General features: G+C 35.9%; 3 protein-coding genes across 3 annotated transcripts in view; 1 reads left to right on the forward strand and 2 right to left on the reverse strand.

Annotated features, from left to right (window-relative positions):
- Positions 1-3,374, reverse strand: part of LOC136039975 (uncharacterized) — a 24,440-nt gene extending 21,066 nt beyond the window's left edge. Inside the window, exon 1 of the mRNA XM_065724033.1 lies at positions 2,088-3,374. Within this exon, the coding sequence (XP_065580105.1) occupies positions 2,088-3,331 (1,244 nt within the window). The 5' untranslated portion in view covers positions 3,332-3,374. The remainder of the gene's footprint in view (positions 1-2,087) is intronic.
- Positions 3,375-22,088: 18,714 nt separating this feature from the next.
- On the reverse strand, positions 22,089-22,478 carry LOC136040033 (uncharacterized). Its single transcript, XM_065724098.1, has one exon. It carries the CDS (start codon positions 22,476-22,478, stop codon positions 22,089-22,091), a length of 390 nt encoding a protein of 129 aa, XP_065580170.1.
- Positions 22,479-43,997: 21,519 nt separating this feature from the next.
- LOC136039978 (uncharacterized) lies at positions 43,998-98,449 on the forward strand. Its single transcript, XM_065724040.1, has 10 exons — positions 43,998-44,033; positions 56,842-57,072; positions 66,570-66,632; positions 73,150-73,326; positions 76,811-76,960; positions 80,699-80,867; positions 88,450-88,784; positions 92,415-92,658; positions 96,776-96,959; positions 98,107-98,449. The coding sequence occupies exons 2-10, from the start codon at positions 56,848-56,850 to the stop codon at positions 98,249-98,251; spliced, it is 1,692 nt and encodes a 563-aa protein (XP_065580112.1). The 5' UTR covers positions 43,998-44,033; positions 56,842-56,847; the 3' UTR covers positions 98,252-98,449.
- The last annotated feature ends 39,837 nt before the right edge of the window (positions 98,450-138,286 follow it).

The raw sequence follows: 138,286 nt of genomic DNA on the forward strand, positions 1-138,286 counted from the left end.
GGTAGATTATTCCCAAATTCCTTATTTTCTTCATTAATTTTATACATCCTAATGCCCCTGCGGATGTTTAATTTTAAATCTGGAGTTCTTGGGGTGTGGGGCTCTGTGGAGGGAACGTTTATGGGGAGTTATACAGGGGAAAATAAGGCAGACCCCGAACATTTTTGCTTTTTTGATTGATTTTTTCCTTTTTTAGTAGCTTACGAAGTAAAAGCACGTTTGTCATTCCAAGCTATATCTTTGGCTGTAAACTACACCTATACTTAAATATAAAAAAAACAACTGCCTGATTTATTGCAATATTTATAGGCTTACCTGCACACGGGGGAAGAGGTCATCCCAAAAAAGAAAGTTGTGGTGTAAAATACAATTCAGTGATTCACCCCTCCCCCCAACTTCGTGATTGATATACTAATGTGACTGTGAGTTAAAATAGTAAAGGCGGGTACCAGGGGTACGAATTCCCGAAAATGTAGGAGCAGACAAGGATTTTCTTTAATCTTCTCTAAAATGAATAAATAGTAAAAAGATTCGAAAATCTAGTTCGCAACTACCCCCCTCCTTCCAATGAAAAAACCTGGTATGTCCATACCCTCAGTCATAATTTTGCTGTTGGAGGGAGGGAGGGTTTTGACACCATATACGTCATTTTTAGCCATCGAACGACGAGAAGTGGCTTCGCCTCTTATGATATTTAAATCTCGAGGAAGGGGAGGGCCATGGCTAAAATGCTTATATTGCTAATTAATATTAATTGCTAATATATATTAATAAATATTTAATATTAGCAATTAAAATGCTAATATTTAAATCCCTGGGTAGGGCCATGGGCATGGGCACATTGTGTTTTTCCTGCTCTCCTTACATGACTCTTGAAAAAAAGATTTTTTCATAATAAATGGAATCAGTTTAAGGTTATTTTTAAAAAATATATATAATAATAATTTAGTGTGCCTATAGAAAATTTCAAAAAGACTTGATAACCAGACTCCCAGGGAGTTTTTAATGCTTACCATGCATCTTGCTAAATATGCAACTTTAAATACAGCCAGTTTTGAAGAATAAATCAAATATGCCAATCTAAATACCAAACTGAAAAAAAGTCATTTGAAATAGTAGCGGAAAGTAATTAATGTTTAAAATAAGGAAAAATATTCAATAAGAGGAAGGGGCTACCACCTTTAATGCTAGTAATAGATGTTTATGACCAGGATCCAGGGGCATAATTTGCTATGGGGCAGGGCGGGGGAATCTACAAAAAACTCGGTTTGCCGCTCCCTAGGCCTTAGTTTAACCGCCCACCCCGGCTGAAATTAATTTCTTCTAGAATTTTGTAAAAACTAGAAAAAAACGCACAATTTAAGCATCAATCGAAACAGAGCTTTTTTAATAAATATTTACAGTTATAGTATTATAAAGTACATTTATAGTACTTTATAGTACCTTTATGGTACCAAATGGCTTATTTTTTAGTTTTTACTGTCGTTTTCACTTGATTTTGGAAAATTGGCTCCAACTTTTTGACCAAATTATGCTACTGCCAGGAGCATCTAAATCATTTTTTCTGAGTAAGAGAGGAGTTTTTCTAACTGGAGTTTCATTTCTATCTATTATTTTACCGACCGTGATAAAAAGAAATTTGGTGAAATTGTGGTTATTAAACCATCACGCATTAAAAATCGCTAATATTAATGTTGTTCACGATTTGTCATGCAAATTGGAAGGCAGGAGCCCCCTCACAACCCCACCCATAGGGAAAACCCCTGTTTATAGCCTAAATGGACATATGCCAAAACACACGACACTAGACATGAATGTACGACGAGTTTCAGGAGGGCATTGGAGGTGATTTTTAGATTATTGAAAGTTCTGGGTAGAAGGGGAACAATATTAAACGAGAAACCAAACATAACTTAAAATATCCAAACGCATTTTTAGTTCTCAATTTTCTATTCACAGGAAGAGAGAAGTCTTTAAAAATTAGGATGTATTAGATCATTGATTCAAATTAAGTAGAATGTTTGTCAGGATAAGTTTGCTAATAAAGTAGCTCTCCTTCACCTAAGGACCTTGAAACTAATACTTACACTGGTTCCAGTAGGCGACATGCAGTTGAATTTAATGCTTTATCGAATCCAACAACCGCAATTGTCTCTTCATCGTAATATGCCTTCGGTTTCACCGTCTCATTAATGTGGAAATTTCTAACCCACCAAACATTGAGTCTCGCTATTCTATTTTCTTCAACCCCTCTATTCTCGGGGCTCAAATCAATCAGATCTGATTTGGACTGGGCCTTCCTCCGAATAGGGATTTTATTTTTCAGATTTTTAACGCGACTCAATATGGGACGCTTCTCAGTGCCCTCCGTCTTCGGATTCCAACTAGGTGGTAGGTCTGCCTCAGGGGCCTTCAAGTTCATATCCTCGCTATTTTTCAACCTCTCTTCACTTTCGCTAACAGCCTCTAAAGTTTCTGTGATATCGGTGTCTTCTAAAGAGTCTGTAAGAGTGGAGGGCTCTTCAACATTAGTCAGTGATTCTTCTGTAAAATTTTCGTCCGACATATTCGCTTCAAGTGCACCATTTCCCCTTTTTCTAACTGAAAGTCGCCTTCTTAAAGTTTTAAAGCGGGATATAATGGGACGAGGATATTCTATTTCACCTATTTTATCGTTTTGGGGTGAAACATCAAAATCGATCTCCAGTTTACTTTCCATGCTTGATTTCTTTTTAAATGGTAGCTTCTTTGAAAAGCCTTTAACTCGCTTAGCAATATTTTTACGCTTTTTTGAAGCTTTAAGGTCATAGTTTTTGGCTAATTTAAAAACATCCTTTTTAAATGGCACAAATTTTTTGCTATATTTATTCAATCGATTTATTTTCAAATCTGACCCAACTAACCCTGTATCTGCCAAAGGGATAATCTCAATTTTGGGTTCATTTACTAACAGAACTGGATATGGTTCATATTTAGCAGTTACCATATCTTCGCTAATACTAGCAGGGGACTTAGAATAAAGTTCTCCGTTTGGTTTTACCTCTGAACTTGTATTAAGATCTGAAGCAGCATCTGGGACATTATATCCTGTATTCAAGTATTCCACAGTTTCACTATAAGCTTCACTCTTTCCACTAGAACCGGAAAAATTTTGCACCGGCTCTAAACTCAAAGTTGAGGTTGTTAAGTCATGAGTCCACAACTCAGGGTCGTCAGTTCTTTTCAACCTCGCAGAAAACTTGGTCGTTAGTTCACTAGTATCAGTCACGCCACTGCCATAAATAGTTAGAATTAGAACAAGAATACAAAAAACTGTATACAATCGTTTCATCGTTGCAACAAATTCTTGTAAAGATAAAAATTATTCCCGGAGAAAATTATCAAGCTAATGGTAAAAAGCGGGTACTGTGACGCAACAGTTAATTTTTGACCCACATTGAGACTCGTTTGGTAGTTAATGTAGATGCAACCGCTTTTAGAGATTTATATTTAAGTTGCTCTTAATTGATATCACCGCAATGAAGCAATCAAAGAAGTTATCCAGGTAATTTCTCTCCCAAATGGTAACTAGTTACACAAGAGTAGGGACGTGGAGTGAGTGGAAGCTTCAGCCTTTCCCCCCTATATATCAAGACTTCTGATTTTGCGCTGTTATTTCTTTTACTTGCTATATAATTACTCCTAAGCCCACAACTATTAAGTGGAAATAAATAAAATATTAGACCAATTGTGTAAAGCATAAGAAGTTCTTGGGTTGTGTTGGCCCGGTTATGTTTTCTTTGGAGAAGGTAGGGAAATGTGAGTTAAATTCATCAAAACAAAAACAAACAAACAATTATTATAAATAATAGAAGAAATCATAAGAAGTTTGCAACTTCGAGGCGGAGTGGATGGATTGGAGGCAAGGCTGAATCCGGGATTTTTTGGGCGGGGACAAAGGCTTCTTTTCAGGGGGGGGCTAGCAGGGCAGTCACGTCCCCCCCAATAATTTGGAGAAAAAAATACTATATGGCTCATGCCCCTTGACAATCCGGATACAGACCCCTCTTGCCCCCTGCCATGAAAAATGCTGGAGCTACGCTCCTGGCAAGGAGGAGGTACGAAAAAAAACACATTAAAATTTATTTATTCATTATTATTACTTTTTTCGATTTCGGGAAGTATTAAAAATTTCTGCATTCGATTTTTCTCCAGTAAACAGGTAAAATAAGGCTTATTCATCATGAACTAGACATAGAGTAATACATTTTACTTTCCTCCGAAGGCTCATTGGCCTGTAAAGAAGGGGGAAGACAAATAAGTCTACTCGGAGAAAAAAATAATCACTTACCCACAGAGAGAACAGCAAAAAGGAAAATTAAAACAAATAAAAACTATAGGACGCAAAACTAAATAGATTGAATAGATTTAAAAAATAAAGTAAATTAAATAGACACCATTAAATGCTGAAATACAAGAAAATTTAAATAAATAGATAAAATAACTTCAAAGAAGCCATCCCATACAATATGACTCGCCATTAAATGATTAAAACCTGACCTTACACAAGGAGTAACAGGAACTTGAATATTCTTTTTTGTATTGCAAAGACTATAATTATAGTGATCACATGTAAAAGATGGCGGAACACATAAGGGCTGGGAGAGGTATCCATGAAGCTGAGAAAAAGTAAAACATGCATACAAAAAAAATATACAGTGATTCGAGATGAAGAAAGAGGATAGCTCCTAAACGATCAGTTCCTTGAATGATGTTTCTAGCTTTATTGCAAACCTTAGAAAGCGTTTTTAACAGAGAATTAAAGGTTGACATCCATACTATTGGACAGTAAGAACCATAAGATTGGACGAAGGAGTGAAAAAGGATTTTCGAGATAGATCCAGGAAAAGTATCTTTAAGCTTCATTAACATACCGAGACTCCTGCATATCTTCATTTTAATCAGATCAATGTGACGCTTGAAAGATAGGTATTCATCAACAAAAATGCCCAAGAACCGAACATTTAAATCTTTAGATCTATGTTTTCTATATTTATCCCATTTAACTGGGGAACTTCAGATAACTGGGGATGAACCTGAGAAACATGAAAAAATAAAAAAAAACTGAACTTTACAAATTTAGGGTAGAATAATTTGCATTAAGCCATAAAATTACTTTCTCAAATACGTTTTCTAGATTAAATTTGAGCTCTGATCGAATCGCAAAAATCCGAATCGCAAAGTCTGATCCGAATCGCTAAGTGTGCCGTCAGGTTCTATGTGCATTTAGAAATTCAGCATTAAAGGGTTTCCATAGTTCGTATTTGATTTGTGTTTCTTTTTATTTTGCCCTGTATCCATTCGAGATTATTCCAGTTTAATTGCTACAGTCTAATAAACGCAAGAAGGAAGAAAAAACTGAAGAAATAATTCTTACTCAAGAGAATTTTTGACAGAGTGAGTAGTGATGTGCCTCAATAGTTTTTGTGATATACATAGCCACTACTCTTTTTTTCTTTAATGGTTTAAGTTCACGAAGAAGTTTAACGATGATTTCCTCAAGACGCAGGTGTTATTAATTTTGTTCAAGACGCAGGTACTTGTTGGGCAATAGGGGTTGAGTGTGACGTAATCTTTCGTGACTTGTTTTGCTAGAGCTCAGGGCTCGCTTACCTCAGCATTATTCGCGCATTAGAAGAATAAACATCTAAATCTTTTTTTTAAGTAAAGATAAAATATCCCAAGAAGGTGTATGCACATGATAGCGTTGTAGTAGCATAAAATGAAAATGGTCCAAAGAAAAAAACAAAATTCATCGTTTAACAACCAAAACACCCACGGGCTGGATGCTTGATGAAAACTGAAACTTTTCAGTATAGTCATCAATAATAGTACAATTTTCACAGGGTGACAAAGCTGCCCGAATTATAAAATTATAATGGATATATATAAAACATTTTTTTAGGGTTGGTGGGGCGCTTCGCGCCCCCCAAGGCCCCCCGCGCGCGTAAGTCGTTACGCGCCATATTAGTTACGCGCCATTGCAGTTCGCTGTCCCATTGTCTGTGCATATAAATAGATTGTCAGGTTTACTGACTCTTGAACATGCAACATATAATTGTCCATGGGAAAAACAATCCGTATTCAGATCTATACCTCAATATTCTAATGATGTGTCCCTGTGTCCCGGTCGTCATTTATATTCCCTGTGTCCCGGTCGTCATTTGTGTCCCGGTATGTAATTTCATGAGTTGACAAACATGACGTCAGTCGACAAACAACTTCATGACGCATACAGCTCAATCCTTATAATGACGTCAGTCGGCAAACATGACGTCAGTCGACACACAAACATGACGTCACTCGACATACACACACACAGACAACTTATTTATATATATATAGATTACAGATATAAATCACTACGCCAGGGAAAATTTAAATTTTGCTAACGCGTAGCGACTAACTACGTAATTATTCATAAAGACATCCTAAATTAAAAATAATAATAATAAAAAAAACTACATAAATGTTTCTAGAAATATCCTACACTAATTAAAATAATAATGAAGGGAAAAAAGAAAAAAGGCAATCACCTTCTCTCGACCCCCCCCCCCTCCAGGATAATAACCCTCATCCAAAAACAAATCTCTCCACCATAATCTCTCCAGCTCTATAGCCAACTCAAACCCACCCCAAATTAAAAAAAAAACTAATTCTTCAACAAATACTCTTTTAATCTTTTTAAACTGTGGGAGGTGCTCAGCCTCCATAACACCCACAGGAAGTGATTTCCAAACAGAAGAACCAAGATACTTAAAAGTAAAATCAGATCTTACATTATTTTGAATATCCAAAACCAAGTCACGACATCTTCCTGTAGCATGCTCATGAACAAAACTTACAAAACAGTAAAACTCATGAAAAGTTTCTAGGACTAGATTATGCACATAATTAAACACAAACACTGTCGCTTGATAGTCCCTTATCTGTCCAACATTGAGTAGCCTTAGAGACTTAAACCATGCACTGGTGTCTTTAAAATTTTGTACGTACTTCCCTATTATTCTTGCTCCTTTATTTTGTTGAATTTTTATACGCTTGTAATTAACATAAAAATTGCTGCTCCAAACTAAACATTCGTATGATACATACGAGTATATTATTGCAAAATATATCGTGCGAAGAGTATGTTCCGGCAGAATATGCTTCAGTCTTCTGAGGATGCCAACTCCAAGTGCAATTTTGGCAGAAATAATGTCGCTATGATGCTTCCACGATAGATTAGAATCAATGCGGAAGCCAAGCTACCGCAGTGATTTAACTTGCAAGATAGGTTATTTACTTAATAGGACTTTACTACTTACATCAACGGAATCATCCACTCTACAGAACGCCAGTAAAACATTTTCTTTACATTCGCGCATAGCAAACTCAAACTTGCAAACATCTCTAATCTCTTGAGAGCATCATTGGCTTTTACTATTAAATCGTTGATTGATTTTGCAAATACTGTTAGCACCGTGTCATCCGCAAAAGAAGTAATACATGCGTCCTGCAGATAAGAGCACATCATGTCCGCGTAAACTAGATAAAGTAAAGGGCCCAGCACGGAGCCCTGAGGTACACCATACTTCACAGGAAAAGACGATGAGACTACATCACTTAAAACGACTTTAAGGGATCTACCGTAAAGATAGCTCTCAAACCATCTTAGATAAACTCCATTTATTCCAAGACTTCTTATTCGACGAAGCAATATTTGGTAGTCAATCGTGTCAAACGCTTTTCTAACGTCAATGGAAATAGGTATAGGTGCGTTACCTGAGTTTAATGCACAGTTAACACTTTGAACCAGGTGTTGTAAGGCGTGCGTCGTTGAATGACCCTTAAGAAGCCCAAATTGTGTCTGACTCAAAAGCCTATTCATCTAAAGAAAGTTACACAGCCGTTTATGTACAACTTTCTCCAGTATGTTTGGAAATATGGGTAGAATTGATATGAGTCTCCAGTTTTCCATATCTGACTTGCAACCACCTTTGTTAAATGGAATGACATTAGCCACCTTAAACCGCACCGGAAAACTTCCCTTTCCTAGCGAAAGATCAATGATAAGAACTAGACAGGGAAGAATATATCATAGAACCACTTTAAGAGCTCGAAGGGACGAACCAAAAATTTTTAAGTGACCAAAAATTGGAGGGTACCTTGGCCCCCGTCCCACGATCATGTTTCTCCCAGTCACCGGATCAAAATTTTGAGATAGCCATTCTGTTCAGCGTAGTAGAAAAATTAATAACTATTTCCTTAGGGACCACTTAATCCCCCACAGTCCCCGGAGGTCTGCAAGTTATGAGCTTTGACCTTTGTTTACGTATAGTAATGGTTATTATGAAGTGTACAAACGTTTTCAGGGGGATTTTTTTGCGTTGGGGTGGGGGTGGGTCGGGGGTAGCATGGGAGGATCTTTCCATGGAGGAATTAATCATGAGGGAAAATAATTTCCATGAAGGGGGCGCAGGATCTTCTAGCATTATTAAAAAAAAGCAATGAGAAAATAAATAATTTGTTTTTCAACTGGAATTAATGAGCAGCATTAAAACTGAAATCGAGCATAAAATATTACATAGATAAGGGGGTTCGTCTCCTCCACAATACCTTGCTCTTTACTCTAAAGCATTTTTAGTAATTTCAACTATTTTTTCTACGGTCTTTGTGATTCAGGGACTATTCTAAAGGATTTGGGACAAGATTTAAGCTTGAATGTAAAGAGCGAGGTATTGACGAGGGGGCGAAACCCCTCTATACGTAATAAATACATACGAATATAGAAGTTCGTTACGTAAGTTAATTAGTAAGGTGCGTATGTTTATTACTAACAAAAGCGTTCGTAAAAAAAAAATCTAATTGCACTTTTAAGTAACTAAAAAGTGGAGGGCAACTAGGCCTCTTTTTTTATCAAAATCCCCATTTTTTTTCAAAATCGTCCAATCAAAACTATGGGAAAGCCATTTAGTAAAAAAATTATAATATGCAAATTTTGTTTTAATTATTCATTTGCGGTGAGCCAAAATCAAAAACGATCAGCAATTAAACTAAAAAAAAACAAGTTTTTTTTTAACTGCAAGTAAGGATCGACATTGAAACTTAAAACGAACAGAAATTATTCCGCATATGAAAGAGGTTGTCCCCTTCTCTAAGTCCGCTCTTTACGCTAATTTTTTTTTACTATTTTAAAAAGTAGAATTGTGAGAAAGAGTCAAACTTTGGCGTAAAGAGCGATGCGTTGAGGAGGGGACAACCTCTTTCATATACAGAATAATTTCTGTTCGTTTCAAGTCTTAATGTCGTTCCTAACTTGCAGTTAATAAAAACTTGTTTTTTTTATATATTTAATCAATTACAAAGATCTTAACTTGATATTTATCAATACATTATGAGCGAAGTTCTAATTATGAGCGAACTAATGCATCGGCAAAAATAATGCAGCAGTTGCTGAGTGACTAAAATTATTTCATTTCTGACATCGATAACGTCAGCCACATCCACGAGGCTTAGTTTTTGGTTCTTTGCCCTAGGATTTTCTTTAACATCAACTTAATGACCGACCATCCCCATAAGTTCCTTTTGGAGGGAGTGAAAGCTATAAAAAAGATGGAAAAGTAGGCAAAACTAGATGGAAAATACAAGAAATAAAATGGAAAATCTTTAAATATCAGTGAGCACTGACCCATTTCCTCCCTGTTCTGGTCGATACTTGTGTGGCACACTAATCTAAAACATTTTCCTGACAAGACACATTCACAATTTAGACTAAGATTTTTATAAGGTTTTTATCTGTCAATCAAATTTCCGTAATTTTGACTCCCGGTAATTTCTTTTTTATATACATCGCCCATGTTTTAGACTTCTGTCCCTTTAAAATACCGACACACTCCCCGGAAAAACCACTTTCATACGTGGTTGAATAGGATGTTCGCCGTCTTTCTGACAGAAGAAGTCGATTCGAACTTATCGTCCAGAATTTCTTATTCCTCTTTAAAAAATGTTTTATATCTCTAGAGAAAACAAGATATAAGATCTCAAGACATCCTGGAAGGCTTGATAGCCTTGGAATCATATACTAATTCTGATTTATGAAAGCCTAATAATCCATACAAATTTCAGGAAACAAATTTTCAGAAGCCTAAAATTCAGGAAATAAATTCCCTGAAACCTTATAATTCAAGAGAAAAGTATCTGAAGCGTAAAGACCCGTAAAAATATGCATAAAAAACACAAAATAGCTTAAATGGCGTAGAAGTAGTTGCTTTACAGTCTCTCCACTTCTGGAAATTCTCGATTTTTACCCTTTCCAATAGAATAAACTGGAATCAAATTTCTTCTACAGAGGTTGGGATTGAGCCCCACATCTGCCTTTTAAGAGAGTAAAATTCGAAAGTTGTCGAATACCTTGTTTTTCTCCAACCTTGGTATTTTGCGCAATCGCAAGTTTAGATTGTAAATTAAACTTTCATCTAATCAAAAAATTGACAAGTTTGTACAATGCACTCAATTATGTCTATAGTTCTGCCAAGAAGTGTAGCAACTTGACCATGGCAATTCCAAAAGGACTAATCTAAAAAAAAAACAGAACCGCAACAAAACTTAAGATAACTTTCACCTAATATTCCGTTAAAGAATAAGTTAAATTCCATGTAATCTTAACATAGAAATAGCTATGAAATAAATGTGGCAACAGTACTTCTGTGAAAGTCAAAGTTTGTGCTTTGTTCTGTGGCAATCTCTTTTGCTATCCAAAAGCGTCAATTCGAATTTTCGTTCGAACGAATCCTTTCTTGGTATTATACAGCCACTGGTTCGATGCAATCACTCTAGGTGTTAAAAACTAAAAAAAATTAACATGCATCCTTGACTCGGAAATATTACTAAAGAGCGATACGGGCATAATGTATTATTTATTTTTTATTTATTTTAGACCAGGGCACTTTGTACAGCAGGAACCAAAAGAACTGGCCTTTATGGCATTATTTTAAAAATGGAATTTTGAGAGTAGTATTTGTATCAAAAGTACTTTTTATGTTCATTTGGCTTATATTAAATTCCATAAGCTGTAAGTTAGCCGTCAACCTTAATTCAAAACGAGGAAGCTTGCGTAATCATAGAAAACACGGGGGAAGAAACCTTAGATGAAAGTTATATCATAAAATGTGGCCTTCTCTGAATTCCCTGGAATAGAAGTTATCCTTGGAATCAGCATTATAAAGTCAGTTCTTTCTATGTATTTATTGTTATCAAAATTCCGATGCTTAGAGTTTTAGTTCATTATTGGCCCGAGTCGCTCCTTATTTGTAGTTCATTACCATGAAGTGTTTGAAAATCCATTATAGCACAATCAACCGAAATTAATTTTAGGGATTATCTCAAACAAACTGCAATAGTTTTAATTTTGGTATCATTCGAACTGGGAAAAAATTTACTACAACATATATAAATCCCGTCAAAATCGTTTGAGGTGAAATTGACGTTTTTTCCAACTTTTCTTCTAAGATTTTAGAAAAATAACTTGCACTTTAAAAAAGTCGGTGGTAGGAAAATCTGGTACAGTAGATCACGAATATGGACTCGGTTCTGTGTTTTGATCATCCCTGAGCCATTTACCCTCCCCCACACATACGTACGAAATAAAGTGTGCATTAATGTACGTCAGATATTACACGAAGTTGGATTCACTCAGATAAAATTTACACTTCCTGTGCCAAAATGCTAGGAAAAAGTTGTGTCCTAGTATCTTGCATACTCCCCCACCCCTGCGCACGCCCCATCAAATAAATGGTTTTACACAGTCTTTCGAAAAAGGCTTTTACGTTGTGAGAAGATCGGACTTATTTCGGGCTGGTTTATCTACGGATTCGGTTACAGAACAAGAACTAATGAGAAGTCTGAAAATGGCAACCAGATTGACTATAGATAAAGGAATAACGGAAGTAAAAAGACTTCAGTGTGTAATTGGACGTTCAGCCTGAGCTCATGTTAATCTTCTTATGCAAGAAATGACGAATGTTTAGTATCACGCAAGCTACCAACACAAATAATCTGGTATTTTAAGACAGCAGAGGGACCACAAAGACACACAAATCGTTATTGCCTTTGTCGAGCATTCGTCTTTCTTTTAAGAGTGATCCGCTATCGAAGCCTTGCTACTGGTATGACTGCTGCAGAAAACGTGAACGCTGACAAAGCAGAAGTCGGAAAGAAGATTCTTGACGGAATCGTAGGAAAATCTCTGAAGTAGTGTTTGTTCAAACGGAAGGATCAGGCAGTCCTTATCACAGCGAACCACAAAAATGGGGGAGAAATCCACAGTTTAGACCCTTTATTGCTGTTCCAGCATCTTCTAACTAAGTCCAGAAGACCGAATATAGACTAAGAATTTTCATTCAAATATGCTCCTATCCTGCGTCGCTTTTTGATGATTTTGGTATCTTCCGAAACAAAACAAAAACAGAACTAGTAGAAAGCTATCAAGCAACTTTCAGAAATTGACACTATTGGGGGAAAATTCAGTTTGAATTGCACCTACGTCTTAAACAGGGTCGCTTTGTTTCACAGAATTCCCTGGGCGAAAAAGAAACATATTCGAAGATCTTAGACCGATACTGGAACTACGTTTCGGCCAAATATCCAGTCGCCATTATTGTCTTTGATGGCTATGACATCGCTGCTTCGACAATAGATATGATTTTATCTTAAGCAAAATATGAGGGGGTTCGCCCCTCGTCGATACCTCGCTCTTTACACTAAAGCTTAAATTCTGTCCCAATTCCTTAAGAATGACCCCTGAATCACAAAGGCCGTAGAATAAATAGTTGAAATTACTAAAAATACTTTAGCGTCAAGAGCGAGGTATTAAGAGGAGGTAAACCCCTCGTGTGCGCAATAATTTCTGTTCATTTTAAGTTTTAATGCTGCTCCTCACTTTCAGTAGAAAAAACTTTTCATATTTATTTTTTCATTGTATTTTTAAATAATGCTAGAAAATCCTGCGCCCCCTTCATTGTAACAAAGTAACAAAGTATGTAAACAACGGTTAAAGTTTGTAACTTACAGCCCCTCCTACGGGGACTGCGGGGGAGTGAGTCGTCCCCAAAGACATAGTTATTGGGTTTTCGACTATTGTGAATTAAATGGCTCAGAATCTCAGAATTTTGATCCGGTGACTTTGGGGAAAAATGAGCGTGGGAGGGAGCCTAGGGGCCCTCCAATTATTTGGTCACTTAAAAAGGGCAATAGAACTTTTAATTTCCGTCAGAATGAGCCCTCTCGAAATATTCTAGGACCACTGAATCGATACGATCATCCCTGGGGAAAAAAAAAACAACAAATACACACGCATCCGTGATTTGTCTTCTGGCAAAAAATGCGAAATTCCACATGTTTGTAGATAGGAGCTTGAAACTTCTACATTATGGGTCTCTGATACGCTGAATCTGATGGTGTGATTTTTGTTACGATTGTATTACTTTTAGGGGGTGTTTCCTCCTGTTTTCTAAAATGTTGCAAATTTTCTCAGGCTCGTAACTTTTGATGGGTAAGACTAATCGTAATGAAACTTATATATTTAAAATCAGCATTAAAATGCGATTCTTTTGATGTAACTATTGGTACCAAAATTCCATTTTTTAAAGTTTCGGCAACTATTGAACCGGGTCACTCCTTACTGCAGTTCATTACCACAAACTGTTTGAAAAGACGAAAGCTTAGAACAGTGATTCTTCTATCTGTGAGAGGAATCTGTCCAAAGTAAAGAAGACGTAATATTAGTAGAGAATAGCGGGACACAAACTAGTGTTGGTGCAAACTCTTTAAATTAATTTCTAGCTATTTCACTATTGTGCTTTTTAAATGCAAGTGTGAAACTAAAATCAAGGAAAACGCCATGTTATTCATGAAATTTGGCTTTTTTTTTATCGACAGATGTGACAATGATGTGGTTCTAGCATTAAAAAATTTGCACCAGCATTAATCTGATTCCAATTCTTCTTTACTAATACTGCATCTTCTTAACTTTTGTGAGATTTCTGTCACAGAGGGAAACATTGCTGTTCCATGCTTCCATATTTTCTAGTTTCAAGAATGTTGGTGGAATTATAATTTTTCATCTGAATAACTTGCAGATCTTATTGAACAAAGCTGTTAGAAAATAAGCTAACTTATACCTAGTTTAGCAAACGATACGTCAAAAACCAATAAGACAAAGCCATTCTCAAATGAGAACACATGCACTGCGTTCTGTAAGGATATAAGAGAGCACATCCAAGTGTTGGCAGTTTTTGCACGAATGGCTCTTGGGTGGCAGGCCACGACTGCAACAGTCAAGCGTTTCTTCTCAACGAAACATCTGGTTGTCACTGCTAAAAGATCCCCAATTCCTTCAGTGAGAATCAACCAGCTATAGGTCGTCCATGACAACAATAAGCCAGTGCAGGATCAAGTCCAGGTAGAAAAATGATAAAACAAGATTTTTTTTATTCTGCTCATTTTTCTATTTAAAAAATAGATTTTTAAATAGAAACATCTTTTTAACTCTGTTCATTTTTCTATTTAATACAAACCAATTTGTTTTCATATTGTACAACCATACCCATTTCTGTAAAAAAAACTTTTCGGAAGCGAGAACAAAAAAAAACTTCTCGGAAAACAAAATGCACCTCCTGAAGAGACTTTTTTCACCTGTAGCAAGTCCTTTACTTTTCAATTTTCAGAAAGTTAAAACGCAAGATGAACAAGATCCATTGCGCGTCACACATGCTATTGAAAATGGGTTACGTTTAGTACAACAACAGGTATCATGAAAACACGGACACGAATAGAAGCGAACACTATCGTTTATTAAAAATCGAGAGACTAAAGCTGGAAAAAATACTCTTGATCCTACACATTTTTGAGTGTTGTTGCTTGTGTCACATTCTCCTCAATTTTACTTTTGTCATTACGCAGTATATGCTCTTGGAGTTCCAAAAGATTTTAATGGAATAGACGGTTTATTCAGATTTGAACGATACAGCACTTGTCGTATTTTCAACGGGTTTGAAACTCCTTATTGATAAGAAAAATCGACGTCGATCAGCAGCACGCCGCTGGAGAAAAATCGGCGGAACGCTAAAATTTTTATGTGCACACCACAGTTTTTCCTTTTGCGCAGTTGTTCGCCGCCGAAAACAGAACTGCCGCGGCGTCCACTAATAAGAACACAGAATGTTTGGCTCAAAATTTTCCACTCCACTGTTTCTTCTTCTTCTTGTCATACTTTGATCAAAGGACTTCACTTGTCCGTTACGACCTCTTCTTCCTGTTGGAGAACAGGCCTCCAAAAATACTTTCATCACGACATTCCAATTCCAGAATTTGTATGAGGGTATATCCTTCTTTGACATCTTCTCCTCCTTTCTGTTTGGTTCTATGAAAAAAAAGGAAAAAGTCCAATGCACAATTAAATTTTTGTCAATTTAATGTATTAACAATTTAAAGCTCTTTAATTTTGATAAACATCTAAATTTGTCACTCATATTGTAGAGATAAGCCTGTATTTCGGATGGTTTCTGTGCACTGACACAGCCAGGGAAGTTTGGGAAATTCAGAACCCCACTCCAAAAAGCAAAAAATGATTATGTGATTGGAAATATGGTCAACACAATCGATTCTCTGCTCGCCTTCTTGTGTATTAAAACCAAAGTAATTAGTATTTCCAGCTATTTCTTGATTTGGAATTTTTTTTAGTGAATTAATATTGTTCTGTTTCAAGAAATTTCAAATATCTTTATTTTCATCTTTAAATATTTATTGTGTTTTTTAATATTGTATCTTTAGCAGGGTGCCCTACAAAGAAAAAAAAAGGGGCCCAAAATAAATTCTTATAACATATTCTTTATCTAGGGTTTTAAATTCTTTTTACATGTTCTTTATTTACCCACCAATCACCATCCTTGCTGTTAGATGCAATGTCTGAACAGTTCTGACCAGAAATTAGGTCAAGATGGTAGAAGATTTAATGAAGCACAATCTAGGAAGTTCTGTGCATAGGTGGAGACCATCAAGAGGGTGGATGTTATGGCCATTTATGATGAACTTCTAGATCCAGACAGACAGAGCATACTCTTGCAGCTCAAACCCGCACTGGGATTGACTGAAAAGGTTTTTGGAGGATATGTGAAAAGTCTTGACGCAGATTTCAAGCAGAAACCCTAATTCCAAGACTTTATTCTCATAGATTTTTTCTTTGGGGCTATCTCAATGATGGTGTCTACAGGGAAATCATTGCTACACTTAGGACAACCTTCAGTGAGGAGTCAAGGGCTATTCTTCAGCCACCATTTTGCGCTATCCCTTATGAAAAGCTCAATGTTAAATTGAGGTGGTCTACAACATCAACTCTAGAATGAAGAACAAAATCTCTAATAATCTCGGATTTCACTGATGATTTACACATAATTATCTACTTCCAACCAGTATTTCATCCAATTTCGACTTGAAATGTCACAATAGATTATATAAAAAGTTATGGCACATTTACTAATCCGTACCTCTGAAATATTTTTCTCCTATTTTTGTTATTATTCTTTTTCATACTGTCCAGATTACCAATTATAGACAAAAGCCTATAAAGTACGTTACAAGACAATCAAGAGATGGAAGGTATTTAATTATATCCTGTACAAAGCATTTACACAGCAGAAATTAAGGTCTAACTTCTTGAAGTACAAGCACTTCACTGCTCTTGTTCATATTTGTGTTTGATGTCCTTCCACAGTTTCTGAAAAAAAAAAAAACTATTAGAAGATGTGTACACTGACAATAGGACTGAAAGACCGACATTAAATATGAGTATTTTTGTCATTAATTATTTTGTCATATTATTACTTCATTCTTGTTTTTGTTTTTCTTTTATTTCTCATTACTATATTCGATTTATACAGCTAAATACAGGATCGGCACACCATTTTCCCATTAATATCTGAGATATCAAATAAAGAGGATACCTAAATTTACCATATCAATTCATCCAATTTATAAAATAGCAATGGCAAGTTGAATTTCTCAGAGACTTCCTATCTCCACTCTTTTATCATATAATAAGGCTCCAGTGGACACAGATTTATGTATCCCATCTTTGAAAAATAAACATTTCTTTTTTTCAAGACTGGCTTTTTTCAAGAGTCTAATGCTATTGGGCTGTATTTGAGCTATATTCTAAGTCAAACATACCCCCTCCCCTTATATTAAAGCCAATTTTCAAAAAAAAAAAATTTTTTTTTTAATTTTTGAAGTAGAGGAGTATTGGTACAGTATTTGGTACATGCATTTCGATTCTGGTCTAGAAGTGATAAAATCTAGTTTAGAGACTTTGCTATATTGGAAAGCTGTTGATTTAGGAAAAAAAACTTGTTGAAATTAATTTATAGCCTAAATGAGGTTAGGGAAAGTGTATGCTCCTAACTCCATCTCTTGCCTATATAAGGCTTCAAAGATTATATCAAGACATCTTCATGTTTTTATCAGTTGTAACTTAAAAAGAAAGCTGGACCTAATATGCTTCTCTTTGACTAAAGGTCTTCATAAAGTGATTCCGAGGATCTGAGTAGGGTGTACTAAACGCAAACTTTATATTTCAATAGTTTTAGTAACTTAGCACAAACATCTCCCAAGTTTACATGAACTGAAGAGGGAGGGGGGGGGGTGAACTTGAGACAGGTACTTGAAAAGTCCCTGCCAATGACAGTGAACGTTGTTGGTCTGTTCTTAGATTTTATTTGATTTTCTCAAAGGTACGAACTTTTGAGACAGTGGACATCACTCAGCTACATTTTGCTGACCCTAGAATTTTAACCAGGATCAGTATGCAAGTAGCTTGAAAGCTAAGAAGCTGGGTAAACCATTACTCTCTAATAAGCATTTGGGCTAAGGTAAGTAATTACTTTCTAGACTTTGGTTAATATTTACCAAAACAGTACTGTGGTAAGCCAAGGATGGTTACAATATAACAAAAACAAAACCAAACAAATATAGACTCAAGCTAGATCTAAATCAACAAAAATTTCATACATTTCCAGGATTTAGTATTTGAGTAGACTCCAGGAAGTTTCATCCACCTGGCTTAATTATTTTCATTGAAATAACAAATAGTGTGTGCAAAACAATTACTTTTCCTATATGAGTCAAATGGAAAATTCCTAGATGATGGACATCTTTTGTATCTTTGAAATTAGTTGAGTTGCGTGAATGGAAGTTTAAGAAAAAAAAAAAAAAAAAATTCAGAACCTAGGTTAAGCACTGAAGAATAAAGACACCTAACTCAACCTCTTTCCATTCTATAAAGTTCTAATCTAGAAAGAAAAATTTTTGGCGAAATTTGATGGTATAAGAGTTAAACTTTCATAAAATGATGGTAAGATCAAACAAGGGAAAAATTCTGAGCCTTATACGTTCCCTGAGTCCTAACTCTTTTATTCATAAATACTGAATGCAGTAAGCTTTACAAAGTTTGTAGCACTAAACATTACAACATTAAAGGCAAAAACTAAAAATATTGTATAACACTCATCACAAGAACAACTAATGTAACAAGAGTTTTTCTCAAAACAGATCCCAATAAGACCTAGTATGGAACTTTGCAGAGGCTTGAATTTTCAAAGACTGTACTGAGATAATTGCAGCTGTTTTGGGAAATAGTGTGTCCTAATTCTTCAACATACAGCTGGACTAAAATTTTTGACCCGATCTTTCCTCATGACGAGGTTGGTATATTTTGCATCAGTGCTGACAGGTACTATTATATTCTAATGGAGCAAAGAAATTAGTTGTAGCAGTGTTATCTATGTTCCCGACAGTATGAAATGTATTTATTGGGTCAGCTTTGTCATTTCAGAACAGCACACTAGGCAATTGTAAGTTTCAAATTAAAAAAAAAAAAAAAAACTTTTCCATATATTTGTCGAAAAGTTTCCCCAAATTTTGAAAAAAAAAGACTTGGTAAGGCTTGAAACCCAGGCAAGGTTATGTTTTCACATCATACTGTGGGAGAATTAAGTTTTCAAAACCTAGAACCAAAATTCAAGTGACTTTTTTATGTCAAAGCTTGGACGACTACAAACAAGTAGGTATTTAGCCTTCTACCCTAGAAATGGTGCCTATTCGATATTCTATGCTACCATAATATCCACAACTGTCAAGATAACTTGCCACCTCCACCCCCCTCCTCGTACCTGGATATCTACCAAGGTTATATACAAAGCTTTGGAGATGTTGGTTTAGTTTCCAAACTTGTATTAATTGGTATTATAAACCAACTGTTCATAAGAAATAAGTAGAAAAAGTAATGCAAATCAACAAAATTGATAGAGTTATGTATATATTGTAAGGCTATTTCCGAAGATGGAGGGATGGGACTAGATACAACTGTTACAGTAGCATCTATCATATTTGGATAGAGAGTTGAAGAGAATCAAGTGGTATTACTCATTTCTTGCTATAGTGGTTATTTGAGAAAAGACATTGCTATGTTTATACAGTGCAATGTGCCTTTTAAAGCTCATCCAAGATTTACAAATCACTATTCTTGCAAATGGAACCCAGGCCTCCCCCCTTCTGAGTCTAGATATAGCTCTAAGCAATATACAAAATATCGCTTATATTTGAATTGGCTTTATTATGCATTATGAACCAACTGTTAATGAGAAAGAAGCACAAAAAATAATCCAAACTTGGAAAACAAGCTCTGCATGCAGTCAAGGAATGTATATGGTCACATTAGAGAGAGGTGAGGCTAGAGCATAAATTAGTATATTTGGAATGAGTTCGAATAAGCATAACACAAAAAAGTAATACACCATCACATTCTCTTTCCAAATATAATAATTGTAACAATGATAATTGTGTCCCAGTCCTCCTTAATATGGCAGGCATATGATGTCCCAGTCCTCCTTAATATGGCAGGCATACAACTATATACAAAAACTAGATAACTCTGTGGGTTTGCCATTATCTTTGTGCTTATTTCTTGTCAATGGTTGATTAATAATGCCAAATAAAGCCAATTTGAAAAAAAGAACCAAAGCTAAAACTCTAAATGATTGACTTTTTGCCGTTTTGGAAAAAAAGAACCAAAGCTAAAACTCTAAATGATTGACTTTTTGCCGTTTTGGAAAATATTAGGTTGGGTGAATAAAACTTTCTCAGGTATGTTTCCACAAGCCTAAAACCATATCCTGAAAAGCTCTTTTAAAGAATACCTCTATTGCTTCCCTCTCTATAGGGCCCTAACCTTTGAGAGAATTGTAAAAACTTTGTGCTATAATAACAAAAATTTCCAATGCAGATCAACAGCATCCCACAAAATTGTCTTGACCCACATAACATTGGTAAATCCTGATTTATAAGGTGTTCAAGAATGGATTCTTAAACTTAAAAAAAAAACTTCCTAATACAGCTTAAATTCTCTTCAATCACTGCGATTTTGTTCTTGAAACATAGAGCCAAAGAAATTCAGATTCAAAAACAAAATTGACTAAACACATAATTTTTTCCCAAGTTAAAACCTGCCTTCAATACAATTTTTTAAGCCTGAGAGATTGTAGCTTGAATATACCTTCTCATCACATAACATAGACTATAAATACATTCCTGAAAGGTTCACTCTCTTAATGTAACTATTTTTCAAGATCACAAAAAGCCTCTCATCTAGGAATCTCAACAACAGTGGATTTTAGTTGAGGGACCTCTTGCTATCATGGAAAGTAGTTGAGCTAGGTAAAGTAAACTTATAGAATGAATACAGACCTAAGATTGGTGGGAAGCACTTGTGTCAAACCCAAGCCCATTATAGGATACCACTTCCATGTTGAAAATACAGTGATGAGGTGCATTCTGGCATTGTTCCCTGTCTAATGATGCATGGAAATGGATGCACAGGTCTAGTTGGGCTAACCACCTGGCAAAGCTTCTTTTGCCTGGTTATTACCTTAAATCACATGTCCAGCGAGATAAGATGGTGATGAGCCTCCTGCAAAACCTCTTGCTGGTGGTGTGACATGACTATGGTCTGGCATCCCAGGTTAGTCTACACTCTGCATTGTCCCAGTCCTGATCAACTCCTTTCTTGAACGCATTTGTGGTTTGGGACTGGATGGTGGCATTGAAAAGGCTGTTTCAGTAAGCGACAGCGCATACAGAGAAAAATTGTTGGCGCTCACGTTGATGGCAACAGGGGACTTGCAGCTTCTTTGTGTGACCTCCTGTTGTACTTACAAGGGATGACGAGAATACTTGACTTGAGAGGTCGTTTTCTAGTAGTTTGCAAGTGGCAATTGCATCTCCTCTCTTCCTTCTATATACACTATGGTGGGGAGATTGAGGGATACAATGCGTTCCCTAAACAGCTTGTCTTGCAAAGCTGTTATGAGCTTTGTTGCTCGCCTTTGGACACTCTCTAGTGCTTTAACGTCCATTTTGTTATGGGGAGATGCTATCGTCATTCCAAAATCCAGGTGTGTACATACAATAGCTTTGTAAACTTTTGTAACCACAAACAGCATCCAGGTGGTAAACGTTCTTTTTATGAGTCCTAGAACTCGGTTTGCTTTAGCAGCTTGAGCTTGTGTGTGGCTGTGAAACTTGGGTTCATCATCAGCAATAACCCCCAGGTCCTTCTCCTCACTTACAGCCTCAAGTAGGTAATCTCCAATATAGTAAGGTTGTCTAGAATTGCTGTGTCCACGATGCAGGACTTCGCATTTTGACAAGTTAAACTGCAAACCCCACTGAGATGACCATCTAGATAGTTGATCTAAATCTCCTTGCTTTGTTGAGGGATTGGGGCTAATTTGGACCTGTCCTAAGAACCTGAAATCATCAGCATATAGTGTCAATGGGTTTTCAGGTGAATTGTACAGTCGTGAATATATATGTGAACAATGTGGGTCCCAGGATTGTACCCTGTGGGCTCCAATAATGACAGGAATTTCATCAGAATAAATAGTTTTACTGGTGGCATCATATACTTCTACCCTCTGAGTTCTTCTAGTAAGAAAGGCTTCAATCCAGGTAGCTATACCCTAATGCACCTTATATGCTTCCATTTTCAGGAGAACAAATTGATGCTGCACTTTATCAAAGGCTTTTGCTTGATCAAGCAATATAACATCAACCAGAAGACAATCATCTAAGAGTCTGGTGACAAAGTCATATGAGTCAATGAGGTATGTATTGATTGAGCAACCTTTACAGAAACCATGCCAACTTTTTGAAAGTGACTGATTTCTTTCAAGGTGAGAGACCAGTGTATCATTTATGATGCTGCCGAGGACCTTAAATACAACAGAAGTAAGGCTTACATGGTGATAATTACAGGCTTGGTCCTTTCTCACTTTCATGAAGATGGGTTTAATGTTGGCCTGCTTCCAGTCACTTGGGAGCACTTTGGAAGTGAGTGACATTCCAAACATCACTGCTATTGGCTCAGCAATTTATTCATCTGCTTCTTTTAATAGTCTGGGTTGTAGCTTATCTGGGCTGGCAGCTTTATTTGCATCCAGCCTTTTAAGCCTTTTCAGAACATCTTCTACACCTATAATTGTCATATACATTGGCTCTCCGATTGGTTGCTCTGGTAAAGAGGCTTGAAGGTTTGCTATGGGCTGAGTGGACAAATTTGTACTGAAGCTAGAGTTGAGAAAATTCGCTTTTTCTTTAGCCTCTGAGGTCTTTGTACCATCCTCTTTCATTAGGTCCAGGGTATCACGTCTAGAGGGATTCGCTGCTGAGATATGGCGCCAGAAACCCTTTGGTTACTGCTTTGCATCAGCAGCAATTCACTCCTTATGATTTTGTATGATCTTCTGAGTAAACTTTCTTAGCCTATTTTTTTGCCAAATTTTCAAATCTTGATGATGACAGTAGAGAAGTGCCAAGTTTCTCAGACCAAACCTATGCTGTCCTAAAATCCTCCAGAGCCAAACTAGCTGAGATCTTTGTCATTGCTTTTCTGGATATGGTTTTGATTCAGAACCTTCCCATAAACATCGAAATCTGCCCATGGTATACCTTCCCTAAAGCTAGATGGCAAGTATTTAGCAAAACGGAAGAAAAGCGCACGGATTTTAGACAGTTCAGCCTTCGAGAATAGTTTCCAAAATGGTGCCAGGTACAGAATATGAGGTAAAACAGTAGCGTTATATAGGCTGTCAAGGAGTGGGCGGCTGAGACGGAATTTAGCAGAGACTATGGAAGCATACGAGCCGGAGATTCGTCGATTGAGGAGTTTGATCACTAGAAGACGTGTATGCCTTAGAGACAAGCCAATAGGGACTCTGAGGTAATTTATGTGGTTAGCAGTATTCACGATATTTTCACCAAAAAGCAGTGAAGGCACGTGTGGTGTTTTTTGCCAATTGAAGAGAGCTATCTCGGTTTTCTCAGAGTTAAAACTGAGGCCATGTTTTAGATATTCGGTTTTAAGCGTTTCAAAAATGTCAGAAGCTTTTTGCAATGTTCTACTTAAGTTCAAGACGTCGTCGGCGTAGCATACTAAGGAGGTGTCTATAGAGGAAAGAATGCATGAGGTTGGGCATTTATCTTGTGCTTGAAGAACATAATTATTGAACAAATGAGGGGAGGAGACAGCTCCCTGGCGGGCACCTTCAAAACGGGGATCAATTTTTCATGAGGCCGGGGGGGGGGGCAAATTTTTGTCGGGAGGAAGCTTTAGGCGAATGGACAGCCTCGAGTACATATCACGTAGGGATCGAACTATGCAGGGATTAAGAACTCGTTGTGAAGCTTTTAATAACATTGCAGCGTGTATGAGTGAATCAAATGCACGGCTGATGTCATGACTAGCTAAGGCTATGCTCTCTCCAGAAAAATCCGCATCGAGTAGCACACTCACTACAGCCGTCAAGGCATCAGCACAACCAGTGCGGCGCTTAAATCCGAATTGACGTGATGGGGTGTAACATTTAGTTTCCAGTTCATTAATGAATAGAAGTTCGAATAGTTTACATAAAGATGTGGCGACTGTAATGGGGCGGAAAGACGAGCATTTGATGTCATTTTTCCTTTCTTTGGAATGGGGGTAAGATCCCCTACGCAGAAGGAGGAGGGAACAACACCTTGCATGAAGATCATCTGCATAAAAAGCGAAAGATGCATAGCGAGAACCAAACCACCATGTTTAATATGGATAGCGCTAACACAGTCAATTCCGCAAGAAGACTTATTTTTCAACCAACAAATTGCTTGAATAACCAACTCTAAACTGACAACAAAATCACTGTGCGGAAGCTTATCAAGGAACTCATCCAATTCTCTCTCGTACATGTCTTCAAGCTGGGGGTTAGGAGCAACAAATTCACTCGCATAATAAGAATACCAGTCCTCGACAGGGATTTCAGACAGCAACAACAGAGGGGTAGGCTTTGCCAAAGATACAGACTTGAAAAGAAAATTTCGATCCTGTTTTGCATGGGCGGAATAGCTATCAACGAGGGATTTGCAGTGGAGGGAGAGGTCCTTCGAGAATCTATGCTTTGTAGTCAGTCTGATGCTATTAATGATACCAGATCTTGGGCACCCACAGTCTTTCCATACCGAAAACCAGAATTTTGCTCAATGACAAGCGGCTTCCTGGGTAAGTTATTCCTGCAAATCCCTCTGTTGACTCCTTCCAAAGAAGGTTCACTTTGAAAACCTTAAGGTTTCAAATGAGGTAATTGAATAGTGGCATATTAGATACCTTTAGGTACCAAGTGCCATAAATATAGGAAAAAAAGATAAAACCTAGAAAGGTGTTGTCAAACCACTATATCTACCTATTCCTTAGTTATAGTGCTCCAGGGATTTTATAGAAAACATATCTATAGCATACCTATCTAAATTTCACTAGTTTTTGAAAATGCAATTTGTATTATTTCAGCAGGATTGTAACCCATACCAAAACAAGTTAAAAAAAAAAATCAATGTTTAAAATCTTCTAAATCAGGACTGAGCAAAGGTATAAGGCTCACTACATCTTACTTCCTTACATCTTATTTGAGCAGTACATATACATATTTTACAATCTTTCCCTTTCATATCACAAACACTATAAAAGATCACCAAAGGTCAGTTCACTTGGAGAGAGAAGCACTGGAAATACAATGTATAGAACACTTCCCCAGGAGACTATTGAGCCTCAGGATTTATTCTGAAGAGTTTTTCACCTTCTCCAGCTAAGCCAGTTCCAGAGATCCATATCACAGATCTATTATTTTAGAAACTAAACTGAAAAAATACAAACGAATGTGCATTGTCAGTTTAATATACAGATTGCTCATAGTAATTCTTTTAAATATTAATAATTTTTTTTATTTATGGGTCATTCCATGTCAAGTCAACCAGGTCATGACACCCACCTCTTTAGATTTTGATGAAACTTGGCACAAATTGTTGCATTTGCTATCCTATTGATAAATACCAAATTTTATTCCTCTATCTCTTACAGTTCTTTTTTTTCTACAAATTTTTTAGTTTTCTTAATTTAATGTGATTTTAGGCCTCAGACTTTGTATCTTGCAATGCAACTTGTAGCTTAAAAATTAATATCTTGAAAACTATTTGAGATATCACCACGAAACTTTGCATAATATTTAATTAATATATTTAAAATAAAGAAAAAATACATTCACTAACCTACCTCAGCTCCAAAAAATAATAAAATTAATATAATCAGAATTTTTTTTATTTGTAAACCGTTTTCGGGATTTACTAAAATTGCAATATCTCAGGTCTCAGACCTGGTAGAGTGTTCATATTTTTTTTTTAAATACTCCTAGATACATAGGCTAACAGATAAACAAAAAAGATGTATGGCTTTTTCACGTGTTTAGTTAATATTCCAAATAGTAGAATATTATTAAGAAATTATAAATATTACGGTTTACTTACGTTTAATAAATGTGAAATAAAATAAAAACTGAAGTCTAAGAATCAATATCTTTTACAGCAATTATTAGTTCTGCTTGTTATATTTTTTCCACTTCATCCAACACTCTTCTGTTTTTCTGATACACTCTTTTTTGAAGTAGTACATTCTGCCAGTGTTACTTGATTGCAGTGCATCAACTGTACTATAATGTGCTCCAAAGGTATTATGCACAAGTCTTCTCTTTGAGGCCAGTAAAAGCTGGCAGCAGGTCCTGGAGGGTGAAGAAAAAGAATTTCAGCATCTTCTTCTTCATGAAACACAGTTTTAACGAGTCCAAAGTACCACTTTCCATTGTAGTTTGCAGCCACATAATCGTTTAAAGATGGTTGAATGCAGACCCAATCCATAGCAGAATCAAAAGAAAACATTAGAGTAGGATTAGGACTATCAGTAGTCCTCCTTATTTCAATTTCATTTGTATTTAATGGTTTGAAATAATGGAAACTTCTAGTACCAGGTATAGTCTTGGTGGTTAAAAATCATGATGCTAACTCCAATCTGAAAGCTTCAGCATTTTTTTTGTCAATAAAGTGAAAATTTACTTTTTCAATGTTGACTTTACAAAAGTCATAAACTGCAGTTGATGCCTTGATTTGATTTTCATCTGAAAGTTGAAGGCTGGCTTTTCACAAAATTCTCTTAACAGTTCCTCTCAAGCCATCACATATTGATTTCCCGCGGCTTGTTGCAAAGAATGAATGCTCGGCTTTCATTCCAAAGTCTTCATGATGGTTGGTTAGGTTTTTGAAACTATTTCTATTTTTGTATTGACCAGCACAGCCGTCAGTGAAATAATGAACTTGGTTTATATTGGGATGATTTTCTTTCAGCCATTTTGAAATTTCTTTTTTTTTACATAATTCACAAAACAAGTGTCATGTTGTAAATCATCACATATGAAACAATGGCTAGAAATAGAAACTTCATCATCCTTTTTCAAGTAGAGTCCAACTGGATGAATTGTGCATCCACCTCTTTTCCAGTGATAACTTAGGATTTCATTTTAAATGGTGTAAGAATAATTTTCACTGAAATCCATTACTACAATTGCTGTATTCAAAGGCGGATCTTCTTTCAATTTTTTGAAAGTTTTAGACTGTGATTTTGTAACATATGAATGTGGGATTAGGTTTTCTACAGATTTGCTCAGTAAAGAAATACAACCTTCAACACTGATTGATTGCTTAACCATTTCTGTCCTGTGAGTATTAACCCATTGGTTTATAATTATTTCTTCTTCTAAATCATAATCTTTGCTCAATTTTGCAGTTAAGTATCCAATCAGGGCATCATCAGACAGACAGTTGTCACAATGGCGTAGCATACACTCACTGTTTTCAACATTACAAACCAACATCTTGATCAAATCTTTGTAACTCTCTTCAATTTTTACAGCATCTAGTAAAAATTTCACATTCTGGTGTATGCTGCATACACATACAGTATGGGTACCTGCTGACCCAGCAAGGACACGCCACTTTGGTCTTATGCTGCAAAATTTCGAGAATCCTATTTTTCAAGTCAGGGCATCCGCATTTAAAACAAGAGTAAAGCTCTCTCAAATCACTGAGAATAAGTCTTTTTCGCATATAAATATTTTTTTAATGCTCATTTTATCTTTTGCTCTGGGTAAAACTCTTGAATTCTCATCACTTTGGTAAAAGTGTGTGACAAGTTTAACTGTGTTTTCGGAGAGTGTGTTTTTTAGGGTCAGGGATAGCTAGGATACCTTTCTCTCTTTTAAGTTTTCTTGCTTGTTTTACCATATATTCAGTCACCTGAAATTCTGTAGCAACTTTTTTCCAGCTCCAAGATTCTGGCACCAAAGTCAGAATCTGAACTTTTTGGGATCTCCCAACAGACATAAGTTTTTCTTTTAAAAGGCCCACGAGCTTATCAAAACCTTCTGCTGTTTTGATAAAAATTTCTTTTATCTTCTTTTTCGTCTTCTGACATTTCAATGTCATAATCTAGAGCTTTTAGAGCTAGAGATTTTTTTCTTTACTTGTTTTGTTACTTTTTCAACTTTTCTTTTGTAATACGATCCCTTACTACATAATGACAAATTATGAAGTTTAATTGGAGTTAAACCCAAATCATCTAAGGCTGCATTTGTTTGTGAAAGGGAGACATTTCTAGATTCAAATGAATCCAATTCAATCATTAGTTTGTCATCAGATTCACTTTCAGTGATTTTAGTTTTTTCTTCACAGAAGTTTTGACATGAAGGGCATATCTTTTGTCCAGGTTTAATAAAAATATTTTTTTCACACAATTGTTTTGAAAAACTTAAAGATACACTTCTTAGTGACTTTTTATTGGCTTTTTGTGATTTTTTAATGGATCTATGCATACTGTTTGATATTTTTCAAACACATTGAGAAAGTAGTAGCTGTGATGGGAACAAACATTTTTAAATTCAATTAAATCGATTCGAGATCTAAGTTGAATTAACTCTTTTTCTTCCTCGGTTAATTCTGATACAGATTGTAATTTTTTGGAAGGTGTATAAGTTGTCTTAAACAGTCTGATAGTTTAAATAGTCCAATGCTAGAAGCTTGAGGATTTGTCATTTTGATTTCCGCTTACCCCATTTTAAAGTCCAAGAAGAAAAATAGGTACAACCTGTAACTAGCCTATTCACTTAGTTTTACGCAATCACCGAGTCAGAGAAAATTGACTCTTGTTGATTTCCAAAATTAAAAGGTGCATCTTTACTTCAAAACTAAATAGTTTTATTAAAAAACATTTAATGGAAATCACAGTTATATGCTGTAACTGTTATGTTTCACTTTTCAGTTAATAAAATTAAAAATCACAATCACTGCACAAGAAGTTTGCACTATAGGTCTTCACTCCTTGCTCTATCAATAATTAATTGATTTTAGAAATAATCATAAAAAATAAATGGATATATAAAATTTTAAAAACTTCATAGTTGATACAAACATGATCAGTAGTAAATAATTTACAATTTATCTTCATAAAGGTTTTGTAAATACTTTTAAATTGAAAGTGACTTGAGCACCCTGTTTAATTGAGTATTTTTATTCTGATAACAACTTAATACAAGAAAAGTTAAAATCAAACTTTAATTTACTTTCAAACCAAAAGTTTCAAATTGCGTATTCTTTTAGCTGGTCTGTAATTTTGTTACTCATAAATAATGTTGAATATCAGTCAAACATGTGAAAAAGCCATACATCTTTTTTGTTTGTCTGTTATCTGGAATGACCCTTATTAAAGTTATATAAAAGTGAAAACATTCATTTTTTTTAGTGAAGTGCAATTTATATTCTGGCCTTGAGAAGGCACAGGGGTCAGGAGCCCTATTATGTATATTTCTGCTTGTTTTGAGTTGACTTGGTAATTTATTGTAAGTCCTGTTTGTCTTTGGTTTCATTTATTTATTGATGCTTATGATGTAATAAATAAATGAAATCCAAAACAAGCCGAAACTACAATAAATAACTGAGTCAAACTTAGAACCACCAGATATTAACATGATTAGGACTCGCAACCCTAAGCCTTGAGAAGGCCAGAACATCATTTGTACATTACTGAAAAAAATACATATAAATGTGCATTGTCAGTTTAGTATACATATACTACTACTACTACTAATGACTCACTGCAGCATTAAGCCACCTGAGGCCAACACAGCTACGCACGCTCCTCCTCCAGCCTAATCTATTCGAGGCCTCCCTTGAATAGGCCTATTCAAGTGCAAATTATGTTCTGGGCTTGAGATGGCATATGGGTTGGGAGAATTAATCATGCTAATTTCTGTTCGTTCTGTGCTTTAGTTATTGTAATTAGCACTCATTTTGGGTTTTATTTATTTATTGATGCTGATTACTGGCAGTTTCATGTTTAATAGATTGTTTGATTCTACTTTTACTGAATTTTCATTTAATAGAATTTTTTACTGTTCCTTGAAAAATTTACTTTGTGGAAAACAAGTTTTAATTAATTTCTGTCTGTTATATATTGACATAGTTTTTTTGAAGAAAACAGAATTGGAAAGCTGATTGCCCTCCAATGACTTTTGACTCTTAAGAAGTGCACTAGAACTTATAATTTCCCATCAAATATAAGATATATAATTATTTTTTAAAAATCACTATCACAAGCTCACAAAGAGCCCAACTTTGACTTTGGAGTTGACAAATCATAGCCCCTTAAGAATATCAATGATATTACTAGTTCTGATAGAGCAATGCTCCCTATGATAATATGTATATACCCTTTTAATACTGGCATGCATTTAGTTTTTTTTGTTTGTTTAATTGAAACTCCCCTAAACATTCCCAAAAAGTTTTAACTTATTACCCTTAGTGTCATTAGTGTCTTATTACCCTTAGTGTCATATGCACATATCACTGTTTTTTTCCTTTTTTTTCAACATTTTCTTAAACACCCAATGTTCTAGCTCAAAACACAAATTAAATCTTAGGGTATGCTATTTTGACAATCTAAATACACATAATGTCTTTGGTTTAGTTCAAATTTGCCACCAATATTCTCTCAAATTTTACCTCGGAACACTAAGCAAATAGCAGTAGTAGCATGTACATCTTGCAGTTTGATCAGTTGAACATCCCATCCATGATACCCTTGAAGTTTCACCTTGGCACAGTAAGCTGTTCCAAAAACATTGTTGATTTGTGCTTTTGACCACACCCCCTATCATCTAAACACTCTAATCCTTACAAGTTGCTGCAATTGAAGTAGTAGATGGAGTAGTTTAGAAGCAGTTGCAGTATTAGTGAAACTAGCAGTGGTAGTAGAGATGCATATTATTTGCATTCTGGGAAAACACATTTGCATTTTGGGTGTGAGTGCAGGGATGGGGCTGCTGCCCTCTGATCACTTTGACACTTAAAGGGCAGTAAAACTTCAGGTCTCCTTTCCAATGAGACCCCTCTGAAGTATATATGACCACTCTTTCTATAAAAATAATATATGCCCCCAGGGCATAGCTTACAACCCTTGCCATGAGGGCTGTGGGATGGTTGTTGCAATGTTGGGGCTCAGCTAAATACCCACCCGCTTGCTGCCTGTGGTTATTGCATAGTGCTTATTTATTGCTTGCTTTTGCTTATTGCTTTATTTTTTTATAGGTGCTTGGGTTTCCAATTAAACCTTAAATAGAAGAATTGTTCATGGTGTCAGAACAATGGACCCATCTACACCCTCTCCATTCATTGACTGGAACCAGCCTAACTTGAAAGATGCCTGGACAAGATTCTCCAAGCATGTGGAGTTAATGTTCAGTGGCCCCTTAAATGGAAAATCTAATGCAGTGAAGTGCTCCTACCTCCTCATATGGGTAGGAGAGAAGGGCAGAGACATTTTTAGTACCTTTGTTGTTCCGGATGGCAGTGAAAACAATCCAACTGAGTACCTAAGACTGTTCAAAAACCATGTTGAGCCCTCTTCCAACCCCATCTTCAAATGCTTCAAGTTCCACAAGCAGAACCAGAAAGAGTTTGAAACCATTGAACAGTACATTACTGATCTGAAGCTAGTTGCACAGAGTTGCAGCTACAGCCAGCAAGATGAGATGGTGAGAGACCAACTCATTTTTGGGCTGAAGAATGACAGGCTCAGAGAAAGACTTCTTGCTGAAGGTGGGAGCCTAACTTTGGACAGAGCTGTCCTGATATGCAGAACATTCCAGGAAACCCAAGCACAACTACAAACCATGCATAATGAAGCAAAGCAGACTCTCAAACAGGAAGTTGATGCAGTTGGTAGGAGAGTAACTGATAGCAGAGCAAACAAAGATTGCTATTTCTGTGGTGGCCCATACAGTAATGAACACAGATGCCCTGCAAAAGAAAAAAAATGTTCAAAATGTGGTAGATTAAACCACTTCGCCCATGCATGTAGGAGCAAATCAGTCCATAATATCCAGCATGATCGCCTGATGGTTGTCGAAGACTGTGCGGCAACCTCAGAATTTTTCATAGACTCCATAGACAGTGCTGCTGAGAGCAGCACGATCGCTACCATCAGACTAGTTGAACAAAACACTCGTGTGAACTTAAAAATCGACACTGGCACTGAAGTCAACGTGCTACCGTCACAAATCTATAGCATGCTAAACCCACAGCCATCTATGCTTAACACCTCTGATACACTTACTTCCTATTGTGGTGGCAAACTCAAAGTACTAGGAACCTGCAACCTGAAACTCCAAAGAAAAGACAACCAAGATCCAGAGGTCCACAAATTCTACATCGTCAGTACCGCTAAACAACCTCTCTTGTGCAAGAACTCAAGCGTATCACTAGGCCTGATCAAATTCCTGAATGAAGTTACCAAGAAGCCAGATCAAACTGTCGACAGAATCCTTTCTGAGTACGAGGACGTCTTCCAAGGGATTGGAAAACTAGAAGGTAAATGCCACATTTACTTGAAGGAGAATTGTCAGCCTACAGTACAGCCACCAAAAAGGATCCCTATATCCATGCAGGATCGATTCAAAGCAGAGCTTAGCCGTCTCGAAACCCTTGGCGTTATCGAGAAAATATCAAAACCGACGGAATGGGTTAATTCAATAGTCATTGTTGAGAAGCCCAACGGAAGTCTCTGTTTGTGCCTGGACCCTAGAAACCTGAACAAATGCATCAAGAGACCACACCACCCAATACCAACATTCGATGATGTTGCCATAAAATGCGCCAATTCCAAGAAATTCTCTAAGCTTGATGCACGCCATGGCTATTGGAGCATGGAACTCGACGATGAGTCAGCTAATCTAACTGCCTTTAACACAGCATTTGGAAGGTTTCACTTCCGGCGATATCCCTTTGGTCTGAATTGCGCCCAGGATGACTTCCAAAGAAAGATGGAAGAAATATTTGCTGAGCTTATCGAGACGGCAGGTCTGGGCCTCCTTATCGATGACATTGTTGTCCATGGAGCAACAGACGAGGAGCACGACACCAACCTGGAGAAAACTTTACAAGTCACGCGTGAAAAAGGTGTTCATTTCAACAGAGAAAAATGCATCTTTGGCAAGACAGAAATTCCATACTTTGGGCACATATTGACCTTGGAAGGTATCAAACCAGACCCAAATAAAATTCTTGCCATTCGCAAAATGCCAAAGCCTAAGGGACCTGAAGAGTTACAATCGCTGCTGGGTATGGTCAACTACCTTGGCAAATATATCCCGAATCTGTCAACATTGAACCACCCACTCAGAGTTCTTTCAAAAGAGCACAGAACTGACGGCAGTTTCCAGTGGACCTCAGAGCACAACAAAGCGTTCGCCAATGTCAAGAACAGCATTTGCGAAAACCTAAAATATTTCAACCCAACTTCTGAGGATGTTGTACTGAAAGTTGACGCGTTGCAGCATGGCCTTGGAGCTACATTAACATGCGACGGTAGAATCTGTGCCTTTGCATCAAGATTGCTTTCATCAGCCAAGCAAAAATACTCACAGATAGAAAAAGAAGCACTGGCCATTGCCTTCGCATGCAAGCATTTCCACCAATGTGTGTATGGATGGCCAGTCAAGGTTCTCTCTGATCACAAACCACTTGAATCCATCCTATCTCAAGGCATTTCAGTTGCGCCTCCACGACTGCAACGTCTGATGCTACAGATCCAGCCGTACAACTTGTCAGTTGAACACGTGCCTGGAACAAGCATCCCTGTGGCCGATGCTCTTTCACGCCTCCCACTCCCTGAGATGGATACAGAATTTGAACAAGAGACAGAAGTCTTTGTTCACACCCTATTCAAGAACGTACTGATGAGTGACAGTCGACTGTTGTGCATTAAATCATCAACCGAATCCGACCCCGAACTATCCTCTCTAACCAGCACCATCATCACTGGATGGCCAGAAACCAGATCCAGCTGTTCTGAGAAAATTCAGAAATACTGGAACACCTGTCATGAGCTATCGATAGCCAACAGTATTGTTCTAAAAGGAGACAAAATCGTCATCCCGGCGACAATGCGCAGAGAGATCCTGCAACAACTACACCACTCACACATGGGAATGGAGAAAACGAAACAACAGGCCAGATCAATCGTCTACTGGCCTGGTATCAACAGAAACATCAAAGAAATGATCAGCCAATGTATCACTTGTGGCTGCTTACAAATGCAACCTCGGAAGCACCCTCTGATCAACACAGAGCTACCTGAATACCCCTGGGAACGTATCAGAGCTGACATTTTCTCGTTCAGGGGGGAGGAACATCTGATCATAGTCAATTACTATAGCTGCTATTTTGAAGTGGACAAACTCACCAGCATGACCTCCAAAGCAGTCATCCAAAAGATGAAGCCACATTTTGCATGTTTCGGCATTCCCAGAATGTTAATGACCAACAATGGCCCACAGTTTTCTTCAGCTGAGTTCAGTACATTTGCAAAAGAGTGGGGAATCAAACACATTACTTCCAGCCCCCACCATCCGCAATCTAACGGTTTAGCAGAAAAAACTGTACAAACAGCAAAACGGATTATTGAAAAATCCTACCAGAGTGGAACTGAGCCATACCTTGCATTCCTTGAATATTGGAATACACCAGTTGATAACCTGGCATCCCCTGCTCAACTACTTATGAGCAGACAGTTGAGGTCCATGCTGCCAGCTCACCCCAAGCTGTACAAACCAAAACTTGTCCCATCAGTACAGTTTAAGGAAGCTAGATACTACCATCAAAACCTGCAAAAAAAGTATTTCAATCATGGAACAGAAGATACGTGCAGCCTACAACCTCGGCAACCTGTCTGGATCAAGGTGGTCCCAGGAAAAGAATGGGAACCAGGAAGAGTCCTGTCAGCAGCTGATGCCCCCAGATCATACCACATCGAAACAGAAGCTGGGGACATATACCGTAGAAATGCAAAAGATACTATCCCATGCTCTGAGCCTGTTTCGGGAAACCACCAAAGGATGGATCTACCCGATAGTCGCGAGAAAGCGGGATCGATGTCACCTACAACTCTCCCGCCTCAGGGGAAGGTACAAAGCTCACCAGCTTCGAGATCTGCAAACCCTGGCGTTGGTAAAAAGCTCTCCAAAGCTAGCAGCCCACCAGCTACTGAATCCGAACTCCTGCTGATTGTCCGCCATGTGCCCCAGACACTTGGAACAGAACGCCCTGCTGAATCTCCTCGCAGATCTGCGCGCGATTGCAAGGCCCCTCAGAAGTTCCGCGACTACGAGCTCAACTTGTGAAGAAGGGAGATGCAATGTTGGGGCTCAGCTAAATACCCGCCCTGCTTGCTGCCTGTGGTTATTGCATAGTGCTTATTTATTGCTTGCTTTTGCTTATTGCTTTATTTTTTTATAGGTGCTTGGGTTTCCAATTAAACCTTAAATAGAAGAATTGTTCAGTTGTCATCCTTCAAGACACACTTTCTGGACCCTTAACTGAACCTAACAAAATTTTTATCTCAAATTTTGATTGGATTTGTCTGGAGAAATGATGGGCATAGGGGGGGGGACTAGGTCTCTCAAATTGCTTTTGACTATAAAAAGGGCACTATAACTTCCAATTTCAAACCAAATGAGCCCAGTTGAAGTTTACATAGCCAGCCATTTCATAAAAGCCATATATTTCCCAGGGGCATAACAGCCCTTGCTCCATGGCTCTGGAGAGTTGTGCCAGCCCTTAATGTATTGTTATATGTTCATCAGACTATTTTGAACCAAATGGCTATCTTACAATTTCATTCTGATGTGTTTGGTGAAAAGAGGAGATAGTTGGAGGGGGCTAGTTGCCCTCCATCACTTTTTACTTTTAAAAGAGAGCTAGAATTTCCAATTTTCAACCAAATGAGACCCCTCTAAAGTTTATGTAACTGTCCCTTCTATAAAAACGATAAATGCTCTGGCCTTGGCCCCAGGCTCTGGGGGTTTGTTTCAACCAAAAAAGCCTTCTTATTTGATCTTGGACTATTTTGAATAAATTGCAATCTCAAAATTTCAACTGAAATGCATTTTGAGACAATATGATGTGTGTGTGTGGGGGGGTAGCTGTCTGCTGATCACTATTACTCTTAAAAAGGGCACTAGAACTTCTGATTACTAATCTAATAAGCCTTTTTCAAAGATTATACAACCATCCTTTTTATAAAAAAACCTTATATGCCCCCAGGGTATAACTTACAACCCACAGCTTGAGGGCTGTGGGGGAAGGGTGGTGGTCATCCTCAATGACATAATTTATGGACCATTTAACTATGTTGAACAAAATGGCTATCTCAAAATTTTGACTTTGTGTGTCAGTGGAAATGGACTATCTTTGTCCATTTTAAGTAATTTATAAAAGTAATTAAACACCAATAGTGTCATCTAAGTATTTTTCACAAAAGCATATCAATAGACAAAGAGTCTAATGATAAATTAGGGTAAGTTAGGTTAGATAGTGTTTGGGCATATGTTTCTAAACAATTTTCAAGACTCAGAGAATAGACATAAATATTTAGAAACTTGATAGAAAAACTGTAAAATACTTTAAATTACCTTAAATTGCAGCTTTGAGCAATATAAGGATTATCCATCCTTGTGATGCTCCATGAAAAAAAAAGAGGTTGTTTGGTGTAGATTGTGGCTGTTAGACTAGACTCTTGTGGAGGACTCTGCAGCTTCCCAATTGTAAAGGAACTCTTGGCAGAGCCATTCCCTATCAAGGTGAGACTTGAACATGTCAGTTGAAGTAGCAGAAACTGTTTCTTCAGAGAGCTGTTCCACATATTGATGATTCTTTGGCTGAAGAAGTGGCTTCTATGTCTACTTGTAGAATGCTGCATGGAGAGCTTCAATAAATGTCCTCTAGCATCAGAATGCAAGGGCTGTGCAAAGAGACTGGGAAGGGTGTTTTTAGAGAGAATTTTTTTGGTTAAAATAATGTCACCCCTTTTCCTTTGGTATGTCAGCATTGGCAGTTTCAAACAATGTAGTCTTTCTTTGTATAGAAATTTATTCATGCTGCTAACCATCTTAGTGGCATGATGCTGGACTTCCTCAAGCAACTCCTTATCTTTTTTGAAGAAAGGGGCGGTCAATGACATTCCAACCTCCAGGTGTGGATGTACAAGCACCTTATATAACTTCATAAGAACTATAGGGTGTCAGCTGGAGATGGTTCTTTTTATGATACCAAGGGTTTTATTTGCAGAAGATGAAACAGACTTAGCATGACTGCTAAACTTTAATTGGTGATCTACAATAACCCCAAGATCTCTTTTGTTGGAAACAGCAAAAAGGAAGTTGTCTTGAAGGAAATACTTATGATGCTTGTTGTGTTTGCCAAAATGGATTACATGGCATTTGTCAACACTGAAAGTCAAAGCCACATTTTAGTCCATCTTCCTAGACTGTCAAGATCTGTTTTAATTGATTGCTTTGTCAGAGGGAGTAGCTGCTTTTCCAACTAGTTTTGAGTCATCAGTGTAAAGGATAATAAGATTTGAAAGAAGGGTGGGTAGATCGTTAACATAGAAATTGAAACATGTTGGTCTAAGAATAGTGCCCTGGGGCACGCCACTTAATACAGATGTAGGAGAAGAGAAATGAGGAGTTCCTTGTGAATCCTAAACTCTGACACTCTGTGATCTTTCAGAAAGGAAGCGCATAATCCACTGTACAACACCTTCATTGACACCTGTAGCCTTCAATTTGATTATGAGGAATTCATGACTAACTTTGTCAAATGCTTTGGACATATCAAGAAGAATCATGTTGACAGGAAAACCCTTATCAAACAGTGTAGTCACTAATTTATATGTTTGGATGAGATTAGTGTCCACAGATCTACCAGATCTGAATCTATGTTGTGATGTGGAAAGGATATTTTTGACATCAAGATGTTCAATTAGAGCTTTATTAACAAATCTCTCAAGCACCTTAACAACTGCAGAGGTGATACTTATAGGATGGTAATTTTCTGCTGAGTCTCTTCATCCCTTTTTATGGATTGGGGTTATATAAGATGTTTTCCAATCATGCAGTAGTTCCCCATTTTGAAGAGATAACTGGAGTAGCATGCACAGGGGGTAACTGAGAGCTTTTCAACACTCCTTAAGAAGACATGGATGAACACTGTCTGGTCCCTTTGACTTATTTACATCAAGCTTCTCAAGGATATTGAGAAGCTAGACATCTAGTACCTCGATGTCTAGGCATAGGATAGGATAGTGTTGCAACCATATGGAGGATAAGGAGCGGTACCTCAATGTCTAGGCATAGTATGTGAACCATTACTTCACATACTGACAGATCAGGCATAGGGAAAAGCACTTCATATTATGGAGGATCTGGTGAGGAGGTATCTGAGTTTTGGGTAAAGGCAGAAGCAAATTGTGCATTTAGAATGTCAGCCTTATCTATTGGAGATGAGTGTGGTACACTGTGGTCAACAAGGTCAGGAATAGTATGATGATTTGGGTTTAACTTGATCTCAGAAGCTAATTTACAATTAGCTTACAAATACAAGGAAAGTGAAGATAAAAGTTCTCTCCCAGCAAATAGACATCTATCATTTGGCTAATATGTAGGTAAAGCTTATTTGTATGCAAATGAATGTTTATATAGATTCAGGATACAATTCTGGGCATATATATGCACATTAGGGGGGAGGGTTTATATACCCTCTGTCAATATATAGGTTCTTAGAAACTCATGAGTTTCTTAGAAAAAAAACTGCAAAAACAAGGAAACAAGTGAAGATAAAGATTCTTCTTCTTTAAAATGTGTTAACTATAATTATTCTGTATATTATGGAGTAAGAATTGTTTTCTTTACTTGTTTCCTTGTGTCCAGCTCAGCTCCTAGGCTTATAATACCAGTTGAGTGGTTGACTAATTGAAAGATTTTTATATGTATACACTGTCAAATTAGCTATCTGATGGTATCCTGTATGATATGTCCCTGCATCTCAAGTTGTTCATGCATTTATGCATAGTAAACTGGTTTCTTTTGCTAATTTCTTTCAATTTAGCATTAGGAAAGAAAAAGGAATTTGATGGAATAGATAGGAAATATACAGCTTGGGCAATACATTTACACATAAAGGGGGAGAAAGGCAAAGTATTTAGACAGTGAGAAGTCAGAAAACAATTTTTGGATCATAATATCAGAATGGATGTGGCTAACATATTATGCATGCAGACCTACTGTACATTGTCTCTACACCTGCTATGCACAGTAAATATTTAGTTTTGTTCCAAGTGCTCTAAAGTGGAAACTATGCTGTAAAGTAATATATTTTCCAGATTAGATCACTTAAAAATGCTGATTCTAGAAGTGCATCCATTGCTGGTTGACCCTTCTCCTCCATGGGATAAACTAAAATGCATAAACTGGGCTTTGCTTATGGGTAATGTTAACTATAGAGTAAAGCATATTAGTTCATGAGCCCTGTGTGCAACAGTGTGAGGTCTGTATTCTATATTTATTTAATAAACCTTGTTTGAGGGTTTTTTTTAGTTTTATTACTCTTTCTTGAATAAATACAGAATACAGACCTTGCCCTGCTGCCCAAGGGGCTCATGGACAAATATGCTTTGCTCTACAGGTAATGTTACCTGTAAGCAAGCCCATTTTATGCATTTTTAGTCTTGTTGGAAGGGGATTTTAGAAAGCTAAAAATTGGATGATTTCCTCTAATAATGACAAAGTATTTATTTATTAATAATAATGACAACAATATGTGATCATCACAATGTTGCTATATGCAGTAATACACACTCTGGAGTACTTGGAATCAAACTAAACATTTACCATGTGCAAATATAGGCTATAGCCCAAATTTGGTTTTAAGTAGCCTAGGCCTATTTGATTTTAATCATACTTTGGTAGGCTATATTTTACTAGAATTAACCTAACTTCACTTCTTGAGATCCAGTGGGCAACTGATACAAGTGCCGTCCTTTTATAAATCTGATTTTTGTGCTACAGTTAATTTGGAGAAGTTTGGTAGGCTTAGAAAGCTGTTGTAAACCCACAAAGTTCTTACCCCTTGGTTAATATTATTCCAAATAGAGTCTGCAATCATATCAAACCCTCGTTCAAACATGAAGGCTCCACCAACTATTGCTAGTGCAAAAGTGGAGGTCCTCTTGACAACTCCTTGGTACAATTTGGTTGCTATTCCTGCCATATCAAACACTTCAAAAAATTTTCTATCTTCAAAATCTGAAGAAAACGGTTAGCATGTCAAGTTTATTTCTAGAATCCGAAGATTAATCCAAAAAGTAGCGAAATCTGAAAGTGCAAGCGAAAAAAAAATTCTACGGGGAGTTTTTTTTAAGAGATTAAATAAAAAAACAAGCTTTCTTAACTGCAAGTAAGGAGCGACATTAAAACTCAAAACAAACTTTACGAATTCTTTACACTAAAATTTAACTCTGTCACAACTCTATTTTTTTAAACAATAAAAAAAATTTGCCTAAAGAGCGAGGCATTACGAGGGGGGGGGGGCAATCCCTTTCATATACGGAGTAAGTTCTGTTTGTTTTAAGTTTTAATGTCGCTCCTCACTTGCAGTTAAAAACTTGTTTTTTTTTTAATTTCTGAACGTTTTTGAATTAATACATGTTTTGGTTTTGACTCGCCGCACATGAATAATTAAAACGAAATGTGCATATTAATTTTTTTTTTGCTAAATGGCTTTATCATATTTTTGATCGAATGATTTTGATAAAAAAAGGGGCGGGGAAGGAGGCCTAGTTGCCCTCCGATTTATGAGTACTTAAAAAAGCAGCCAGATTTTATATTTTTTGTACGAACGTTTTTGTTAGTAATAAACATACGTACCTTACGAATAAACTTACGTAACGAACTTCTATATTTGTGTGTTTTTATTATGTATATGAGGGGGTTTGCCCCCTCGTGAATACTTCGCTCTTTGCAGTAAAGCTTAAATTTTTTCCCAATTCCTTAAGAATGAGCCTTGAATCACCAAAGCTTAAATTTTGTCCCAATTCTTTACAAATGACCCATGAATCACAAAGACCGTAGAATAAATAGTTGAAATTACTAAAAATACTTTAGCGTAAAGAGCATTCTATAGTGGAGAAGCCGAACCCGCTTATAAACGTTGTCTTTTTTTCCTGAGACTGTAAAAAATGAGGCTGTATGTGAGCCTTACAAAAGGGCCACAAGAAAGTAATCTTCTTCCGGTTGGTGGATTAAGACTAGGTGCACAATCACAGACGGTTTTACATTTCTCACGTTGAATAGGCTATGCCAGAGAACAGCACTGAGGAACCACTATAGTTCAGGAAACTTTTTTCATCCCAGCGACAAATACTAAGCATTTTTATAATTCAGATAAATAGGATCCCTAGCGTATTTAATGGTTGCAGCAATAGCTGCAACCCATTACAAAGGCAACTTCACCCCATTGAAACCAGTAATACGTAATGCACAATTATAAATGCATTCTGAAAAAAAACTTTCTGGTGACAAAAAATCGCCATTTGAAGCTGACTCAGGAATGGCAGTATTGTTTTGACTAATCTTAATATTAAAAGTATATTTTAAAAACAAGATATAAGAGCTCATGTGGTATGAGCTCTAGCAATATTCTAAGAATCAATTAAAAATTGATTTGAAAGAAAAATCAGAAAAATCAAAAATTGAAAAAAGGAAAAATCATTGATTTAAGGTTTGATTAACAAGGAAAATCTGAGGCTTAATGTTATTCAGAATTTAAAATAAGAGCTCTGAGTCACGAGGTCCTTCTAAATACTAAAATTCATTAAGATCCGATCACCTACTCGTAAGTTATAAATACCTCATTTTTTCTAATTTTTCCTTTCCCTTTAGTAATTCTTGTACAGCTCCGTGACACGCCTACCAATTTTCATCGTCCTAGCACGTCCAGAAGCGCCAAACTCGCCAAATAACTGAACCATTCCCCCCAACTCTCCCAAAGAGAGCGAATCCAGTACGGTTACGTCAGTCACGTGTCAAGGATATTTGCTTATTCCATCCACCAAGCTTCATCCTGATTCCTCCTCTCCAATCGCTTTCCAAGATTTCTCCCTCCCACTCCCCCTAATGTCAATAGATCTGGTCGGGATTTGAAACAAGAGCTCTGAGACATGAATTCCTTCTAAATATCAAATTTCATTAAGATCCGGTCACTCGTTCTTAAGTTAAAAATACCTCAATTTTTCTAATTTTTCCAAATTAACACCCCTCAGCTCTTCCAAAGAGAACGGATCCGTTCCAATTATGTCAATCACGTATCTAGAACTTATGCTTATTGTTCCCATTAATTTTCATCCAGATTTATCCACTCTAAGCGTTTTCCAAGATTTCTGTTTCCCTCCTCCAACCCCCTATGTCCCCGGATCCAATTCGAGTCAAAAATGCAGCATCTGAGACATAAGATCATTCTATATATATCAAGTTTCATTAAGATCCGATCACCTATTTGTAAGATAAAAATACCCCAATTTTCACGTTTTCCAAGAATTCCGGTTCCCCCCTACAACTACCCCCAATGTCACACGATCTGGTCAGAATTTAAAATTAGAGCTTTAAATCACAAGATCCTTCTAAAAATCAATCTTCATTAAGATCTGGTAACCCGTTTGTAAGTTACAAATGCCTAATTTTTTTCGAATTACCTCCCCCCCAACTCCACCAAAGAGAGCAGATCCGGTCCGGTTATGTCAGTCACGTATCTTAGACTGGTTTTTATTCTTCCCATCCAGTTTCATCCTGATCTCTCCGCTTTAAGCATTATCCGCTTCAAACCAAAAATGAGCAGAAATGAAGTCCAATAATCTTCCTAGCGTAAAACTACCACACATCGCCATCAGTTTATAAATGAAGCCCAAAATGAACTGAAATTACAACAAATAACCGAGTTAAACATAAAACATGGAAAAATTAACATGAGTAGGGTTGACAAACCCCATGCCTTATCAAGACCAGAACTTAATTACCATTTTTCTTATGTTTTTTTTTTCAATAGCATGCACTTTACCGTAAAAAAACAAATAATCGTGGAATGTCAGTTTAATATACATATACTGATATTTATTCCTGAAAGTGTTAATAATATTTATTTATTAAACTCAAAACAATGAAAACACTTTTTATGTATTTTGTCTTCAGTAAAGTGCACATTATGTTCTGGTCTTCAGAAAGTATGGGAGTTGTCCACCCTACTATTGTTAATTTTTGCTCGTTTTGAGTTGGACACGGTTATTTATTGTAATTACTGTTGGTGGGGAGGTGGGGTTGGAGGAAGAAAGATATGCGGGAAGAGGTTTCAATGGAGGAATTTTTCATGGGGGAAGAGAATTTCCATGAAGAGGGCGCTGGATTTCCGGGTATTATTTAAAAAACAATCAGGAATTAAATTAAAAAAAAAGTTTTTTTCAGCTGAAAGTAAGGAGCAACATTTAAAACTTAAAACTAACAAAAATTATTACGTATATCAGGTGGTTTGTCCCCTCTTCAACACCCCGCTCTTTATGCTAAAATATTTTTAGTAATTTCAAAAGAGCTGTTAATTTCAATTAAGAGTCTTTTTTAAGTCCGAGGGCACTCGTTAAGAATTCGAAAAAAATTCAAACTTTAGCGTAAAGAGCGAGGTTATTGACGAGGGGGCAAACCACCTGTTATACGTGATAATTTCTGTTAGTTTTAAGTTTTATTGTTGCTCCTTACTTTCAGCTAAGAAAACTTGTATTTAAAAAACGAGTTTTAGGAGCCAATAAAAATGTTTTACAACTATAGAATCATTGTGACGCATAAGTCTGCAGCAGAAACATGGAAGAATGTTAATGGTTTGTTACGCAAAAAGTTTTAACGTAAAAATGTGAAAACGGTCATTAGCCATGATAACGCATCAAGGAGAACTAAGGAAAAATTTTAAAGGTAAAATTTTAGCTGGATCTTGGGGGGAGGGGTGTTGTCTGGCTTATTTTTAGCTTGTTTTTCAAAAGCACTGGGTTACTTTTTTATTCACATTCTGGCAACACTGTTTTGTAGGTCACGAAAAAACTCCTTCAATTGTCATGTGATTTGGTCTTGGTTATGCCCAGAACCATTTGTAAAATTACCATAGGCTAGTGCTGGCCGAATAAGATTGATTCTTCCTTTATAAGCTTGCTCGATTTATCTTATCAATCTTCTTTGATGATTAGGTAAACTTCCATTGATTGATCTGGGATTGTACTAGCCCTAGTTCACAGCCTTTTCTTGTTCATTCATTTAGGCCTACAAAAGTCCTACACTTGTAAACTAAGTTTATGCTGGTGGCATAGGGTAGTTAAAATCTAATGAATGTCTTCTCTGTTAATGCTATAGTTGAAAGACAAATTTGCTGCTCAATGCACCTTTTCTACACTTCATCTTAATAGGTCTATAGGCCTAGCCTTTGCTTGGCTATGTTAATGTGAAAAATCTAGTTTATATAGCCTTGGCTGTAGGCCACTTTATGTTTCCTCACCTATGTTCTACAATAGAAAATATCAAATATTAATGTTTTAGCCCATATTAGGAATGATACTCAAGGGCCAAAGAAATGAGTAATGCCAAATAAATATAATAGGCTATAAATAAAGCTAGAATTCTAGTTCAAGGAATTTTCAGTATGTTATCTTGGAAAGTAGTTAGGTAAGGTAAACAAGCCTTTCAGGAATGATACCAGGATCAAAGCTTAACTTGGGAAGGTATTACAGTAGGCTGTTGAGAGCAAAACATGCTAATAAAATAATTTCTACTTAAGAATGTGCAGAGTAAGCTTATAGGCCTAGCTAATCTATTTTGTCTGCAATTCCACTATTCTTTGCTCCATGCCCCCCTAATATGCAAATATATTGGCCTATAGCCTAAATAATGTATCTCCCATGTGTTTATCTATCTTTTGATCACACTTTATTCAATTTATTCTTAGCCTACATGGGTTGAAACAAGATGGACTTCAGTGTAAAACATTATTCTGCATATTAAGAAGTACAAATTGTTTTGTTAGCATGTTTCCCTTTCAACAGCCCCAATTCTAGGCTTATACCAGTATTGCAAGCTACTAAGGCTATGTGTACCCTTTTCCTATTTCTAGGGTCAGAAGAATAGACATTTCCATTGAGCTTATCTAGGAAGGAAGTGAGTAGGGCTACTTCACTTGATGCAGTTTTTATGCTCTTTTCAAACTCAATTAATCACTCTTAGAGCAAATTCAATTTTGAGCCTTTGAAGGGGCTCAAAATAGCCCATAGTAATAAAAAGTTCACAAATATGTTTCTGAAAAAATTGTCTAGTTGGAAAATATTGATATTTGTAGTAGATTGAGGAATGATTTTTTATCACTTTATATTTCCTCACCTATGTTCTACAATAGAAAATATCAAATATTAATGTTTTAGCCCATATTAGGAATGATACTCAAGGGCCAAAGAAATGAGTAATGCCAAATAAATATAATATTCTATAAATAAAGCTAGAATTCTAGTTCAAGGGATTTTTGGTATGTTATCTTGGAAAGTAGTTAGGTAAGGTAAACAAGCCTTTCAGGAATGATACCAGGATCAAAGCTTAACTTGGGAAGGTATTACAGTAGGCTGTTGAGAGCAAAACATGCTAATAAAATAATTTCTACTTTAGAATTTGCAGAGTAAGCTTATTGGCCTAGCTAATCTATTTTGGCTACAATTCCACTATTCTTTGCTCCATGCCCCCCTAATTTGCAAATATATTGGCCTATAGCCTAAATAATGTATCTCCATGTGTTTATCTATCTTTTGATCACACTTTATTCAATTTATTCTTAGCCTACATGGGTTGAAACAAGATGGACTTCAGTGTAAAGCATTATTCTGCATATTAAGAAGTACAAATTGTTTTGTTAACATGTTTCCCTCTCAACAGCCCCAATTCTAGGCTTATACCAGTATTGCAAGCTACTAAGGCTATGTGTACCCTTTTCCTATTTCTAGGGTCAGAAGAATAGACATTTCCATTGAACTTATCTAGGAGGGAAGTGAGTAGGGCTACTTCACTTGATGCAGTTTTTATGCTCTTTTCAAACTCAATAATCACTCTTAGAGCAAATTCAATTTTGAGCCTTTGAAGGGGCTCAAAATAGCCCATAGTAATAAAAAGTTCACAAATATGTTTCTGAAAAAAATTGTCTAGTTGGAAAATATTGATATTTGTAGTGGATTGAGGAATGATTTTTTTATTTTTATTTTTGGTGCTTATCTTTTAGCCAGTACACATTCAGGAATTTAGATCTACAGGTACAGGGTTGAAACAACTGAGATGCTTGGAAGATAGATGGTATATATATCATTTAGGGTATATATTTGCACATTAGGGGGCTGGGGATTAAGTATAGTAAGTCTTTATCCAAAATTTAATGTGTAGTTTTCCACCAAGTTGGATCCAATTGTCTCCATGAAGGCTTGAAAGTCCTTTTTCTGTTCTGTTTTTTTTTCTTTGTTGTTAACAGGATACTGAAACATCATTATGATTTATTTACAGCTTTGTTTAAAAGCTATTTTTATATCTAATTAGTTTTAACTAATTTTTGAACCTTACATTGAAGTCTAAAAAACTGTATATAAGGTAATTACCTTAAATTACAGCTAGGATTCATTAAAGGATTTCTCCTTGTAGAGCTCCAGGATGCCGACTTGAGTTGTTTTCAAAGTTGTTTTGTAACCAGGCACTGGTGCATGATCAATAGCATCCCAATAGAGTTTACACAATCTGTAGGACCACACAGCATCCAGCCTTTGTTTGAAAACATCAACTAATTCAGCAGTAACTGTTTCTTCAGATGGTTTGTTCAAACTGTTGACAATTTGTGATGAAAAGAACTGAGTGCAGATTCTGGATATGGTAGACTACTTGACAGTTTTCAGGTGATGATCTCTAGTTCCTCAATCAGGACCAACCGTGAAGAATAATGCTGTGAGAGTATTGGCCCTCATTATTTTATAGGTTAAATGACATCCCCTCTATTTCTCCAGTAAACAAGTGTAGAGAGATTCAGCTTTGGTAGTCTTACTGGATATGAATCCACTTTGGTGGCATATCTCTGCACATCTGCTAGAACTTAGATGCCTTTTTTAAAATATGGTGAGGCAAGAGACATTCCAACTTCAAGCTTAGGACACACAAGTCCCTCATATAGACGACACATGACTTTAGGGGAACAAGTGCAAACAGTATGCTTAATCAGTCCCATAGTTGAACTAGTACCAGCAGCAGACCTCTGAGCATGAGTGCTGACTTTTAGTTCATTAACAAATGAACCTTCATCATTTTTATACAATACTGTTGAGGGGGGCTAATGCCAGTATTGCCTCTCACTCAATTGGACTATCTTTCTTGGCTTTTTCTACAATTAGCCATAACTTGATGCCGACAACTATTTGATTTTAATTCAAAGTCAATGGACTCTACATTTGTCACCCTCTGCCCCTTGCCCTGAGAAAAAACTTAGATCCATTTCTGGACAGGTCTATGCCCATCTAGATTCTGACAAAAACACTACCTGAATTTTATGTTTTAAATTGCTTTTTCATTGCCTTTGGTTCTTAAAATGCAAACAATATTTCCACAGAATTTTAAGCTAGACCTATATCATGGAATCCCCTAAACTGGAATTTTACAAACAGTGAAGTTAAAGCTAGCTTAGAGAGTTCCTGCTGTCTTGAAAAGTAGTTGAATTAGGTGAAAAAAACTTTCAGCAATAAATCCAGGGCTTAAAATAGGACCCAAAGGCACTCCTAAGGTGTTATGTCAACACGTCTGATTTCTGTTGCTAAGAGGATTAGGATATGTGACAGGTCTTACCCACCTGAATTATGACAAAAAATATTTCATCTGAATGTTCAGTCTTCAATCTGTTTTTATTGACTTAATGTTTAAAATGCAATTACTGTTTTTAACACAGTGGGATTTTAAACCATACCAGTAGTGTTTTCCTATATTTAAGAAATATCTTTAAAAGTTTATAGATTGGGAATCAGCAAAGGTATGAGGCTCAAAGAACTTTGGTGAATTTGTAACTGTTTTCTAATTGCCTTATTTTCACATTTTTGAAATCAACCAAGTTTTTTATATACACTAGGGCTATATTTAGCCTCATTTGGGTATTAGTTTTTTTGGAAAGGGTGTTAAAACATACTTTATATTGTATATTAAATTTTGTCTGGCAAGTTAAGCACAAATTGCAAAAAGTTACTGAAAAGAAATATACAATTCAAATCCCTGCTGTTTGTTAGGCTTATCTCACCTCAGTTAGCAGCAAATGTATTAGACCCAATTTCCTGGTAAAACATTGGTAACTAAATAAAAAGATTTTCAGTTTATTTCATATTCCTTCTTTTCTTCATTGGATTTAATGCTGGTTTTTGTAGATACTCCAATTCAACGTTGCTGGGGTTTTGACCTAACAGCCAGAATAAGTGACTGTTCTGCCTCTCCTGTAGTCGGCATGAGTCAGAACAGACTAACCTGTAGATTCTAATTATGTCTCTGAAGTGCCTTGAGTAATGACTTAGGCCCATGATTTTGGATTCCATTCAAATTTATTGTGTTCCAACAGGTTTCTAAGTGGCTGATTTGGTGTAGCCTTGTTAGGATGTATCTGGATAGGTAGTTAAGCATTCCTAATAATGTCTGTAGTTCTTCTTGGCCTTATGGTGTCTTCTTGGCCTTGGCCTAAATATGTTTTCTAATGTCTTAGTTTTTTCTGAATCAGGGGTACTTCTAGTTGCTGTGAATCTGTGTCTGAAGTAGGTTTTGGGGGCAGTATTGAAGACACATTTTTCTCTATGGAATACTCTCCACTGTCTCTTGCAGCTTGGAGTACTGCCCTGTGTACTGTCCCAGTGTCTGCTATACCATCCACAATCAGCCCACTGTCTTGTCCCTCCAGTGCTGGCATGTCAACATCAGATCAAAAGGATATTGCTTCTATTTGTACTAGCTGTGCTTGGCGTTGAGCATTGTGAACTCTTAGGAGGGCTTGTCAGACATCATAAACCAGTACCCATTTTGGATATGCATCTCCAATAATCTCCAGGGCACAAATTGCATCCAGTAGAAACTTTGAGAAAGCCGTTTGTTCAAAAACAGTCTAACGGTCACATAACAAGGCCTTTGGGATTGACGAAACCCTCCAGAGACTGGGGACAATTATTGTAAGTTATGTCTCAGGGGCATATATGGTTTTTAGAGCGAAAGTGAATGAAGGGCAACCAGCCCTATTCCCACAAGCCTATCATTCCCCAAAAACATATCTGATTAGAATTTTAAGAGAACTATTTTGTTCAGCATTGTTGAAAGGTCCAATAATTATGTCTTTGGGGATGTCAACCTCCCCATAGTCCTCAGGCAATAGCTGTAAGTTATACAATCTGGTCATTGTTTATATATAGTACTAGCTGTTGGGGTGGCGCTTCGCGCCACCCCAACACGTAGTTGGTGGGGGCGCTTCGCGCCCCCAAGCTCCCCCGCGCGCGTAAGTCGTTACGCGCCATTGTAGTTGTGTCCCTGTATCCCACCTGTGAATATAGAAAGATATATATATATATATATATATATATATATATATATATATATATATATATATATATATATATATATACATACATATATATATATATATATATATATATATATATACATATATATACATATATATATATATATATATATATATATATATATATATATATATATATATATATATATATATATATATATATATATATATATATATATATATATATATATACATATATATACATATATATATATATATATATATATATATATATATATATATATATATATATATATATATATATATATATATACATATATATATATATATATATATATATATATATATATATATATATATATATATATATATATATTTATATATATATATATACATATATACATATATATATATATATATATATATATATATATATATATATATATATATATTATATATATATACATATATACATATATACATATATATATATATATATATATATATATATATATATATATATATATATATATATATATATATATATATATATATATATATATATATATATATATATATATATATATATATATATATATATATATATATATATATATATATATATATATATATATATATATATATATATATATATATATATATATATATATATATATATATATATATATATATATATATGTTTTTAACTACATAAAACTTGCGAATATACAACATTCTTTGATGTCCCATTGTCTCTGCATATAAACAGATTGTCAGGTTTACCGACTCTTGAATATGCAACATAAAATTGTCCATGGGAAAAACAATCCATATTCAGATCTATACCTGATTATTCTAATGATTGCCCTTGAGCTTTGTTGATGGTGATTGCTAATCGAACATTCCCTGTGTCCCCGTCGTCATTTATATATCCCCCTGTGCCCCGGCATCCCCCTTGTAGTTGTGTCCTTGTGTCCCGGTCGTGATTTGTATTCCCAGTATCCCGGTCGTCATTTGTGTCCCAGTGTCCCAGTCTGTAATTTCTCTTTGAGCGTCCCAGTCGTCATTTATATTCCCTGTGTCCCGGTCGTCATTTGTGTCCCAGTGTCCCGGTCTGTAATTTATCTTTGAGTGTCCCAGTCATCATTTATATCTCCTGGTCGTTATTTGTGTCCCAGTGTCCCAGTCTGTAATTTCTCTTTTAGTGTGCCGGTTGTCATTTATATTCCCTGTGTCTTGGTTTTTAGTTTTCTTTTTCTCCTTTATTTTCAGTTTTTTTCCTTTTTTTTAGTTTTTTTTCTTTTTCAGTTTTTAGTTTTTTTAGTTTTTTTTATTAGTTTTTGTTTTTTTTCTTTTTAGTTTTTTGTAGTTTTTACCTTTTTTTTAGTTTTATTCTTTTTTTCTTTTTAGTTTTTTACCTTTTTTTTAGTTTTTTAGTTTTTTTAGTATTTTCTTTTTAGTTTTTTTGTAGTTTTTACGTTTTTTAGTTTTTTTCTTCTTTTGTATTAATGCTAAAGCCAAGGTTCGAGCCTGGAACCTCTCGGACCTGGAACATAACGCTTTACCAACTCAGCTACTTCGGCTTGAATACATTCGTTTTTGAATTTGTATATGATGTGTCCCGGTCGTCATTTATATTCCCTGTGACCCGGTCGTCATTTGTGTCCCGGTGTCCTGGTCTGTAATTTCGTCAGTCGACAAACATGACGTCAGACGACAAACAACTTCATGACAACATACAGCTCAATCCTTATAATGACGTCAGTTGACAAACATGACGTCAGTCGACAGAAAAACATGACGTCAGTAGATAGACACACAGACAAACAACTTATTTTACATATATAGATATGTTATAAAGGAATTTATGGATGTTTGAACCATATTTTTCCAAAAAGACAAAGGGACTTCAGGGACTTCACTTTATTTGTATACAGATTGTCAAAAGGGCGTAACTTATAAATGACTGGGTATATTAACTCAGAATTTTCAGGAAATAACAAGGGAAATGATCAAAAAGAAAATATTTTGCATTCTTCCACTACTGCTGCAACTCCCACTACTACTACCCCACTACTCCATTTTTAATGTTGAGGGAAAATTTGAACTAAATCAAATAAACTGTGTGTATACACAGTGTCAATAGACTGTATCTCAAGAAGTGATTTGGTTATTAAGTTGGGACTTTCAGAGAATGCTAAAAGGGAAAATTATCTGACCAAAAGGCAATATGTGCACACTACTACTAATACTTCTATCACTGTTACATTTATTACTACTAGTTCGACTTCAACCACTACTTCTATTGCAACTACTTGTAAAGCCAAAAAGGCTACCTAAATACTGGTGCTGCTACTAGTAATACCGCTATTACTGTCAATGCTACTAGTAGTAACAGAAAGACTAGTACTATGACTGCTATTACAACTATGCCTAGGTCTATGAAGGCGAAATGTTCAGGGATTTTTTTGAGTGGGGGGGGGGGATAAACTTAATCACTAGACGCCAGTCGTCAAAAGGGTGTATCTGTAATTTCTTAGTAACAGTTTGGTTTGTGAAGTTGAAACTAACAGGGCTTGTTGTGGGGGATGTTGAACTAACCAAAGGAAAATATTTGCATCATATTACTTCTGCTTCTACTCATACTAGTTCTTTTGCTACTACTGCCACTAAAGCTATGGCTACTTATGCCCACACAGGTTGCTAAGAGGATTATGAGAAATGCTTTAGGAGTGGTTCATGGTATTAAGTTTAAACTTTTAGTGTGTGTTGAAGGGGATGTTGAAGAAACCAAAAGGGCAATGCGCGTACTGGTACTAATGCTACTACAACTTTTTTCTACAACGCAAGCTAAAATTATTAAGGTGAAGGTTTCAAGGAATATTCAGGCAGATGTACAACTAAAACAAAAAGTTCTTGTGTCATTTTTAAGAGTGAAAAGAGATTGGACGGCAAGCAGTCTTCCTCACAAGCCCGTTCATTTACCAAACACATCCAGTCAAAATTTTTAGACGGTCATTTTGTTCAGCATATTAGAGTTGTCCAGTAACTATATTTATAGGGAAATAGGGTATGTAAGACCCCCACAATTATTCAATTGGTCCAATATGCTTTAAAACTAAATCTAAAGGCACTGTGTATATGGTTGCTAATAAGACACCTCAGCAATATATCAAAAACGAATGGGCGTATTCCCCTATGTCTTCTCAAGACCAGAACATAATTTGCACTTCACTGAAAAAACAAGAGCTAAGAGCTCATATGGCACTTGTGACGAGGCATGAAGAGCAGAGCCAAGAGATCATATGGTATGAGCTCTAGCAAAATTCTATGAATCAATAGATTGATTTAAAAGGAAAATCAGAGGCTTAATGCCGGTCAGGATTTAGAATAAGTGCTCTGAGTCACGATGTCCTTCTAAATATCAAAATTCATTAAGATCCGATCACCCACTCGTAAGTAATACATACCTCATTTGTTCTAATTTCTCCTCTCCCTTTAACCCCCAGATGGTCGAATCTGGGAAAACGACTTTACAGAGGCGCCATTTGGGCCAAATCTTGGGGTGGGCACTGGGCATTTGACAGAACTTGAGACTTTTATTATGAATCTAACCTACTTTCAAAGTTTACAATGATTAATAGAAAATAGCGTAATTACCCCAAGGGACGTCAGGTAATTACGCTCTTTGGCTAATAGGCGTGCAGTCAGTTCAAATCATTTGTACAGAATGGATTATGTTGGACATAATGGATAATTATGGCCGGGTAAGGGCCCTTTGTGGTGGAAGTTTGGGCCCCCTTGGAAAATCACCCCTGACCCCCCCCCCCAAATGGCGCCTCTGCGACTTTATCAAGTCAATGTGTGCAGGTCCCTGGCACACCTACCAATTTTCATCGTCCTAGCACGTCCAGAAGCACCAAACTCGCCAAATCACTGAACGCCTCCCCCCCAACTCCCCCAAAGAGAGCGAATCCAGTACGGTTATGTCAATCACGTATCAAGGACATTTGCTTATTCTATCCACCAAGCTTCATCCCGATTCCTCCATTCCAAGTGTTTTCCAAAATTTCCCCCTCCAACTCCCCCCAGTGTCAAAAGATCTGGTCAGGATTTGAAATAAGAGCTCTGAGACACGATATCCTTCTAAATATCAAATTTCATTGAGATCCGATCACCCATTCGTAAGTTAAAAATACCTAATTTTTCTAATTTTTTAGAATTACAACCCCCCCCCCCAACTACCCCAAAGAGAGCGGATCTGTTCCGGTTATGTCAATCATGTATCTAGGACTTGTGCTTATTTTTCCCATCAAGTATCATCCGGATTCCTCCACTCTAAGTGTTTTCCAAGACTTTAGGTTTCCCCCTCCCAACTCCCCCCCCCCCCCCAATGTCACCAGACCCGGTCGGTATTTAAAATAACAGCTCTGAGACACGGTATACTTCCAAACATCAAAGTTAATTAAGATCTGATCAACTGTTTGTAAGTTAAAAATACTTAATTTTTTCTATTTTTTCTGAATTAACAAGTGCCAAGTGCCATAAAAACACAAATGGCCGTGGATTGTCAGTTTAATATCCATGTACTTATATTTATTTCTAACAGTTTCAAGAATTTTTATCTTTTAACTTAAAAAAGGTGAAAACATTTAAAATGTATTTTGTTTTCTTTATATACTTGTCTTTATACCATAACAGCTGTTACAATATTGAAATGTATAGACATTAACTTATTAAGCTATACTTTTAATTTGCTTGTCTTTTTTTTTGCATCAATAGTAGATATATTATACCATCTAATATTATCTAACATATACTGATATTTATTCCTTAAAGTTGCTAGATTTTTTTATGGCACTCGGTATCTACCAAGTGATAAAAAAAGAGGTATTTTTAACTTACGAACAGGTGAACGAATCTTAATGAAATTTGATATTTAGAAGAATATCGTGTCTCAGAGCTCTTATTTTAAATCCCGACCGGATCTGGTGGCATTTTGGGGAGTTGGGGGGGGGGACCTAAATCTTGGAAAACGCTTAAGAGTGGAGGGATATGGATGAAACTTGGTGAGAATATTTAGCTGAAGTCCTAGATACGTGATTGACATAATCGGAATGGATCTGCTCTATTTGGGGGAGTTGGGGAGGGGAGAGGGTTAATTCTGAAAAATTAGAAAAGATGAGGTATTTTTAACTTACGAATGAGTAATCGGATCTTAATAACATTTCATATTTAGAAGGACCTCTTAACTCAGATCTCTCATTTTAAATCCCAACCGGATCCTGTCATTTGGGGGGGGGGAGTTGGGGGGAACTGGAAATCTTGGAAAACACTTAAAGCGGAGAGATCAGGATGAAACTTGGTGGGAAGAACAAAAACAAGTCCAAGATACGTGAATAACATAACTGGACCGGATCCAGTGACATCGGGGGGGGGACCTAAAATCTTGGAAAACGCTTAGAGTGGAGGGATCGGGATGAAACTTGGTTGGAAAAATAAGCGGGAGTCCTAGATACGTGATTGACATAATCGGAATGGACCCACTCTATTTGGAGGAGCTGGGGGGGGGGTGTAGGGTTAATTCTGAAAAATTTAGAAAAAATGTGGTATTTTTAACTTACGAAAGAGAGATCAGATCTTAATGAAATTTCATATTTAGAAGGATCTCGTAACTCAGATCTCTAATTTTAAATCCCAACCGGATCCAGAGCAATTTGGGGGGGGGGGACCGGGAATCTTGGGAAACACTTATGCGGAGAGATCCGGATAAAACTTGGTGGCAAGAATAAAAACAAGTCCGAGATACGTGAATGGTATAACTGGACCGGATCCACTCCATATCCGGTGACTTCGCGGGGAGTTGGGGGGGGGGACCAAAAATCTTGGAAAATGCTTAGAGTGGAGGGATCGGAATGAAACGTGGTGGGAAGAAAAAAAACATGTCCAACATACGTGACTGACACAACCGGACCGGATCCATTGTCTTTGATGGAGTTGAGGGGGGGGGGATTAATTCGGACAAATTAGAAAAAACGAAGTATCTGTGACTTACGAAAGGGTGACTGAGCTTAATGAAATTTGATGTATAGAAGTATCTTGTGCTTTAGAGCTCTTATTTTAAATCCCAACCAGATCCGGTGACATTGGGGGGGGGGGGTGGAGGGGTAAACCGAAATTCTTGGAAAACGTGAAAATTGAGGTATCTTTATCTTACGAATGGGTGATGGGATCTTAATGAAACTTGATATATAGAAGGATCTTATGTCTCGGATGCTCCATTTTCAATTCGAATCGGATCCAGGGATATAGGGGGTTAGAGGGGGGAAACAAAAATCTTGGAAAACGCTTAGAGTGGAGAGATCAGGATGAAACTTGATGGGAAGATTAAGGAAAAGTTAAAGATACGTGATTGACATAATTGGAACAGATCTGTTCTCTTTGGAGGAGCTGGGGGGTGTTGATTTGGAAAAAATAGAAAAATTGAGGTATTTTTAACTTAAGAACGGGTGACCGGTTCTTAATGAAATTTGACATTTAGAAGGAACTCATGTCTCAGAGCTCTTATTTCAAAATCTGACCAGATCTGTTGACATTGGGGGAGTTGGAGGGGAAACCGGAAGTCTTGGAAAACGCTTAGAGTGGAGAAATCGGGATGAAACTTGGTTGGTAGAATAAGCAAATGTCGTAGATACGTGATTTACGTAACCGTACTGGATCCGCTCTCTTTGGGGGAGTTAGGGGGAGTTCAGTGCTTTGGTGAGTTTGGTGCTTCTGGACGTGCTGGGACGATGAAAATTGGTAGGCGTGTCAGGGAGCTGTACAAATTGTCTTGATAAAGTCGTTTTCCCCGATTAGACCATCTGGGGGGCTGAAGGGAGAAGAAAAATTAGAAAAAATGAGGTATTTATAACTTACGAGTGGGCGATCGGATCTTAATAAATTTTGATATTTAGAAGAAACTCGTGACTCAGAGCTCTTATGTTAAATTTTGACCGGCATTAAGCCTCTTATGTTCCTTTTAAATCAATCTCTTGATTCTTAGAATTTTGCTAGAGCTCATACCATATGAGCTCTTGGCTCGTCCGGCCTCGTCACAAGTGCCATATGAGCTTTTAGCTCTTGTTCTGTTATAGTAAAAAGAAATTTGAAACATTTAAAATGTATTTGTTTTATTTATATATTTACCTTTATACTATAATAGTTCTTACAGTAATGAAATGTATAGACAGAAACTTATTAAGCTATACTTTCAATCTAATTAATGTTTTTTTCAATAGGAGATATATTATAATGTCTATTATTTTCCTCCCTTTTCAGGAAACCATGGGGAATCAAAGTAGTTCACTGTCAGAAGATGATAAGAGTGAATTAGACAAGAAAAGAACCAAAGATGAGGCAATGGACAAAGAAACACTAGACATGTTAGACAAAATCCCAAATCTTATGACATCTAAGCTACTATCAGATGACCAAAAGGACAACCCAGATGACTGCAGTTCAGAGTGTTCAAGCAAGCATCAGTTGGATAATTTGCATCAGCTTGCAAAGGTCGGAAATATTAAACCTTATTTGTGTAAATTTTTACACAGAAAAGCTAGGTCTTTTCTTTAAAATAGCAGCATTTTGAGATTGGTGCAATATTTCAATTGTAGAATTTATAGATTATTCTATTACTTCATTTACATTTAATTGCTGCTTCTTTAAATTCATAGCAAACATTTGGAAAATTTATTAAGCTACTATCATTTGTCAGATGTTGTGATGGCATTATATTTAGTAGAAACCAAAGCTATCAGGTAAAACTGATGTTGGACAAACCGTAAAATTATCATTCTCAAAGTGAAAGGATTTTTCTCGCTCTTTTATAATGACTTAGAAAATGCGAGATTTCTCTAACAGGTTCTTATCCATTGGTTGTTTTGAGTTGTTGGGTACGTATTTTGGTGAATACATAAAAGGCTAGCAAATGTAAACAGTTTGCTGTAACACACTGTTTGATAATAAGGGACTTAGGCCAATAGCAACTAAAACTCTAAAAAAACATAAATTTGATAACAGTTGATCCATCAAAAGAATTTGTTTTTCATACTAATTCTAAATATATTAAATTTGTTAAGTATAATGTTAGCCATCGAAAGCTACTAGCCTGAGAAAATTTGCTTGATTTCTGAAAAAAAGAGGAAAAGACCACCACAATGGCAAGTAATCCTAATGAAAATCACACCATAAGATTCAGCATATCAGAGAATCCTACTGTAGATATTTCAAGCCCCTATCTACAATAATGTGGAATTTTGTGTTTTGAGTACAAAAAGCTAGAATTTTCTATTTCCAATCAAATGAAGTCCCTCTGAGGTTTATACGAGCAGTCCTTCCATAAGAACCATACATGACCCCAGGGCACAACTTACAGCGCCTGCCCCTGGGGGTTTTGGCGACCCTGTTTTTTTGTGTTTTTTTTTATCTGATGTTTGAACTATTTTGCAAAGTTTTATAGGATATATTTGGAGGAAAAAAGACGCGGGGGGCTATTTGCCCTTTGATCCCTTTGGACTTCTAAAGACGGCACTACAACTTCCGATTTCCAATCGAAAGAACCCCTCCGAAGTTTATACGACCATCCCTTCCACATGAAGTGCCTCTGGGAAAAATAAAATGAAACATTTGAGTCTTATGGCCTCAAAATTGGTTGGATGAGGCTAGTTGCCATCGAATCACTTTTGACTCTTAAAAAGGGAACTGGAACTTTCAGTTTATAATCATTTGAGTCCTCTGAGGTTTATACGACCTTCCATAAAAACCTTATATACCGCAGGGCACAAGTTACAACCCTTCCCTAAGGTTGTGGGAGGGAGGGGGGGTATGTTGACCTCGAACTCTTTGGTATCTGATTGTTGGACTATTTCAAAGAAACTGACAATATCAAAATTTTTATCAGATGCAAAATATGCATCCGATCAGTGGTAAGGGGTTGGGGGTGGATGCCATCTTATCCTTTCTTACTCATAAAAAGATAGCTAGAATTTCCATTTTTGATTAAACGAGCCCCCTCTGAAGTTTATACGACCAACCCTTACATAAAAACATTAGATGTCCCGGGGCATAGCTTAAACACTTCCCCCGGGCTTTGAGAGTTTGTGTTGGCCCTGGAATTTTTGTTATTTGAAGTCTACACTATTTTCAATAAAGTTGCTACCTCAAAATTTTTATCAGATGGACTTACTTAAAAAGTGAACTAGAACTTTTAATTTCCAATCAAATGAGCTTTCTCTGAAGTTTATACGATCATCTCTTCTATAAGAACTGTATATGCCCTCATAGCATAGGCTACAACACCTTCCCCCGGGCCCAAGGGGTTTGCGTTGGTTCTGGAGTTTCGTTACCTGGTCTTTGAACTACTTTTAACAATCGGATGCATTTAGGAGAAAAAGAGCGTGGGGGGCGGCTAGTTGCCTCCAATCACTTTCGACTTTTAAAAAGGACACTAGAAATTCTGATTTACAATCGGATGAGCCCCCTCCAAAGTCTATACGATCATCCTTTTTACGAAAACTTAATATGCCCCTTGGGCCTAATTTACAACACAGTGAGCCTAATTACAACAGCCCCCAGACTTTGGGGGGCTGTGTTATCCTTGGAGTCTTGTTATGTGATCTTTGGTCTATTTTGAACAAAATGGCTGTATACAAATTCGATCGGACACATTTGGGGAAAAGAGGTTGGGGGGGGGGACAGTCGCCTTTGGACCACTTTGGCTCTTAAATAGGGAATTAGAACTTCTAATTTCTAATCATTTAAGTCCTCCTAGGTTTATACGACCACTTCTTCCATAAAAGCCTTATGTGCCCCAAGGGCATAAGCTACAACCGTTCTCCAAAGCTCTGAGAGGGAGGGGGTTATGTTGACTCCGAAGTTTTTTTTTGTCTGATAGTTGGACTATTTCAAACAAACCAGCAATCCCAGAATTTTGATCAGATGCATTTGGGGAAAAGAGGGTGTATGTGGGGGGGGGTAGGGGGGTATATGCCCTTTGATCCTTTTTGAATCGATAAAAAGGTAACTAGAATTTTCGATCAAACGAGCTACCTCTGAAGTTCATACGATCACCCCTTATATAAAAACCTTATATGCCCCGGGGCATAACTTAAAACACTTGCCCTGGGCTCTGGGAGTTTTTGTTGACCCTGAAATTTTGTCATTTGATGTCTGAACTATTTTGAACAAAATGTCTACCTTAAAATTTTTATCGTACAAGTTTGGGGAAAAAGGGCATGGGGGGCTATTTGCCCTCCGATCTCTTTTGACTTTTAAAAATTGAGCAAGAACTTTCAATTTCTATTCAAATGAACCTTCTCTGAAGTTTATACGATCATCTTTTCTATAAGAAGTGTATATGTCCTCAGGGCGTAATTTACAACGCCTTCCCCCGGGCCCTGGGGGTTTGTGTTGACTCTAGAGTTTTATTAGCTGTTCTTTGAACTATTTTTAAAATGGATATTTCAAATTTTTTTTTCAGATTTATTTAGGGAAAAAAGAACAAGGGGGGGCTAGTTGCCCTCCAATCACTTTTGACTCTTAAACAGGGCACAAGAACTTCTGATTTCCAATTGAATGAACCTCTTCCGAAGTTTATAGGACCGTCCGTTCCATATAAAGTGCCTCTGGAAAAAAATAGTAATAATAAGACATTGGAGCCTTATGGCCTTACTATAGGCAGCGCCATAGCGTTGCCTCTGATTGGGAGTAAAGGCTAGCTTGCATAATGATATCTGCTACATAACAAGCTAGGCCCTATTACTCGACTCCACAGCATAACTTGTACAATTTTTTAAATCTTCTAAGAAAAAAGAGCTTATGAAGTCTTTTTGCTCCCCGGCAAGATATTGGAAATATGAGATGTACTATTTTCTCTTGTCTAAAAAATCAGGATTTTTTTCTTTGGGGGGGGGGATTAGCTAAAAGCTACCGGAAGTTCAAAAGCTTACAAATATCCTAGTCCATTATTTACAGTCTTGTGTATGTGGAATTGTATGGAAGGTTATTACTAAACTTGTTTAATATTAGGCTATTCTATCACAAAACATTTTGATTAACCAAAAGCAATTGTTCTAATAGTAAGTCTATGCTGTTATTCTTAGCATCAGTTGATTTCATAATTAAATAAAAGTAGCCTGAATTCTTGCCAAAACTGCCTAAAAAATCATTGATATCCAGCATTTGATTCTGTGGATAGAAGAGCTTTTGAGAAGGTCTTATCCTTGTACGGTATACGAGATATATACATTAATATGATTAGTTCTATGTACGAGAATAACACGGCAGCGGTTAAGGTGGGAAATGAGGTTAGCAGCTGGTTTCGTATTAGATCTGGAGTTAAACAGGGTTGTGTTCTATCTCCTTTTATATGGATCATTTTGATGGACCTTGTCTTAAGGAGTACAGGAAAGACAATGGGAGAACACGGAATCAAATTTGGAGGAAAAATTTCCTGAACTCAGATTATGCTGAATGATTTAAGCATTCTAGATGAAAGTGTGAGCAAAATAAATGAACTTTTAGAGGTTTTGCGAGTTCACGGTGCTAGGATAAGCTTGAGATCTTAAGAAGACTAAATTGTTAAGGCTAGAAATAAGTGAAGATTTAAACATTGATCAGGTGGGCAGCTTCAGTTACCTTGGTAGTATTATTAGTACAGACGTTGGGAGCAGTGAAGATGTTAAACGTAGAATAGTCAAGGCTCAGGATGTTTTCTCACAGTTGAAAAAAGTTCGGAAAAATAGGCGTATAGTCTGCAAACCAACATTATAATATTGGAGCTACAGTGATGACAGTGGTCAGATATGGTTCTGAAGCATGGGCGCTCTGAAAAACGGATGAAGATTTGCTAGATGTTTTCCAGAGAAATCGCCTACGGATCGTTCTGGGCACCTGGCTGACTGGCTGTATTTCAAACAGTAAGCTGTATGAAAAGTGTAGTTCATTCCCGCTTTGTAGTGCTAAAATGAGAGAAATGTTGAGATGGCTAGGGCCTGTTCTGCGGATGAAGGATGACAGAATGCCAAAGATTGTCCTTTTCGGCCAACCGTCTTGGGCTAAACGGAGATCAGGTTGTGTGCGGTAGGGGTAAGAGAAGGTCACAAAAAATATTTTAGGGAAATGGGAGCTTCCTGGAAAGGTGTAAAGAGGGAGGCTTTGAATAGATTAGGATGGAGGTGGAGCGTGCGTAGTTGTGTTTGCCTCATGCGGCTTGGTGCTGTGTTGAACTGTTATTAGTATTGTAACATCGTGATTTCTATTGATATGTGCAAACCGATTTAATCTGCCCTTCTCCTATCTGATTTCGGAGGTATGATTTAGCCATATTCAGGTACTCAAGCATCACACCTCAGATCCTTAAATCCAGCTCCAGAGTCAAAGAATTCTGTTGAAAACTATTCTACTAGTTGAGGAAATGGTTATTACAAGGGACGGACACAGAATTAATGTTCGAGGGGGTGGAGGGTTAATTAGGTTATTGCTGTATGGTGGTATTAGTTTACTGCCAACTCTTCTAATGAAGTATTGCTCTATGCTGATATTAGCTTGCTGCCATCTCTTCTGACTATTTAAAATAGATACAATGTGATAGAACACATTTTCTAATTTTTGGGGGTCTTTGTCAGCTGTAACATCCCCAAGATGTTATGAGAGTAAGTGCAAATAAGGGACAAAGAATGTCAACTGATATGTCAGTTTCTGCTCTGGTGATTTGTCTCTAAGTCGTGAATTCTTTCTGTTGTCAGCAACAATTTCGAAAAGAGTCAGTAAACCCTGATAGATCTCATATTTTCAAAAATCCTGAACGAAATATTGAAATCAGACTTAATATTGCTTAGACGAAGCACTGAAAATAAGACAGGTAGCAGCTGTGAGTAAGGATTGACCAAAGGAATGACAATTTCTGGCTTATTATGTTAGATCTTATAACTGCTTCAAAATATGCCTTGAAATATTTGTAAGGAAGTTATGTTTCGTTGATGTGAGGCACTTCGAATAACATATCAGAGCATAAAGTAAAAGAAGCAAGTTGACTTCTACTTGTAAGAGATTAAGTTTTGAAAAACAAGGAATTGGGGAGGGGCCGACAGCCGGGCCTAAACCGTAAATACATCAATTCTTTCAGTCCCTCGGTTAAAGTTATAAATTCTACCTCTCTCCACCTCTGTCTCCCTACCTCTCTCCGCACCGTAAGTCCTTCTATTTTTATCCTATTACTGAATAAAAAAAACATCAATGCAATTCAGTAATGTAATACACGTTTCAATTATATACGTCACTTTTTTTGGCCTTTGACTAGCGCTTGTAAGAAATTAAGCTTAAACTAATTAGATTTTTTTTTTGGGGGGGGGGTGGTCCTGTGACTTCCCTCTCAAATACATCGCTGCTTTCAGCTCCACTGTTAAAACCTAAATCCTGCAGTTCACCTACCTCTATCCCTTCTGTAAATCCTTCTACTTTTGTCTTATCACCGGACAAAACACTTCATCATTAGTGAAAAATGCATATCGGTTTTCCTATCTTGTACACTTCGAGGTAAACTGCATGATCAATTGTATTCGAAGTCTTATTTATTCCCCTGTTCATCTTTTTTCTAAGAGTGAGAAAATGAATCAAACAGCTAATGGTGATGAGTGTAAGTAAGGAGCAAATCTTTTAAGTAAGGAGCAACTGGTGATGAGTGTAAGTAAGGCGCAATTCTTCAATAATAATTTAAAAATATTAAAAACGGAATTTTAAAAACAGTATACTCATAAAAATTCTAAATGCTAAATCTATTGCCAAATTTAATGTATCTGCAAAAAGCTGTACTTCAATTCTAGCCAATATAAAAACTGACTAAGAAAAGTTAGAAAATCTATGTTTATTAGCCTTAAGAATCAAGAGTTTCGAAACTAGAGGCTCCAGTGTCAATTTTGTTGGAACTAGTGGTCCAAAATTGTTATACGGTTGTGTTCCAATTTTAAAAGGACAGGTATATGTGTAGAACATGTTCTCCTCCCTCAAAAAATAGATACCACCAGTTAGAGTCGGGTGGCCCCCCACCCTCCTTCCCTATATCTCTCTTTGTTTAACCGTCTTAAAGGTTTGAGTGTACTTTGTGCTTTACTGAAAACTATGCGTTTTGAACAGTGTTGGTAGATATCAACAATAAAAAAGAACAAGATCACAATTAAATTTGTTTGGCGAGCAATTTGATTTTATAATTTTAAAAGAACTTGTTGGGTCAAAACTTTTAATGTTTGATATTGGTTACCTATTTTTGTAGCAATATGTTTGGCTTTTTGAAGCAATATTTGGAATTAATGAATCAATAAATGATTTACGCGTTAATTTTCTATACATTTTTAAGGAAAATTATGGTTGATTGGAGACAAAGATAACTTTCAGGCCCCGTTTCCCCAACCCAACATTATCTAAAAGCTTCAACTGAAATTTCCAAGCTGTTTTTGAGATATTGCGAATGCCTTATTCCAATGAACTGAGTGAATGGTGTCTTTTGATTTAACTTGCTGCTTATCTGTGAATGAATTAGGAACTTCTTGTGCAAACCCACTTAGATGGATTAAATATAAAGCTCTTTTAACTCCTCCTCTCCTAAAACAAAATTTCGACTCCCCTGCCCCTCTTTTTCCTTCCCCAAACACAAGCTGAAGGTTTCAAATTGATTTTCTAAGCTGCTCCCGAGTTTCATAATCAACATATTAAACTCAGGAGCATAAAACATCTTTTGATGTACTCAGGTATGCATGTTGCTTCAGCAGTATGTCCTTGAGAGACTCCGCGGAATCTTGATCTTGCAGACAATCCTTTAATTAAATGGTCTTGCAGACAATCGTAAATGGTGTATTTTTTTTTTTTTTTTTTAAATTGCCATGGTAACATTTTCCGGCGTGAATAAAACCATCTAGATTGGTCACGAATGTGGGATATTATTTTATCCCTCTCAGTCCCTTAATATTTTTCATGGATTCTTTGCTGAACAAAATTAGAGATCTGTGAAGGTTGAAAGCCTTGGGCATAAGTTGTGAGGAGTTTCAAAACACGTATCGTTTGTTTATACAGGGTGACCCAAAAAGATTCGTACCCATATTTTATTCGATAAAAAATCCATTTTTTAACAAATATCCTTTCTGTTGCAGGACGTAAAAGGTGAACCTCTGGATGATCGTTTGCAGCTATAGTTGCCCCAAACATGTCTTGGACCAATCAGCAGAAGATATTCTCCCTGGAGACCTATTTTGTGACAAAATCATACCAGAGTGTACAAATTCAGTTTCGAAAACTTTTCAATTGTCGCAACTTATTTTGCGACCTATTTTGGACGAATTTTTCCAAAATAGTTGTGGACTTATGTTCTAAAGCCACAGGGGGAAATTATTCAGGCTGGAAAAAGAGGAAAATATTGCTGCAGTGAGGGATTCAGTAGGATGCAACCCTAGGAAATCAGTGCATAGACGCAGCCAAGAACTCGGAATGACAAACGAGTGCAAGGACATGCAAGGAATGCAAGGACAGAAGAAAAAATTGCTGCAGTAAGGGACTCAGTAGGACGCAGCCCTAGAAAATCAGTACATAGACATAGCCAAGAACTCGGAATGACAAGGGAGTCACCGTGGCGTGTTCTCACGTTTAATTGGACAGTGTAGTCCCTCACTACAGCAATGTTTTCTTCTTTCCTTGCACTCTCTTTCCTGCCTGAATAAGTTCTCCCTGTGGCTTTAGAAATAAGTCCACTACCGTCCCTTGCTCACTGAATTTCATAACCCAAGTAACAATCGTGATTTTGGTGGAAAGTTGCGACAATGGAAGTTTTCGAAACTGAATTTGTACACTCTGGTATGATTTTGTCGCAAAATAGGTTGCCAGGGAGAACAGCTCCTGCTGATTGGTCCAAGACATTTTTGGGGTAACTATAGCTGCAAACGATCATCCAAAGGTTCACCTTTCATGTCCTGCAAGGGAAAGGATATTTGTTAAAAAATGGATTTTTTATCGAATAAAATACGGGTACGAATCTTTTTGGGTCACCCTGTACATCAGTTCATTCCGTTTTGACAGTTGCTAAGTGACCTACAGATTTTTTATTGCTTTGCTTTAAATGCTACGTACTATGACAGAAAAATTATATTAATAATTTGTATATTATAGGATTTGTATACCTCGCTTGGTGATTATTGTCCGTTTAATAAGGTTATTCGTAATAATTTAATTATTTGTTTTCCTGTTGAAAAAATTGGATACTAAGTAATGGAATTTTTCAATTCTAATGTCATTTTCGGTCTTCTCTGACTTGAATTGATAGGAAACAATCTTTCAATCCAGAAAATAATGCAGAAATTTAAATTTGAATCTTTCACCCCCCCCATCTCTTTCTCTCTTTTCGCTGAATTACAGGATATTTCAATACAGTCAATTTTTGATACCTTATGAAGCGAATTTTTCTGAGTACTTTGATGCCAAAAACGTTTCTATTGCTCAAATGTTGGGTTAAAAGCGAATTTTTACTGAACTGGATAAGTATTTCTTGTTATCTTTTATGGATTACATCCGGGGAAGTTAATATTAGGCGAATAAGTCAGAAAAGGGATGCTTGAACACACTCAAGAACTATGTTTTTACAAATTTGGCTTTTTCTTTGAGTCAGCCAATTTTTAATAAAACTAAGGTATCCATGATAGGAAAGGAAAGTTAATATGTTTTGCTTTACACTTATCTCCCCATTAAGACATTCTATATGTTGTATCTTCTTGGGTAGTTTTTTTTTATCACATCGAGGGACTTATTTAGGGAGCGAGGAGTAATCTCAAAATCTTAAGTTTTCCAGGGTTTCCTGATAAAAAATTGTTTTCTGTGCTACTGCTCTCTTTTCCTTCCGAGAAAAATCCTACGTAGCTGGCTGATCAGCTCATCATGCCCATGTATTATTAATAAATATTTATCCTGGCTAACTACATTTTTTGTTCACATATCCATTTACGTATTCATATGAAATTTTCTGATTATAGGCCATGGCTTTGAAATCGCACAAAATGAAGAAATGTGAAGGGATATGCCAAGACATATTTAAGGTGAGTTATTATTTTCACTTTGAAGGGATGAAGCTGTATCTCTTGTGCTAAAAAATAGCGATGCGACAAGAGATACGTCTTTTTTTCTTTTTTTTTCTTTTTTTTTTGCATGGAAGAAAAATAAAAGATAGATCAATTGAAGCCTTGCTAGGTATTCCTATGAATGAATCGAGTAAAAGGTCCGTCCAATATGAGGATAAAGAGAAACAAACCTTCTTTATCATAGTAAACGGAGGTATCGCTTATTCAGGAGCATAAGGAAGTTTCCTGAGGTGACGGGGTGGTTGAGAACTTTTAAGTAAATTCTAGGCGATGATTTGGACGATCATCTCGGCGGCCGCCAAGATGCCATCTTTATTTTATGATTACATGTCTGTGCTCTTCTTGTTGAAATGGATCGAAGCAATTTTATCACCGTACCCGAAACCAATGGTTTTATATGTTTTAAGTTTATGTATACTTAAATGTTCGTATGTTTAAACCTGTTTGTATGCACCTATCCAAATGAATCAGAAAGTCAGACAGGCTCATATAGTCAATCTTTATTCACTGATTGCATTTGCAGAGGTATAGTTACTTCAGAAGCATTAATAGATACCAGCAATGACGGGAACAAATGATCTTGTGATTTTATCAAACCTGTCAAAACTAATTTTATGCTCTATTTAAAGGTAATTGTCTTGATCCAACAATTAGCTATATTTTATAGGATAGAATATACATTATCAAATATTTATAAGTGTTTTGTTGTTGCTATGTTGACTAGCGTAACAAAAAACTTATATAGTACTGTCTACACCATGGACAGCATTTGCTCCGTAAGAATAAATTGGCCAATTTTTGTTATTTTCTCTCATTTTATATTAAACATGCCTTGTTTTTCTATTTTTTGAAACCCAGGAGCCTTGTGGTCATAGTGTTTCTGAAATCTTGCAATTTTTTTCTGATAGTTTCTCATTTCTCCGTATAATAAGCCTGCTTTTTTAAAAGTTTTCTTTCAAACTTAAAAGTTGCGAATCCTAAATCTTGCTATGCTAGAGTTTCTTTTTGTGTTTTGTTCAAATAGAAAATCAAAGTTAGTAAAATGAAAACAGCAATATGTGAAGGTTCTATCATTTTATGTCGAAGTTAGTTTTATAGTTTTCGTCTTTTTTATTATGTTTTGAACCAACAGTTTCCCTCTTATACAATATTGATCATAATTCCCCAAAAATGAAAAATATTAACCGCTAAACCCCTTCATAGGAATTCAATTATTTTTCAAGGCTAAATAAAATCCAAAAGCGATTTTATCAGAGCCGAATTTGGTTGTGATTATTCAGAAGTGTTGCATTTGACCACCACAGAATTGCAAGTCACTTTCTTGAGCTAATTGTAATCAGAGGCATTAATTGGGGGAAATAAGCCTTCTAAGATTTGTGCCTCCCCCCCCTAGATTTTGAAAATGCCTTTTTTTTTGCATTTTTGCTGAGAAGTGGTTTTTCGTACTTTTATTCAACTCATTGAACAGACAACAAAACTGCCCCTACCATAGACCTACAAAATACATTTTGGTCCCCCAACCCATCCCCCTCTCCCCAAATGTCGCGATGGACACCGCTCATCGCAACTCATTTATTGACTAATTATGTTTTTCATTATCTTAATAAAATGTTTTAGTTGGCTATTATATTCCACTTATTTAATTATTATTTTGTTGTAATATTTAGGTGTATTTAGCTTTCCTAAAAGGCATTATGTCATTTTTTCTCACTTGACGGTTCACTTACAAGACATTATGTCCATTGTTGCCACTCCTATTTTTATATTGCCTCGACAAAAATATCACTCGGTCAGCACGCAAATCACTAGATAATTGAAGAAAATCACTAAATCAACCAAAGAATCAATGCAATATAGTGATTTTTATGGCACTTGGTATTAACCAAGTGACATATAGCAATCGCAAATTCTGTCGGTTTGTCGGTTGCTACTTTAGGTTTTGCTACTTTAGGCACTTCCAGGTTAGGTAGGACGATGAAATTTGGCAGGCGTATCAGGGACCGGACCAGATTAAATTAGAAATAGTCGTTTTACCGATTTTACCCTCTTGGAGGGGGGGAGGGTAGTGGGTGGCCCGTTAATTCGGAAAATATTGAAAAATTGAAGTATTTTTAACTTACGAACGGTTGATCAGATCTCAATGAAATTTGATGTTTGGAAGGATATCGTGTCTCAGAGCTGTTATTTTAAATCCCGACCGGATCTGGCGATATTGGGGGGGGGAGGGGGAAACCTAAAATCTTGGAAAACACTTAGAGTGGAGGGATCGGGATGAAACTTGGTGGGAAAAATGAGCACAAGTCCTAGATACATGATTGACATAACCGGAATGGATCCGCTCTCTTTGGGGTAGTTGGGGGAGGGTTAATTCTGAAAAATTAGAAAAATGAGGTATTGTTAACTTACGAACGGGTTATCGTATCTCAATGAAATTTGATATTTAGAAGGATATCGTGTCTCAAAGCTCTTATTTAAATCCCAGCAGAATCTGGTGACATGGGGGGGGGAGTTGGGAGGGAGAAACCTAAAATCTTGGAAAACACTTAGAGTGGAGGGATCGCGATGAAACTTGTTGGGAAAAATAAGCACAAGTCTTAGATACATGGTTGACATAAATGGAATGGATCCGCTCTCTTTGGGGTAGTTGGGGGGAGGGTTAATTCTGAAAAATTAGAAAAATGAGGAATTTTTAACTTACGAACGGGTTATCGGATCTCAATGAAATTTGATATTTAGAAGGATATCGTGTCTCAAAGCTCTTATTTTAAATCTCGGCCGAATCTGGTGACATGGGGGGGGGATTTGGGAGGGGGAAACCTAAAATCTTGGAAAACACTTAGAGTGGAGGGATCGGGATGAAACTTGGTGAGAAAAATAAGCACAAGTCCCAGATACATGATCTACATAACCGGAATATATTCGCTCTCTTTGGGGTAGTTTGGGGGGGGGGTTAATTATGAAAAATTAGAAAAAGTGAGGTATTTTTAACTTACGAACGGGTGATCGGATCTCAATGAAATTTGATATTTAGAAGGATATCGTGTTTCAGAGCTCTTATTTTAAATCCCGAACAGATCTGGTGACATTGGGGGGGGGAGCTGGGAGGGGGAAACCTAAAACTTGGAAAACACTTAGAGTAGAGGGATCGGGTTGAAACTAGGTGGGAAAAAAGCACAAGTCCTAGATACATGATTGACATACCCGGAACGGATACGCTCTCTTTGGGGTAGTTGGGGGGAGGTTAATTCTGAAAAATTAGAAAAAATGAGGTATTTTTAACTTACGAACGGGTGATCGGATCTCAAAGAAATTTGATATTTAGAAGGATATCGTGTCTCAGAGCTCTTATTTTAAATCCTGAACAGAGCTGGTGACATTGGGGGGGGGGGGAGAATTGGGAGGGGGAAACCTAAAACTTGGAAAACACTTAGAGTGGAGGGATCAGGATGAATCTTGGTGGGAAAAATAAGCACAATTCCTAGATACATGATCGACATAACCGGAACGGATCCGCTCTCTTTGGGGTAGTTGGGGGGAGGGTTAATTCTGAAAAATTAGAAAAAATGAGGTATTTTCAACTTACGAACGGGTTATCAGATCTCAATGAAATTTGATATCTAGAAGGATATCGTGTCTGAGAGCTCTTATTTTAAATCCGGACCGGATCTGGTGACATGGGGAGGGGGGGCAACACTTGGAAAACACTTAGAGTGGAGGGATCGGGATGAAACTTGGTGGGAAAAATAAGCACAAGTCCTAGATGCATGATTGACATAACCGGAACGGATCCGCTCTCTTTGGGTTAGTTGGGGTGGGGGGGGGGGTTAATTCTGAAAAATTAGAAAAATGAGGTATTTTTAACTTACGAACAGGTGATCGGATCTCAATGAATTTTATATTTAGAAGGATATCGTGTCTCAAAGCTCTTATTTTAAGTCCCGACCGGATCTGGTGACATTGGGGGGAGTTTGGGGTGGGGGAACCTAAAATCATGGAAAACGCTTAGATTGGAGGGATCGGGATGAAACTTGGTGGGAAAAAGAAGCAGAAGTCTTAGACACGTGATTTACATAATTGGAACGGATCCGCTCTATTGGGGGGGGGGGTTAATTCTGAAAAATTAGTAAAAATGACGTATTTTAACTTACGAAGGAATGATCGGATCTTCATGAAATTTCATATTTAGAAGGACCTCTTGACTCAGGTCTCTTGTTTTAAATCTCAACCGGATCCAGTGTAATTGGGGGGGGGGCAGTTGAGGGGAACCGGAAATCTTAGAAAATACTTAAAGCGCTGAGATCAGGATGAAACTGGATGGGAAGAATAAAAACCTGTCTAAGACACATGAGTGACATAATCGGACCAGATCTGCTCTCTTTAGTGGAGTTGGGGGGGGGGGGTAATTTTGAAAATTGAGGTATTTGTAACTTACGAAAGGGTGACCAGATCTTAATGAAATTTGATATGTAGAATGGTCTTGCGCTTTAAAGCTGTAATTTTAAATTCCGATCAGATCCTGTGACATTGAGGGGAGTTGGAGGGGGAAACCGGAATTCTTAGAAAACGTGAAAATTGGGGTATTTTTATTTTACGAATCGGATCTTAATGAAATTTGATATTTAGAAGGAATTCATGTCTCAGAGCTCTTATTTCAAATCCCGACCAGATCTTTTGACATTGGGGGGAGTTGGAGGGGAAAATCTTGGAAAACACTTGGAGGTGAGGAATCGGGATGAAGCTTGGTGGATAGAATAAGCAAATGTCCTTGATACGTGATTGACGGAACCGTACTGGATTCGCTCTCTTTGGGGAGTTGGGGGGAGGGGTTCAGTGATTTGGCGAGTTTTGTGCTTCTGGACGTCCTAGGACGATGAAAATTGGTAAGCGTGTCTGCACAAATTGACTTGATAAAGTCGTTTTCCCGGATTTGACCATCTGGGGGGCTAAAGGGAGAGGAAAAATTGGAAAAAATTAGATATTTACAACATACGAGTGGGTGATCGGATCTTATGAATTTTGATATTTAGAAGGACATCGTGACTCAGAGCTCTTATTTTAAATCCTGACCGGCATTAAGCCTCTTATTTTCCTTTTAAATCAATCTATTGATTCTTAGAATTTTGCTAGAGCTCATACCATATGATCTCTTGGCTCTTAGCTCTTCTTGCCTCGTCACAAGTGCCACATGAGCTCTTAGCTCTTGTTAATTTCGCAGGGTGGCAACTCTGATTATGTCGTAACCAACAGCAATATACATCGTATATTCTTGTCATCCATTAAGGATGTACTAATGAACCACCAAAATTTTTTAATTTTCCTTTATTTAAATTTACTGAAATGAGTGATAACGAAGAAAATGTGAAATACAATGTGTGAAAGGAATTCAGCTTTGAAGTAACGCACTTTAAAGTAAGGAACACAATTAAGTTGAATTGAAAGACTAAGGGTCCTTTATAGGAGGCTCTCAAATTAACTGATTTTACACGCCAATACAAATTCATAACCGATAAAATAATCATGCAGAAAACAAATAACTGATCAGAAAATACCTTAATTTATTAATGTGCCTGTGATGAGTTTTCATGGGTTCGGAACTACTGGACTATGGACCGTTCAATTACTTTGACTCTACCTGTATTTGCGAATTATGTACTTAATTTTTTTGTTTGGACTCTTATTCTAGAATTAGCCCTAGATTTGGCATCTTTGGTGGGATTAAAACTGTATGTTAGTTGGTTCTATTAAAAATATTCGTGATGAATCCACATTGCTATGGGTATACACTGATTTTTCCCCTCCCCCACTTGATGATATGAGAAAAATTTAAGATTTTCAACTTGTAAAGAATGTTTTAGGTCAATAATTGCGAAAGTAATGATAGATGATTTGGTACAAAATTTTTTTCATTATTGCGAAAATAAAAGAAAGGAAAAGAAGATAAAGGTGAATACTTAGATTATCTGTCTTAAAATAACCATAAAAACAAGGGAAGAAAAAGTATCAACTGTAAAAGCCAAATTGAATTCTAAAGTATTATTTTTTTATGCATTGAAACTTTTTTTTATTGTAGTGTATACATTTATATCTCCCCTAAATGACTTCGTTGGTTCAAACATGTTTTTTTCTTTTTTTCTTTTAATAGTCTATTAGATTATGAAGGATAATAATTCCTAGCATTTCCTCATTTTAATGTCCTTACGGTAACGGTTTTAGGCCTTACAAACCGGGGGGATGGCGAGGTATATAAAAATTACAGTTGCCAATTATTTAGTCAATTAAGTACCTTAATAGGAGTGCAAAAATACGAAAATAAGGGATTTTAATGTTAGATGGTAGAAATACTGGGGGGGGGGGGACAGCTACCCCTTACCCCCTGCCAGGCCTAGAATATTCACTGTATCTTTCTTCCTGAACTTGTGCTGGGACACTTCTGGCATTAGTTTTAGTATTTTCACTGATTTTCTCTCAATAATAGATGACATTGAGTCCAAAGTCAGATCTCCTCGGAATATTTCTGTTCAATTTTTTTCTGCGTCACTCAAAAAGACGAAAAGATGGCGGCCTAACTCTGTCAAAAGATTCCTTTGAATTTGAAGCCAGAAAACTGGTGGACCTTATACGAGACGACCTACAACAGGAATTTTATGTCAAGGTGAGTTGGAATTTAATGCAGTTCATATTGACGCTTTTTAATTGAAGAACTTTGAATAAAAGATTTTTTTGACATTATGAGTGGTCAAGTTTTGGAGTTGCTAAAGAACCGCTTATTTGACAACCACAAGCGGTTGTTATTTTATTTAAGCAATAAAAAATCGGAATTTCAAGGGGGAGGGGGTCCAAATTAATTTCCAGCAACAGAAATATAGGTTATATAAAAAATTAAAACTAACGTCATCTCATTGGTGAAAAGATATAGAAGATTATTTCTATACCATTTTATTGACTAATTATTTTTTATTAATTAGTTAATTATAATATTCTGTTTAATTAATCTTGATTAATTTTATTAAAGTCACCTTTTCGTAACTTATTAATTTTATTAATTTGTTAGCTTTTCGGCTAGTTAATTCGTTGTATTGTCAATTTTTAATTTGTTCCATTTGTGGATTTTTTTCTAATTTGCTCAAAAACAGATCTAAAAAGAAATGTTAAAAGCACCCCAATAAACATAAATACTTACACAAGCAGAACTGAGATAACATATCTAAATTTAATCTATCTATAGTATATTATTTAGGGAAAATAATTGATTTTATTCTCAAGTAATAGATGGTATAAGATAAATAAGCACATTCATATATTTAATGTAATGTATCAATGCACAACAGAAGGACGAAGAAAGAGAAGAAGGAATAAAGACAAAAAGAAAGGAGAAGATGATGAATTGTAGAAAGTTGCGGCAAAGATCTGAATATAATAAATTGTTTATCAGAAAGCAGAAGTGGAACTCTGCCGCACCTATCATTTTGAGTCGTACTATCTAGATACTTGAATTCACCTGCTTCTTTGATTTCCATTTACCCAAGCTTAAGACCTCCAGCTAGCGAAGTGATGACATCGTTTGACATCGCTTCGGTCTTATTTACATTGATCTGCAGGTCTGTTTGAGACGTTTGACATTGCCTTCGCCTTGTTTACATTAATCTACGGGTCTGTTTGGGAAGCTTTTGAAGTTAGCTCCTTAGTGTTCTGTTGCATATCTTCTGTGAAAGGAGTAGCAAGAACTATGTTGTCGGTAAAATTGCAGTCATAAAGTTGTCTCTGTGGGTTCAACTGTACCCCGCCACAAAAGTTGCAAGATCTTAGAACGTAGTCTATCATTATGGCAATTAAGATTGAGGATTCGAGGCCTCCGTACCTTATACCAGATTCAACAGAAAACCTTTTTGTCTGTTTGATTTTAGTCTGTACGGCGCACAACTGGCCTTCGTACAGGGCTTTGATCACCTGCGTATTTTTTTAATGTATTCCATCAAACCACAGAGTTTTCTACATTGCTGTACGGTGGACTGAATCCAAAACTTCTAGAAAGTCTATCAAAACTAAGATAATCTGTACCTGCCATTCATTCGATTCTTCAAGCAGCATCCGAAGAGTGAAGATAAGATCTCAACACGACTGACTTCGCCTAAAGATAAGGTCCCAACACGACTGACTTCGTCTAAAACCATGTTGTTTATCTTTGAGCACAGAATCTACTTGTCCTTAAATTCCATTTAATATAATTTTGCAGGGAACCTTAATTCCTTTGCAGTTGCTATTTTTGTCCAGTTATCGCACACTTATTTCTTTACTTTTTTAAAAAGTTTGACAATCATACCTTTTTTCCATTGAGATGGAATAGCCTTAGTACTCCATATATTTGTAAGTAGTTGAAAAAGTGATTTCTTGATAGTCTTTCTGCTACATTTAAGTAGTTCAGGTGGGATTCCGTCGTAACCAGCTGTCTGGTCACGACGTTGGGATCCCATGTTCTTAGGGAGTTGAGAGCAGTGTGAACTTCATCGTAGAGAATTGGACCTGAATATATATATATATATATATATATATATATATATATATATATATATATATATATATATATATATATATATATATATATATATATATATATATATATATATATATATATATATATATATATATATATATATATATATATATATATATATATATATATATATATATATATATATATATATATATATATATATATATATATATATATATATATATATATATATATATATATATATATATATATATATATATATATAGATTAAAGGTTGGCTTGTCTAGGATGTCAAGGATTTCCTGGGGAATTGGTTGATTGAGAACACCAGTGAACCATTGTCTCTACTGTTCTGTCACTTCTTCTGAACTGGTCAGAAGCTGACCATTTACGCCTTCGACAAATCGACAGACGTCTATTCGGGTACCTGTTATCTTTTTGTTTAATAAGTACACAATTCTACTATCTCCAGGACCTGCAGCTCGTTCCGCTTCTGTGGTGAGGTTTCCGATTTATGCTCTCTTTTCCTCACTTACAGACTTCTTTGCCCCTTTATCCGTGCCTTTTTATTGTTCTTCTGAAATATTAACTTAGAAGAGAATTTTTTCTGCAAAATCAGTTTTAAAGAAAAGTGAAGAGCTTCACTGAGTGGAATTAAAGTCAAATAACCTTCCAAGCATAAAACTACCACAAATCACCGTCAATAAATAAATGAGACATAAACGAACCGAAATTACGATAAATAACTGAGTGAAACTCGAAACGAGCAGAAATTAACATGGTTAGGGCTGACAGCCCCCAGGCCTTCTCAAGACAGCATAATTTGCACTTTACTGAAAAGACAGATGAATGGGGATTGTCAGTTTAAGATAAATCTGCTGATATTTATTCCTTAAAGTCCTAATATTTTTTTTTTATTTATTAAAGTTGAAAAAGTGATATCATTCAATTAAGGGCTAATGTTCTGGTCTTGTTCGTTTTCACTGTCTTTGAATATGAAAAATAATTCTGTTTAATTCAGCTATTTAATTTATTTGGCTTGGATGCTTTTTTGATAACTCTAGCAGTTTTAAACCTTTTTATCCATGCTATGGCACCCATGCTAGGTCTCGCCTTCGCGCAGTCACAAGTTTTTTTTATATTATTATTATTATTATTATTTTTTGTTCTTGGGATCTTCAGTTTTCTAACTCTGTCTTTAGATTTTGGTGTTGAATATGCTTTATTCCAGTTTTAAATTAGTTGGTAATGTAGCTGCCGGTCCTGGCGGTTGGAAGTCGAGAACTATCCTAAAACAACTGCTTTTGGGAATGAGGTAATGAAAAAAAAGAAAAAAACTTGCAAACTTGGGCTCAGAATAACACAACTTAATCTTCAATGGACTATACAGAATCCAGGGTGTTCATCTGCTCACTCAGTGAAAGTCAACGGCTAGTCAGTTGGTGGGAATAACTTAGTGTGACCTGCTTCGAGATTCGCCACACTTTAAGACGATCTAGCAGGGAAATCACTGGTTATTTTGAAATACTTATTCTTTAGACGCGAAAAACATGATATGCTTTTGTAGTTTAAAATTATTTTTGTTTGATTTGATTTTGGATTGATCTTATTGTTCTCTTCTTAGGTTTTTAGCAATGACGAGCAAATGGTAACTCAAGAAAACTTTCGTAAGCTATTAATTTCTTCATTCCAATTTTGGCTCCCAAACGAAAGAAATTCTGTAGCTTTTTCTGAAGAAGCGGCAAAGACTATGGAGGCTGTGACCAAAACGGCTGTAAGCTCTATTCTATTTTTTTTCTGTTTACTCTTTTTTCGGGGGGGGGGGTTGCTAAATTCTGCTCTACTATTAACATTTATTCATTAGCTCTTTCAAGATTTTGGATGGCGATAGAAGAGGACTTTGTCCCACCTAAGATCATGCAACTCATTCAGGCTTACTATCAACACACATGAGCCTGTATCCAGGTCAACGGAGAACTTACACTGGTATTCGATACCGATTTCAGTGTCAGGCAACGGTGTGTACTCTCTCCCGAACTGTTAAATTTGTCGTCGATTGGGTAGTTAAAAAAGCAATGCTAAAATTCGAAGGAGTCAAGGTTAGCACTGATTTCAGTACCATCGACCTGGGTTATGTCGATGACGTTGCTCTTCTTTTTGAATCCGTTGGTGAAGCCCAGAACATGCTTCTGAAAAATCTCCGAAGCTGCTGCTCCATTGGGGCTCAAGATTAATATTGACAGGACTAAAGCTATGTCTAATGTCCCAGATATTAACTACATCCCAATAACTCTTAACCAAACAGGTTGAAATTGTCCATAAAATCAGGTATCTCGGATCGTACATCAACATCAACGGTGGATGTAGCGAAGAAATCCAATGTCGCATTTCATCAGCTTCCGCTGTCTTCGCACAGCTATGGAAGCCGCTATAGAAAAGGAAGGAAAACCCCTGGAAAACAAAAATCCGTGTTTATGATGCCCTAGTCCGATCGGTCTTAGTATACGGCTGCGAGACGTGACCCTTAAGTCACCGAGGCACACACCTTCAACACCTATGCCTGAGGACCATACTGGGGTCACGTTTCACTGACCGAATCCCAAATACGATCATCCGCTGACGATGTTACCAGAAGTACGACATCACAACTATCATTCGACGCCGTCGCTTGTCCTGGTTCGGACATGTTTGCCGAAGATCGGCTGACACTTACAAATCAATGCCTATGCTGCAAACCGGCACCGGATTGGAGGAAACAACATAGAGGACAAACCAAAAATTGGATTAACACGTTAAATCTGACCTCTTGGCGATTTGTGGATTGTGGAAATATGGTCGCAGACGGGACCCTTCATGGCTCGAAATTATTGCCTCATTAACACAAGACCGTAACCTGTGGAATTCTACAGTCTGTCAAATTCTGTCGCCAGGGTGAGCTACATAGCTTGTGTCCTGATCCAAATACAAGTAAGTTCACGACACATTTTTAGTGCCTTGTTGTTAAAGGTGGTGCCCGATTTTCATTACAATAAAACAAGGTGACCAAGGATCCATAACAAAATCATGCATGTTGGTTGCGTGATTTTGGAGCAGTGATCCTGTCTATATATACGTATTATGTACTCTTTATTTTTTTTGTATGGTGTTCGTCAATCTGTTCTAAATCTTTTTTGAGTCGTGCGTGACTCAGGTAATCTCTGTTTCTAAACTTTGTAAATAGAACACAATTTTGTACAACGACAGACTTTCCTAGTCGCCATAGACGTATTATTGTTAATAAACACCAGACCGCACGGATTTTGCAAGCCCTTTGCGCTTTTTCTTCTTTGGCTCCAGTTAGCAAACTAAATTTGAAACTTGATTTCATTCAAAATGGCTATATCATGAATTTTGCATCTTCAAATGCCTTGAAATTTTGCTTCTTGAACTCTTGAAGGACAATTTAAAGAATTGATAAGTCTTGAACGATAGTACCTAATCTCACACGTCAAAGATAATAGCAAAATGAGAATATGAAAAAAGGACAAAATTTGTTTACAGGACAGTTACAAAGATATTGTATCAACAATCAAAGACCAAATATCTCGTTAGTAGCTGCGCTTCGACTATAGTCATCTGAAAATTCTATTAAATTTTTAACAGTAGTCGTTATACCTACATAATCAATACTTTCAGTACATTTTCTATTGATAATATTTTCAGCATTTTTGAACAAACTAAATCCATTATTTGTTAAAGTAGCTTCATCATTATTTCGCATATTTGTTCCATCCAATCGTGTTATTTTCACTTTTGCATAAAGGTAACTATCACTTGGAAGAATCCAAGATTTCGCTTCTTTTAAATGAAATTATGATTTAATTGTTGAGATACATTCACATTGTTTTCTCTAATCTCGGTATATGCAATGAAATGATATCTCTAAAGGCACAGTTGTTGGGCTGTTCAACTATGCTGAACAAAATAGCTATCTCAAAATTTTAATTGGACAATTTTGGGAAAAAAGTGGCGTGGGGAGGGGGTGTAGTTGCCCTCCAATTTTTTGGTCACTTACAAAGGGCACTAGAACTTCCCATTTCCGTTAGCATGAGGCTTCTCCCGATGTTCTAGGCCCACTGCGTCGATACGATCTCCCCTGAAAAAAAAATCACGTACCCCATGATTTTTCTTCTGGCAAAAATTCCAAAATTCCACATTTTTCCAGATAAGAGCTCGAAACTTCTACTGTGGGGTTCTTTGATACGCAGAATCTGATGGTGTGATTTTCAGTAAAATTCTATGACTTCTAGGGGGCCTTTCCCCATTTCTCTCGAACAGACAAATTTTCTCAGGTTCGTAACTTTTGATAGGCAAGACTAAACTTTGTAAAACTTATATGTTTGAATCAGCGTAATAAGCCCATTATTTTTATATATCTATTGTTGTCGAAATTCCATGTTTTAGAGTTTTGGTTACTATTGAGCCAGGTCGCTCCTTACTTACTGTTTGTTACCATGAACTGTTGTAATGTAGCACTCGCTACTTTATCTTTTTGATGTTGCTGTTTATTTTCTTGCTCCTTGATATGTTTTGTATTTTATTAATATTGACATACTCATGTTAGCTCCAGTTATTGCAGTGAACAAAATTGTTCTATAACCCCCCCCCCTCAATTAAGCATGCCTAGTGTGGGTCCATGGCTTCAACTGTACTTTTTCACTCGAATATTACTGTAAGCCTCAATGTTATGTTTTGTGTTTTATCAATATTGACATGCTCATATTAGCTACAGCTATTATGAATGAATTTATTCTACCCTCTCCCCTCCATTAAGTGTGCCAAGTGTGAGTCCATGACTTCTACTGTACTATTTCGATCGAATATTACTGTAAGCCTCAATTTCACAGATATTCGTCATATTCTAATGTCGACTTATATCTATTACGAAATCTTAAGCTTTGTGATTTTAAGCGCTTCTCTTTCTCCGACTACTACTACTACTAACTCACTGCAGTACCATGCCGCTTGAGGCTAACACAGCTACGCACGTTCATTTTCCATCTATTCAAAGCCTCCCTCTTTACACCCTCCCAAGAACTTCCTGTTACCCTTAAATCTTTCATTATCATCCCATTCGGGGACGACCTGCTTTCCATTTGATCCTAGAAAGTTGGCCGACAAGGACACTTTTTGAAAATATATCATTGGCAATCTGAGACTCCCTTCGGATAATTTACTTTTAGGGTTAGATATAGATTAAAATATACTCGTATAAATAAAAATATTATTCCGAATTCAGTATTTTGTCTCTTTCAAAGATTGTGTTACTCCTAGATTTCCGTTACTCTAAGTTTATCTGTCAAATAATACTGTTTGGCAACGCTGTTGAATTTTTCTCTCAAAAGTGGCTTTTATTTTTTCCTCAGTATTGTAGAAGTTGAAGTTTTATTTTTTTTAATTCCGTGATATATCTATTCATATCTATCAAGTTGTCTCAGCCAAGTAGAAGGCTTGTCAAATCGCTTTTTTCTAGTTTCATGGAAAGTCAGAGTTGTCAGTGAAGTTCATTACTCATTGGCTTGAAGAGAATTTGCCTCGAGTTGTGGTTTGGATGCATAAATTTGTTGTGCATCAGCTAACTGTGGGACACAGACTAATTAATGACCTTGTACCTCAAAATAGCTTCGAAATTAAAACTAAAGGTAAAGTTGTATTTTATGTATACTCTTAACTTTATTTATACTTTCATACAGAAGGTCCTTGAAAAATATCATGTTTTTTTGGTTAAAATGATTATCACAAGTACTACACTTTCGTTGCGTGTAGTAAAGATGGCCATTTTGTTCAAAATAGCCGAAATGTCCAATAAATATGCCTCCGGGGATGACATCACCACCTTAGGTTCATGAGCAAGGGACGTAATTAATGTAAATTGGTAATTGTTGAAGCGTGTATTTTATAGTGAAAAGGGGGGGGGATGCGGTTTCTCAGTAACGGCTAAGAATATTAAGTTTAAGCTTCCAGGGAAATTTAAGGGGAGTAATGAACTTAATCAAAAGGTACTATATGCATCCATAGTATTTTCGAAGCGGTGGTATACCATTTTTTTTTTGGGGGGGGGGGTCAATCGATTGGAATTCGGAAGTTCTAGTATCCTCTCTAAGTCTCCAAAGGGACTGGAGGGTTACTAGTCCCCCTACCTGGTCCTCCTTTTTTAATGGGTCCCGTACCCTCCTAAGCCATTCAGTCAGAATTTTGGAATAGTTATTTGTTGAAAATAGTGTAAAGGTTCAATAAATATGCCTCTAGGTAAGACATGATCCCCAAGGACTTTGGGAAAAGGGCTGTAAATAGTTTAAGTCGGCAATTCTTGAACATGTGTTTTGTGATGGAAAAGAGGGGCTTCTGTAGTATCTCAGAAACAGCTAGGGATGTTTAGATGAAACTTTTTAAGGAGTGCTCTGGGTGATGTTGAATTAATCAAAACACTAGGGACGGCTAAGGCTACTATGTTGAGACCTTCTGTAAGTGTTGGCGGAGATATTGAAATAAATCAAAAAGCTCTGTGCCATCAGGTTGTAAACAGGGTTTATCTACGCTATCTCACCAACGGCTAAGTGTGTCAAGATGAAAATTTAATAGAATATTGAGGGAATGTTAACTGAATCAGAACACAGTAGGTTTTGTGTATCCTGTTGGTCAAAAGAGCGTATCTTTCATTTCTCAGGAGTGGCGTTGGGTATAATATTGTAACTTTCAGAGGAATTTTAAGAGGGTTGTTGAACTGAGACAAAAACACTATGGGTGTTCAGGCTGTATAAGGGGCGTAACTGCAATATTTCAATAACGGCTTAGGGTATTAAGTTGAAATCTTCAGGGAATGTTGAGATGAATTTGAACTAAATTAAAAGACACTATTTGCATCAGGTTATCAAAAAGTGTTTCTGCAATATCTCAGGAACAGTTAAAGTTTATTTAGTAAAACATTCATGGAATGTAAGTAGATCAAAAGGTTATATGTTTATTCTGGTTATCATAACGTGGCTTATGATAAGCGTCGTTAAGGGTATCGAAACTTTCAGGGGACGTTGAAATGAATCTAAAGACGCTGTGTGCATCAAGGTTCTCAATAGCCATTTAGGTTCTGTATATCAAATATATATCTGTACATATAGGCTCAATCAAAATGCAGTATCTAAATCCAAGTTGTCCATATGAAATCTTTTCCGCGCCAGACCGAGCATAGGCTCAAGTCAAGAGAATATATATATATATATATATATATATATATATATATATATATATATATATATATATATATATATATATATATATATATATATATATATATATATATATATATCTCTTATCAATTGCATTTTCATTAATGCATGATCTTTTGAACATTCTCTGTGGAGGTTTCTTTTGAGTATATTCGATCTAGATATTGCTGCTGAATCGACAGTTGGATCATGAACCATCATAAACGTTGATTTTAAATCGAACGAAGATTCTGCACTAATTACGTCAAATACAACACTCACCTTGTGCAACTGAATAATTTTAATTAGAATTCTGTGCTTTAATTTTTAAGCAGATAACCATGAAAAACTGGAAAAATATTCATGATACCAAACCATAATAAAACTTTTCCAATCTAAAAAAAAACATAGATTAATATAAAAAAAAACTTTCTGAAAGTGGAACTTCTTGCGGGAAATCAAACAGCCATATTCAAAACTTAATTGGAGTTCATAGATTAATCAATGACCCCGTATCTCAAAATAGGTTCGAAATTAAAACTAAAGGTAAAGTTTATATTTTATTTACACTGTTAAACTTATTTATCATTTATACAAAACCGCTTGGAAGAAACGGTGTTTTCGTTGTAAAATGACATTGTTTTTTCAAGAAGGGTGTATTTTGTACTAGCTTTCCACCTAGAAATGGGGTCTAAAGTATCTCATTTCCAGAGTTTCTGACAGTGAATTGTTTTTTTTTCTGAAGGGTCGACTAGGCAAAGTTAAATGTTCCTTACAATGAAGGCAATGAAATTCTTGTGTCTAATGTTAAGTCGTTGTTTGCCGTTTGTTTCTTTCACTGTGGTACTTCGCAATTTTAAATCATTGGCAAAACTTGATTGTTTTCATTTGAAAAACAAACTTGCAGTTCGTATATATGTGCCCTTCCAATCCTAAACAAAAAAGTAACTCCATTAGGGCTGTAGATTTACGTCTCATAATTCAAACTACATAATTTTAAATCAATCTTTTCAATTCTGAAAATTATTTAAAAGTGGCCCAATCCCCTTTCCGCATTCAGTGCAGGAGTATAAACATGATGCAACTTATTAGACTCTTGAATTAGTTTAATGAGTTGCTTTCTGTCAGGTAGCCTCCATTGTGTAAAAAAAAAACACATACATAAGTACATTATAAAAATATACAGCGATGAACCCACTTGGCCTGTCAAATAAAAATGAAACAACCGAACTGACACATAAACAATACGCATAACACATTAACATAATATAAAACAATTTTCATTTATTCATGCTTCAATCGAACGCTGTCACAAAGCTCTTTCTGTAACGGTCAGTTCTTGCATTGATAGGATCTAGAACCGGAATTTTTGTGTGCTTTGATCGAGGTAAACGGGGCTTTGGTGGGCAACAAGGGGCTCGGAGTATACATTGAAAGTGTTTGTTATGACGCAGACTATTCCCGAAATTAGTGCCAAGAGTACTCGGTCTGTCAAGGTAGGGAGGCGGAATTTCTTGAGGAGGAAAATGTAAGGTACTTTGCCCTGACCGTAAATAATTCTCAGGGCTCTCTTCCGGATAATTTCTACCCTATCGGACTGATCCACCGTAAGGCCAAAATGCCACACCGGGCAAGCATACTCAAGCAGTGAACGGATAAAAGATGCTTTTGGGCATGAAAATTTAGCAAATAGCTTAAGGAGAGACAGAGATGCTCTGGCCTGTTCAATAATAGAGCGCCCCCAAGAGTTAATTTTTTGCACTAATTATTTCATTAGGTACTGGAGTTGTAATGATGGCTTTGATTTAAGAAAACTAAGGATCATAATATTAGATTTATGGGAATTCACTTTCATTTTTGACTGGGCTGCTTCACTTGTAACGTCTTTCAGGATTTCCATTGCACTTATCTTAATATTTCTTCTGCACTTTTCGAGCAATGAAATGTCCTCCACAAACTTCTATCTATCAGCTGATTAATTACCAAAAATAGTAAAGGACCAAAAAGCGTACCCTGCGAAACTCCGCAAGAAACAGGGAGTGAATCAGAATAAATACTTTAGTAGTTAACAACTCGACTCCTATTCGACAGAAAAGATGCAACAATATAACAGAAATGAGGTACTTTAAATTCGTTCAGTAATTTTTCAACTAAAACGTTATGACTAAGAAGATCAAAAGCCTTTTTTGGAGGTAAATTGAAAGGAGATTGAGCCAGGTATATGGCTCGTCAAGTAGTTTATATACAGTATCGAGGAGACTGACCAGGTAATGTGTCGTTGATAAACCCTTGTTGTTCCTCAAAAAGTTCAAGGACCGTCTCTTTAAGCCAATCTGCTGCAAAGCTCTCATACAGTTTAGAGAATATTGATGTTAAGGTCACTGGTCGGACTCCATAAAAATCCAAACTAACACCTTTCTTGGTTATGAGTGTAATAAATCCTTTTTTCAACCACTTAAGGAATGAACCACTGTTACTTATAGTATTAAAAATATTTGATAAAGGTTTTGATAATTTATCAGGAAATCCTTCTACTAAATCGATTGGAATATCAAGGAGGCATATTGAAGTTCTCTTTAGTTTACATGTTTTCGCCTCAACATCAACAGGTTGTATTGCTGGGATACCGTGGTCTGGAGCTAGGGGGCAGGGAATATTACATGAGAGAGGAGGGTGGGTTTGTACAATAGCGGCAAGATGTTTATTTAGTAAATTAGCTGTAGTTTCAGAGGGAACATCAAGATTCAAGTCAATATTTTTGACTGTTTTACCACTGATTTTCTTGACCGCATTATAGCACTGCTGGGTTCATTCTTTAAAGAGGCCATATACTATATTATGGTGATACTGTGCTAGAGCTTTCCGAGTCTGCTTCTTTAAAAATCTTCTTAGCAGGTCAGCTTCTTCAGTTTTTCCTTGGTGAAACAGTCTTAATTTTTGTTGGTTTAAACTTTTTATTGTATCATTTATATACGGCTTATCATTAGAACATCTTTTCTTTTTCACCTCTGGAAAATGTAGTAAATAATTACTGATAAGCTTTTCTTGGAAAAGTTTGGCTTTCTTATTCGATTTGTCGGCAGCGATTACACCTTTCCATTGCTCTTCTGAAAGCCATGTTCCAATTTAAGCAGACAACTATCAGCAATTGGTCGATACTTAAATTCATCAAATCTATACTTGCGGATATGGATATTTAGCGAAAGCATAAAATGGTAACTGCCACCAAGTAGGGGGAAGGAATTGGGTTTTGATACAATTCAGGCATGTTTGTGCAAATAATGTCAAGGGCAGTACCACCTTTTGTTGTTAGGATATTAATAATTTGTTTTAAATTAGCTTCCCGACAAAGACGACTAGTGTTTAGTCATTTCCGTCCCCAGTACATAGGATCCAAGCGTTTGGATGTTTAGATTGGAGGTAAGCAAGCGATGCCTGGAATTTTTCCAAGAAGGCTTTACGCTGCTCCGATTTTTATCCGGATGAATAATAAAAACAACCAACAATGATATTAGTTAATTGACGTGGTAGAACGTTCGGTTTAACTTTACCTAATTATTTCATCATGCTCATTTATTCCTAGACAAATTGTCACGACAAAAAATCATTACCCCTCCACCCTTTTTACCAAGGTAATGATCACGCGGGCGAAGTTTAACAAGCTCATTAAAATAAGCCATCTTCAGAGTATCCAGGTTTTGGGACTGAACCTCGGTTATACAAATTAAATCTGATGCAAGGTTATTCTCCGTAATTTCAAGCTCAATAAGGTTTTCTTGATTGTTTAGAGCCAATTTGAGATGTTTTTTAACTCACTTATCACGATTATTAGTTCGAATTGCAAAATGAGCGGCCGAAAACGAAAGAAAGTATGTATAGGATGTATAGATATCTGTAGTATATATTTAGAATGCATTTCTGAATTTCTTTGTAAAGTGGGGGAAACTAAAATTGAGGGGAAATCGTGAACTAACTGAATTTAGTTAGTTTTAGAATACTCGCAACTTTAGCTATTATTTGTAATCAGTGAACTCAACAGGAATCAACTTGCTTATTTGCTTAGGGTAATCCAGGTAAGTATAAATCAGTCTCTTAAGTAATCTGTAAATTTTTCCGCCAAAATCGAATGAGATGAAACATGTCTATATTATGAAATGGAGAGAAGAAAGGCTTTTAGGCCCCAGAGCTCTATAATTAAATAGACCAAAATTAGCGCATAATCTTGATTTTAACAGGCTATTACTTGGCTACTGTTCAACTAAAATCAACTTATTAAGTCTATATTTTGAAATGAGCTATTTTTAGAATGTGGTATCCATTTCTGGGGATATAAAGGCAAGAATCTAGTCATTGTATTCCCCTCTCTCTTCCCTTCCTATGTCTAATTTGTGATCTCCCAGCTCTTTTAGCAAATTTTTGTTTTACATGCATTTTGCATGTTTTGATTTGGGGCAGTTATCTGATCTTGTAAGACCATTTCATAAATGATTCCCGAAATCTACAACTTCAAAGAGGTGTGACACTTCTACATTTATGAGGGGGATGTGGGGTCTTAGGCCCCCGGCTCCGGTAATATTGCAGGCCGTAATCTTTGGGCGCCTGATTTCAAAAAGGTTTAACATATTTATCTTTATACTAAAGTATATCTAGAAAAATCTTTTCTAAATGGCATATTTCGATGATTGGGCCTTCCGCCAGGAGATACACATGTCATGCTGTCCCAGAGGTATATATTTAGATTTTTTGATCTTACGAAGATGAGTGGACTGAAATATTGGTCTGATGCCATCTAGGGCTGTTTTGGTAACTTAGGCTAATTGCTGCTTTTTAATCAGTTTTGTTCTTGTTAAGATCACTTGAAATTTCAGTTTTTGATTTATTGAGTCCTCTCCCAACTTTCTATAGTAATCCGCTCTTTGTGATGATGTCTTGGGAGAGAAACACTCAATAGGCATGTAGCTGTAATAATGCATCTTATACTTGAAAACTATTGAGCCCAGTGGGATATTGCTTTCGTTATTGCTCTTTTATTGAAACAATGGAACTTAGAGAATTTATAACAAGCCTAACACGTAACATATGCAAAAACAGCTATAATATTTATGTTGAGATATTTTTTGACAAGCTTCATATCACGGTAGGAGTAAAGCAGATACAAAAGGAAAACACGATAAAGGTAATAAGTGACCCCAATATGTTTAAAGTAATTTGATCTCCTAGATGGGTGGATACCCGTGTAAAACAATGCAGCATAAAGCATACCACCCCGGAAATAGCAACTTCTTCAATTAGGACGAATGAAGAGCGTGTGTAGCTGTGTTAGTGTCATGTAGTTGGATGCTGCAGTGAGTTGTTAGTAGTAGTAGCAGTAGTAGCATGATCACTGATATAAACGGTTGACTATGATTTTTATTCTGCTTTACCGCCTCATTGCACATTATATTTTCTAGAGAACTCTTACTATGTAACAAACCTTGTCATGGGAAATGACAGAACATACTCTTTCTTACCTTTTTAGGAAGAAATCTTTTTCTTCTTCTTTTGTATACTTAAGAAATGCTAATGCATAATCTCAATGCCATTGCAGATCCTCTGATTGCAGGGTTTAACCTGGGTCCCGTAGCGCTAAAATCCACTGTGCTACGATTGAGTTTGACAGAAATTGACGTTTCTAATGATGAACCTAGAACGGTCAGAAAAAAATGTTTACTCTCGGGTTTCCTTTTATCCGAGTTTTCCTTTAATTTTATACGTTGGCCACAAGAAGAAAGATTATAAAATCCTTCATAAGTATACATCGAGGGTATCAACAAACCATACGGAGAGGATGTGGATTTTAATATCTAATTTCCATTTTGAGGGATATTTTCGAGCTATTACATTGAGTAGGTCATTTAATTGATAATGCAATTCACTAATCTCAAGATTTTTTTTTTTTTTTTGTATACATGGAAAAGAAGAGATAGAACCACTGCTTTGCTTCACGAGAAAATCCGACTAGATAATATAAATTCCATTTTAGAGTTTCCAGAATCAAAAATGAAACCATCACCCTCTTTCGATGACGTCGAACTACTAAAAGAAGAATATCATACGTCTGTTGGGCTCAAACTACAAAAAATGATATCAGAAAAATCTTTTTTTGAAAAACGGCCATATTTATCAGTGGAAGCGTTGAAAGAGGGACTCAAGGAAGAGTCTTCAAGTCCGTCTCCCACTGCGTTCAGTGGACTTCTTCACTTGTCCCAAGTTTGGTTGCTGAGCTGTATCCTACCAGATGTATTTAATAGAGCACCTGAAGGTGGGACCCCCATTGGCTTTTCAATATCAGATCCACAAACCTTGCTGGCGAAATTGGTAAGTGTTTGATTAAGAAGATAAGTTTTCTATTTTTGTTATAGCAAATTCAATCTTTTTATGGCTTTATTGTTTTGTTGTTTGATATATTAATAACTCTATTATAAACACTCGTTAGAACCACTAACGGTTGTTGGTCGACAAAGAAGAAAGATGGTCTGGAAGATCTAGAACTTTTTGTTTTTATCCAAGTTAGCTTGAAGAGGCAAGTTTTTCTTCTGAAGTGTTTTTTACAATTGTGTGGAAAACAATCAAAACCGGAGGAGAAAATAAAGAAGTAATATAAGACACTACACAGTTTGCGTTTATTCTAACCTGACTTTAGTATTTGTTTAGTTCTAGCGGTGAATATTTTTTTTTGTTTACTGGCTGCATCTAAAGCCAAATGAAAAATAAAACGTCCTCTAATAGACTAGGACGAGGTCACAAGAAATGATTTTATGGGGGAGTAAAGAGTGAAGCTTAGCGTAGCAATGAGTTGTTAATAGTGGTATCAATAAATAATTTTTACTCCTTCCCCATGCTTGCAGAATGTATTATGATCATTTAGTAAAGGGCTATCCTGTGCATTAGCCAGCACTTTTTTTCTTCTTTTTTTTGAAAAGCAATGTTGCACTTTTTTTTACTGATTTTGACGTTAATTCGTTACTCCTGAGCCTCAAACAATTATTCGTGTACCAAAAGAACCGAATGTGCAAATATGTACTAAGAATTTTAGCTTGTATTTTCTCGGGTTCTACTCCTTATTAGGATTAAGTTTAGTTTTGTATGTATGTATTGCGAATCATCAACTTATGTCCTTATTGGACATAATTATTTATTATCACCTATTTTGAATAAATCCTGTAGTTCTTAGTTTTGTATACATGAACCGACATTTGGTTTGGCGGACAGAAAAGTTTTAGTGAAGGTCCTATCATTACATGGTATACCATAAGTGCATTAGAGTGATTAGTGTTATGTACGAGAACAATATTGATGCGGTTAAGGTAGGAAATGAGTTAAGTACCTGGTTTGATTTTGAACCCGGTTGTGGCGTGTCCAGGTTTATATGAATTATTTTTATGAACTTCGATCTAAGGAACACTGCAAAGATTATGGGAGAACATACTATCAGATGGGAAGGTAAAACTCTTAAACTTACATTATACTGATGGTTTAAGTTTCCTTTATGAATATGTTAGCAAAATTTATGAATTTTTTAGGTTTTGACTGTATAGGCTGCAAAACTGGTTGAAGATTAATGTTAAAAATACTAAGTCGCTTAGGCTAGAAATAAACGAGAAGAAATAGGTGATGTTAGGTAGCAAAAAGTCAATCAAGTGGGTAGCTTCACTTACGTGTGTATCATTATTAGTAAAGATGGTGGACGCAGTGACGATGATAAAAGTAGAATAACCAAGGTGCAGAATGTGTTTTCGCGGTTAAAAAAAAAAAAGAATTCAAAAATGGGAAGACAAATCTGCAATACTATTAAAATGTTGAAAGTCGTACCGGTCAGTATGGCTTTAAACTGTAGGTGATTCAAGAGACTGGGGAAAATTTATTAAGTATTTCCAGATGAATTATTCAAAGGCAGTTTTAGGCATTTAATTTACTGGCCATAGATCTAGCAATAAACTGTTCGAAGAAAAATTGTCCCCTCATTTGGGGGCCAAAATATGAAAAAGGTTCGGATAATTAGGCCCATTTTATGGGTGAACGATCACAGATTACCAAAGATTATGCTTATTGGCTATCCATCTACGGCTAAATAAAAGAAGGCCAGCCCCTGAATGAGGTAGGAAGAGGTCATATAAAAGGGTTAAAAGAATATTGAAACCTAGTAGGACGGGTTGAAGGACGAATCTTTGAATAGGTTGGTGTGGGTTGGAGCGTATGTAGCTTTGTTGGCCTCAGGCGGTTTATGCAACAATGAGTTGTTATTAGTATTAGCAGTAGTATTAGTATTGTGGGGCTCCCCAGGGTACTAAAATTAGGCAAGTTTTCTGACGATGTGACTTTTTGTAGCCTTCGACAAATAACATTTCTTCTCGAAGAATGGTTTAGGCTCGAAATTCGTAGTGCTAAAAATGAACTTATTGATAATACTGATATTAAGCTATCTTAAAATGTGATCGAAAGCACTTTAAATTCCTTTTGCTCCCTACAGAATTACCTTTTGTTTTGCAGGCCAAGATCTAAAAGTGCTTTGAAAGTATGTATGGCATAGATCTTGATAACTTTAAAGTAATCTATTCTTGTTTGCCTTGCGATGAATACGCTTGCCCCCTGAAATGAAAGCTATTAAAAGTATCTTCTCGACTTCCTATTCTGCACTCGACATATTAAGAAGGACTAGCTTAGCTAATTTTGTCTACCTAGAAATGAGATATCATCAACTGACTGAATTTTTGACTTAAGTACTTCGGTCTAAAATGTCCGAATTCCATTGACTTATTCCCCCCTCCCGTATATAGAAGCATTTTAAATTTCTTCTGGCTCGCTCCAGGGGGAGTATCAGTGGATTGTAGATCCGAGCTGATTGAGCATGTAATTATAGAAGCTGCTAAATAGCTCGACTTTTGTGTTTTATATTTCCTAAAGCTTTTCATCTTTTCATCTTTTTTTTCTGACTTGCTGTGTTTTGCTGACCATATATTTATGTTGTGTGTATATTTTTGTTTGCCTTACCATTATGGTCTTTTACGTTTCTCTAATATGTCTCCTTTGCTCCATTTCGACGTTCTTGTACTAGCTATCAGTTGTTTGTTGTTTTTTTTGTAAGTATTTGCTTTATTTTAATTTGTGGATAGTAGCTTCTTTTGCCCAAAAATTGGCACCAAACCTTTCAAATAGGCCCTTACGACCCTTTTACCATGCTTGGGTCTAATCATTTCATTTTGGACAGCCCCACAAAGAAGAAAAAACAGCGACTACCAAACACAAAAACACTGCTCATTCATTGAATGGAAATGGTATTTTGGCTACAATTGTATAGGCTGCACCAAAACAAGCCGTTGTCTATATCCAGGCACGCACGTAGAAAAAATATATTTTTGAGGGTCCCGGCATTTTTAATTTTACTTGCGGAAAGGGATGTAATTTCAAATACTGGAAAAATAAGTTGAATGAGTTGTTTAGAGTTCATTCTTTGAACCAAAAACTGGAACAAAAAATGCAAAATTCATCGTCATTTAATCTATAGGCTATATGGAATATATAGGGAGTTGTTGGTAAAGGTTCGGAACTTCTGGGGTAGCATTGTCAGTAAGGCACTGTGTTACCCTTGTAAATGTTTCTGCGTGTATATACAACATCCACTTTTGTTTGGATAATTCAACATTTGTTTGTGTTTTATGGTTAAAAAAGAAATTGTAACGTAATTTGAAAAAAAAAATATTAGGTAATTTGATAAAAGAAATTAGTGGTATCACTTCCAATATTTGCAAATGTGTCTGACAGCCAATATAGACTTTTGTGGATACCTAAGATACTGTTGGTTGGTATTGTTCTGTATATTTAGATTGTATGCGACAGACTTCGTGTGTTATTAAATCAGGTTGTGCCTTCTATTTAAAACGCGCCTGGGACCGCCATGATCCGTATCTTTGACGTCAATGATGTTGTAGTTTTTGATCTCTCTTATAGCTAAATCCTGACATTCCAACCCACTGGACGAATATATATGATAGTGACCAGAATGGTTTGAGTTTAAATCGTTTTCACCATCACATTTTTGGCTACAGAGGCCCAACGGTAATGTTAGCTCGTGGTGATGAAGATCAGTCGTTTGTTGTTGCAATAGACACAGAATGGCGAGAAAGTACTAAATTCTGGGGCAACAAAAACTGCATGGCTCTACAATTGACTCCCCAGTTCCGAGTCCTGGATCGTAAGTTTTGACCTATATTGTCTATAAAATTAGTAATCATAATTTATATTCGCAAAAATCTGTAATTGAATACTTAAAATTTACAACACTGTTTATTTTATGAGGACTGGGCTTGATTGGAACCCGAGCTGTGATTTTATCTTGATTGTTTGAGATTTCTACTGGGGTCTCTTTTTTTAAATATTTTACAAAATTCCACCTTCACTCCTCTCAGTGATGACAAATTTAAAAAGAAATTTAGCTTTAAACTTTATATACCACCTACACTATAAATTTAAACATCAACTGAACCAAACAAACTTCTGACCATCATATACACCAAAAAATATTCCATAAAAAATTGCCGTTCTGCTAATAAAAGGCATCCTCTAACCACCAGAAGCCCATCTTTTGGTCGCCTTTTGTTTACCTCTCCATAATTTTTCCAAATTGGAGTCAGTCATGTCTCCCACGCAAAAAGGAGATTCGACTGAGGTCTTGAATCACTCTAGTACAGTGTTCACAATATTGACCGTAATAGGCGACTTCTGAGTAAAATACTAACACTTAAAACACAACAAATACTTTGACAAATTACTGAATCAATACTGAAGACCAGAAATGGTCCAGATTCCTTAATCGAATATTATATACAGAAACTTGTTTTTCTACGGGATAATACGATAGAAAATGACGAATTTCTATTCGCCCAGGAGAGAAGCAAAGAAGAGATTTTGTGAAGTGGAAAGAAACCCTGAAGTTTTATTGATTGAGAATTGTAAATGTTTTTTTAAATTTTTGATTTTTTCCAATTTGTTATCCAAATTAGTCTGCTTTCCTCCAAATTTGTCTTCCAATGGAAAATTGATTGCGAGCTGAATTGATTGATTGGAAAATTTGTAAAGATTTTCCGAACTGCTGATTTATGTTAGTAATGTGGTAGTGCAATGGAGTTTAAAATTTTTAAAAGACGGATTTTTAAACATTTTTAAATTTTTAAACAACGGATGAAATGTGAGTTATTTGCATCAAAAGATGTATTTGGCGTGTATGCGAGTTGACCCGACTGGGAGCCCAGGTGTGGTTGTAGGACCAACTGGTTTAATCCAGAAAGGAAGATCAGTCGTTTGTTGTTACAATAGACACAGAATGATGAGAAAGTACTAAATTCTGGGGCAATAAAAATCCTGGGGAGCTGGCTGGAGTTGCTGGAGTAAATTTTTGTTGGAGTTTTTAGTTGAAAAATTGAAAAAGTTTTTGAAGTTGAAGCTGCTTGAAGATGAACAATTTTGAACTTTTTGATATCAAATTCAAGCCTATGCGTGCATGCGATAGTCTATCAATGGACAATTAATAGAAAAACAACGATTAGTCAATTGAAAATAGTTAGCAATCACTAGACAAACTGCAGTTTTAAAGCTCGTAGAGAGGCGTATATTATCCTTTTGGACCTAACTCTTTATGCTGTTTACTGTAAGCAGTAAATTATGTTTATCGAACCTGGTCAAGATGCGTAAAGGAGAAATTTGTGTCTCATTTGTCATCAAAAGTAAAGTGTTCTTTAGGGCCATGGATATGCTTAATTAATCGGTCGCTTTTCTAATCCAATTAAAATCGAATCAAATGAAATTTTCTAGGAAAATTAACAGTTATCAAAAAAGAAGCCTAGAAAATATAATTTAAGCGCGTCGATCTCAGATTCCTTCTAGAAGTTACTTGTCTTCTACTAAGGGAATGGGTATGGCCAGTGACTGATTCGTCAGATTCTAGCAATTAGCTGTAACAACGGATAGGATAAAAACTTGCAAAACTCGACTAACCAAACTTTCTAATTCGGGTAGTCAATACGTTACAGCTCCCGTTCGTGAAATACTTTAAAACAAGACTAGCTCCTCAAACTAATAAACTCACTGCAATGTGTTCCTTCTATCCATAACAGAGTTACAGGGAAACATTTCAATTTAGAGGAATGTAATACAATCATCCAAAGACAGCTTACTCTACAATTCTGGATCTTAAATCATGTTTTGTGTAATTTTGTTTTTTAATTTTTTCTGTAAAACCTGAAGTTTTATCCTGAATTTTATTTTCGTTGTTTAAGCAGATTCTTTTTCGGATATGGATTTTGAAAATTCATGCTTTATAGCTACTCATTTTTCATCTCATTTCCCTCATTACCAAACCCATGAAATTCTTGTTTAAACTAATTTTCAAGTAAAAAAAAAACTTTTTATATCCAGCAAAATGAATCCAACGACGTGAAATGGAAGATCTTCAGTTTTGGCGTTCTAAGCATTCTATTTTCTAATTAAACTATAAGCCTTTAAAATCGTACATTTTTCTCTCTGATAAGATGGGAGTTTTCGATTGTGTTGGTATGATAGACGATGTTGACTAGCACAAAAGAATTTGGGAGCTTTTCGAAGAAAGGAATTTTAGAGAATAGCAGTAAAGAAAGGTAGAAAGAAATAAAAAATGAAAGGCGATCCTTAAAAGACAAAAATGACTCATTTGCTGGGATTGGCTTAAAGCAGCCCTCTCGTGCATAATTTCTTTAATGTAACCATGCATAAGTAAGACAATAGTTATATGACTGGTTCGAGGAAGGGTCTAAGAAGAAAAATATCCTCTTTCCGTGAAGTAACTGGAAAATGCACGTTTTTATGTAGTTTTAGGCGTTTTGAGAGAGGACATTGTTGAACCTGATATTCTCGTTTCCCTCCTTCTTCCGGTGTAAGAACTTTAGAAGATAGGTTCTCAATTGCGGGACCAGGACAGAATCTAGGTAGAAAACATCCGGAATTCTGAAATTTTGTTATTCTAATTTTTCAAGCTTTTCTGATAAACGAGCCTTAGCCATACAAAAGTCGTGACGGAAAGTATTCTGAGCTATTCTAGAAATCTGCTAAAAATCTGTCGGTGAAAGGTTTTGCTGTAAAAAATGTCGAGTTTTTGAAATTGCATTACGAAGAAAAAAAAGTCGTTTTTTTTAGTAATACAGGCATAGGGTAATTAAAATGAACCATTCCAAGAAAAAAAATACTGGATAAATTTTTTAGCTTCCAAAAAATTCCTTTCCTTTTCATAATGATAATGAAAAATGAAGTCGTTTGGAGACAGGGTTGACAATATCACAATTGAGGGTTGACTGCAATATCAATATCATGTTTACCTAGTTGCTTCGAACTCTGAGCATTTTAATAAATATATTGCGTTTCTGCTATGTCTTGGTAGATGTAATTTTAATTCTACAATAATTGGTACTTATGTATTATACCGCAAACACTCAAGTTTAAGCTGTATAAGAAACAATGGGCTTACGCTCAGTGGAAAACAAGTGGCGGGTGACGGAATACATTGGAATGATATAATTTGGGCTATATATTTGCACATTAGGGGGAAGGGTGGGGGTAAAGTATTTGGACAACGTGAAGTTAGAAAACAATTCTTACTTCATAACATGCAAAAGAATTGTAGCTAACACATTTTGCATGCAGACCGCTGTACTTTACCACCACCCCCTCTAATGTGCAAATTTGCAGGCCATATTTGTTTCTGAAGTACTATATTTTCACCAAGTTTTGGTATTATCCATTAGCATTAACCTAATTTCACTTCTTGAGTGTTTGCGGTATAAAACATAAGTATCCAATAACTTTCTGTTTGTTTTAGTTGTCGAGAGTGTGGTTAATAGTTTTTGAGACCACACTGGTTTGGCATGAAAAAACGAAAAAAAAAATGGAACGAAGAAAAAAAACGAGGTTAAAAAGTAAAAAAAAAGGATAATATGCAATTATTTTGATAGAGACCTCAGTCCAACCTTCCTCAGCGAAAAATTTGAAGTAAAACGTAAAAGATTACAGATGGAAGTTTAAACACTTCTAAGGTAATTTGAAAAACCCGTTTGGTAAGCTGTTCTCAAAGAGAAAATCAGAATGTTAATGTAGATCATGAAATTTCAAACGGAATATATATTGCCCTGCTGATCCGGCTTTGCAAACGATTTTTGTAATTATTTCAGCAATTTAAAAATGTCAGATGTAACCTTTAAACGTAATATTAACGATATGCATATTTCTTTTATGAATAGTGTATGAAAATTGGTACTTCCTTGACGGATTTGACTTTCATTTTATAGGTGGAGAAAAGCTTGTGTACTTCAATACTGCCGCACGTGGCTATCCTTTTGGACTTCAAATCGGATCCGATTATAAGAACCCTGCTTTTGAAATTGACAAGGATTTCACTCGCCTCTCAAGCAGGAAAATCCCCTATAAACTACAATTTGTTCATGTATGGGGATGTTGCAGTCAAGAAACAAGGTTTGTTTCGAAGATCTTGTTTTAGTAATGATTGGTAAAGCTGTGTCCTGTAACGCATATCGCAGCTGTTAAATGACACCTAACACGGTTGTTGTTTTTTTTTTGTTTTTTTTTTTTACAGTTTTCTGTGTATTTGGAATGACGTCCAGTTTTAATCTTCTCACTTTTCTTTAGAATAGAATATATATATTCACTGCAATAGCCGGAGCTAGCATTAGCATGTCATGACAAAAATAATTTATACCTTGAAAAACACTCACTGGAAAATTTAAACAAACATTATATAAATCAAACACATATTAATCAAACTTTAAATATTAGTCGTGTCAATATTATTAAAATGACGGGTAAAATATGGGACAAATTATTTACAATATCTCTAATTACAATATCAAGAACTTTTTTCTTAGTATTATTGGAACTTGCAGTTTTGCCCAAAAACTGCTGGCGTATAGAAAATCTGACTTTGGAAGTTTTTCATAAAAAGTCGGATAAGGAAAGCTGTGTCAAGTAATTACGTTGTATTGGTAAAGAAACCTCGCCAAAAATGTGTGGGTAAATTACGAAACTATAATGTATATTTGTGCGATGAAGAACATTGAAGCGGTTGAACCAATACAAAGCTTTCTCTTTTTTCATTACGTTCTATTTACCCTAGATATCTTACGATGCGTGCATAGTACCACATAATTTTGTTTTGATAAAGATACTAAAAAGTTTGTGAAATCATCCTCATGGCTACGATTTTTGTATTTTTCGCTGTTTTGGAAGATCACTGTCCTCTTCTCTTGATTGGGTTATGCAAATGAGATATGACCATTTATGTAAGAACTAATTTCAGAGGAAGCGAAACATTTATACGGCGGTCAAGTTCTATCGCTGATAATAACAAGAAAAGTACGTAAACTATGGAAAGCACAGCTAGTGCTTTCCCAAAACACTAACAACACTGAAGATTATTTAACCCCGTTTTTGACCAATCCATTCTCAATTTTTAATGTATTACTTATGAATGTTAAGATATGCTAGGGCATATATTTCCCCTTGTCCTTCTAGAAACGCAACCACTTTGCTTCTAGTTTTACAGTGTAGTGGTATAAGCCTTCAATTTCCTTGCCACAGCCCTGACTTCTTTTTTTGCTTTTAGGAAAGCACAGCTAGTGCATAAAAAGTGGGAGCTGAGTCAAGTAGAAAGGGCAAAGAAGGTGAATTTGAACGCCTGTGACTGGGAGGAGCACCCGGATAAGTACCTGCTCGAGCTTGGTGGACGAAGCTCTTATAACCATTCATAATATTAATTTTTCTAGATGTATTAAGTGACAAGTAACCTGTTCGCAAGCCAAATTAGCTAACTTCACTACTATAAATAGAGCAAAGGACCAAAGTTTTACTCGGAAGTAAACTTGGATTGACCCGTATGGTTAGTAGCCTATCAAAGTGGACGCTTCAGTGATTCTGATAACCCCAAAAATAATCATCGTCGTAAACAGTTTGGCAGAGCTATTATTGTCAATTTTTAAAGTAGACATTATAAAATATTCCTTAAACAATCATTTGTCGATACCGTAAGCATCAGAAAAAGGAAGCATCTTATTTGGCAATTGTTATTTGCCAATATACAGCTTTAATTCTTCTACTTTTAAGCAGAAATATATATTATTATTGCTTAATAATTACATTAAGCATCGTAACAACAAAGTAAGCATCTTATTTGGTTATATTGTTCATTGGTTATCTGGCAATAGATGGTTATTATTGTTAAGTTTTTCAAGCAGTTATTGTTATTATTGCTAAAATCATTGGTATACCCAAAAAGCATAAAAAAAAACAAAGCATCTTATTTAGCATGAAGCATATCAATTAACCATTTTTAACGCTACAACTAATGGTACTGCTATTGGTTATTTTGAAAGAGATACGAGGGCCTAGTCTCATATAAAGCGAAAGTAATAGGATTGTAGAATTTGATTGGGTGACAAATTTCTTATGTCATGACTGCCCCGTACTTCCATTTTAGTCGTCAAAATTCAAATTTTCCCAAGTACCAAGAAAAAATATTCTTTTAGATTTTAGTGCCTTGGGAGATAAAAGTTTTTTTTTTTTGTTTTTTTTTTTTTTTTTTTTTTTTTTTTTTTTGACCTTCAATGTGATAGCAGCCGTGTAAGGTCTTGACGCTTAAACCTCCATTTTATTTTAAGATTTTATTTTATTTTTTTTATTCGAATTTATTTTATTTAAGAATTAACGACGCTTCTTGACTACTAAGGTCCATGCGTCGGCCCTGCAGTGCATTCCTGCAGCGTGATTCGATCTCTGGGTCCCGTAATACCAAGCTAAGGTCAAATCCACTGCGCCACCACAGGACCCAATGCGTCATACATTTCTGACTCTTTGGAGTTTCAAATTACATGATTGACTTGTAACCTTGTATTTTCTAACTGTAAGGGTTTCTAAAAATAAGGATTTAAACTCTAAAGTAACATGATCTTGGCGATTGCTATATAAATGATTTTCAGTTAACTCTATAGCTCGACGTAATCTTATTTACAGCTAGACAAATCAGCAAACATAAACTAATCCTAAATATATGTTTCACCAGATAATTGGGATAAAATATTCAAAGCCAGTAATCTTTTTATTTTTTTCACCTTCCCCTGCATTTGTACTGTGAAGATAGCTAGTTTGGTGAGTAAACGGTTTAGATAGAGTGAAATATCTTCCTAATCTATTTCAGCTAATAGCTAACAATTTATTTCTTTATTTAAGTTCATAGTGATTGTTCATAGTGATTGTTCATCAAGATTGTTGATAGTGAGGAAGCATTGAGTTATGTTACCTTTGTTGGGGTGTAAATTATTATTTTGCAATTGTTGAGACATTTTTCCAAGACCTTTATCTAGAAATAAGTACTTTTTGTCTTTTGCAAAAATTTGTACTTTCTGTTTAGACAACATTTCTTCAAATATTTTGAGGCAACTCTACATGAAACTTCAATATGTTCCAAAATATTTTTGTTGCTTAATGAGTCGAATTTTGGAAGGGACAACGCAGCTTTTGCTTCATGCCATGTTTTGCATCCACCGTGTTTTTTAGTTTTGAAAAAATTGTTTAATTCACTTAATTATTTAGGGGCCTAAGACCTCAACCTGACGGACCGTATCTTAGGACTCAAATTCCTAAAGGAAAATGGTTTGCTAGTCTCTTTTTTTCTATTTTATTTCAACATACCTTGAATCTTCAATCTGAATTGCTTTCTTCTAGTTGCATTATTACTAAACTAATATTTTTATTGTCCTGTTCTGAATAATGTAAATCTACTATAGTATTGGTGATAGTAGTCCTTTGAATGTAAATATGTTCATGTATTAACAAGGCCATGGAGATCACATTCAATCGTGTAATGTAAAATGTGTTGGTTTTCAACTTTATAGCGTAGCAAATCATAACATATCAGAAAAAAAGTCTGTCACCTTACGAACCTTTTTGAGTTAATCGTAATTTAAAGATTAACTAACTTTAGTAGAGCTGATTTTCTTCTTTTCTTTGACGATCTTTTTAATTTTTAATCTATACATTCCTTTGTACTTGTGATTGAGACCTAATAGTTAATAAATGAAATATTTCTTCGTTATAGGCTTTTAATTTTTTTTAGTAAGAAAATTAATGTCTGGGTTTTCTTTAAACAAAAACAATGACAGAACATTTTTTTTTTTTTTTTTTTTTTTTTTTTTTTTTTTTTTTTTTTTTTTTTTTTTTTTTTTTTTTTTTTTTTTTTTTTTTACCAATTCATGGGCCAAACTTGCCAGACCTCAAAGAAAAGAACGACAGCTTTGATTTGCTTGACCCATTTAAAGCAAACATTGGTCAGTGTCAAAATTCGCTTGAGTCTCGACACTTCACGCGTCAACTTAAGTCGTATACTGGTGGGATGAGGCGACCCTCTCTGCTCTGCACCGCGTTTACGCTGCATAATAGAGATGCAATGTCTTGTCAGCCCCCCTCCGTCCCTGTGATTGCAGCCTCCTTAGGATTAGCACGCCTCTTCTTCATAGGAGATGGTAAGATACATATTTTAGTAATATATAAAATGCCCTGTATATATTCAGGACTGAATATACTCAGCAGTATTACCGAAGATTCAGTATCACCGAATTCTCATCTTTAAACCACTCGGAACATATAACCCAATTAGTTAATCTCTAGTGTAATTACCTGTTCGTTTGGGACAATAGCATATCTACTAAATGAATTAAATGAAAGTAGAACTGGATTATTCTACTAAATGAATTAAATAAGAATGAAATTAAAGTAAATTATGGGTGGTAGGTTATTCTTTTCATTATTTAACACAATAGAGCAGATGTACTGTTTTTAAACATCAGAAATATCTCACCATGAAATTTTTCTGTTGATGAATCAAAGTCCAAAAATGCTGTGTTGCAACATTCTTGCCCCGTAATTAGTTTTCCTGTTTTATTTCTTTATATTTAAAAAGATCGACTGTAGAGTGTGCACATTATAGTGAAAGATGTTGAAGGCCCTGAATTGAAAATATCTTCGTTTTGGACCTTGTGCACTTTGGAAGTATAGTCAAATAGACATGGAGAAAAATAGAGGAAAATAAATGAAGTCTGAAAAAAAAGATGGCACTGTTGAAAACTCACTGTTGAAGTAACACAGTTCTGGAAGAAACGCTTTAATAACTTTGTTTTTTATATGCCCAATGCATGTCTTAAATTATCCATTTGCTGGAAGGATTTGAAGAGAAGACACGTTCCCTCTTAATTGGCTAGTTTTATATTTTAATATGTATGAGCTCGTTCTTCCAACATTGCTTCCGTTTTTGTATATAAACGATTATCCAGCAAAAAAATAGTATGATCCTGTACCTATACAAAGTAAGCTCCATAGTGTTAGAGCTTACTTGACTTGAATAAGTAAAAAATCTGGATTTATTTATCTTTTAAACGAACAAGCTTAAACAACCATGAAACCATTATAAATCACGCTTCAAATTGGGTAGAGATTATTAAACGCAGTTGGGTCCATCTTCAAGGATCTGCAATAATCAAAAATCGTATATTACTAGACCCCTTAATGCTGGTAAGATTTTATTGAGAATGATGAGAGGGTTAGGTTCTCTGCGGACAGAAGGTATTCACTTAACAATCTATGTGGGTAACCTGTGACTATGTATAAAAATTGTATAAAATTGACAGTATCATATATGCATTAAGGGATGAAAAGGGATTAATTCCTATCCCATCTATCCTCTTATCCGGCATCTTATTTCTTTAACTTCCCTATTATATATATATATATATATATATATATATATATATATATATATATATATATATATATATATATATATATATATATATATATATATATATATATATGAAGGTTTAATAAGGGATACATGAGGGGATGGGACAATTTACCGGTTATCTTTGCCTACGTTGAACATAAGTCTTTTTATAATTTTTTTACGTATATTTTCTAAACCAAGAATACGGACGAAAATTATGTTTATCCGATAAAGCTGAAGAATAAAATATCGGCTATGCGGGTTACTAGCTGTCAAGAGCAATAACCTGTGTAAATGTAAAGGATGTCTAAAATGTGTAAGGTATGTTCTGTTTACAAAGAATAACGTATCGGTGGTGGACCCCGAATTATGGAGGGGTTGCATGGGGGTAGTTGTCGGTAGAATTGTGACTCCCTTGTGATCGTTACGTAGGCTAAAATTTAGGTCACTGTTTTATTGCTAGAACTGAATTTTGATTACCTTTTTCCTGTATTTCGTGAAACCAGTTGTTGTAGTGTTTTGTCGCGATGAAAAAATTGGCATTTTAAACATAATATTTTCCCTAATATTAGGGACAAAGCTTCTCTTTGTCCATTTATAAACAATAGCACAATTATTATGAGGCGCCCAAAACAGCTTAACATTATGACGCAGGAATATCCTAGTCTTGTTTTTATCTTTTTTTACCAAAGCTAGATTTGCACTTTATGAATAATTTTGATTCTTCAGCTGTTTTTTTTTTTTTTTTAGTTTATAAATATTTATCTCGTTTCTTTAAAACATACTCACTCAGTTTTCAATAGTCATTAGTGCTTTTCGTAAACTATTAGTGCAATAAATTGAGGCTGTTTGAAAAAAGGGTGAAATTTAGGGACACTTGAGTGGAGGCACGTGTGCAAGAATTTATTGGGTTGGGGGACAGCACTTCAGTGGGGACCAAATTCCTAAAAAAAGAAGCGCAATAATTTATTAGACTACACTACTTTTGTTTTTACAATTAGAAGAAGAAAAATTAATATCGACGGTGAAGAAAAGAACAGAACGAACTAACCTAAAACAAGTAAAACACAAATGAAATGAAGAAAAAACAAAAATGATCTGCAAAAACAACGAAAATAAAAGAAAACTTACGTCTTATTTACGTCTAGTTGGATAGTTCAACTTCCAACTTTTATATCACAATGGAACAAAGCAGGTTTGTGTGTATAGTAATTTTAAGCCTCAGATCAAACAATCGGACTATAAAGTCCGATATTAAGAATTCTATTATAAGAGAGACACCTTCTTTGCTGAATAGTTACTTTGTGCATTGTAATATAAATTAAATTATCCTACTGGACGTTACTAAGATGTAAGTTTTTCTTTTGTTTCCATTTTGGTGTTGTATACCGATTTTGTGTATGTTTTCTCTTTTTTATATTTGTCTTTTTTAGTTAATTTATTTTCTTCTTTTATTGCTTCTTTTCTCTGTTGATAAAAGCTCCTGAACGTAAAGTCGAAATATTTGGACTTTTGTTAGTGATTTTTTATGTTATTATTCCATTTTCTTATTGAAAAATTATAGCCATTTCTATATGTATATAAATTCCGTTAGACTTATATTAAAGAACTAAATTGATTCAATCTTTGTAATTTTCAAAGACAAAATGGGGGTAGGTTTCTAACCCTAATGAAGGCAGCGTAGACGTGACTCAATCTGACAATATTTGGTAGAAATTTATTGTGACATCTATAACACTTGAAATATTAAACCATCTTTTCATCATGGGTGTTTCGTTTTTTATCAATCCCGTTGTTTTTGCATCAACGTTAATTTATGCACTCGTTAATGCATTTTATTTGTACCGTATTAGAGTTTATTAGCGTTTGAATTTACGGTCAGTATTTCTATTTTATTATTTTTGTGAGTGTGAAACAATATTGGATTTATTTGTGCCTTATATTCTAAAATAAATATTATGCGTGTCTCATTTTGTAAATCAGATTTCTAAGTCGTTTTTTTAGGTATTACCTCCCTTTTGTTATTCTACCTTTATTGGCTATAAAGTACACCATTAATTAAATAATTTCGTAGAAACCAATGAAATTTTAATTTAACCTCTGAGAAAAATATCGAAAACATTACTTTCGTAATAGTATCACCCTTTCGTATTGCGTCGAAACGAAAGCCCTAAAAACACTACTAATGCCTAAAGCGCTACCAAGAGGTAGGGGCTCAAAATTTACTTAGGAAATTCATTATTTTCGTTTTTGATTTTTTTTTTTTTTTCATAGTGAAAAGCTTTCTTTCGACACGGTCATTCTTAAGGAATTGGGACTGTAAAGAGCGAGGTATTGACGAGGGGGCAAACCCCGTCATATACGTGATAAAAACATATGAATATAGAAGTTCGTTACGTAAGTTAATTCGTAAGTTACGTATATTTTTACTAATAAAAACGTTTGTAAGAAATTAAAAGTTCTAGTTGACTTTTTAAATAACAACAGAAATTGAGGGTAACTAGGCCTACTCCCCCGCTCCTTTTTTCTCAAAATCGTCTGATCAAAACTATGAGAAAGCCATTTAGCCAAAATTTAAATTAATATGCAAATTTCGTTTCAATTATTCATGTGCGGAGAGCCAAAATCAAAACCTGTATTAATTCAAAAACGTTCAGAAATTAAATAAAAAAAAATTTTTTTAACTGTAAGTAAGGAGCGACATGAAAACTTCGAACGGGTAGAAATTACTCCGCATATGAAAGGGGCTGTTCCCTCCTCAACGCTACGTAAACGCTTAGCGTAAAGCCTCCTGTTCTTTACGCTAAAGTTATTTACTGTTTTAAAAAGTAGAGTTGCGAGAAAGGGTCAAACTTTAGCGTAAAGAGCGGGTCTTGAGGAGGGAACAGCCCCATTCATATACGGAGTAATTTTTTTTCGTTTTAAGATTTAATGTCGCTCCTTACTTTTAGTTAAAAAAAACTTTTTTTTAAATTTTATTACACAATTAAGCCTGATACAGCAGCATAGAAGTCCAAAACAAAGAGACAGTAAATAGCCTATAAATTTAACAAGCAGTGTTTTACTTTTACAATAGTCGGTATTTCAGTTTCTAAGCTTGCTTTTTATGGGGTAAAAATAGAACAGCCACAAGAACTGTTTTCTAAGATGTTTCATTTTCACCAAATAACAAATCACCAAGACTACTCCCAGCACCTTTCTACTCATACCGCGACTTTTTATACCATCATTACTGCGAGGGGAAGTTTTTAAAAATATCCTAAAAACTTTAAGTCTCCTTCATCGCTTCCAGCGAAACGACTTAAATCAAAATCCTCATTTGTTTTGAAGAAATAAAAGCACAAAAACCGCACAAGCAGACAGTAACAAACATATTATGATTTTAAAAAATGTATGTCCTTTTGATGAAAGAAACTACTTGCAGAAGAGTAAAAAAATAAAGTTAAGAAGAGTTAAAGTTAAAGTTCTAACTTTTAAATTTAGAAGAGCAAAAGTTAAGAGCCTGGAAAAATTTGCTTTGTTTACAAAAAAATTCTACATATCATTTAACTACTGTAGAGCTTCCAAACCTCTTGCTACGCAAAGGATTTTTTTTTTATTTTTTGCTAGAAGGATGATCATGGATTTGTGTTTTTCCTTAAGGATGGTCGTTTTGAACCAATGAACCTAAAATATTAGAAGAAGGCTTCTAAAGGACACTGAAACTTTTATTGACCTGTTAAAGTAGCGAACAAGGTTGTGTCACAGTAAAGCTCCCCTGTACAACAGGGGAGCAAAACTGGTCGTCCATAGTATTTCTCGTGTTAACTGAATGGCACATTGACCCATTTTTTTTTGCTTCTTCGCTATCCTTGGTCCTGTTAATTTAAACCTATCTTGGTTGCTACTTTAGTTACCCCGCGCGCGTAATTCGTTACGTGCCATATTAGTTGCGCTCCATTGTAGTTGTGTCCCTGTGTCCCACCTGTGAATATAGGTATATATATATATATATATATATATATATATATATATATATATATATATATATATATATATATATATGTTTTTAACTACGTAAAACTTGCGAATATACAACATTCTTTGCTGTCCCATGCATATAAATAGATTGTCAGGTTTACCGACTCTTGAACATGCAACATATAATGGTCCATGGGAAAACAATCCGTATTCAGATCTATACCTCATGATTCTAATGATTGCCCTTGAGCTTTGTTGATGGTGATTGCTAATCGAACATTCCCTGTGTCGCCGTCGTCATTTATATATCCCCCTGTGCCCCACAGCGTCCCCGTTTTAGTTGTGTCCCTGTGTCCCGGTCGTCATTTATGTTCCCTGTGTCCCGGTCGTCATTTGTGTCCCGGTGTCCCAGTCTTTAATTTCTCTTTGAGTGTTCCGGTCGTCATTTGTGTCCCGGTGTCCCGGTCTGTATATACATTCGTTTTTGAATTGGTCTTTTTTTTTAGTTTTTAGTTTTTTACCTTTTTTTTTAGTTATACCTCATGATTCTAATGATTGCCCTTGAGGTTTCTTGATGGCGATTGCTAATCGAACATTCCCTGTGTCCCCGTCGTCATTTATATATCCCCCTGTGCCCCCCCGGCGTCCCCGTTATAGTTGTGTCCCTGTGTCCCGGTCGTCATTTATATTCCCCTTGTCCCAGTCGTCATTTGTGTCCCGGTGTCCCGGTCTGTATATATATATTCGTTTTTGAATTGGTATATAATGAAATAAGTTTTTATTTTTCCCCTTTTTTTTCTTTTTATTTTTTTTGTTTTTACCATTTTTTTTAGTTTTTTAGTTTTTTTTGTAGTTTTTACCTTTTTATTTTTTTATTTTTATTTTTTTTATTTTTATTTTTTTTGTTTTGTTTTTCTCGTGTCCCTGTGTCCCGGTCGTCATTTATATTCCCTGTGTCGCGGTCGTCATTTGTGTACCGGTGTCCCGGTCTGTATATACATTCGTTTTTGAATTGGTATATATATATATGTGTGTTTTTAACTACGTAAAACCTGCGAGTATACACCATTCTTCGCTGTCCCATTGTCTGTACATATAAATAGATTTTCAGGTTTACCGACTCTTGAACATAGAACATATAATTGTCCATGGGAAAAAAATCCGTATTCAGATCTATACCGCATTTTTCTAATGATTGCCCTTGGGCTTTGTTGATGGTAATTGCTAAAGGAATATTCCCTGTGTCCCCGTCGTCATTTATATATCCCCCATGTGCCCTTCCGGCGTCCCCGTTGTATTTGTGTCCCTTTGTCCCGGTCGTCATTTATATTCCCTGTGTCCCGCTTGTCATTTGTGTCCCGGTCTGTAATTTCTCTTTGAGTGTCCCGGTCGTCATTTATATTCCTTGTATCCCGGTGTCCCGGTCTGTAACATACGGCAATAGATCAATTGTGTTGTAACTTCGTTCACGATCCCATTCTACACATGTAGAAATAGGAGCAGTACGATTAGGTGAAGGAGTTCCCAAATGCTTGAGAAGTTTGTTTGCAATAGATAAGCACAAATCTTCAATCATAACTAAAGTGCAGTTATAAATTTCTGTTGTAAGGTCCAAGGTCATATCTGACCTTTCTAGCCGTATTCGGTGGAGTATATTCTCGGCCGTTTGCGATTTGTATTTCTCCCATAACTCTGTAAGAGATGAAGGAGAGCAACTTTTGCCGGAAGACATGGGCCGTAATGCCATGTCTATGAACCGGCGATTGTCCAGGATGTAAAAGCTGTTGTATCTAATCCCAAGATGGATTATATATAAATCTAATAAATGACGAATCATTAATCTATAGGCATAGTATTTCATTGCGCTGCATTTCTTATCCATTTCTTTGTTAGTGGCTGGATTTATCAATTTAATATTAAAGTGATAGCCGTCGACTCCATCCCAAAAAATGATAGGATATTCTAGGGCATCGTAGCATCGATGAGTTTAATAAAAACTTCTCTTTGAAACGCCTTCTTATGTACTTATAATGACGTTATATACAAAGCCTTTGACGTCATATACAAATCACCGACCAAAACGATTGCCACTTCGTTGATAGTTGCGTATCAGTAGGCACCAATTCGATTGCTGTTTTGAACAGAAGCACTAAATTATTATTTATGTGGAAAAGATGTTGCAACTGGGAAACGATAGCCCTTTCAACGTCGTTTTTTTTATCATCGGTATCACTTTCAAGTTGTTTGGTTTGTTTTACCTTGACTTGTCTTCTGTCATTATGAAATACATATGGCCGAACCTTTGTTATTTTTTAAACTAAAATCTGGTAGGCATTGATGACCATATCCAAGTCAATTCCCAAACCCAATCATCATCGCTATCATTTTCAGTTTTGATACGTTTTGACTCTCGCTGTCCAGGTTGTTTCAGGTTCCTCTTGTGATTCCTCGGCACGCTTTCTTTTGGTGATTTCTCTTTGAGACGCAAGCCTGTTTTCACGCTGTTGTTCTGATTCCTCAGCACGCTTTCTTTCCATACTTTCTTTATTAGCTTCAAGCCTGTTTTTATGCTGTTGTTGTGATTCCCCCTAATGACGTCAGTCGACAAACATAAGGTCAGTCGACACACAAACATGATGTCAGTCGACACACAAACAACTTATTTTTATATATATAGATAGATACACCAAGGGTTTTTAAATTCACTAATATTCTTTAATGAGCCATGAAATAAATTTCTATTATATTCTAGTGCCCTGCTTGCTCAGAAGAAAAAGAAAAGAAAGAAAGAAATGAAAAGGTGCCCTATATGCAGAATATCGTGGTTGCAGCCACTTTTCTTCTTTTTCAAGCCAATATATTTTCGTTGTTATTTAAGCAAGTGACAGAAAGTTTCCTAAGTAGGGTTTAGTACAAGGCGGCGCTAATATTGTGCTTCTTGTTTTGATCTGACACAATTTTTAGAGGGTTATTGGCTATTGTATTTCTTAGCATTGGACGTGATCGTCTCTTACTGGATTACTAGCTACCGTTGCAACCAGGGCCCTAAAAATATTATTGCATATATCATTGTCCTTTGCTGTATACTGCGAAGATTACAAACAGGGAAAAGCTGATGACTTATTTATTAATTTTAGCAGTTAGAGACGACCTGGCTAAAACCTACGATTATGACTCATCTTAAACATAAAAATGCAGTTTTTAGTAAAAAGCGGCTCTATTTTATAAACTTTTTGTTTTTAATTACAAAAGGCACTAGATGTAGCAATTTTCTCAAAGCCAGTAAACCGGTCTTTATGATTTCCCAGTACATTGCTCTCTCATAGTGGAAAAAAACGGACAGAAAAAAGGATGCCCTCGATGCAAAAAAATTTCGTTGCTGAAACATAGATTCATGTTAAAAATGAAATCCTATTTTTATCTTAATGAGCAAGAAGATGTTAATAACATTTTTTACTCAAGTGTTATACAAAAATGCAGTTTTTCACAAGAAAAGTATTTTATTTTAGAAATTATTTTGTTAACTACGAAAGGTTTTCAAATCCATCAATTAGTTTTAAAATGAGCTATTAAGTATATCTCTATGATTTTTCAGTACTCCTCTAGCTGGGGAGAATAAAACGGAAAAGAAGAAAGATACTTTCGATGCAAAATATTGTGGTTTCAGCCACTTTCCATGTTTTTCAAGCCAATTGATTTTCCTTGTTGTTCAAACGAAGAGACGGTAAGTTTCCTATATTGGGGGGTTCAGACAAGGCGGTTCTAGTAGTTTCCTTCTTGTTTTGAGCTAACACTATTTTTAAGGATTTTTGGGGTATTACAGTTTTTACTGTGGGAAGTGATCGTCTCTTACTAAGTTGCTAGTTACCGCCGCAACCCTGATATTGTATTTTTTACAATGGGACGTGATCGTTTCTTACTGGGTTGCCAGCTGCTGTTGAAACCCGAAAATAATCATTCAAATTCATCATCTTCAAAAGATATGAAATGTAACACAAATCCTTATAGAGGAAACTTACCATCCCTTGGCTTGAATAGAGGAAGATATATTTGCTTGAAAAACAAAATAAGTTGCTTAAAACAAGATAAGTTTCTTGAACTACGATGTTCTGCATCAATGGCAGGTTTATTCTTTTCTCTCGGATCTCCTCAGATAGCAGGGCACTAAAACATTATAGAGAGCTGTTAATCGCTCATTTTAAAGGAAACTGATGTGTTTAAAAACCTTTTGTAATTAACATAAAAATATGAATTAGAATCTATTAATATTTTTACTTACCAAATTTAGATTATTTCTTTACGGGGTATATTTTGTCTCCAACAAATGAAAGCTCCAAAAACCAGTGCAGCCCCAAATAAGCCTCCAAAGACTATGGCTAATATTATTACAACCTCCATGGAGCCTTTTTCAGAGTTGGACTCAGGAAACGGGATGCAGTTGGTCGTTGGCAAACGGATGCATTTTTTGCAATTTTCATGCACCTCTTGTAACCATTTTCTTTGTTTATCATTAAGTTCTTCAAAATCCATATACCAAGTATAGCATAAATCTCGTATTTTCCTAGCCGATTTGCCATAGTCTTTATGTTTTTCTAATTTAGTAGCCAAAGCATATGTTTTCCCTACAGTTATGTTCATCTGACAGTCAAGCATCAGTTTTCGATCACAGTCTATAACGATAATATCATCTAGCGGATCTACGGATTCACTGTAGACATGTTTTACTTTTATTTTGTACGTGTCTCTTCTTTCTGTGGACCAATCGGAAACTGGATTCCTCTCTTCAACCGTTAACTCTTCAATAGTACCAACTTCTCTTGCCCTGCATATCTTGTCAGTTGGACTCTTATAACCACAACTAAGGGCCTCGACTGAAAGAACTCCAATGTAAAAATGAATAAAATTCATAATCCTGAAAGACATTTTAAAAAGTATTCTTAATTTCAGATTTCATTGTGACCGTATAGGACAATTTGTCAGATGTGTGAAATCATCTATTGCTAAAAAAATTAATTTACTTGGTGTCTATCCATATTACTTTTCCATCTATTGTTCAATTTTCCGCGAAAAATTTATGCATTTCTCAAATATCAAAAGCAATTAAACCATTCGGAAAAAATTACATAATTTGCTCATTAAACTGCAGTATGGAAATAGATGAGTATTACCAGCAATAGAATCAACAGTAGACTTTCAATAATGAGACGGATTAAACAAGAACAGTTTCTGCAACCAGAATATTCTGAATTAAAGGCATCTTTTTTCTTTATGTTTTTTACTCTGTAGCTTCTGGGGCAATGGAATATCATACACAGCTGTTTAACAGCTCGTTTAAAGGAAAATTTCTACTTAAGAAAAACTGCATTTTCGTGTAACACTTAAATAATGGATATTATAGACAACGTCCAGGTTGCAGCGGTAGCTAGGAAGAGACGATCATGTCCCAAAATAAGAAGTACAGTAACTCATAACACCTAAAAATAGAATCGGATTGAAACACTCCTAAATAGGAAACTTACAGTCTCTTGGCTTGAATAACAAAGAAAATATGTTGGCGTGAAAAGCAAGATAAGTGGCTAGGACTAAAATAAACTGTAGCATGGGCATCTTTTTTCTGTTCTTTCTCCTCAGCTAGCAAGACACTGGAACATCACAGAGAAATGTTTAATAGCAGATTTTAAAGATAGTTTATGCATTTAAAGACTTCATTATTAAAAAAAAATAGTTTTGAATATAGAAATATTTTTTTTTTACGAAAAACTGAATCTTTCCATACAATTCGAGTAGCAATTTTCTATACAGTTCAAGTAGCGCTTCTATACAAGATCAAAACAGGATTTTTTTTTTTTTACATTGTTATAATGTAGATTTGTAAATATACTTGTATAAAATGCAAAACCTTTTTCAAAGGTTAAAAAAAAACTGGATTCGTCAATCATATTTGAACCAAAGTTTTTTGTCTGAATATAGTTAAGAAGGAATTCTTACCTTAGACCTTAGTCCCTCCAGAGCCATCGGCAGCGCATAGGGCGTCGACAAAGCCTCTCCATTCGTCTCGCATTGATGCTGCAGCGATGACGTCTTCCCAGTCAGGTATTAGTGAGGTGCCGGCCGTCCTCAGATCTCGGTCATATGTTCGTCTCAATGTATTTGTGGGGCGGCCTCTCTTTCTTCTACCGCCTGGCTTCCATTCATAGGTTGTTCGAGGAAGGCGGCTCTCTTTCATACGAAGAACGTGTCCCAGGTATTTCCACCACCTTCTTTTCAGCAACTCAATGACTGAAGGTTGACCTGTTTTTCTGCGTATTTCTGCATCTATAATTTTTTGTTGCCAGTTTGTATTCAACATTCTTCTGAGGATCATATTTTCAAATGCAAGGATCCTTTTTTCAAGCTGGGTGTTTATTTCCCAACATTCACTTGCGTAAAGGAGAATTGAGAGTACATTGCTGTTGAAGAGTCGAAGCATCAGTGGCATTGAATATTTATTACTTCTCCAAATAGGCTTCAGTCTATTGAAAGTACCAGTAGCTTGTCCAATTCTACATTTAATCTTGGTCGACATCTCTCCATCTCAATCAATCCAGCTACCCAGGAACTTGAACTCCTGGACTTTTTCTAGATCCTTGTTTTTGCAATTGAGAACAAGTGGCGAGGTTGTGATGGCCATGCTCTTCGATTTGTCAATGTTTATCTTTAGCCCGACATTCTTTGCATTCTCAGTATAGTGTCAAGTAGCTGCTGCAACCGTTCTTTAGACTCTTCGAGAAGGAAAACGTCGTCCGCCAAGTCCAGATCGAACAGTTGCTTGTTGCTTACTTTTACTCCATAGCCCGATTCGAATCTCAGGGCATAATCTATATATATATAAAAATAAGTTGTATGTTTGTTTGTGCGCATATGACGTCATTATAAGTATACAAGGATTTGTATATGACGTCATTATAAGATGAAGTTTCAGACCGGGACACCAGGACGCAAATGGCGACCGGGACACAGGGAATATAAATGGTGACAGGGACAATCAAAGAGAAATTACAGACCGGGACATAAATGACGACCGACACACCGGAACACAGGGAATATAAATTACGACCGGAACACTCAAAGAGTGTTCAACCTCAAAAGGCCCTGTCAAGATTGTTGCCTCTATTACGTTTTCGCTTATGAAGAATAATATCTCGAGGTAAAAACTGATCACTTACCATAACGATTGCCACTTCGTCGATAGTTGGAGCATTGCATCTACGCACATGTTCGCCAGTAGGCGTTTTGTCAGCGGAAATAACAATTTTATGCGTATCAGTAGGCATCAAATCAATAGCTGTTTTGAACAGATGCACTAAATCATTATTTTCGTGGAAAAGAAGTTGCAATTCGGAAACGATAGTCCTTTCAACGTCGGGAAACATTTTGCAACGTGCATTCCCGGTCTGTAATTTCTCTTTGAGTGTCCTGGTCGTCATTTATATTCCTTGTATCCCGGTGTCCCGGTCTGTAACATACGGCAATAGATCAATTGTGTTGTAACTTTGTTCACGATCCCATTCTACACATGTAGAAATAGGAGCAGTACGATTAGGTGAAGGCATTTCCAAATGCTTGAGAAGTTTGTTTGCAATAGATAAGCACAAATCTTCAATCATAACTAAAGTGCAGTTATAAATTTCTGTTGTAAGGTCCAAGGTCATATCTGACCTTTCTAGCCGTATTCGGTGGAGTATATTCTCGGCCGTTTGCGATTTGTATTTCTCCCATAACTCTGTAAGAGATGAAGGAGAGCAACTTTTGCCGGAAGACATGGGCCGTAATGGCATGTCTATGAACCGGCGATTGTCCAGGATGTAAAAGCTGTTGTATCTAATCCCAAGATGGATTATATATAAATCTAATAAATGACGAATCATTAATCTATAGGCATAATATTTCATTGCGCTGCATTTCTTATCCATTTCTTTGTTAGTGGCTGGATTTATCATTTTAATATTAAAGTGATAGCCGTCGACTCCATCCCAAAAAATGATAGGATATTGTAGGGCAGTGGTTCCCAACCTTTTTCGGTCCGCGTACCCCTAGTCAAGGCCCAAAAAGTTTGCGTACCCCTTTCTTGAGAATCGTTGTTTTACTTTTTTCTTAACTAAAATCAGATTTTCAAAAACACGAGATTTATTGTCCAATATGACGGTGCTTAAATGTACGTACAAAATCAATGAGAAACTTGAGGCTGCTTTTTTGCTAAAATATTATCAAATCTTGGCTCGATGTCACTAACGGCAATTATAAGGTCATTTTGTACACTCAGTCTGTTTCTGTGTTTGGTTTTGATCAATGACATTGCCGAAAATGACACTTCACAAAGATAAGTGGATCCGAATGGTAATAAAGCAAACATGGCGATTTCACTTAGTTCCTTGTATTCTCCTTTCACCTCCAGCCAAAACTGGGAAACAGTTACATTTTGGAATTTCAGTTCTAAGGCGCGATCACTGGCAAGTTCGATCAGATTCTCTGTAAGCTTGTCACTAAGACCGGAGCTTGAGGTCACGTCTTCAACAAATGGATTTTGGATCCAATCCTGCGTTCTATCTTGGTTCATAATCGATGGTAAATATGACACAAGTTCATCTCGCAACTTTGTCAGATGCTCCCGAATACAATCACAGATTGTGTTGAGGTTATCAATTTCACTATCGTCCGCAAACTTGTCAAGGGTCAGGAAGACACTAACGCTGTTTCTTTGAACCTTTTTAAGCCAGAACTCCAATTTCTTGATGAAAGCACACATCTTCGAATTCAGGGAGAGTTCGTCCGTCCGGAAACCTTGCAAGATTCAAGTCATTCAGTTTGTCGAAAATATCCGCAAGATAGGCCAGCCTGCAGACCCAGTCCTGGTTTTCAAAAAGTGAACTGAATGCAGATTTTTGCTCCAGAAGAAACATATGAACTTCTTGTCGAAGCTCGAAAAGTCTGTTTAAAATCTTCCCACGAGACAACCAGCGAACTTCTGTGTGCAGAAGTAAATGTTGATGTTCTGAACCCATCTCTTGGCACAGCAACTTGAACATTCTTGAGTTCAGTGGTCGGGCTTTGATGAAGTTGATCACTTTTACAGCCTCTTTGAGGGTCTCGTGCAGATGTGCGTTCATCCTTTTCGATGCAAGAGCTTGCCTGTGAATGATGCAGTGCAACCACTTCACCTTTGGATTTTTCTTCCTTATCCAGGCCATGAGCCCATTTTTCTTCCCTGTTAGTGCGGCAGCTCCATCACTGCAAACTGATAGACACCAGTCCCACAAGATGCCCCCTTCTGCGAAGAATTTGTCAATCACCTTGAATAGTTCTTCTCCTGTTGTTCTTGACTGTAGGTTTTGACAAAACAGAATATTTTCTCTTATGTCAGAACAATCTTGATATCGAACAAAGACGATCACCTGGGCTTCACCTGACACATCCGTGCTTTCGTCAAGCTGTAACGCAAACATCTTCGTCAACTTTATTTGCTCAATAACCTGCATGACAATATCGCTTGCAATGTCTTCTATCCTTCTTGAAATGGTATTGTTCGACACAGGTATAGACTGAAGGGCAGTAGCAGTTTTCGTGTCAAACATTATTTCACTGACTTTCACTAGTGCTGGTAATATCAGACATTCGGCGATGGTGTGCGGTTTTTTCTGTTTCGCAACTAAATATGAAACAGCATACGAAGCCCGGAGAGCCTTTGAAGAAACTGATGCCACTTTTGCAATTTCCAAACAGTTACTAGCGAATGCTTCTTGTTTACGCTTGAAAAACTCTATAGGCTTACCGACATGAGAAGGGTGCACAGTACTGAGATGCCGGTTCATATGCGCAGGTTTCATGGAACTGTTGGCCAAGACTTGACCACAAAGAACGCACTGTGCATTCACTGGATCAGACTTTGTCGCACTAAATCCGAGCCCTAGGTATTCTGACAAATATCGACGCACTTTGACCGATGATTCGTCATATTTCTTCTTCTTAGGTGCAGGTTCAGAGTTTTGGGTACCATCATTCGGCTTCTTGTTATTCCTGATTAGGAATCTATCCATCTTTGTTTGCAACCACAATTCACGAACTTCGTGTTTCAACAGATGACAAGATACTGAACCTGCTGAGTTTAAATCGAGACCTTACGGCTATGGAGAAAAATTAGCGGGTTACTGAAAGCGAAAGTTTTGAAAATGAGTCTGAAATTACGTACAATGTTATCTGATTTTGAGGGAAATGTTGGAACTGAGTCAGAAACAAGTTTTAAAGATGTAAACTAAATTAATTTTGGGACCTTCGCGTACCCCCTGCGAGGGTTTCGCGTACCCCCTGGGGTACGCGTACCACCGGTTGGGAACCACTGTTGTAGGGCATCGTAGCATCGATGAGTTTAATAAAAACTTCTCTTTGAAACGCCTTCTTATATACTTATAATGACGTCATATACAAAGCCTTTGACGTCATATACAAATCACCGACCATAACGATTGCCACTTCGTTAATAGTTGCGCATCAGTAGGCGTCAATTCGATTGCTGTTTTGAACAGAAGCACTAAATTATTATTTATGTGGAAAAGATGTTGCAACTGGGAAACGATAGTCCTTTCAACGTCGTTTTTTTTTATCATCGGTATCACTTTCAAGTTGTTTGGTTTGTTTTACCTTGACTTGTCTTCTGTCACTATGAAATACATATCGCCGAACCTTTGTTTTTTTAACTAAAATCTGGTAGGCATTGATGACCTTATCCAAGTCAATTCCCAAACCCAATAATCATCGCTATCATTTTCAGTTTTAATACGTTTTGACTGTCACTGTCCAGGTTGTTTCTGGTTGCTCTTGTGATTCCTCGGCATGCTTTCTTTTGGGTATTTCTCTTTGAGACGCAAGCCTGTGTTCACGCTGTTGTTGTGATTCCTCGACACGCTTTCTTTTCATACTTTCTTTATTAGCCGTAAGCCTGTTTTTATGCTGTTGTTGTGATTCCCCCTAATGAAGTCAGTCGACAAACATGACGTCAATCGATACACAAACGTGACGTCAGTCGACACACAAACAACTTATTTTTATATATATAAATAGATACACCAAGGATTTTTATATACACCAATATTCTTTAATGAGCCATTAAATAAATTTCTATGATATTCTAGTGCCCTGCTTGCTCAGAAGAAAAAGAAAAGAAAGAAAGAAATGAAAAGGTGCCCTATATGCAGAATATCGTGGTTGCAGCCACTTTTCTTCTTTTTCAAGCCAATATATTTTCGTTGTTATTTAAGCAAGTGACAGAAAGTTTCCTAAGTAGGGTTTAGTACAAGGCGGCTCTAATATTGTGCTTCTTGTTTTGATCTGACACAATTTTTAGAGGGTTATTAGCTATTGTATTTCTTAGCATTGGACGTGATCGTCTCTTACTGGGTTACTAGCTATCGTTGCAACCAGGGCCCTAAAAAGACTGTGATCGAAAACTGATGCTTGACTGTCAGATGAACATAACTGTCGGGAAAACATATGCTTTGGCTACTAAATTAGAAAAGCATAAAGATAATGGCAAATCGGCTAGGAGAATACGAGATTTATGCTATACTTGGTATATGGATTTTTAAGAACTTAATGATAAACAAAGAAAATGGTTGCAAGAGGAGCATGAAAATTGCAAAAAATGCATCCGTTTTCCAAAGAACAACTGCATCCCGTTTCCTGAGTCCAACTCTGAAAAAGGCTCCATGGAGGTTGTAATAATATTAGCCATAGTCTTTGGAGGTCTCTTTGGGGCTGCACTGGTTTTTGGAGCTTTCATTTGTTGGAGACAAAATATACCTCGTAAAGAAATAATATAAATTTGGTAAGTAAAAATATGAATAGATTCTAATTCATATTTTTATGTTAATTACAAAAGGTTTTTAAGCACATCAGTTTCCTTTAAAATGAGCGATTAACAGCTCTCTATAATGTTTTAGTGTCCTGCTATCTGAGGAGAACCGAGAGAAAAGAATAAACCTGCCATTGATGCAGAACATCGTAGTTCAAGCAACTTATCTTGTTTTTCAAGCAAATATATCTTCCTCTATTCAAGCCAAGGGATGGTAAGTTTCCTCTATAAGGATTTGTGTTACATTTCATATCTTTTGAAGATGATGAATTTGAATGATTATTTTCGGGTTTCAACAATAGCTGGCAACCCAGTAAGAAACGATCACGTCCCATTGTAAAAAATACAATATCAGGGTTGCGGCGGTAAAACAAATTGATGGATTTGAAAACCTTTCGTAGTTAACAAAATAATTTATAAAATGAAATACAATTCTTGTGAAAAACTGCATTTTTGTATAACACTTGAGTAAAAAATGTTATTAACATCTTCTTGCTCATTAGGAACAAAAAAGGATTTCATTTTTAACATTAATCCATGTTTCAGCAACGATAATATTTTGCATCGAGGGCATCCTTTTTCTGTCCGTTTTTTTTTTCCACTATGAGAGAGCTATGTACTGAGAAATCATAAAGACCGGTTTAATGGCTCTTCTTTAAGAAAATTGCTACTTCTAGTGCCTTTTGTAATTAAAAACAAAAAGTTTATAAAATAGAGCCGCTTTTTACTAAAAACTGTATTTTTATGTTTAAGATGAATTATGAATCATAATCGTAGGTTTTAGCCAGGTCGTCTCTTACTGCAAAAATTAATAAATAAATCATAAGCTTTTCCCTGTTTGTAATCTTCGCAGTATATAGCAAAGGACAATGAAATATGCAATAATATTTTTAGGGCCCTGGTTGCAACGATAGCTAGTAACCCAGTAAGAGACGATCACGTCCAATGCTAAGAAATACAATAGCCAATAACCCTCTAAAAATTGTTTCAGATCAAAACAAGAAGCCCAATTTTAGAGCCGCCTTGTACTAAACCCTACTTAGGAAACTTTCTGTCACTTGCTTAAATAACAACGAAAATATATTGTCTTGAAAAAGAAGAAAAGTGGCTGCAACCACGATATTCTGCATATAGGGCACCTTTTCATTTCTTTCTTTCTTTTCTTTTTCTTCTGAGCAAGCAGAGCACTAGAATATCATAGAAATTTATTTAATGGCTCATTAAAGAATATTGGTGTATTTAAAAGCCCTTGGTATATCTATCTATATATATAAAAATAAGTTGTTTGTGTGTCGACTGACGTCATGTTTGTGTGTCGACTGACGTCATGTTTGTCGACAACAGTAGACTTTCAATAATGAGACGGATCGAACAAGAACAGTTGGTGCAACCAGAATATTCTGAATTAAAGGCATCTTTTTTCTTTATGTTTTGTACTCTGTAGCTTCTGGGGCAATGAAATATCATACACAGCTATTTAACAGCTCGTTTAAAGGAAAATTTCTACTTAAGAAAAACTGCATTTTCGTGTAACACCTAAATAATAGATATTATAGAAAATATCTATGTCCCTATGTCCCGGTCGTCATTTATGTTCCCTGTGTCCCGGTCGTCATTTGTGTCCCGGTGTCCCAGTCTTTAATTTCTCTTTGAGTGTCCCGGTCGTCATTTGTGTCCCGGTCTGTATATACATTCGTTTTTGAATTGGTCTTTTTTTTAGTTTTTAGTTTTTTACCTTTTTTTTAGTTTTTTTTTAGTTATACCTCATGATTCTAATGATTGCCCTTGAGGTTTCTTGATGGTGATTGGTAATCGAACATTCCCTGTGTCCCCGTCGTCATTTATATATCCCCCTGTGCCCCCCGGCGTCCCCGTTATAGTTGTGTCCCTGTGTCCCGGTCGTCATTTATATTCCCCGTGTCCCGGTCGTCATTTGTGTCCCGGTGTCCCGGTCTGTATATATATTCGTTTTTGAATTGGTATATGATGAAATAAATTTTTGTATTTTTCCCCTTTTTTTTCTTTTTAGTTTTTTTTTGTAGTTTTTACCTTTTTAGTTTTTTTTATTTTTTTTAGTTTTGTTTTTCTCGTGTCCCTGTGTCCCGGTCGTCATTTATATTCCCTGTGTCGCGGTCGTCATTTGTGTACCGGTGTCCCGGTCTGTATATACATTCGTTTTTGAATTGGTATATGATGAAATAATTTTTTTTTGTTTTTCCCCTTTTTTCTTTTTAGTTTTTTTTTTGGTTTTTACAATTTTTTTAGTTTTTTTAGTTTTTTTCTTTTTTCTTTATATTTTTTTTGTAGTTTTTACCTTTTTAGTTTTTTTTTATTTTTATTTTTTTTTTTTAGTTTTGTTTTTCTCCTTTATTTTTTAAGTTTTTTCCTTTTATTGTTTTTTTTCTTTTTTACTTTTTTTAGTTTTTTAGCTTTTTAAGTTTCTTTATTAGTTTTTAGTTTTTTTTTAGTTTTTTTTTTAGTTTTTTTAGTTCTTTTTTTAGTTTTTAGTTTTTTCTTTTTAGTTTTTTTTTTGTAGTTTTTACCTAGCCAAGGTTCGAACCTGCAACCTCTCGGACCTAGAGCCTGGAACATAACGCGTTACCTACTCAGCTACTCCGGGCTTGAATACATTCGTTTTTGAATTGGTATACGATGAAATAATTCAGACATCATATGCGGACAGACAGACAGACAGACATAACACAAAAACAACTTATTTTTATATATATATATCTTCTATATCTATATATATAAAAATAAGTTGTCTGTCTGTGGATGGATGGATGGGTCAGGTGACGTCACCTGAAAAAACTGGATCAGGTGACGTCAAAACTGAAAAAACTAAAAAAAGGCAAAAACTACAAAAAAAACTAAAAACTAATAAAAAAAATAAAAAAGCTAAAAAACTAAAAAAACTATAAAGGTAAAAACCAATAAAAAACTAAAAAAAAAACTGAAAAAACTGAAAAAAGGCAAAAACTACAAAAAAAAACTAAAAACTAATAAAAAAAGTAAAAAAGCTAAAAAACTAAAAAAACTAAAAAAACTAAAAAAAGGTAAAAAACTAAAAAAAAATAAAAAATAAAAAAAAAATAAAAAAAAGGAAAAAACTGAAAAATAAGCTAAAATAAAGGTAAAAACCAATAAAAAACTAAAAAAAAAAAGGAAAAAACTAATAAATGACGACACTCAAAGAGAAAGCGACCAGGACAAAAGGAATGTTCGATTAGCAATCAACAAAGCACCGGGACACAGGGAGTATAAATGACGACCAGGACATAAGTAAAAAAAAAAAAACTATCTATATATATAAAAATAAGTTGTCTGTGGATCTGTGGATCGTGGATCAGGTGACGTCACCTGAAAAAACTGGATCAGGTGACGTCAAAACTGAAAAAACTAAAAAAAGGCAAAAACTACAAAAAAAACTAAAAACTAATAAAAAAAATAAAAAAGCTAAAAAACTAAAAAAACTAAAAAAAGGCAAAAACTACAAAAAAGCTAAAAACTAATAAAAAAGCTAAAAAACTAAAAAAACTAAAAAAAAGGCAAAAACTACAAAAAAACTAAAAACTAATAAAAAAAATAAAAAAGCTAAAAAACTAAAAAAACTAAAAAAACTAAAAAAAGGTAAAAAACTAAAAAAACTAAAAACTAAAAAAAACTAAAAAAGGTAAAAACTAAAAGAACTAAAAAAGAAAAAAATAAATGACGACACTCAAAGAGAAAGCGACCAGGACAAAAGGAATGTTCGATTAGCAATCAACAAAGCACCGGGACACAGGGAGTATAAATGACGACCAGGACACAAGTAAAAAAAAAATTAACAAAACTAAAAAGAAGGTAAAAACTACAAAAAAACTAAAAAGAAAAAAAAACTAAAAACTAATAAAAAAACTAAAAAATCTAAAAATCTAAATAAACTAAAAAAGAAAAAAAAAAGGAAAAAAATAAAGGAGAAAAACAAAACTAAAAAACGAATGTATATACAGACCGGTACACCGGGATACAAATGACGACCGGGACACAGGGAATATAAATGACGACCGGGACACAGGGACACAACTACAACGGGGACACCGGGGGAAACAGGGGGATATAAATGACGACCGGGACAAAAAAACTAAAAAGAAAAAAAAACTAAAAACTAATAAAAAAACTAAAAAATCTAAAAATCTAAATAAGCTAAAAAAGAAAAAAAAAGGAAAAAAATAAAGGAGAAAAACAAAACTAAAAAACGAATGTATATACAGACCGGGACACCGGGATACAAATGACGACCGGGACCCGGGACACAGGGAATATAAATGACGACCGGGACACAGGGACACAACTACAACGGGGACACCGGGGGAAACAGGGGGATGTAAATGACGACCGGGACACCGGGACAGGGAATGGTCGATTAGCAATCACCATCAACAAAGCTCAAGGGCAATCATTAGAATCATGAGGTATAGATCTGAATACAGATTGTTTTCCCATGGACCATTATATGTTGCATGTTCAAGAGTCGGTAAACCTGACAATCTATTTATATGCAAAGACAATGGGACAGCAAAGAATGTTGTATATTCGCAAGTTTTACGTAGTTAAAACCATATATATATATCTATCTATATTCACAGGTGGGACATAGGGACACAACTACAATGGCGCGTAACTATTATGGCGCGTAACGACTTACGCGCGCGGGGGGGCTTGGGGGGGGCGCGAAGCGCCCCCACCAACTAGGTGTTGGGGTGGCGCGAAGCGCCACCCCAACAGCTAGTATATATATATATATATATATATATATATATATATATATTCTATATATATAAAAATAAGTTGTCTGTCTGTGGATGGATGGATGGATCAGGTGACGTCACCTGAAAAAACTGGATCAGGTGACGTCAAAACTGAAAAAACTAAAAAAAGGCAAAAACTACAAAAAAAACTAAAAACTAATAAAAAAAATAAAAAAGCTAAAAAACTAAAAAAACTATAAAGGTAAAAACCAATAAAAAACTAAAAAAAAAACTGAAAAAACTAAAAAAAGGCAAAAACTACAAAAAAAAACTAAAAACTAATAAAAAAAGTAAAAAAGCTAAAAAACTAAAAAAAACTAAAAAAACTAAAAAAAGGTAAAAAACTAAAAAAAAATAATAAATAAAAAAAAACTAAAAAAAAGGAAAAAACTGAAAAATAAGCTAAAATAAAGGTAAAAACCAATAAAAAACTAAAAAAAAAAAAAGGAAAAAACTAATAAATGACGACACTCAAAGAGAAAGCGACCAGGACAAAAGGAATGTTCGATTAGCAATCAACAAAGCACCGGGACACAGGGAGTATAAATGACGACCAGGACATAAGTAAAAAAAAAAAACTATCTATATATATAAAAATAAGTTGTCTGTGGATCTGTGGATCGTGGATCAGGTGACGTCACCTGAAAAAACTGGATCAGGTGACGTCAAAACTGAAAAAACTAAAAAAAGGCAAAAACTACAAAAAAAACTAAAAACTAATAAAAAAAAATAAAAAAGCTAAAAAACTAAAAAAACTAAAAAAAGGCAAAAACTACAAAAAAAAACTAAAAACTAATAAAAAAGCTAAAAAACTAAAAAAACTAAAAAAAAGGCAAAAACTACAAAAAAACTAAAAACTAATAAAAAAAATAAAAAAGCTAAAAAACTAAAAAAACTAAAAAAACTAAAAAAAGGTAAAAAACTAAAAAAACTAAAAACTAAAAAAAACTAAAAAAGGTAAAAACTAAAAGAACTAAAAAAGAAAAAAATAAATGACGACACTCAAAGAGAAAGCGACCAGGACAAAAGGAATGTTCGATTAGCAATCAACAAAGCACCGGGACACAGGGAGTATAAATGACGACCAGGACACAAGTAAAAAAAAAAATTAACAAAACTAAAAAGAAGGTAAAAACTACAAAAAAACTAAAAAGAAAAAAAAACTAAAAACTAATAAAAAAACTAAAAAATCTAAAAATCTAAATAAACTAAAAAAGAAAAAAAAAAGGAAAAAAATAAAGGAGAAAAACAAAACTAAAAAACGAATGTATATACAGACCGGTACACCGGGATACAAATGACGACCGGGACACAGGGAATATAAATGACGACCGGGACACAGGGACACAACTACAACGGGGACACCGGGGGAAACAGGGGGATATAAATGACGACCGGGACAAAAAAACTAAAAAGAAAAAAAAACTAAAAACTAATAAAAAAACTAAAAAATCTAAAAATCTAAATAAGCTAAAAAAGAAAAAAAAAAGGAAAAAAATAAAGGAGAAAAACAAAACTAAAAAACGAATGTATATACAGACCGGGACACCGGGATACAAATGACGACCGGGACCCGGGACACAGGGAATATAAATGACGACCGGGACACAGGGACACAACTACAACGGGGACACCGGGGGAAACAGGGGGATGTAAATGACGACCGGGACACCGGGACAGGGAATGGTCGATTAGCAATCACCATCAACAAAGCTCAAGGGCAATCATTAGAATCATGAGGTATAGATCTGAATACAGATTGTTTTCCCATGGACCATTATATGTTGCATGTTCAAGAGTCGGTAAACCTGACAATCTATTTATATGCAAAGACAATGGGACAGCAAAGAATGTTGTATATTCGCAAGTTTTACGTAGTTAAAACCATATATATATATCTATCTATATTCACAGGTGGGACATAGGGACACAACTACAATGGCGCGTAACTATTATGGCGCGTAACGACTTACGCGCGCGGGGGGGCTTGGGGGGGGCGCGAAGCGCCCCCACCAACTAGGTGTTGGGGTGGCGCGAAGCGCCACCCCAACAGCTAGTATATATATATATATGTGTATATATATACATATGTGTTTTTAACTACGTAAAACTTGCGAGTATACAACATTCTTCGCTGTCCCATTGTCTGTACATATAAATAGATTTTCAGGTTTACCGACTCTTGAACATGCAACATATAATTGTCCATGGGAAAAAAATCCGTATTCAGATCTATACCGCATTTTTCTAATGATTGCCCTTGGGCTTTGTTGATGGTAATTGCTAATGGAATATTCCCTGTGTCCCCGTCGTCATTTATATATCCCCCATGTGCCCTTCCGGCTTCCCCGTTGTAGTTGTGTCCCTTTGTCCCGGTCGTCATTTATATTCCCTGTGTCCCGCTTGTCATTTGTGTCCCGGTCTGTAATTTCTCTTTGAGTGTCCCGGTCGTCATTTATATTCCTTGTATCCCGGTGTCCCGGTCTGTAACAAACGGCAATAGATCAATTGTGTTGTAACTTTGTTCACGATCCCATTCTACACATGTAGAAATAGACGCAGTACGATTAGGTGAAGGCATTTCCAAATACTTGAGAAGTTTGTTTGCAATAGATAAGCACAAATCTTCAATCGTAACTAAAGTGCAGTTATAAATTTCTGTTGTAAAGTCCAAGGTCATATCTGACCTTTCTAGCCGTATTTGGTGGAGTACATTCTCGGCCGTTTGCGATTCATTGTCCTTTGCTGTATACTGCGAAGATTACAAACAGGGAAAAGCTTATGACTTATTTATTAATTTTAGCAGTAAGAGACGACCTGGCTAAAACCTACGATTATGATTCATCTTAAACATAAAAATGCAGTTTTTAGTAAAAAGCGGCTCTATTTTATAAACTTTTTGTTTTTAATTACAAAAGGCACTAGATGTAGCAATTTTCTTAAAGCCAGTAAACCGGTCTTTATGATTTCTCAGTACATAGCTCTCTCATAGTGGAAAAAAAAACGGACAGAAAAAAGGATGCCCTCGATGCAAAATATTATCGTCGCTGAAACATGGATTAATGTTAAAAATGAAATCCTATTTTTATCTTAATGAGCAAGAAGATTTTAATAACATTTTTTACTCAAGTGTTATACAAAAATGCAGTTTTTCACAAGAAAAGTATTTTATTTTAGAAATTATTTTGTTAACTACGAAAGGTTTTCAAATCCATCAATTTGTTTTAAAATGAGCTATTAAGTATATCTCTATGATGTTTCAGTACTCCTCTAGCTGGGGAGAATAAAACGGAAAAGAAGAAAGATACTTTCGATGCAAAATATCGTGGTTTCAGCCACTTTCCATGTTTTTCAAGCCAATTGATTTTCCTTGTTGTTCAAACGAAGAGACGGCAAGTTTCCTATATTGGGGGGTTCAGACAAGGCGGTTCTAGTAGTTTACTTCTTGTTTTGAGCTGACACTATTTTTAAGGATTTTTGGGGTATTACAGTTTCTACTGTGGGAAGTGATCGTCGCTTACTAGGTTGCTAGTTACCGACGCAACCCTGATATTGTATTTTTTACAATGGGACGTGATCGTTTCTTACTGGGTTGCCAGCTACTGTTGAAACCCGAAAATAATCATTCAAATTCATCATCTTCAAAAGATATGAAATATAGTCTGATATAGTTATCAGATATATAGTTATAGTTATAGTTCAGAAATATAGTTCTGATATAGTCTCTATATATTTTTTGTCTGAATATAGTTAAGAAGGAATTCTTACCTTAGACCTTAGTCCCTCCAGAGCCATCGGCAGCGCATAGGGCGTCGACAAAGCCTCTCCATTCGTCTCGCATTGATGCTGCAGCGATGACGTCTTCCCAGTCAGGTATTAGTGAGGTGCCGGCCGTCCTCAGATCTCGGTCATATGTTCGTCTCAATGTATTTGTGGGGCGGCCACTCTTTCTTCTACCGCCTGGCTTCCATTCATAGGTTGTTCGAGGAAGGCGGCTCTCTTTCATACGAAGAACGTGTCCCAGGTATTTCCACCACCTTCTTTTCAGCAACTCAATGACTGAAGGTTGACCTGTTTTTCTGCGTATTTCTGCATCTATAATTTTTTGTTGCCAGTTTGTATTCAACATTCTTCTGAGGATCATATTTTCAAATGCAAGGATCCTTTTTTCAAGCTGGGGGTTTATTTCCCAACATTCACTTGCGTAAAGGAGAATTGAGAGTACATTGCTGTTGAAGAGTCGAAGCATCAGTGGCATTGAATATTTATTACTTCTCCAAATAGGCTTCAGTCTATTGAAAGTACCAGTAGCTTGTCCAATTCTACATTTAATCTTGGTCGACATCTCTCCATCTCAATCAATCCAGCTACCCAGGAACTTGAACTCCTGGACTTTTTCTAGATCCTTGTTTTTGCAATTGAGAACAAGTGGCGAGGTTGTGATGGCCATGCTCTTCGATTTGTCAATGTTTATCTTTAGCCCGACATTCTTTGCATTCTCAGTATAGTGTCAAGTAGCTGCTGCAACCGTTCTTTAGACTCTTCGAGAAGGAAAACGTCGTCCGCCAAGTCCAGATCGAACAGTTGCTTGTTGCTTACTTTTACTCCATAGCCCGATTCGAATCTCAGGGCATAATCTATCTATATATATAAAAATAAGTTGTCTGTCTGTGGATGTGTGGATGGATGTGTGGATGGATGTGTCAGGTGACGTCACCTGAAAAAACTGGATCAGGTGACGTCAAAACTGAAAAAACTAAAAAAGGCAAAAACTACAAAAAAAACTAAAAACTAATAAAAAAAATAAAAAAGCTAAAAAACTAAAAAAACTAAAAAAAGGCAAAAACTACAAAAAAAAACTAAAAAACTAAAAAAAAAAACTGAAAAAACTAAAAAAAGGCAAAAACTACAAAAAAAACTAAAAACTAATAAAAAAAGTAAAAAAGCTAAAAAACTAAAAAAACTAAAAAAACTAAAAAAAGGTAAAAAACTAAAAAAAATAAAAAATAAAAAAAAACTAAAAAAAGGAAAAAACTGAAAAATAAGCTAAAATAAAGGTAAAAACCAATAAAAAACTAAAAAGAAAAAAAGGAAAAAACTAAAAAAAATTTTCATCTAAAAAACTAAAAAAAACTAAAAAAGGTAAAAACTAAAAGAACTAAAAAAGAAAAAAATAAATGACGAAACTCAAAGAGAAAGCGACCAGGACAAAAGGAATGTTCGATTATCAATCAACAAAGCACCGGGAAGCACCGGGACACAGGGAGTATGAATGACGACCAGGACATAAGTAAAAAAAAAAATTAACAAAACTAAAAAGAAGTTAAAAACTACAAAAAAACTAAAAAGAAAAAAAAACTAAAAACTAATAAAAAAACTAAAAAATCTAAAAATCTAAATAAACTAAAAAAGAAAAAAAAAGGAAAAAAATAAAGGAGAAAAACAAAACTAAAAAAGGAATGTATATACAGACCGGTACACCGGGATACAAATGACGACCGGGACACAGGGAATATAAATGACGACCGGGACACAGGGACACAACTACAACGGGGACACCGGGGGAAACAGGGGGATATAAATGACGACCGGGACAAAAAAACTAAAAAGAAAAAAAAACTAAAAACTAATAAAAAAACTAAAAAATCTAAAAATCTAAATAAGCTAAAAAAGAAAAAAAAAGGAAAAAAATAAAGGAGAAAAACAAAACTAAAAAACGAATGTATATACAGACCGGGACACCGGGATACAAATGACGACCGGGACACAGGGAATATAAATGACGACCGGGACACAGGGACACAACTACAACGGGGACACCGGGGGAAACAGGGGGATGTAAATGACGACCGGGACACCGGGACAGGGAATGGTCGATTAGCAATCACCATCAACAAAGCTCAAGGGCAATCATTAGAATCATGAGGTATAGATCTGAATACAGATTGTTTTCCCATGGACCATTATATGTTGCATGTTCAAGAGTCGGTAAACCTGACAATCTATTTATATGCAAAGACAATGGGACAGCAAAGAATGTTGTATATTCGCAAGTTTTACGTAGTTAAAACCATATATATATATATATATATATATATATATATATATATATATATATATATATATATATATATATATATATATATCTATCTATATTCACAGGTGGGACATAGGGACACAACTACAATGGCGCGTAACTATTATGGCGCGTAACGACTTACGCGCGCGGGGGGGCTTGGGGGGGCGCGAAGCGCCCCCACCAACTAGGTGTTGGGGTGGCGCGAAGTGCCACCCCAACAGCTAGTATATATATAAAAATAAGTTGTATGTTTGTTTGTGCGCATATGACGTCATTATAAGTATACAAGGATTTGTATATGACGTCATTATAAGATGAAGTCTCAGACCGGGACACCAGGACGCAAATGGCGACCGGGACACAGGGAATATAAATGGTGACAGGGACAATCAAAGAGAAATTACAGACCGGGACATAAATGACGACCGACACACCGGAACACAGGGAATATAAATTACGACCGGAATACTCAAAGAGTGTTCAACCTCAAAAGGCCCTGTCACGATTGTTGCCTCTATTACGTTTTCGCTTATGAAGAATAATATCTCGAGGTAAAAACTGATCACCCACCATAACGATTGCCACTTCGTCGATAGTTGGAGCATTGCATCTACGCACATGTTCGCCAGTAGGCGTTTTGTCAGCGGAAATAACAATTTTATGCGTATCAGTAGGCATCAAATCAATAGCTGTTTTGAACAGATGCACTAAATCATTATTTTCGTGGAAAAGAAGTTGCAATTCGGAAACGATAGTCCTTTCAACGTCGGGAAACATTTTGCAACGTGCATTCCCGGTCTGTAATTTCTCTTTGAGTGTCCTGGTCGTCATTTATATTCCTTGTATCCCGGTGTCCCGGTCTGTAACATACGGCAATAGATCAATTGTGTTGTAACTTTGTTCACGATCCCATTCTACACATGTAGAAATAGGAGCAGTACGATTAGGTGAAGGCATTTCCAAATGCTTGAGAAGTTTGTTTGCAATAGATAAGCACAAATCTTCAATCATAACTAAAGTGCAGTTATAAATTTCTGTTGTAAGGTCCAAGGTCATATCTGACCTTTCTAGCCGTATTCGGTGGAGTATATTCTCGGCCGTTTGCGATTTGTATTTCTCCCATAACTCTGTAAGAGATGAAGGAGAGCAACTTTTGCCGGAAGACATGGGCCGTAATGGCATGTCTATGAACCGGCGATTGTCCAGGATGTAAAAGCTGTTGTATCTAATCCCAAGATGGATTATATATAAATCTAATAAATGACGAATCATTAATCTATAGGCATAATATTTCATTGCGCTGCATTTCTTATCCATTTCTTTGTTAGTGGCTGGATTTATCATTTTAATATTAAAGTGATAGCCGTCGACTCCATCCCAAAAAATGATAGGATATTGTAGGGCAGTGGTTCCCAACCTTTTTCGGTCCGCGTACCCCTAGTCAAGGCCCAAAAAGTTTGCGTACCCCTTTCTTGAGAATCGTTGTTTTACTTTTTTCTTAACTAAAATCAGATTTTCAAAAACACGAGATTTATTGTCCAATATGACGGTGCTTAAATGTACGTACAAAATCAATGAGAAACTTGAGGCTGCTTTTTTGCTAAAATATTATCAAATCTTGGCTCGATGTCACTAACGGCAATTATAAGGTCATTTTGTACACTCAGTCTGTTTCTGTGTTTGGTTTTGATCAATGACATTGCCGAAAATGACACTTCACAAAGATAAGTGGATCCGAATGGTAATAAAGCAAACATGGCGATTTCACTTAGTTCCTTGTATTCTCCTTTCACCTCCAGCCAAAACTGGGAAACAGTTACATTTTGGAATTTCAGTTCTAAGGCGCGATCACTGGCAAGTTCGATCAGATTCTCTGTAAGCTTGTCACTAAGACCGGAGCTTGAGGTCACGTCTTCAACAAATGGATTTTGGATCCAATCCTGCGTTCTATCTTGGTTCATAATCGATGGTAAATATGACACAAGTTCATCTCGCAACTTTGTCAGATGCTCCCGAATACAATCACAGATTGTGTTGAGGTTATCAATTTCACTATCGTCCGCAAACTTGTCAAGGGTCAGGAAGACACTAACGCTGTTTCTTTGAACCTTTTTAAGCCAGAACTCCAATTTCTTGATGAAAGCACACATCTTCGAATTCAGGGAGAGTTCGTCCGTCCGGAAACCTTGCAAGATTCAAGTCATTCAGTTTGTCGAAAATATCCGCAAGATAGGCCAGCCTGCAGACCCAGTCCTGGTTTTCAAAAAGTGAACTGAATGCAGATTTTTGCTCCAGAAGAAACATATGAACTTCTTGTCGAAGCTCGAAAAGTCTGTTTAAAATCTTCCCACGAGACAACCAGCGAACTTCTGTGTGCAGAAGTAAATGTTGATGTTCTGAACCCATCTCTTGGCACAGCAACTTGAACATTCTTGAGTTCAGTGGTCGGGCTTTGATGAAGTTGATCACTTTTACAGCCTCTTTGAGGGTCTCGTGCAGATGTGCGTTCATCCTTTTCGATGCAAGAGCTTGCCTGTGAATGATGCAGTGCAACCACTTCACCTTTGGATTTTTCTTCCTTATCCAGGCCATGAGCCCATTTTTCTTTCCTGTTAGTGCGGCAGCTCCATCACTGCAAACTGATAGACACCAGTCCCACAAGATGCCCCCTTCTGCGAAGAATTTGTCAATCACCTTGAATAGTTCTTCTCCTGTTGTTCTTGACTGTAGGTTTTGACAAAACAGAATATTTTCTCTTATGTCAGAACAATCTTGATATCGAACAAAGACGATCACCTGGGCTTCACCTGACACATCCGTGCTTTCGTCAAGCTGTAACGCAAACATCTTCGTCAACTTTATTTGCTCAATAACCTGCATGACAATATCGCTTGCAATGTCTTCTATCCTTCTTGAAATGGTATTGTTCGACACAGGTATAGACTGAAGGGCAGTAGCAGTTTTCGTGTCAAACATTATTTCACTGACTTTCACTAGTGCTGGTAATATCAGACATTCGGCGATGGTGTGCGGTTTTTTCTGTTTCGCAACTAAATATGAAACAGCATACGAAGCCCGGAGAGCCTTTGAAGAAACTGATGCCACTTTTGCAATTTCCAAACAGTTACTAGCGAATGCTTCTTGTTTACGCTTGAAAAACTCTATGGGCTTACCGACATGAGAAGGGTGCACAGTACTGAGATGCCGGTTCATATGCGCAGGTTTCATGGAACTGTTGGCCAAGACTTGACCACAAAGAACGCACTGTGCATTCACTGGATCAGACTTTGTCGCACTAAATCCGAGCCCTAGGTATTCTGACAAATATCGACGCACTTTGACCGATGATTCGTCATATTTCTTCTTCTTAGGTGCAGGTTCAGAGTTTTGGGTACCATCATTCGGCTTCTTGTTATTCCTGATTAGGAATCTATCCATCTTTGTTTGCAACCACAATTCACGAACTTCGTGTTTCAACAGATGACAAGATACTGAACCTGCTGAGTTTAAATCGAGACCTTACGGCTATGGAGAAAAATTAGCGGGTTACTGAAAGCGAAAGTTTTGAAAATGAGTCTGAAATTACGTACAATGTTATCTGATTTTGAGGGAAATGTTGGAACTGAGTCAGAAACAAGTTTTAAAGATGTAAACTAAATTAATTTTGGGACCTTCGCGTACCCCCTGCGAGGGTTTCGCGTACCCCCTGGGGTACGCGTACCACCGGTTGGGAACCACTGTTGTAGGGCATCGTAGCATCGATGAGTTTAATAAAAACTTCTCTTTGAAACGCCTTCTTATATACTTATAATGACGTCATATACAAAGCCTTTGACGTCATATACAAATCACCGACCATAACGATTGCCACTTCGTTAATAGTTGCGCATCAGTAGGCGTCAATTCGATTGCTGTTTTGAACAGAAGCACTAAATTATTATTTATGTGGAAAAGATGTTGCAACTGGGAAACGATAGTCCTTTCAACGTCGTTTTTTTTTATCATCGGTATCACTTTCAAGTTGTTTGGTTTGTTTTACCTTGACTTGTCTTCTGTCACTATGAAATACATATCGCCGAACCTTTGTTTTTTTAACTAAAATCTGGTAGGCATTGATGACCTTATCCAAGTCAATTCCCAAACCCAATAATCATCGCTATCATTTTCAGTTTTAATACGTTTTGACTGTCACTGTCCAGGTTGTTTCTGGTTGCTCTTGTGATTCCTCGGCATGCTTTCTTTTGGGTATTTCTCTTTGAGACGCAAGCCTGTGTTCACGCTGTTGTTGTGATTCCTCGACACGCTTTCTTTTCATACTTTCTTTATTAGCCGTAAGCCTGTTTTTATGCTGTTGTTGTGATTCCCCCTAATGAAGTCAGTCGACAAACATGACGTCAATCGATACACAAACGTGACGTCAGTCGACACACAAACAACTTATTTTTATATATATAAATAGATACACCAAGGATTTTTATATACACCAATATTCTTTAATGAGCCATTAAATAAATTTCTATGATATTCTAGTGCCCTGCTTGCTCAGAAGAAAAAGAAAAGAAAGAAAGAAATGAAAAGGTGCCCTATATGCAGAATATCGTGGTTGCAGCCACTTTTCTTCTTTTTCAAGCCAATATATTTTCGTTGTTATTTAAGCAAGTGACAGAAAGTTTCCTAAGTAGGGTTTAGTACAAGGCGGCTCTAATATTGTGCTTCTTGTTTTGATCTGACACAATTTTTAGAGGGTTATTAGCTATTGTATTTCTTAGCATTGGACGTGATCGTCTCTTACTGGGTTACTAGCTATCGTTGCAACCAGGGCCCTAAAAAGACTGTGATCGAAAACTGATGCTTGACTGTCAGATGAACATAACTGTCGGGAAAACATATGCTTTGGCTACTAAATTAGAAAAGCATAAAGATAATGGCAAATCGGCTAGGAGAATACGAGATTTATGCTATACTTGGTATATGGATTTTAAAGAACTTAATGATAAACAAAGAAAATGGTTGCAAGAGGAGCATGAAAATTGCAAAAAATGCATCCGTTTTCCAAAGAACAACTGCATCCCGTTTCCTGAGTCCAACTCTGAAAAAGGCTCCATGGAGGTTGTAATAATATTAGCCATAGTCTTTGGAGGTCTCTTTGGGGCTGCACTGGTTTTTGGAGCTTTCATTTGTTGGAGACAAAATATACCTCGTAAAGAAATAATATAAATTTGGTAAGTAAAAATATGAATAGATTCTAATTCATATTTTTATGTTAATTACAAAAGGTTTTTAAGCACATCAGTTTCCTTTAAAGAGAGCGATTAACAGCTCTCTATAGTGTTTTAGTGTCCTGCTATCTGAGGAGAACCGAGAGAAAAGAATAAACCTGCCATTGATGCAGAACATCGTAGTTCAAGCAACTTATCTTGTTTTTCAAGCAAATATATCTTCCTCTATTCAAGCCAAGGGATGGTAAGTTTCCTCTATAAGGATTTGTGTTACATTTCATATCTTTTGAAGATGATGAATTTGAATGATTATTTTCGGGTTTCAACAATAGCTGGCAACCCAGTAAGAAACGATCACGTCCCATTGTAAAAAATACAATATCAGGGTTGCGGCGGTAAAACAAATTGATGGATTTGAAAACCTTTCGTAGTTAACAAAATAATTTATAAAATGAAATACAATTCTTGTGAAAAACTGCATTTTTGTATAACACTTGAGTAAAAAATGTTATTAACATCCTCTTGCTCATTAGGAACAAAAAAGGATTTCATTTTTAACATTAATCCATGTTTCAGCAACGATAATATTTTGCATCGAGGGCATCCTTTTTCTGTCCGTTTTTTTTTCCACTATGAGAGAGCTATGTACTGAGAAATCATAAAGACCGGTTTAATGGCTCTTCTTTAAGAAAATTGCTACTTCTAGTGCCTTTTGTAATTAAAAACAAAAAGTTTATAAAATAGAGCCGCTTTTTACTAAAAACTGTATTTTTATGTTTAAGATGAATTATGAATCATAATCGTAGGTTTTAGCCAGGTCGTCTCTTACTGCTAAAATTAATAAATAAATCATAAGCTTTTCCCTGTTTGTAATCTTCGCAGTATATAGCAAAGGACAATGAAATATGCAATAATATTTTTAGGGCCCTGGTTGCAACGATAGCTAGTAACCCAGTAAGAGACGATCACGTCCAATGCTAAGAAATACAATAGCCAATAACCCTCTAAAAATTGTTTCAGATCAAAACAAGAAGCCCAATTTTAGAGCCGCCTTGTACTAAACCCTACTTAGGAAACTTTCTGTCACTTGCTTAAATAACAACGAAAATATATTGTCTTGAAAAAGAAGAAAAGTGGCTGCAACCACGATATTCTGCATATAGGGCACCTTTTCATTTCTTTCTTTCTTTTCTTTTTCTTCTGAGCAAGCAGAGCACTAGAATATCATAGAAATTTATTTAATGGCTCATTAAAGAATATTGGTGTATTTAAAAGCCCTTGGTATATCTATCTATATATATAAAAATAAGTTGTTTGTGTGTCGACTGACGTCATGTTTGTGTGTCGACTGACGTCATGTTTGTCGACAACAGTAGACTTTCAATAATGAGACGGATCGAACAAGAACAGTTGGTGCAACCAGAATATTCTGAATTAAAGGCATCTTTTTTCTTTATGTTTTGTACTCTGTAGCTTCTGGGGCAATGAAATATCATACACAGCTATTTAACAGCTCGTTTAAAGGAAAATTTCTACTTAAGAAAAACTGCATTTTCGTGTAACACCTAAATAATAGATATTATAGAAAATATCTATGTCCCTATGTCCCGGTCGTCATTTATGTTCCCTGTGTCCCGGTCGTCATTTGTGTCCCGGTGTCCCAGTCTTTAATTTCTCTTTGAGTGTCCCGGTCGTCATTTGTGTCCCGGTCTGTATATACATTCGTTTTTGAATTGGTCTTTTTTTTAGTTTTTAGTTTTTTACCTTTTTTTTAGTTTTTTTTTAGTTATACCTCATGATTCTAATGATTGCCCTTGAGGTTTCTTGATGGTGATTGGTAATCGAACATTCCCTGTGTCCCCGTCGTCATTTATATATCCCCCTGTGCCCCCCGGCGTCCCCGTTATAGTTGTGTCCCTGTGTTCCGGTCGTCATTTATATTCCCCGTGTCCCGGTCGTCATTTGTGTCCCGGTGTCCCGGTCTGTATATATATTCGTTTTTGAATTGGTATATGATGAAATAAATTTTTGTATTTTTCCCCTTTTTTTTCTTTTTAGTTTTTTTTTGTAGTTTTTACCTTTTTATTTTTTTTATTTTTATTTTTTTTTAGTTTTGTTTTTCTCGTGTCCCTGTGTCCCGGTCGTCATTTATATTTCCTGTGTCGCGGTCGTCATTTGTGTACCGGTGTCCCGGTCTGTATATACATTCGTTTTTGAATTGGTATATGATGAAATAATTTTTTTTTGTTTTTCCCCTTTTTTCTTTTTAGTTTTTTTTTTTGGTTTTTACAATTTTTTTAGTTTTTTTAGTTTTTTTCTTTTTTCTTTATATTTTTTTTGTAGTTTTTACCTTTTTAGTTTTTTTTTATTTTTATTTTTTTTTTTTTTAGTTTTGTTTTTCTCCTTTATTTTTAAGTTTTTTCCTTTTATTGTTTTTTTTCTTTTTTACTTTTTTTAGTTTTTTAGCTTTTTAAGTTTCTTTATTAGTTTTTAGTTTTTTTTTAGTTTTTTTTTTAGTTTTTTTAGTTCTTTTTTTAGTTTTTAGTTTTTTCTTTTTAGTTTTTTTTTTGTAGTTTTTACCTAGCCAAGGTTCGAACCTGCAACCTCTCGGACCTAGAACCTGGAACATAACGCGTTACCTACTCAGCTACTCCGGGCTTGAATACATTCGTTTTTGAATTGGTATACGATGAAATAATTCAGACATCATATGCGGACAGACAGACAGACAGACATAACACAAAAACAACTTATTTTTATATATATATATATATATATATATATATATATATATATATATATATATATATATATATATATATATATATATATATATATATATATATATATATATATATATATATATATATATATATATATATGTGTGTATATATATACATATGTGTTTTTAACTACGTAAAACTTGCGAGTATACAACATTCTTCGCTGTCCCATTGTCTGTACATATAAATAGATTTTCAGGTTTACCGACTCTTGAACATGCAACATATAATTGTCCATGGGAAAAAAAATCCGTATTCAGATCTATACCGCATTTTTCTAATGATTGCCCTTGGGCTTTGTTGATGGTAATTGCTAATGGAATATTCCCTGTGTCCCCGTCGTCATTTATATATCCCCCATGTGCCCTTCCGGCTTCCCCGTTGTAGTTGTGTCCCTTTGTCCCGGTCGTCATTTATATTCCCTGTGTCCCGCTTGTCATTTGTGTCCGGGTCTGTAATTTCTCTTTGAGTGTCCCGGTCGTCATTTATATTCCTTGTATCCCGGTGTCCCGGTCTGTAACAAACGGCAATAGATCAATTGTGTTGTAACTTTGTTCACGATCCCATTCTACACATGTAGAAATAGACGCAGTACGATTAGGTGAAGGCATTTCCAAATACTTGAGAAGTTTGTTTGCAATAGATAAGCACAAATCTTCAATCGTAACTAAAGTGCAGTTATAAATTTCTGTTGTAAAGTCCAAGGTCATATCTGACCTTTCTAGCCGTATTTGGTGAAGTATATTCTCGGCCGTTTGCGATTCATTGTCCTTTGCTGTATACTGCGAAGATTACAAACAGGGAAAAGCTTATGACTTATTTATTAATTTTAGCAGTAAGAGACGACCTGGCTAAAACCTACGATTATGATTCATCTTAAACATAAAAATGCAGTTTTTAGTAAAAAGCGGCTCTATTTTATAAACTTTTTGTTTTTAATTACAAAAGGCACTAGATGTAGCAATTTTCTTAAAGCCAGTAAACCGGTCTTTATGATTTCTCAGTACATAGCTCTCTCATAGTGGAAAAAAAACGGACAGAAAAAAGGATGCCCTCGATGCAAAATATTATCGTCGCTGAAACATGGATTAATGTTAAAAATGAAATCCTATTTTTATCTTAATGAGCAAGAAGATTTTAATAACATTTTTTACTCAAGTGTTATACAAAAATGCAGTTTTTCACAAGAAAAGTATTTTATTTTAGAAATTATTTTGTTAACTACGAAAGGTTTTCAAATCCATCAATTTGTTTTAAAATGAGCTATTAAGTATATCTCTATGATGTTTCAGTACTCCTCT

The sequence above is a fragment of the Artemia franciscana genome, chromosome 20, assembly GCF_032884065.1.
Source record: "Artemia franciscana chromosome 20, ASM3288406v1, whole genome shotgun sequence".
Classification (NCBI taxonomy): domain Eukaryota; kingdom Metazoa; phylum Arthropoda; class Branchiopoda; order Anostraca; family Artemiidae; genus Artemia; species Artemia franciscana.

What these genes read in the sequence shown, in the direction of transcription:
- LOC136039978 (XM_065724040.1), top strand. Translation starts at nt 56,848, where the DNA reads ATGGGGAATCAAAGTAGTTCACTGTCAGAAGATGATAAGAGTGAATTA. An exon ending in AACAGGAATTTTATGTCAAG is followed by an intron (nt 73,327 to 76,810) that starts GTGAGTTGGAAT and finishes TTCTCTTCTTAG; the next exon opens with GTTTTTAGCAATGACGAGCA. An exon ending in AAACCTTGCTGGCGAAATTG is followed by an intron (nt 88,785 to 92,414) that starts GTAAGTGTTTGA and finishes TCTCTCTTATAG; the next exon opens with CTAAATCCTGACATTCCAAC.
- LOC136040033 (XM_065724098.1), bottom strand. Translation starts at nt 22,478, where the DNA reads ATGTTTGGAATGTCACTCACTTCCAAAGTGCTCCCAAGTGACTGGAAG.